Below are 144,179 nucleotides of genomic sequence, written 5' to 3'. Positions count from 1 at the left end.
GGTCTCTGACAATGGCCTTGCGATTTCATTATACACCCGTCCAGCCTGGTGTTTTAGTGCAAGTGTACTCTGCAACATGCTCCTGACACAAGAATAAGTGTTCCACTTTATTAATGGTTCTGTGATGCTTTTAGGGGACTGAGAACAATGTGCCCTCTGCCCAACGAATCCAATGCACGGGGCCCATTTTGCAGAGTTGTACAACTGATTTTCTGGATAAAATCCAGAAATAAACATACTTTCTGGGCTATTGCATGGACCCAGGGATGTGGGTCAGGTATGGAGGGTGGATCAGAAGTGTTATTCTTGCTCCTTTCCACATGTGTGGGCTAGATTGGGGGCAGATATTGTCTGATCCAGACCAATTGTCAGGCAGCAGAGGAACCAACCCTCATGGCAGGTTGCCAGGAATGGACAAGACAAGGGAAAAGTCCTTACCGTCGGCTATTATTCAATATTCACAGAGAGAGGCTTGGAAACATGGCCTCTCGGAATAATGACGTTGCTCCGAGTGAGTCTCCACCCCTGCTTCATGTATCATCACTACTGGTGCTGAGCAGTGCCCTCTGCCTCTGAGCTCTCTGCTCTGCTACTTTCAAGGCTCGCCGGGTTCTGGGAAAGGGGTGGGTGGGTCTGGAATGCTTTCTCTAAAGACACTGTGTCCATCTGCTGTCCCCCCTCTGGTGCTTCTTCTTCCTCCTCTCCCATTATTTCCCAGCTTTCACCCTCTGAAATATGAGCTCCCTCGAACCCCTGTTCTAATTCTGAGCTGTCTTCTTCTTCTCTGGAAGGGTCAGGCTGGGGGAGGCGGTCTCCACCATTCTTCCATTCAGTGCCTGACACCAATAATATTTAGCCCAGGGGTTGGCAAACTAAGGCCTGGGGGCTGGATGCAGCCCCCCAGGCTTCTAAATCCGGTCCGCATATCCTGCCACCTGCTCAATCAGTCCCTGCATGCTGCAGATGCCTCGCCGTGTGAGGACTGACTTCCGTGATGCTGGCACGGCTTCTGGTGCGGGTGGCAATGCTGGTGCGGCTTCGGATTGGCTGCAGGAAACTCTGGCAGCCAATCCAAAGCATGGATGGCTCTGGGCAGGCGGCAACACTGGTGCAGCTTCGGATTGGCTGCAGGAAGTTCCTGCAGCCAATCTGAAGCCGTGGACGGCTCTGGGCAGGTGGCGACGCAGGAGCTTCCTGCAGCCAATCCAAAGCCTCACTGCCCGTGCACTGAGGTAAATCTGGTGCGACCATGGACGGAGAGGGCGGCAGGTCTGAGCCGTGCCATGGGCATCGTGATGGGCATGTCGCGGGGCTTCAGCGCCTGCTGGCCCTGCGTCTGGCGCCCGGCTCATCGCTGCTGCTGGTGGCACGCTGGAACAGCTGGAGGGCGAGCTGCGTGTCACCTGCCCGGCGCTCTCCGCATGCGCGGCCTGCCCACCAACCTGGCCTTGGACGACGGGCCGCAGCGTGTGGTGCACGCTGCCCGGGAGCTCCACAGGGATGGGCCGATGGAGTGGCTGCTGCTCCTCAACAACGCCGGTGAGCATGCACTGCCAAGACGTCTTCCTGAGCGTGTGCAGAGTGCATCCCTCCTCCAGGTCTGGAGGTGGCTGCGGGACCGACTTGCAGTTTATTTATATTTTTCAAAATATAGTCCGCCCCCCACAAGGTCTGAGGGACAGTGGGCCGGTCCCCTGGTGAAAAAGTTTGCTGACCCCTGGCTTAGCCCCACATGTAAGAGGAGCCTGCTGGATGATGCCACTGGCCCGTCTAGTCCAGCAACCTGTTCTTACAGTGGCCAACCAGATGCTTGAGGGAAGTCTGCAAGCAGGATCTGACCACACAAGAGTCCTCTCCTGTCCTGTGGTTTCCAGCAACTTGTAATCGAACTGGTACACTGTTATAGGAACTCCCAAGCTTCAAAACCAGATTTAGCTTCTGTCTTGGCGTAGCAACGAGTCCCATCACACATATACTTACCATTTTAATTTCCAGCTACTTCCAAGTGACACTGAAAAGTGACAGGAGTATAATGAAATACTGGTCTCATACAGCTTATATGGCAGTGCATTCGGTCCCTAACTTATCACTGCTTAATTAAAATTTGTTACTGTGACACCAGCCTCATTGTGCATAGCAGTCCCCTGCATACATTATCAGCGATTTGCCACTTTGATAAATAAACATTACATTCACGTGGCAGCTTTTTGCCATCAAGCATGAAGTAAGCCCTGTGATTAAAATAAAAAAAAAGAAGGGGGGGGAGAGAACAAGGAAAGACGTGAAAATCTTTTAATTACAAAATTCATTAAAATCAATCTCAAATAATAAAAATAATAATAAAGCTTTGCATATCTAATGCTAAAGCGATAAAAGTGATCAATGAACCGCAGCCAAACAAACCCAAACAGATTCATTGGAATTGTCAAGACGGGGGGTTGGAGAGGGAGAGAGCAGTTTAATTGATCAGACTAATATTACACATACTAGAAGGAGAATAAAGGTGCAGAATTAAAAAAGGTCTAGATTAGAAAACTTCTGGGTTCAGAGAAGTTCATTGGAAATAGAAATGGGAGCATGAATTCCCACTGTTTGCATGTTTGTCTGAGGTCAGCAACAGAAAGCACACAAGTAAGAGCAGTATTTGCGACCTTATTTTTTGGTCTGCAAACATTATGTAAATAATTACAATATTTTCTGCATGTTTTCCTTCCATTTAAATTAATTATGCAATTTATTACATTCGTTTTGGCCATAGTAGATAGTGAAATCAGTGAGTGACATAGGTTTCAGTGGAAGCCGAACTGCAGCAGAATGGGCACAGCGCTGATGTTGGCGATCCCAGGATGGCACATGAATCTCTGCCTCCTTACATCCCTAGTTCAAAGAGATACTTGCATAGTGTAGGAATATATGTTTGGGGACAGTGCACTGATATATGTTTGGGTGGTGCACTGATAAGGCAGCCATGTCTCCTACTTTGCAGAGGACAATCCTCTGCATTTGAAAGTGTCCTCTCTTTGAAGTCCTCCTGCTCCAAATCTGATTCAAAGATAATGAACCCCAAGACGGGGAAGAAGAAAGGAACTGAAGTTGCCCATCAACAGTTGAAATGCATGTTCTTGCAATTATTTCTAAATGTGCATTTGTGCATATAAATTAGCCTGTGCACATTTTTGTCAAACTGGTGTCTTCTTTTGTCCTATTTTCTTGCAATGCCTGAGTGACCAGAGTGAGGCTGAGCATGCGCACTGCCATGATGGGACAGGGCAAGCTGGCACACAATATCCATAACCCTCTTGCATGTGCTTTCAGGAATAAGGCAAACAGCTTATACCACACCACCAGATTGGCTGAGTGAGTGGCAGAAAACCCTGGAGTTACCCACTGTTCATCTAAACAGCCTTGCAGACTGTCCTATTACCCACTTGCTTCCTTGCTTATGTGTGTAGATTCTGTTCTTTCATCACAGCTGCTTGCAGCTCGCCATCAGTTCGTTTTATGGCTCTCTGCAGCTCAGTTCTTTGTTGATTCCAACATGACAGCAGCTGAAAAGACGGCGTATTCTAAGTAGATAATTAATGTATCACCACAGCTTGTTGCTCTCACCCTCTCATCCTTTCCCCCCCTCCTTTTAGACAAACTGATGATTCATTTTAAATATTTCTGTCTTGCATGCAGGCAATCAGAAAATTAAAATGAAACACAACAGTACGTGTAGAATTCCATTTTGGAAGGTCCTTTGATTTAAATGGGATGGCCTTGGAAACTAAAAAACAGGGTGATGTAAATATGGATCAGAGTGTTGTGCCTCTCTGTATCCTGTGCTTTGTGGTATATACAAACTTAAAGGTCTCTTCCACCGAAGGAGGGTTTGGTCCAGGTGAACCTACCTAACTTACACTTTCCGGAACAAAATGAAAACTGAAACACAGCCATCTTTTTAAAAATTGCACTTCTCCAAATTTTGCAATGCAGTTCACCAGCCAGAAAATGCATACAAAAATACATGCACTCAGATAAAGCGTGAACAAAAATGCATACATAACATGCAAAAGAAGATTGTGTTAGTCTTTTCCTGCAACGTAAGAACGCGGGTGGCGCTGTGGGTTAAACCACAGAGCCTAGGACTTGCCGATCAGAAGGTCGGCGGTTTGAATCCCCGCGACGGGGTGAGCTCCCGTTGCTCGGTCTCTGCTCCTGCCAACCTAGCAGTTCAAAAGCACGTCAAAGTGCAAGTAGATAAATAGGTACCACTCCGGCGGGAAGGTAAACTGCGTTTCCGTGCGCTGCTCTGGTTCGCCAGAAGCGCCTTAGTCATGCTGGCCACATGACCCGGGAGCTGTACGCCGGCTTCCTCGGCCAATAAAGCAAGATGAGCCCCGCAACCCCAGGTCTCCACTAGGTCACGACTGGACCTAATGGTCAGGGGTCCCTTTACCTTTACCTTTAAGAACAGCACATGAGACAAGCCTGCTGGATCAAGCCAATGTCCCATCTAGTCCAGTTTTCTGTTCTCACAATGGCTGACCAAATGCCTGTGGGAAACCTGCAAACAAGACCTGAGCACAAAAGCACTCTGCCCCCTCTTGTCCCCCGGGATCCTGAAGCTGCTGCCTAAATCTGCCTAACTGCAGGGCTGAACCTCTTCTTTTAAATTCACCGTAGAAAGTTCCAGTCTCCCAGGTGGAAAGGACATTCTGTTCCACCAGTCACTGAGCATCAGGGAGCTGGTTTCCCCTGCCCTGTCAACAAATTCTGATTCTGCCTCTCCACCTTTCATCCCACTCCCTAGCGAAGGGATTATTTGCTGCGGCTGTTGACGAGTCACCTCGTTTCCACCTGTCTTTTCCTCTACCAGCTGAAAAGAAAACCCTCCTTACCTTGTCATCAGCTTGTGAGGAGAATGCCTACTGAGGGCTGTGAGTGTCTTAGAAACCAAGGTCTCATAAATGCAGTAAAAAGCAGGAACCATCAATACCTGTTGGAAACGAAGCCTGGGTCAGCTCAGCAGCCTGAACCAGAGAGACAGCTTTGCAAATATAGCCCATGTCAAATCACTCTACTTTTTTATTATTATTCCCACCCTGAATGTTTAAAGACAACTGAATCTGTGAGCAAGACAGCATTGTTGCTAGACTGCATCAAGAGATTTTGTATGTACCTGTGAGTGTATCCAGGTGTGTCAGGAACACAAGAACAGCCTGTAGGATCAGACCAATGGTCCATCTAGTCCAGCATCCTGTTCTTACAGAAGCCTACCTGTGGGAAACTGGAGAGTAGAGCATGGGCATGAGAATACCCTCCCCTCTCATGGTTTGTAGCAGCTGGTATTCAGAAGGACTGCTGCCTTGCACTGTGGAAGCAGAGCGTAGTCATCATGTCTAGTAGCCATGGACATCCCTCTCTGTGAATTTGTCCAATCCTCTTTTAAAGCCATCCAAGTTGGTGGCCATCACTGCCTCCTGAGTCAGGGAGTTCCCTAGTTGCCAGTCGGCAGAGGATCCAACCCCCACGGCAGGTTGCCAGTAACGGATAAGACAGGGAAAGTTCTTACCAACTGCGTTTTATTCAATATTGACACAGAGAGAGGCTTGGAAATGATGCCTCTTGGAATACAGAGGTACCTCGGGTTACAGACGCTTCAGGGTACAGACTCCGCTAACCCAGAAATAGTACCTCAGGTTAAGAAGAAGAAGAAGAAGAGTTTGGATTTGATATCCCGCCTTTCACTCCCTTTCAGGAGTCTCAAAGCGGCTAACATTCTCCTTTCCCTTCCTCCCCCACAACAAACACTCTGTGAGGTGAGTGGGGCTGAGAGACTTCAGAGAAGTGTGACTGGCCCAAGGTCACCCAGCAGCTGCATGTGGAGGAGCGGAGACGCGAACCCGGTTTCCCAGATTACAAGACTACCGCTCTTAACCACTACACCACGCTGGCTCTCTTTGCTTCAGGATAGAACAGAAATGTGGCGGCAGCGGCAGCGAGAGGCCCCATTAGCTAAAGTGGTACCTCAGGTTAAGAATGGTGTCAGGTTAAGAACGGATCTCCAGGACGAATTAAGTTCTTAACCTGAGGTACCACTGTAATGGCTGTGCTGGGCCTGGGGGTTAACCCAAGCAATGCGGTCCAGGTCCGGTCCCAAATCCAAGGATTCCGCGAGGAGTCAGTCCAACAGGTCCAAGGCAGGACACGAGGCAGGAAACCAGGCTAGGTAAGGCACAGGGTCTCAGGCAGGTTCTAGCAAACAGCAATGTTGCTCCCGCAATCTGGGGTGGGGGTCTGACAGCCTTTTATCTTTGTCGGGGTAACGGCCAGTCCTGATCCCCCGGTGACTCACCTCCCTGTCTCGCCCAAAGGCGAGCACTCCTCCTGCGAGTACTCAGGTCTCTCCTTCTGCCTGACCTTAGTCTCTGCAGCTCGGGAGATGTCGGTGGGTTACTAGACCCAGAGGCAGCCTCAGCCTCTCCTGACCCAACTGGTAGTGGAGCAGCTGTAAGTGATGGCCCAGCTGGAGGCAACAAGGTAATGCCCGCATCTGGAGCCAGGGCAGGCTCAGGCCCCTGACTCGGCCCAGCTGGTGCTTGATGCAGGGGAACCTGTGCAGACTGGGGCTCTTCAGAATCAGGCCCCAGACTAGGTTCAGATGCCGCCTGAGGCAAAGGATCCGGTGCAGACTGAGACTCCTCTGGCTCCAAGTCCGAGCCCGAGTCCCAGGCCATCACAATGGCATTGCCTGAGTGAGTCTCCACCCCCTCCCTCTCTCCCATTACACATCATCACTATGGGTGCTACTCAAAGTCTCTGCCTTTGAGCTCTTTTCTCTCCTACTTTAAATGCTTGTCAGGTTCAGGGTGGGGTTTGGAATGCTTTCTAAAGACGCTGTGTCTGTCAGCTATCCCCCCCTCTAGTGCTTCTTCTTCCTCCTCTCCCATTATTTCCTAGCTTTCCCCGCCCCCATCCACCTCTGAGCTGTGATCTCCCTCAAACCCCTGTTGCAATTCTGAACTGTCTCCTTTTTCTCTGGAAGGGTTAGGCTGGGGAGGCGGTCTCCACCATTCCTCCTCTGCCCAGTTCCTGATGCTAGTCTGACTACATGTTGTGTGACAAAGATCTTCCTTTTATCTGTCCTGAATCTTCCAAGTTCAGGTTCATTTGGATGCCCGTGAATTCTAGTGTTACGAGAGGAGAAAAACTTTTCTCTACTCTGAATTATAACCCTCTAGCCCATGAACAAGCAGTAATTCCAGAGTGTGAGAAGAGCCCTGCTGAATCAAACCCCCCAAATAGCTTTGCCTTCCTTCTCACATGTGAGAGAAGATGAAACAAATATTTTATGACGGTACCTAACACCTGGGACGCAGGTGGCGCTGTGGGTTAAACCACAGAGCCTAGGACTTGCTGATCAGAAGGTCGGTGGTTTGAATCCCTGTGACAGGGTGAGCTCCTGTTGCTCAGTCCCTGCTCCTGCCAACCTAGCAGTTTGAAAGCATGTCAAAGTACAAGTAGATAAATAGGTATTGCTCCGGCGGGAAGGTAAATGGCGTTTCCGTGAGCTGCTCTGGTTTGCCTGAATTAGTCATGCTGGCCACATGACCCGGAAGCTGTACACCGGCTCCCTGGGCCAGTAAAGCGAGATGAGCGCCGCAACCCCAGAGTCGGTCACGACTGGACCTAATGGTCAGGGGCCCCTTTACCTTTACTAACACCTGAAGATGATGCAACTCCCTGAATTAAAAATAATTTGCAGTTTTAAACAACCTGATGCCTGAGCACATTTTCAATCATCCCAAAATGTGGTGTGTTTTTCTTTTCTTTTTAGTCATTGGATCTAATCCATTAATTGACTAAGCACTGGGTCTCATCTAGCTGGGCAATGAAGACTCATCGCCAGTCTACAATTACCAACTCTTGCTCAAATGAAGTTGTCGTGGAGTTAAGTCCACTTCATGCCTGCTCTCTCCCATCCACTGCTACGTGGGCACGTGGCTCACTGAGACATAATAGGCCTAATTTATGGCTTATTTGTTATGCCAACTGCACACCTATAGAGCCCTTTTAAATGGATGAAAGAGAAATACAGGTTGAATGCATTACAGCAGCCTAATTGTGTTTTTACTGCTCATTAAATTTTCAGTTAATTGCATAGCAACCCGGTTTATGTTTTTTTACATTACATTTTACTCCTTGTGCTCTTAACTTGAAGGAGAAAAGCTATTTTTATTGCTTTATTTATTCTTTTCTCTTTTTTGAAAATGCACCTGCGATGAATAACTGCATACAAATGTGAAGAGAGCAGAAAGCGCCTTGGACGATTTGACCTCTTTGTCAACAGGGGTGGTGCTAGAAATTTTGCTTCCATAAGCTGTGGTGAGAGTTGCCACTGGGGATCCCTAGAAATCCATGCTCCATTCTCACCATACATTTAAAATACTGCTATGCCATTTTAAATGGTTGTGTCTTCCCCCAAAGAATTCTGGGAACTGTGGTCTGTTAAGGGTGATGAGAACGGTTTGGAGACCCCTGTTTCCACTCAGAGAGTTACAATTCTCATAGTGGTTTGACAATCAATCCATCTTTACAGGGAACTCTGGAAATTTTAGCTCTCTGAGGGAAATAGTAACTTCCAAACAACTTTCAGCACCCTTAACAAAGGGTGAACGCTGGTACAAACTGCCAGTACAGGTGAACGCTGGTACAAACTGCCAGTACAGGTGTTTGTATGACAGAGGGCTTATCCACACTTCCATTACTCATAGAAAGCATGGATCTGAGCGGTTTTCCACTTGTCAGCGTGGTGTAGTGGTTAAGAATCGTGAGACTTGTAATCTGGTGAACCGGGTTTGTGTCTCCGCTCCTCCACATGCAGCTACTAGGTGACCTTGGGCTAGTCACATGTCTCTGAAGTCTCTCAGCCTTACTCACCACACAGAGTGTTTGTTGTGGGGGAGGAAGGGAAAGGAGATTGTGAGCCGCTTTGAGGCTCCTTAAGGGGAGAGGAAGGCTGGATATCCAGTCCAAACTCCTCTTCTTCTTTTTCTTGTCATGTGCTTTCTAGGCATGCATCCTAGTGGTTTTGCCTTTGCCCCAGAAACCCATTCTTTAGTGATAAATTGGAACAAACAGCAATTCGTGGATAACCCAATTGCTATTTGTTACAATTCAGCGCTAAAGACTGGGTTTCCCCGGGGCAGATGTGGCAGGGCAAATGGAGGTGTGGCTCAACACCCTTGCTGTCAGTTCGGATGGGTGCAATGTACATTTAAATTGTTGGGTTTTCCTGCAAAAAAGTGTTTTGTGTGCTTTAATTAGGGCTGCCCTTTGTCCGAATTTTCCCAGACATTACCAGGAATTTTCGGAAGGTGGCAGTTTGTCCTGGTTTTTCGGCAAGTAAACCAAAAAATTGCGGGTTTTTGGCATTTTCGTAAAAAAAAAAAAAAATGGCTCAACAACTTTGAAGTTTGTCTAATTTTTTTTTTAACAATTTCAGTGGTTTCCTTAAAAAAAAAAGAAGCTCAACAATCTGGTCATTTCCATGTAAAGTGTACCATTTGCAGCTGATGAAACCATTCTTGTATTTTTCCATTAAAAAAACTCCATTGGTGTTTTTCTTTTTTCTGTACTCAAGTTCACAAAGTAAAGGATGAATCGTCCCTCGCTGGGACTCGCTTCCAAGTAAATTAATTTCAAGCCAGGGTGAAAACGATGCAAAACAAGGTTTAGGATTTGGATGTTTTTGTTGGATGAATCTCCAATATAGTAGAACTTTATCTGATTAGGTGAGAACAGAATTGTCAACGAAGCAGAAAACAGGACACAACTGATAAAACATTTGAGCGAGAGATAAAGCCAGCGCTGTAGAGCCTGCCAGATCATTCCATATAAATTCGTTTCAACCTGGTGTCAACCCAGCAGGCTTGTGAAGTCAGCCAGTAGGAATGTTCCTTCTCCTTCAAAAAGAGAGGCTGCATTTGTGTTCGGGAAGCCTGGTCGGGTTTTGTTATCCTTAGTGGAAATGAGCCTATCACACGTTTCCTATTATTTGTGAATTATTTGTGAATGGTTACTTATACGTGATAAAGTTCACAACACTGCGCTCGATAAGAAACGTAATCTAATAGGCCGTTTTATTAAATCCACAGGAATGGCAGTCTCTGGTGTGTGGATTCAATTGTTTGAAACCAGAGGATGGAAGGAGATGGGCTTTCAAAACCAGACTGCAACACCATGAGGTTGTGGGGAAGGGCTGTAGGTCAGCGATAGAGGCAGAAGGTCCCAGGTTTAGTCCTGAGCATCTCTTGAGTCTGAGAAAGACTCCCTGCCTGAAGCCCTAGAGAGCTGCTTCCGTGTTTCCATACTGAGGTCAATAGCCCAGTATTCTGATTCTGTATAAGGCTTCTTCTGCTCTTTTCAGCCCAACTGACCGAACCACAAAACGCTAAAGGATGATTCAGGGATTCCACGCACCTCAAAATGGCAAAGGCTGCCCTTAAGGGGAAATCATGGCAGGTATCCTTCTGAAATGTAGCAGGATCCATCACCTTGTCTGCAGATCTAGTTGGGCCTCTTGGGCCTGCCGATCAGAAGGTCGGTGGTTCGAATTCCCATGACAGAGTGAGCTCCCATTGCTCTGTCCCAGCTTCTGCCAACCTAGCAGTTGAAAAGCACACCAGTGCAAATGGATAAATAGGTACTGCTGTGGCAGGAAGGTAAACAGCATTTCCATGCGCTCTGGCTTCCATCACAGTGCCCCGTTGCGCCAGTAGCGGTTTAGTCATGCTGGCCATATGACCTGGAAAGCTGTCCATGAACAAACACTGGCTCCCTCAGCCTGAAAGCGAGATGAGTGCCACACCCCATAGTCGCCTTTGACTGGATTTAACCACCCAGAGGTCTTTTACCTTTTTACCTTTTCTGCCCCAAAATTGAAAGGTAACAGATGCTTCCTCTTTTTAAAGATACTGGACTGGCCATTGCTTTTGTTTTCAGAAAATGCTTTTCTGCAGCATTTTTGTTTCATGTCTGGGTCATCGAGGCACCATTTCAGAAATCCCCACTTTGACTTCTTGCTTCCAAATCCAGTGCATACTCCTAGTATACAGGAAAGCTGTGCCTGAGACAAAGGCAATTCCTCCCCCCCCCCACCCGTAAAAAACAAAAACAAACAAACCTTGAATGGAAAAATATGCTGCAGAAAAAAATATTTATGCTCTAATTTTAAGTGAAAGAGACTCTTCTGTCTGGCTGTTAATAGATCAAATGAATTATTTGCATTTGTTTAGTTGGCTGGTGCTCTTGGGCTCAGAAAGGATTGCACAGTAATTTCCAACTGATATAAATGCTTGGAATAAGAATTGAGAAATGTTTATGGTTACTGGCCAGCTGTGGAAGAAATAAGCTCAGGGCAGAATATCAAATACCTTGTAATTATTCTGAGGAGACGATGGAATCAGACCTTCACCTTATTGTCCCAGTTCTTTTCTCCACATAAACAAGAGAGTGGGCCACTGTTGAAAAGGAAAGCCATTTTCTCAGTCGAAAGGCATGGATTTGTTGTTATTTATTACTGGAATAATTAGTATTAAATGTAATTGATTGTTATTCCGTGGACCTTGTTAACCACGTGAGCCTCTTTTGAGAAAGATGTGAAAGAAACAAATACTGTTAATGCTTTAAGGCAAGTGTGCGGAAGCTTTCTCCCTCCAGATGTTGTTGAACTACAGCTCCCAGCACCCTAGGCCAGGCTTCCTCAACCTCGGCCCTCCAGATGTTTTGGCCTACAACTCCCATGATCCCTAGCTAGCAGGACCAGTGGTCAGGGATGATGGGAATTGTAGTTTCAAAACACCTGGCGGGCCAAGGCTGAGGAAGCCAGTCCTAGGCCATTGGCTGTGCTTGCTGGGGCTGATGGGAGCTGTAGTTCAGCAGCATTTGGGGAGCCAAATGTCCCCTCGCTCCTGCTCTAAAAGGTATATTGGCTGGATTTCTCTGCAGCTGAGGAAGGCTCACATTCTTAAGTGCTGAGGGAATGGAAAAGTCAATAACGGGATGTCTAGAAACTTCTCAGTTTCTGTGAGGTAAGAGAAGGTTATTTGTGGTACTCATTTGAACTGGAATAATCAACTAAATCGGGCATGGAGAGGAAAGCAGGGGGCGGGGCGGGAAATGTATTTGAAGAGACCAAACCTCGATAAAAACAAATAAACCAGAGTCACAAGCAAGTCAATATAGGCCAGTGTGCGTTTGTGTGTATCAAAAGTGTGTATCCATTAGCCATTCTCCAGTGTGCTGGTTGCCTTTTGCCACCAGCACTCTGGTTCATAGAATGATAGAAATGTAGAGTTGGAAGGGACTCCAAGGGTTAAGTAGTCCAACCCCCAGTTCCTCCCCCCCCCGTATTGTATTACTTTATTATTGAAATGTCTTACATAGAGTTGTGTTGCCCCTTCCCTTCTGTGCATAAGCGCCATCAGTTTTACTATTTTTTTTAAAAAAATATTTTATTAAGGATTTTCTTGTTTTACAGAAGTAAGTGTAGTGCCTCGTATTTTTTTTTTTCATGTAACATTTTTACAAATCCGTTTCATTTGTTGAGGCATTAGGGGGAGAAGAGAAAAAAGAAAGGGGGGGGTGGAGAGAGGGAAGATGGATGGGGGTGGGGTCGGGTGGCAGTGTTTCTATTATGTTTAATGTATGTAGAGTTTGGTGTCAGCGTTGCTTGTGTTGTTCACTTGTGTTCCTTTGGTGGTGAGAGAGGTTGGGGTTGGCCTAGGGTGTGATTGTTTGCTTGTGATTGGCTGTGGTGATCTTTGTTTTCGCGTGTGAGTGAGGTGGGTGGGTGTTTTGGATCAGGTTAGCCATACTGATTTGTATGCTGTTGGTGGATTATTGTCGTTGTCCTGTTGGGCTGTGTATGTGATAAAGGGGAGCCATACCGGGGTGAAGGCGTCTTCTTCTGTTTGTCCCCGTGTCAGTTTCAGTTTATTAGTCAATTTTTCTAGTAGGGCTGTTCCCCATACTATTTGGTACCATTGGGCCATGCTTACTCCTGACAGGTCTCTCCAGTGTCTGGTTATGGTGTTTCTGGCTGCTGAAAGCAGGTGGGCTATGAGTTCTTTGTGGTATAAATGGGCATTGTTGTCTTGGAGGATGTTTAGTAGGGCCAATTCTGGGGTGATGTCTATTACTTGCTTAGTTATTTTACATATTTCTTGTATGGCTGTTGTCCAGAATAGTTGGATTTTGGGACACTCCCACCACATGTGGAGGTATGTGCCCGTGGAGGTGCACCCTCTCCAGCATTTTGGTGAGGTTCCTGGGTGTATTAGCGCTAGTTTCCTTGGTGTTAGGTACCACCTGTAGGTGAGTTTCAGTGTGAGTTCTTTTCTTTTCGTTGATATGGATTTAAAGGGGGGTTTAGACCACATTCTGGTCCATTGAGTGGGGTTAATCTCATAGCCTATGTCATTCTCCCATTGTTTTTTGATTGCGTCTAGGGGATTTGCGGGATTTTGGAGTAGTATTTTGTATATTGCGGATACCGTCCCTTTACCGTTTCCCTTTGTTGTTAGGAGGAGGTTTTCGAAGGTTGTCAGGGGCCTAGTTGCTGCTGATTTTACTGTTGGGTTGTTTAAGAGGGCATGTAGTTGGTGTTGTGTTAACCAGGGCATTTGGGTGTCTTCTAGTTTGTCTTGTATTTCTTGTGTTGACAAGGGTTTGTTATTTTTATAAAAGTCTATTAGGCGATATAAGCCTTTGGTTCGCCAGGTTTTTATCTGGAGGTTTTGTGCTGCATGGTGGAATAATGGGTGGTACGCCAGGGGGATTAGTGGGGATGGGGTTGGAGATAGTTTGCCTATTTGTGTTTTCCATGCTTTGAGCATGGTCTGTGTGTACCTGTTAAGTGTTGTGGGAATTTTCTTTAGTTTGTTTGGGAGGAGTGGGTATGTTGTGGTGCAGGTATTTTCAATTGTGTCCCTCTCTAGGTGTACCCATTGTTTTGTCTCATCTTCTAGTATATATGGGATTATATGGTGTATTTGGTTGGCATTGTAATATGCTTCTATGTTGGGGATTCCCCATCCTCCTTCTGAGGTGGGGAGGTGCAGGTATTTGGGGCTTATTCTTTGTTTTTTTTTGTGAGAAGATGAAAGAGCAACCCCCAGTTCCTCAACACACTTAGCTCAGGGACCTAAAAGGTTGCCTTGAGGGAGACCGTCGGGAAGCTGTTGCTTAGCAGGAGGGGTGAGGTGTTGTGGAGGTTGGCATGGTGCGAATGCACTGGCAGGAGAGCTGTCCAGTGGTACCTTGGGTTACAGACGCTTCAGGTTACAGACTCCACTAACCCAGAAATAGTACCTCGGCTTAAGAACTTTGCTTCAGGGTGAGAACAGAAATTGTGCTCCAGCGGCACAGGAGGCCCCATTAGCTAAAGTGGTGCTTCAGGTTAAGAACAGTTTCAGGTTAAGAACGGACCTCCAGAACGAATTAAGTTCTTAACCCGAGGTACCACTATATTGACTCCACCAATGCACCAATACATGTTGACCTCTGCAGTGTCTCACTTCTCTGTGTCTCCCAGTAAGCAGCAGTGCCCAACCTTCAGGGAGGCAAGTGTGGTGGCTCCACTCCACCCAGTGAACCAGTTCTGATCATATCTCTGGAACCAGTGGTTTCTTAACATCCCCCAGGACAAAACACCCACCCCCAACCCACTTCAGCTGGTGGAAGAAAACTTAGAGAGAGCCTGGCCCTTTCAATTGGCCTGGCAAGAGACCTAGTATATTGTGTTGGCTACCTTGGTTTTCCGTCTTTCATGGAAGAAAGTTGCCATATAAATATGAAGAACTAAACATAAATGCCAGGGGTCAGAGAGTGCTTTGGCCGGCCATCATTTTGACTGCCAGCTGTTTTTCAGCTTGATGTTAGCCCTTTTTTGTCGGTTTGCTGCCCCCTTCTCATCCTTTGACCCCTCTGAAACAGTTGTGCCTCCCTTCAAAACAACTGGTGAAATAAACATCTCCTTTACTTTAAACGAAAAGGGGTGGTGCTTTGGCACTAGTCCACAGTACCACTCACTCAGGAGCGATCCAATTATGGTAATAGGACTCCTTTGGAAAGAACTGCCATAATGCGTGGGGAAACAATTGTTGCGATTATTATTCCTCCGAGTTGCATTTCTTATTACAATTGCTGCTGGTTTGATCAACGCGGGCTGATTTTGCAAGAGACACTAAACAGCTTTGTGCACAATGCCTTCACACCAACCCCTGACAGTTCATGCGTGCATGCTAATGTTTTTGTCGCCTTAGAAATAGCACCCTCTCCATCTTTTGGTGCAGGAGGGGTGAGACAACAGGAAGAGAGACAAGTAAGTTATAATCTAATAAAGGTAATAACTAAGGAACAGCAGCCAAGAATGTGGCAGTTTAGTTCAAATCAGCATGTGAAATTCACCCTGCCTTTCACACTTTGCCCCAGTTCTCATTGGCTATAGGGCTCCCTTTTCGTGAAATTCACAGTTTATATACATCAGTAAATGAATGGCCCTGTCAGGGTTTTTATTCAAATGCTTAAAGCTGTCTCCACCTCTGCCCTGGCCATAGGTCACAGGGGAATGAATTTGGTTCAGGGGTGGAGGACATTACTTTCGTGCAAAAGTTCCCAGGGTTGATCCAGGTATGGCTTGGAAATACTCCTTCCTGAAGCCTTGAGAGTTGATGTCAGTCACTGTTGGCAAGACTGAGCTTGATGGACTTGGCTGGAGCAGATGGGAGGTTTGGGGGAAGGGCCATAGCTCAGTGGTAGAACATCTGGCTTATATCTGGCTGCTCAATCCTCTGCGTCTACAGGTAAGGTTAGGAATGTCCCTTGTCTGAAACCTTGGAGAGTCACAGACAGTCAGTGTCAACAATTCTGAGCTAGATGGACCAATGGACTGCCTATGTTGACTGCAGCCCATTGTTGAAGAGCCAGAGCAGACTAGGCTGGTTTACCCTTTCCTTTAAAGCGGACAGTTTCTTAGATCTGGATTCTTCACAACAAATGAGCAGCATCTGGATTCCCCTGGCACAGCTGAGTGATGTCCGTCTGAGCCCATCTAGCACCGAAAATGATTGTGTGGGAGGCCCCTTGGCAGCCAAGCCCTAGGCCTTATCTGAGAGCCCTGGGATTGAGATATATGATATCTCAGCAGGCCAAAAAACAATCAATCCATCACTTGTTTTTGCTCAAGACGTCTAAACTATTGACACGAGTTCTAACCGAGAAGATTAAGAGCTGTCCCCCAAACAATTTAATATTGAGAGCTGGGCCTCGCGTGTGCCATAAGGGAATGAGATTGCCTGTCTGACTTTCAGAAACTCTGCTTAAATAATGGGACTCTAGTTGCTGGAGGAAGGAGTGATGTGTTGGCTTCCTTTCCTATGTGGCAACAGAAAAACGAAAGACTTCCCTGAAGTCATCACTTCTGAGATTCAGATGCTGCCATAAGTGAGGCAGGAACATGCTAAGGAACAGGGGTTCAATCCACCCTCAAATGATAACTTTTTTAGTCACTGGCAATGCTGAGGGAGGCGGATGGGAGTTATTATCACCAGGTTCCACTATTGCCACCATTTCACTAGAAGTTCATGACTCCATATCCATTAATACAGAAAGCCCGAACTAATCGTCAGACTGCAGACTGGCACAAACCTGTGGCCGTCCCAACATTTCTGAACTACAACTCCGGTAATTCCTGACCATTGGCCATGCTGGCTTAGGCTGGTGGCAATGGAGTCCAGCAACATTTAGGGTCATAGGTTCCCTGCCCCTGGGGTGAATGGACAACAATCTACCAAGATGATAAAGAATAATAATAATAATTTATTTATACCCTGCCCATCTGCCTGGGCCTCCCCAGCCACTCTGGGCGGCTTCCAAAAAAATATTAAAATACTATAATACATCAAACATTAAAAGCTTCCCTAAACAGGGCTGCCTTCAGATGTCTTCTAAAAGTCTGGTAGTTGTTGTTCTCTTTGACATCTGGTGGGAGGGTGTTCCACAGGGAGGGCGCCACTACCGAGATGGCCCTCTGCCTGGTTCCCTGTAACTTGGCTGTAAAAACCAAAGCTAATGAGGAACAGTTGAGGGAGCTGGGTATGTTTAGCCTGGAGAAGAATAATAGAATTGTAGAGTTGGAAGGGACCCCCAAGGGCCATCAAGCGCAACCCATCGCAATGCATACAACCCCCTGCCCCTGCCTCCAACCCATGACCCCCTTCCCAGCTTCAGACCCCTGAAGGTGGTGGATTCTCCTTTGTTGGCAGTTTTTAAACATAGGTTGGATAACTGACAGGAGCGAGCCAGCAGTAAATCACACCGAGCGAGTTGGTGTTAACTCTTCATGAGCAAAAACAGGATCTGCACAGGAGTATCAGGCCTAAAGGGCACAGCAACTCATCTCTGGCAGGTCCTGCCTCCATGAAGCAGGTGCTGAGACTGAAAGTCACCGCCTCCCCACAACAGTCTCCCTCCTCTCCAGGGTTTTTCCCAAGCAATCTGATACTGCGCCTGTGTGAAGCTAACTTCTCCTCTGCCCTCTTCATAACTCTCATGATTCTGTGAGACTGGGGAGGGAGGGGAGCTTATCGCAGCAGGAAGAGGGAACACCTGTGCCTCTTCTCTAGATTGACTCATCTCTGCTTCTTGGCCTCCCTCCTCTCCTGCTTCAGCTTCTGCCCCTGATTCTGGACTTCTCTCTGCCACAGACGCCCCCGCCCAATAAGCCCCCCTCAGTCTTCTCCCTCGTCTCCCTCTGACCACTCATTGTTGTCCCACCACCAATCTCCTGGCTCTGAGCCTTCTTCCCTTGGGGGTTTCCCAGCTGGTTCATCCCACCATTCCTGTGCATCCAACCAGTCTGTGACAGTGTCCATCTGTCAGGGATGCTTTAACTGTGATTCCTGGATTATAGCATGGGGCTGGACTAGATGAACCTGTGAGGTCCTTTCCCAACTCCACAGTTCCATGATTCTATGATTATAGCTGAAAACTTCTGATGCCGATACCCATGCAACGGCATCTATTACAGATGCAGTGGTGAACCCAACCTTTTTCCATTTCCTCAGGCTACCTGGATCAGAAAATGATTAGAATCATTATAATCAAGTTGGAAAAACTGTTCGCCAATAATTGCTCTATTATGATGTATCTGTAAGAGCAAGGTATTTTACTTCTAACCATAATTACTATGATTTTTTAAAAAGCAGTTATAGGGGATAAAAGGTAGACTGTACTGGGATCAAGGGAATCGTTATTAATAAATTCCTGCTGCTATACAGTGCTAATTAATAGGGAGCAGAACCATGAGTAGTTAATAGGTATTGCTGTCACAGATGACAGTAATATCAAAATTGCAAAGCAAAGGGCTTTAAAATATGTGCTATTGGCAAATGAATTGAGAACCATATACACTTAAAGTACAGCCAGCTTTGTCCCAGTAGTAAGAGCAGAATATGGATTGGTTTGGTATCCAAGGTTATTACATGATTTCTTGGGGGGGGGAGGGGGAAATGATGGCACACTAGAAATGTTTTGTGCCATGCAAAAGGGAAACAAGACCAAAGCAATCAGTACCATGACCCCTGCTCTCCCTGATTTCCTCACCTTTGGCATTATGTTGAAAGAGAGACTTTTCGCATGTACCATGGAAGGCAAGGCAACCAGTTGTGATGGCTGTATATTAAGGATATGCACCCGATTTGGCTGAAGCCCAAACTGAATCCATAGCTGTCAATGTTTCCCCTTTTTTAAGGGAAATTCCCTTATTCCGAACAGGATTCCTGGCAAGAAAAAGGAAAAGTTGACAGCTGTGACTGAATCAGGCCAATCAAAAGGGATCCAGGCTTTAGCTGAGTTGGTTCAAGACATCTTGGATCACTCCAGGTTGGCATCAGGCAATGAGCCTATTCAGAGGTTCATTCCCAGGATCGTTTCAGGGGGCTGGAGTAGATGACTCATGGGGTCCCTTCCGACTCACAATTCTATGATTCTTTGCTTCTATGATCATGAAGGTGGTTTGTATTGAAAACCCATTGAAAAGGGATCAGCTGCTGGGTGGTTGGAGACTGCCTTGCTGCAGCATCACAAAGGTGGTTTGCATTAAGATTCCTGCTAGAATGGATTCCTCCTCTCTTTTTTGCCTGGAACAGCCTGGTGGGCCAAATTCAGACCCCTGGTGAGCCAAAGTTGGCCTGTAGGCCGGAGGCTCCCCAACCCTGAGTCATATTCTCCTTGATAGCCTCAAGATGCTCTCGCCCAAGATTTGCAATACACACAGCCAAAAGGAGTCGTACTTATAATCGGAAATAGCATGGTGCCACAGGTTTATTCAGGCAGCATTTAACATTGTATATTTTTGTAGGAATTACATTCTGTTATGTCTTTTTCTATTTTATTTGATTGTTTTGTTAAAGCTGTTGGTTGGCTTACAATTCTTTCTATATGCTGTGTGGATTTGTGTTATTCACACCATTTGTACTTATTCACACATTGTCCTTTCAATGAAGGGTGGGTAAGAAATATTTGAAATAAAACAAAACTGAAAAGAAACAGCGCAGCTACTAAATCTATACCAGAAAATAAAGCGGCTAATTTGCAAATGCCAACTACGACTGCAGCATAGAAGCTTTATTGATTGCTGGAGGTTATCCTTCTCCAACCTTGTGCACTCCATATCACAGAATTGTAGAGTTGGAAGGTATTGCTAGGGGTCATCTAGTCCAACCCCCTGCAATACAGGAATCTCAGCTAAAGCATCCATGACAGATGGCCATCCAACCTCTGCTTGAAAACCTCCAATGAATGAGAGTCCACCACCTCCTGAGAGAGTCCCTTCCACTGTCGAACAGCTCTTACTGTCAAAAAGTTATTCCTGATGTTTCATCAGAATTTCCTTTCTTGTAGCTTCAATAATGCAGGACTCCAATTTCCCTCATCCCCAGACAGCCTAGCCAATGACCAGGAATGATGCAAGTTTGTAGTCCAAAATTGTTGGAGGGCCTCAAGTTGGGGGAACCTGCTCTGAGTGGAGAGGTTCATAACGGAGCCACCACAGAGAAGGCACTGCTCACTTCCCCACATTGAGAGATGGAATTCGAAACACAACCTCATTTGGAAGGACAGGTGGTATATAAATGTAACAAAACACAAGCTCTTATTTTTTTTGAGGGGTGGGCAAATCATTCTATTCCCACCCCCCAATAATTTTTTATTGTTTTTCCTTACACACTTTTTCAAACAACACATTGATCAACATATAAACCTTTTTTTTGCTCCGCCGAGCTTATGACTTCCCTCCTTCCCTTCAACTGGTATCCCATATCAAATCCACTTGTGCATTCTGACTCTTTACAATTTCTCTGCATTGTAGTATTTACTTCAATCCTGCTAGTGTCTTCAAATTTTTACAATTATTATTTAAATATACAATAAATTTACTCCAATTTTTCTGAAATTTCTGATCGTCCTGGTCTCGGATCCTGCAAGTCAGTCTGGCCAACTCAGCAAAGTCCATCATCTTCGTCTGCCATTCCGCAACAGTAGGAGTTTCTTGTAATTTCCATTTTTGGGCAAATCATTCTATTTCCAGCCTTTTGTATGCATTCACCCACTGGCCAATTCGATTTCGTTTTCTGGAAAGTTAACCGGCACACAATTTGCATTCAAATACGTGTGTGAAGACATATTTCTGAACATCGTTTCTCTCAAAATAGGCATTTCAAGACGTGCTGAAAATACTTTCTTTGAGCTAAGGCCTGCATTGTAACACACGGAGAACTACTAAACCCAGTGGACAGCTGTGTCCTCCTGATGTGCACATTAGCCTGAGAGGTGTGCATCAGGGCAGTTTGTAGCGGTATTTGGAAAGACCAAATTCCTTGAGCATCCCCTCTGCTTTTGTAAAAGCCTAGCTGCCCTCCTGAAAATGCAAACGCTGGAGTATTCCCAGTTATGTAAACAGGGTTGCTGCGGAGTAAGCATCCTTTCTTGCAGAATACATAGTGGCATGTTTATTCCATCAAACTGTTTTTTTTTATAATAGATTCCCCGCGGCCTGTTGTTTTCCGCCAAAGGGCACCTTGCTTGGGGACAGCCTCCGTGCGCTAAGCCAGAAAAGCAGAGTGCAAGCAAACAAACATTATGCCTAAATGGATCCCTCGGAAACCTCCAGCAACCTTGACTTTTAAATAAATGCTTAGTGCAAACGGCAAAGTATATCTGACTTGCCTGCGTCAGGTGGCAATTATACATTTCCATTATCCTTGGGTCTGCTGGGTGTTTGTCAGGGGGAGAGGGTCTCTTTCTTTATCCATTTTCTCCCATGGTATTTGGCGAGTCAATATTTATTCTGCTTTTATACAACAAAGGGCAATTGCTTATTTGGATGGAATGCAGAGGAAGCGCTTGTTAGACAGGGGAGCGTCGAAACCTTTCCCATGCTGGGAGTGTGTGTCGGAGCACAGAGATGCACACGCACTCTAGTTTGGGGGTTCTCCCCACCCCCACCTCATCCTCTTTGATCAGGTAAAGCAGCTATGGGTGGCTCCCTCAGCTGAGGAAGAGAGGAGAGGGCTGTTGACTCGTCTCGGCAGTTTTCTTGCTCAAACTCATTGCCTTGGCTCCTTTGTTTTCTAAGGAAGATACCCACACAGACGGCTGCACTTTGAACATCATAATACTGTCCCGCTTTATGAACCTGTTGTAAGAAAGGAGGAAGGGTGGCCCGGGGGCCTCTTATATAGTGTTGGTGCTGACCTTTAAAGCCCTAAATGGCCTCAGTTCTGTATACCTGAAGGAGCGTCTCCACCCCCATTGTTCAGGCTGGACACTGAGATCCAGCGCCAAGGGCCTTCTGGCGGTTCCCTCATTGCGAGAAGTGAGGTTACAGGGAACCGGACAGAGGGCCTTCTCGGTAGTGGTGCCTGCCCTGTGGAACGCCCTCCCATCAGATGTCAAAGGAAATAAGCAGCTATCTTATTTTTAAAAGACATCTGAAGGCAGCCCTGTTTAGGGAAGTTTTTAATATTTAATGCTGTATTGTTTTTAACACTCGATTGGGAGCCGCCCAGAGTGGCTGGGGAAACTCAGCCAGATGGGAGGGTATGTATGTATGTATGTATTAATAATAATAATAATAATAATAATAATAATAATAATAATATTCTGCATCATCCAGTAAGACAATGCATGGGAAAGAGCCATGCCAGTAGTATTACTAAATGGTCAGCAGTTGAAATTTTGGGGGCAAGTCCGACTTTCTGATGGTTTAATTATTCTGGATGGAATTCAACTAAATAATTTCACCACCAGAATGACTTCCACTTGATCAGAGAAACTTCCCTTCCTCTTCTCCCCCCCCAACCCCAAATCTGCTCCAGAGGGCTGGAAGAAACCCCAGAAAAGATTTAGGGCCATGCAAGGGAGGTAGAGATTTCCTTAAAGTTTTCCTACCAAACATTTGCTTCCAGGTTTCTTTTTCTACTAGTGCGTTTACTGTTCTGTTGGAAGGGGAAAGGCATATAAAGAATGGCTTCTGAAAAGCCTCTGTGCACTAAAACTCCTTTACATTACAATGAAATGCTGTCCTTACCAAGTATATGACACTCCATATCTAGCCAATTCATTGCTATTACCATATATTGAATGTCAAATGAAACCATAATGGTGGCAAATTGAAAGTATAATGTTAGGTGAGATTTAAACGACTGAGTAAGCGTTGGAAACTCAAACCATTTGTTTCACAAATGGGGAGTTCAAAAACAATGGAGGAGGAGGCAGGTGAATGGATCACCTACTCAGAGGCTGATCCCAGAAGAAGGTGAAATAGGGCGATTACACAAAGGTGTACATGCTCTGGTTATCTCCCGCTTGGACTACTGCAATGCGCTCTATGTGAGGCTACCTTTGAAGGTGACTCGGAAACTACAACTAATCCAAAATACGGCAGCTAGTCTGGTGCCCAGGAGCGTCCACCGGGACCATATAGCACCACTCCTAAAGGACCTACACTGGCTCCCAGTACGTTTCCGAGCACAATTCAAAGTGTTAGTGCTGACCTTTAAAGCCCTAAATTGTCATGGGCCAGGAGTCAGCTTCACCTGCTGAGCAGCAGCCTGAAGAAGCAGAAGGCAAAGTGACTCCACCTGCTGCTCATCAGCCTTCTTGCTCCTGATGTGAAGCAGCTGGCTCCAGCGTTCTTCAGCAGGGTTTCCCACCTCAGTCAGTTGCTGGAAACAACATTCATTGTTCCTGGGTAGACCTTGCTGCTTCTTGATTCTTGTGACCTTGGACCCTCAGCTTTCTCGACCCCCGGATCATCTGACTATGTGAACTGAGATACTCTTGACCTTAGAAAAAACAAAGTGCGAGACTGGCTTCATTATTATCAGATAATGGAGGTATTTAAATTGGACAGGAAAATTGGCTTCCAGGTGGAAAGATCCAAATTAGAAACAGAATTGTTAGAACCCAAGACTAAGAATTTGTCAAGAATGTATAACTTGCTGCTGAAATGGAATACTCAGGATGAAACGGTAAAATCGGCTATGATTAAATGGGCACAGGACGTTGGACATAACATTATGTTTGCTGACTGGGAACAGTTATGGACCACAGGTATGAAATTTACGGCATGTAATGCCTTAAGAGAGAATATTATGAAAATGATATACAGGTGGTACATAACCCCAGTCAAGCTTGCGAAAATCTATCACTTGCCCGATAACAAATGTTGGAAATGTAAAGAAACTGAAGGTACATTTTTTCACCTTTGGTGGACGTGCCCAAAGATTAAGGCTTTCTGGGAAATGATATATAATGAATTAAAAAAGGTATTTAAGTATACCTTCCCTAAGAAACCAGAGGCCTTTCTCCTGGGCATAGTCGGCCAAATGGTGTTAAAAAAGGATAGAACTTTCTTTATGTATGCAACAACAGCAGCAAGAATACTCATCGCAAAGTATTGGAAGACACAAGAACTTCCCACGCTGGAGGAATGGCAGATGAAATTTATGGACTATATGGAATTGGCGGAAATGACTGGTAGAATCCGTGACCAGGGAGAAGAGTTGATGGAGGAAGATTGGAAGAAATTCAAAGACTATCTTCAGAAACACTGCAAAATTAAGGAATGTTAGAGTGATGTTGGACTGAAAACAAGAGGTTTCCAGCTGTACAGGTTAAAGTTAATGATAGACTAAGATTAAAGATTAAGATTAAAGATGTTTAAAGAAATGGAAATTTGATATTAAGAGGGAAAATTTTAATGGTATATGATATGGTTATCTCCCGCTTGGACTACTGCAATGCGCTCTACGTGGGGCTACCTTTGAAGGTGACCCGGAAACTACAACTAATCCAGAATGCAGCAGCCAGACTGGTGACTGGGAACAGCCGCCGAGACCATATAACACCGGTCTTGAAAGACCTACATTGGCTCCCAGTACGTTTCCGAGCACAATTCAAAGTGTTGGTGCTGACCTTTAAAGCCCTAAACGGCCTCGGTCCAGTATACCTGAAGGAGCGTCTCCACCTCCATCGTTCTACCCGGACACTGAGGTCCAGCACCGAGGGCCTTCTGGTGGTTCCCTCACTGCGAGAAGCCAAGTTACAGGGAACCAGGCAGAGGGCCTTCTCGGTAGTGGCGCCCTCCCTGTGGAACGCCCTCCCACCAGATGTCAAAGAGAACAACAACTACCAGACTTTTAGAAGACATCTGAAGGCAGCCCTGTTTAGGGAAGCTTTTAATGTTTGATGTATCATAGTATTTTAATATTCTTTTGGAAGCCACCCAGAGTGGCTGGGGAAACCCAGCCAGATGGGCGGGGTATAAATAATAAATTATTATTATTATTATTATTATTATTATTATTATTATTATTATATTAAGACCAAGGATTAGGTTTAAAGAAGTTGAAGTTATATATTTTAATATCTTATTAAATTAAAGATTGGGATTAAAAAAGTGGAAAAGAAACTGCTGGACAAATAATTTGGATTGGAATACAAAAGAGGGAGGTATGAGGAAGTCCAGAAAATAAGCAACTAAAAAACGGAAATGAAACAGAGATATTGTTTTTAAATTGTTATGTTTTTTGTATTTTTATTGTTGAATTTTGCTTTTTTTTTGTTCTTTGTGTTTTTGTTATATGTATTGTGTATGTTTTTCTTTTATTTCTTTGTTGTTTAAAACTTTAATAAAAATTACTTTAAAAAAAAAAAAGAGATACTCTTGACCTTAGGACTGGACTAAACATTGTATACAGACTCTGCCTCCAGGCAGGTACCCCCCCCCCCCGAGACTCAGCTGGTGGTCTGGCTTCTTCCTCCACTTAATTCTGCTGTGGCTGGCAGTAGAGGACTATGACATAAATGGCCTCGGCCCAGGATACCTGAAGAAGCGTCTCCACTCCCCATCATTCAGCCTGGACACTGAGATCCAGCTCTGAGGGCCTTTTTGCAGTTCCCTCACTGTGAGAAGTGAAGTTACAAGGAACCAGGCAGAGGACATTCTCAGTAGTGACACTCACCCTGTGGAACACAAGGAAATAAGCAACTATCTGACTTTTAGAAGACTTCTGAGGGCATCCCTGTACAGTGGTACCTCGGGTTAAGAACTTAATTCGTTCCGGAGGTCTGTTCTTAACCTGAAACTGTTCTTAACCTGAGGTACCACTTTAGCTAATGGGGCCTCCCGCTGCTGCCGCGCTGCCACCACACAATTTCTGTTCTCATCCTGAAGCAAAATCCTTAGCCTGAGGTACTATTTCTGGGTTAGCGGAGTCTGTAACCTGAAGCGTCTGTAACCCGAGGTACCACTGTATTGTGAAGTTTTTAATGTCTGATGTCATAGTATGTTTTTATATGTCCGCCCACATGGGTGGGGTATAAATAATGAAATGATGGTGATGAGGATCTTACTTAAAGGAGAATGTGGGGTTTTTATTCACTTCTTTATCTCATGGGGTCACACCAAAAATGCTTGCTTGAGAACTTTCAGCTTCAGTGTGGGAGAGCTCTTAAAACTGTAGTCATTTCAATTCCCAGAGAACCTTCAGGGAACTCTGGGAATTGGAGCTCTGTAAGGGGCATAGGGATCCCCTAACAGCTCTAACACCCTTAGCAAACGCCCAAGGTTCAGGCACATGCTGTGATGTAAGAGTTCTGCTAATCCTTCAGACACTTGAATCAGCCTTAGGAAGTTTTCCAGTAGCCTCCTAAAGGAAGTGTACTTATTCCCAAAGAATGCAAGCAGAATTTACCAGCACGTATAGCAATTTCTTGCGGTCACTTTTTTTAAAGGGGGAAAGGTAAAAACATTCACAAATCTCCTCCCCTTTCCTGAAAATATTTGTGTCTGCTTAGATAGTTCTTAATTATAAGTATCATTCTGTTTCCTAAACCAGGCCCATTTTAATGGCACATGGAAGGAAACTAACATGACAGAGGTCAAACCAAGGCAGCCAAGCCCTCTGCCACATGTTTCCGCTGAATGAATATATATATATATTTCCATCACATTGCTTAGGCTGAATTTAGCAGTGCGCATAGCCCACAACCAAAACAAAAACAGAGCCATGGAGAAAAAGGTCAGCTGTCAAAAAATCCCTCCCCAAATGGGAGTTCATGCAGGACATTCCACCTACGTTTGCATCCATCCTCCTCTGGAGAACAATATTGTAGAAATGTTTAATTGTAATTTATCTTTAAGAATAGTTATTATACAACCTGTGGCACTTAATCTCAGGGTAGGGTATGTGGCCCATGTCAAACAACAGCATTTTTCCAAAAGCATATTGTGAGGAAGGGGTGGGGGGGCCTCTGGTCCTTCGAGATGTTGTTGTACTGCTGCTCCCATCAGCCCCAGCCAAGGATGGCAGGCATTGTAGTCCGTCAACATAGTGGCACAGAAACATATGAAGTTGCCTTATAACAGGTCAGTCCATTGGTCTATCTAGCTCAGTATTCTCTACACCAGAGTTTCCCAAGCTTGGGTCTCCAGCTGTTGTTGAACTACAACTCCCATCAACCCTAGCTAGCAGGACCAGTTATCTGGAATGATGGAAATTGTAGTCCAAAAACAGCAGGAGACCCATGTTTGGAAACCCTGGTTTACACGGACTAGCAGTGGCTCCATAGGGTTTTTGTTGTCGTTTAGTCGTTTAGTCATGTCCGACTCTTCGTGACCCCATGGACCAGAGCATTCCAGGCACTCCTGCCTTCCACTGCCTCCCGCAGTTTAGTCAAACTCATGCTGGTAGCTTCAAGAACACTGTCCAACCATCTCATCCTCTGTCGTCCCCTTCTCCTTGTGCCCTCCATCTTTCCCAACAACAGGGTCTTTTCCAGGGAGTCTTCTCTTCTCATGAGGTGGCCAAACTATTGGAGTCTCAGCTTCTGGATCTGTCCTTCCAGTGAGCACTCAGGGCTGATTTCCTTAAGAATGGATCGGTTTGATCTTCTTGCAGTCCATGGGACTCTCAAGAGTCTCCTCCAGCACCATAATTCAAAAGCATCCATTCTTCGGCGATTGGCCTTCTTTATGGTCCAGCTCTCACTTCTGTACATCACTACTGGGAAAACCATAGCTTTAACTATAGGTAGGGGATATTCCCAGACCTACATGAAGAGGCCAGTGATTGAACCTGGGGACTTCTGCGTACAGAGCAGATGTTCTACCACTGAGCTAGAGAACAGGTTCCCTCCACCTGTTATAAGAGGAAGCCCAGACACTTTAGGCATATAGCTGTCAACTCCAGTTTTTTTTTTTTGGGGGGGGGGAGGCGTTCCTCGGGTAAAATGCCCTCAGGAGGTCCCCCCTCCCAAGTGAATCTGCCTCTTTGTCAATGTCAAATCTCTCCATTCACTAGACCTCTCCCTTCAGGTCCAATATGCACTACCATCCAGAGGTACAGGGCAAGGTGGCAAGTAAAAGCTGCATCTTATTTACCATGTCCATAGGTAGATACTGTCAGTATCATCAGCCCACAGGCAGAGGTACCTGGCCTCCCCCGAGGCAATTGAGCGAGATACTGTTGTTTACCGTCCGTCTGCGACCTCCGGCAGGCTAGGTAAACAAACCGGCGATCCTCCTCAAACGTGAGCAGGACACACCCTCCTCCTTCTCTCTGCTTCTCTCCCTCCCTGCATTCTCCCCAGGGAGGGGAAATGAGACAGACAGGAGTCCTTTCTACATGTTTTATTCCTGTCACTCAACAGTACATAGAAATGTGACTGTTCCCTTCAGACTCCATCAGAAGAGTCACAACACTCCTCCCCTGTACTTCCAGTACAGATCATATGACACACTGAGCTAACATCCGGTGCTCAGTACAGAGAATAGGCTCCACCTTTTCTCCAACAGTACATCTGCAAAACACAATATGCTGTTTTGCATTCCAGCCATCTGGAGCTGGCTTTTGCCTTGGTGCTTTTTCCCAACAGATACATCAAGAAGGAAGGTCTGGAGGTCACCAGTGGTTTCTCCCACTGAAGTGTGGGCTTCAGCAGGTTTCCAGTGATGCTAACCACTGGTACCCATGCTGTGTAGGTGTCAGGGAACTGACATCGGAGCTAGAGGCGGAGGGGAGGCTCTCAGATGATGCTGGAGAAGGGCCCAGCAGGAAGAGAGGCAGCTCAGCAGATGGGGAAGCAAATCAGCGCAACACCAGAGATAAAGGGGGGCAGATGGGGGAATCGGCGAGAGGGCTCCAGGACTCTTCACCGGACACCAGCGGGGAGAGCACGGGTCCTCCGCTACCCACGCCCTCCCTGAGCAGAAGGCTTCCGCGCAGGGAGAGTAGGAGGAGACTTGGCGTCAAACAACTTTTATGTTGGAAAAGGTTTAAGAAACGCCCACTGACGGATTCTGCTAGCGACTGAGGCAGCCACGAAGTGAAGGGCTGTCCAGACAGAAAGGTTTAAACAAGGCAACATAGCCAGGAGAGGCGGCAACTTACGCACGAGCAACCCATACTCATTACAGTAGGACTCTGTTTCGACCAGCAGAAGTGCATCCTGTTATAGGAGGAATGCATTATTCACAACATACCTGGCACAGACTAGGAGACGGTGGAAGCCATTATCTCGGGGAGAGGCACAGCTTAGGAAAAAAAGCTTTTTCCTTGTTACTGCAAAGTGCTATCAGTAGGAGTTCCGTGTGATTTACAGCTATTCTGAGGAAAATGCATTTTGTCATCAAGCCGAGTGGGAAATTGCCCAGATTGCAAGACTCTTCCCCCCCCCTTTTTTTTAAGAAAAAAAGAGAGAGAGAGAGAGAGAGGAAAATAGATACATTCTATATTCTGTATCGGGCCTGGGGGGGGCAGAGGAAACAAAAATCTCAACTTGCCTCCTCCCACATCCTTTCTCCACTGTCTTTCTCAGTTTTGGTTCACAGTTTTGTGTGATTCCCTTTTTCGTGTGTTCTGCGTTTCTCCAGTGCTCCTTACTTTCCCGTCAGTAGCTGGAATATTGGAAATATACTCTCAGTGTGCTTATCTTCTGCATAAAAGCTGGCTTATGATTCTTTAGTGCCGTTGATAAATCTATCAATGACTACGACCCATGACAGCTATACAGAAGGGAGCCTGCATTGGGAGACTTGTTTGCGGTTTTCAGGGAAACATCTGATTGGCCCCTCTGGAACACAGGATGCTGGGATAGAGGGGACTTGACTAGATCAGTGATGGGGAACCTGTGGCTCTCCATAAGTTGCCGGACTAGTTGATGCTGTGGAAGATGAAGCAAAACAGAGGTTGGATGGCCATCTGTCATAGATGCTTTAGCTGGGATCCCTGCATTGCAGGGGGTTGGACTAGATGACTCTTGGGGTCCCTTCCAACTCTACAATTCTATGATTCTGAGATTCTTTAAGGTCTGTGTTTGGAGAATACATGGAAGATGCTTGTACTTAGCATAGGGTGGTTCCAAAATGAATGTTCCTGAAGAATGTACAACACTTAAGTGGTTGAGCAGCAGAGCCTGGTTTGCAGTTTGGCTTCAGGACATGGAACTGTTACATAATGTGCATCATGCGTTGTAATATCTATGCAATAGAAACTGAACTGTTCAACAGCTCTGTAAAAAAACCCCTCTGGGATCTTTTCTGCTGTATATAAATACTTGATACAAATAGACTGCCATTACCCCTGGCCATTGGTCATGATAGCTGAGGCTGATGGGAAGTGTAGTTCAAAACATCTAGAGAGGTCCAGGCTAGGGACAGCTGATCTGGACTAATCTCTTCACAAAAGTGAAGGATCTCTTATACCCAGCAAACACACAAATCCATATAAAGAATCCAGAAAACATTGAGAAATGTTCTTCAAATATACCTATAGAACATACACTCTTTCTAATCTTGACTATTTCCAAGAGAGAACCATTTCAAACTTTGCTACAAAACCTGTCCTACCCATTCTGAAATTCACACATAATACACCTCTAATCCATCACCTAAATCTGAAATAACACCTGCTGAGATAAAGGTTAGAGGAAGAAATTCAGTTTGCATTCCCAAAACAATATGCAAACTGAAACATAGTTATCCTTCAAAAACACACTTCTCTGAGTTTTGTGATGCAGTCTTTCAACTTAAAAAAAAAAAAAGGGCGCTCATAAACACAGGAGAAAAATTAAGAGAAAGTGTGCATAAAACATTCTTTTTTAGTGAAAATGACATATAAAAATTCATTAGATGAAGGGAAAATATATTGCAAAAATGAGTATTAGGCAAAGTTGTATACAGAAATGTGTAAATTAGGAGGAATGCACTCTAAAGTGCCGGCATTTGTGGAAACTGTTGCAGAAATGTGACAAACTGTACTTAAGATTGTAAAAATGAAAAACTGACAGAATCTAAAATTGACAGATTTGGCCATCCTTTCCCTGAGACTGCAAGGATCAGGAAGCTGTGGGCATCCAGATATTGCTGGACTACATCTCTGGTTATCCCTGGCTATCAGCCTTGATGGGGCTGGTGACAGCTGGACTCCAACACCTGGAGAGCCACAAGTTCCACACCCCTGGATAGATGTTCCACCTTGGAATTATGACACCTCCCATAATCACCCAATAACCCTTCAATTTCTCAATTTTTCAGGTGATGGGAGTACAAACAAAGTCATCTTTGCATCACAACGATGCTATTTATTGAAAACCATCCTAGTCAAAGGGCAAATCTGCAACCTGGAGTGGAGGCCAGCAGAAAGCGGGTGAAAGTATATTGCCCAAAAGCAGCTTTTGCTGTAAACATATAGAAGCAAGCTGCTAAATTCTGCCATGGCTCAAATCCTAGATGAGTGTAAGCAATTAAGCCCATAGCATGTACAATTGATGCTTTTGAATTAAGGTGCTGGAGGAGACTCTTGAGAGTCCCATGGACTGCAAGAAGATCAAACCGATCCATTCTTAAGGAAATCAGCCCTGAGTGCTCACTGGAAGGACAGATCCTGAAGCTGAGACTCCAATACTTTGGCTACCTCATGAGAAAAGAAGACACCCTGGAAAAGACCCTGATGTTGGGAAAGATTGAGGGCACAAGGAGAAGGGGACGACAGAGGACGAGATGGTTGGACAGTGTTCTTGAAGCTACCAGCATGAGTTTGACCAAACTGCGGGAGGCAATGGAAGACAGGAGTGCTTGGCGTGCTCTCGTCCATGGGGTCACAAAGAGTCAGACACGACTAAACAACTAAAAAACAACATCTATTCCTTCTGGAGCAGTATAGCTTCATTGAGTAAATGCAACAACCCATCATTAGTGTTCAGCGATTTTTTGAATCAGCTTGCAGCAGTCAGTCTGCTAGGGCAATAATGGGAAGAATATATACATTTATCTGTAACTGGCTATGATGTAACATGGTGGTTTTTCTGATTTAAAATCCCACCCAAACTAGGGGGGAGGGGGTTGTTTCGAGTGACCTGGTATCAAATGCAGCCTATGTGATTTAAAGGTATCATTGAAAACGCCAACACAGGCCGGCTCCTATTATTGCAAATAAAATAGGGCATGGGGCTATCGAATGCAGATCAATATACAGCGAAGCTTTCTGGTTATGAAGGTCTGTCCCTCTCTTGCTGTATACAAGCTAGCTTCATACCCCAGCTGAGATCAGCACAGATTAAAATGGCTGTCAGATACCAAATTGACCTGCAATTAAGTCTCCATGGATGCTGAAAAGGCTGATGTCCTCAGAGAGCCATCAGTGATGGATGGGGAAAGTGGTTGTCCCTGTACTAGGAGCCTAGCCAAATACAAATAGGAGGTGAGAGTTCAATGTGATACAAGGCACATGACCGCACAAATAAGAGTGGAAAGAATGGAAAGCTGTTACTACAGTGTTTAGATGGAGGTGCCCCAGGGAGCCATTGGACATTTGACTGGTTGCCAGTGAAAATTCTGGGCATGCCAAAAGCTTTCAACGTTTGCAAAAATCTGGCTCAAGCTACGTATCCCCTGTTGAGACTGTCTGTGGAAAACCAACTGAGGTAGGAAGAGTCAATAATGTCAAGGCTCTTTTCAGCTGGCAGTGGCAAAAGGATTCTGCATGGAATGCGTCATGAGATTCTTTGGCATATTCAATATTTCTTTATGAAATGCTTTAGTTGCTTTTCCAGTCTAGCATTGCCCAGCTCAAAGCACTTAATAATATTTAGTGTTGTTGTTGTTGTTGTTGTTGAATAGGTCGTCCCTATTTTCATCTGTTTATTTCCACCCCTCCCATCCATAGCTGTCAACTTTTCCCTTTTCTTGCGAGGAATCCTATTTGGAACGAGGGAATTTCCCTTAAAAAAGGGGAAAAGTTGACAGCTATGCTCCCCTCTGACTGGGTTGCCTCAGCCGTGTTGGGTGGCTTACAACATATATAAAAAAATAATTAAAAATTAAAACTTTAACACCCTCACCCTGAAAATGCTGTATTTATAACTGACAATGTATCTCCCTTTAAAGTGGTTGCCATCTAGTCTGGAAGGACCAGGCACAATGGTTGGACGCTATGCCTTTCGAGGGGGCATGGGGATTGCCATTGGGTGGGGTGGGAGCTGGCATAGTTGGATATGTTTTCTCTGCTCCCCCCTTTTCCCCTTGCCTCACTCCCCCTTGCCCCCCACCTCCATGGAATGCTCACACCTCTTTCCTCCTTGCCTGATCAGGTGGTTTTGGTCACATGCCCCCTGCCTGCCCCGACTCCTGAGCCCATCAATGGCGTCTCTTCACGGTGTTTTAATTGGCTGAGCGCAAAAAGACCAAAGTTGTCTGTAGAGAACCATTAACCTCTTTGTATAGTAAACCTTAAAAAACTTCCCTATACAGGGCTGCCTTTAGGCGTCTTCTAAAGGTTGTATAGTTACTTATCTCCTTGCCCAGGAGTCATGCAACTCAGTACCCTCCAACATTTCTGCAATGAGAATAGGGACATCCTAAGGAAAAGTAGGACATTCCAGGATCAATTCTGAAACAGGAATGCCTTCTGTAAATCTAGGACTGTCCCTGGAAAATAGGGACACTTGGAGGGTCTGGTGAGGTAGATTAGCTTAAGCAGCAATGACTGGCCCAAGGTCATCTAGTGAACTTCATAGCCAAGTGGGGATTTGGTCTCCCTGGTCATAGTCCGACACTCTAGCCACCACACAACACTGGCTCTATGGTCAATCATAATTGACCAAAGTCCTCATGGGAGGTGGAGTCCAACAGTATTGGCCAGGCAACAGATTCCTCATCCCCATGACATACAGTGCCTTGAATTCTGCACTAAGCTACAGTCTTTCCAGCAGACTATTTGCCCATCTAGTCCCGTATTGTCTCTTCTGTCTAGTAGCAGTGCTCAAGTGTCTCAGAACGAGGTCTTCTGCATCACCTGTGACCTATACCTGGGAGATGCCAGGGACATGCTTTGTTATCACTCAGTGACAGTCTCTCCTTGAATCTTGCACAAATGGGAAGGGGTTCCTCGGCAAAGCAATCATCGTGGAGAGGCTCCCTGAAGATTAAAAAGAAACAATTGCAAACCGCTGCTATGGCAAAGCCCACAAAGGCGACGCAAAAGGGAAATAGCAAACCAAGATCTCATTTCACACAAGCGCATTTACTTGAGTTCTCGACATGGCCTCCGATGATCAATTCTTTTCAAAACTTTCCTCTTCCCATCAGAGAAGGAAGCGAGAGCCATCACATTCATCACAAAGAAATGATCAGCTGCAATATCCTGCGTCTGAGCTGAAACGCGGCCTCCCAGCTCCTTACATTAATAAAACAACACCACGTTTTGGAAAAGGATTAGTTATTTGTTGAATGAAAGGATATTTCTGTCAATAAATCATTCTGGCTTCTGTGGGGGCATTTCAAAGGCCATTTTAAATTAAGGGAAGGGTGGCTGGCCTGCTCCGTCCACTGCTGAACAAACAAGGTTTTTGTCTGTAAACACGAACTCAGATTCTCCCCACAACCAGCACCACCCTGATCTTAACTAACACAACATGCCATAAATATTGCAGGTGGAATTTTCCATGTTCCATGAGCAGGACTTTGTCAATGTGATTTTCCACTCACAAATGGAAAACATAATAATAATAAAATGAACTTACTACACAAAGGAGGGTACTGAGTTTATGCCATGGGTAGGCAAACTAAGGCCCGGGGCCCGGATCTGGCCCAATTGCCTTCTAAATCCGGCCCACAGATGGTCCAGGAATCAGCGTGTTTTTACATGAGTAGAATGTGTGCTTTTATTTAAAAATGCATCTCTGGGTTAGTTGTGGGGCATAGGAATTCGTTCATTTTTTATTTTTTCCCAAAATATAGTCCGCCCCCCCACAAGGTCTAAGGGACGGTGGACCGGCCCCCTGCTGAAAATGTTTGCTGACCCCTAAATTAAGGAGTTACCAACTATGGCAACATCAGAGCCCATGGTAATTTTTTCTAGCCTTGTTCAGATTCTTTTATCTTTCTTCAACGTTCCTATAGGTTTCTTACCTTAGCAAGTCAGTATCTACGTTATAAACCCTAAATCTGCATCCAAAGATTATGCAACATGTGTACATCTCCCTCTGCACTGACTACTACACTGATCGACAGCAGGTCTCCAGGGTTTCAGGCACTGGTCTATCCCAGACCTACTTGGAAATGCCCAGGATTTAACGTGGAACCTTTTGCATGCAAAGTAGACACAGTACCACTGAACTATGACCCTTTACCAAACTACAGAAGGTAGCACACTTTTATATTTCCAGTATTTTCCTCTATCTTCCATAAAGCACATAAAGTAGCTTTGATTCTTGAAGGCGTCCGGGCAGGGGAATTAGAAAGATTGATTCTATTCTTGTCTCAGACATTTTCTTTGTGAACCTGTACATATTACTTAACCTCTTGATTTAACACTGCTGCATCAAGTCTCTCTCTCTCCCCCCCATTCTTCTTCTAGGATTGCTGTGAAATTCACAGTTCAAAAATGGCAACTGACTATTATTTGTAGTTTTTGTCCTGCTTTCAAATTATCCAAGAGGAAATGATAGTTACTTTCAGGAGGCTGGTTTTGAAAACATTGTTTGGGTAGCAGAATGTGTACACATCTGTCTTTGTTACACATTCAAATATTGATCTTTTGCAGCTCTTGTCAATCAGCCTGCTGTGTTGCTTTCTTATCCTGGAGTTAGAGGAACCGAGGGCTGTTCCCTTCCTCAGCACAATGGAGAACAAAAGGAGGCAAAGGATAAAGAAAAGGTGAATGATACTTAGTAAGACTGCAAGCAAATACAGATTCAAGCCCATTGTAGGAGCAGAACATACATCTTAGCAGAAGCAGTTTGCTCGGTGGGGTAAGAGCCACTAAACTAACTTCATGCCAGGTGAGTCACAGTTGCTTACTGGGAGGCCAAGCTGGAAGAGAGGTCAGCATGGTGCAAGCACACCAGCAGGAGCATCAGATTGGTTCTGCCAGGGTGTTTGCACCACGCACCACCTCACCTTGCTAACTTGTGGTGCTTCATGTATGCATTCTTGGGGAGAACCTTGAAAGGAGGACCCTGGAGATATGCTCTTTGAAAGGTAACTCTAAATAAATGATACTGGGAAAATACCAGCTATGGCAGTGGTGGCCAAACTTGGCCCTCCAGCTGGTTTTGGACTACAACTCCCATCATCCCTAGCTAACAGGACCAGTGGGCAGGGATGATGGGAATTGTAGTCCCAAAACAGCTGGAGGGCCAGGTTTGGCCACCACTAAGCTATGGGAAAGGCTTAATGAGAAGCCTTTAAGATAAGCTAATGTGGTAAACTGAGTATATGACTCCCCTGCTGAATGCCTAAGTGCCATGTTCCTGCCTCTCCCCACCTGACCTAGGGCGGGGCCTGACAGGCCTTATAAGGACTGTTGCTGTGGCTACTGCCCAGCAAGGACTGGGGTATTTGGGGGGAAGTTTTGTTGGGAGTTTTTGCTGTTGTTACTGATATTAACTAATACAGTGGTACCTCGGGTTAAGAACTTAATTCGATCTGGAAGTCCATTCTTAACCTGAAACTGTTCTTTACCTGAGGTACCACTTTAGCTAATGGGGCCTTCCACTGCCACCACGCTGCCGCTGCATGATTTCTGTTCTCACTCTGAAGCAAAGTTCTTAACCTGAGGTACTATTTCTGGGTTAGCGGAATCTGTAACCTGAAGCATCTGTACCACTGTATTACCTTTTTGTATCTTTCTTTTTATGTGGAAATTGTTCAGCTTGGTTATGTAGTTTTTAATGTGTTTTATTTATTTTTATGACTGCTTTGCTATGTTTGTAACTATGTAAATCTTTTCATATAGTAAGCCGCCTTGAGCATTGTTTTAACTGTGGAAAGGCTGCATACAAATAAGATGATGGTGATGTTGATCGTGATATGAGATAGATGTTGAAAGAGTGGGGATGGTTCAGCTAAAGTATAGTCATTTGTAAACAGCTGATAGCAAGAAATAGTAAATATGCTTAGGATGAAGGAGACTGTTTGCTGACTAACAACACGGCAAAAACAAATCAAAACCTTAGTCATACATTTGGTCCAATAAGATAGTATGAAGATGTGACATATTGGAAAAACCCAAGATGGGTGTAAGTTCCCAACAAGCCACATCATTGACTAACCAAGTGAGAATCGCCCAAGGTGAGGACAATGCTATAAACTGACCAGTGTTAGCCTTTAAGAATTAATTGTTTACAGTCAGCCACAACCAACCGCTTGAAAGTGAGTCACTCAAAAACCAGTGTGCTCCAACATCAAGAGAAGCTGATCCAATTAGTGACATCTCTCCTGGGGACAACCTTTCCCCCTCTAGGCCCTGTCCAACTGGTGAAGTCACCTTCAAGGACCCATCTCCAGTTTCTTTTTAAATAAATAAATAAATAAATAGGGAAATTAAAACATCTATCGCTGAGGTGGTAATACATTTTCAAACCAAGGGTCAGATTCCCTTGTGGGCAATTTTCCAGGGCAGTATGCCAGTGGTGGGCAAGGCCACAGACAGAAGCGGTTGGAGCAAAGGCTTGGACTGTAACCTCTCTGAAGTAGGATGTGTTTCTGCTGCAGAAAAATCAAAGGTCTACACACACACACACACACACACACACACACACCCCTACCTCTTCACCCTCAATCAAGAGTTCTCAACATAGGGAGGCAGTGGCAGCTGCTGCAAACTAGGATGAGTATGGCAGTAAGTGGAGCCAGCAGTAGGTGGAGTCAGAACCAATGAGAGCTGGAGCCAAATAATTCTTGTTCTGTCGCCATTCTCCTTCCTGCTCCGTTCTACAAAGGCAGGAGACTAAGGAGGAGGAAACTGACAGTCAGGGCCACCCCTTGGGCTGGCTGTAAGTAAGGCAAGCAGGCAGGTGGAGGCTGGCTGAGGGCTAAATGGAACAGTCTTCATGGGATTCCAGTCAGGCCATAGCACTCAAGAAGCAGGCAGAGCAGGACTGCTGATGGGTGTGGCCTTGAGAGAGAAGTTGTGGCCTCAGGAGAGTCTCAAGGCCCAAATACATGGGCTGATGGCCTGAGGTTCATGTCAAAAACATATCCTTCTCTGTGCTTGCCCCTGTAATATGGGACCCACCTTCTCAAGTTTAGATGCCTGTGTATAAAGTTTGTCAGTTCTTAAAAGCACTTGGAAGGGTGATTAATAGAGCTTCATTACCCGGTGGCTTTTTCTGGTGTGATTGCTGGTGCAATTTAAAGCTTGCACTTTAAAACAGACCTTTAATGTAAAGGATTGTTTTTTCAATAATGCAGTCAGCTGCCTTAAGCATGCAGGAACAGCAGGACAGAAGAGCTTTCCTTATGATCCTTAGATTTTCTACAGACTGCGCTGAACTCTTCCTATCAAATACCCAAAGCGTGAATTATTATTATTATTATTATTAGTTGCACAGCTGGTTGTAGCTGGTTGTAGCATTTGCTCACGGTAGCGAAAGGCACTGATGACTGACAAGAAGAATTCCTCTGTAAAGTCACTCACAGAAGGAGGCAGTAATGGGTATCTCTCCCTATTTGTTTACAGCAAGATAAGACAGTTCTTCGGCTACCAAATATACTCCATGACTGCCCACAATAATCTTCATGGTAAGTCCCAGAGAAACAATAAACAGCACCCAGTGCATTTTGTTGCTTCAGGCTTTTCTTTGTTGATTATAGTGAAATGCTGAAGGCTCAAACTATAGGAATTTTTTAAAATAAAAAAATCCATAACAACATTTGCATATATGACTCCCCCCCCCAAGCATTCATATTTTTGAAGAATTGTTTATCTATTTGTTTGTTCGCTATACTGCTGCGCTTCCTTTTTGCCAAAGCACACAAGATGGTTTGCAACTTAAAGTAATGGCTAATGGACATGATACAAAAGGGGAAAGGGGACAGAGAGATGAAAGGAAAGGAATCAAATTCACATTGCAGTCCTATACCTGTCTACATTGAAGGAAGTCCCATTGGGTGGCCAAATGTTGTTGGACTGCAACTCCCAAACTCCCATCATCCTTGATCACTGGCTATACTGGCAGAGGCTGATGGGAGTGTTTGAGCGATGGCTGTAACTCAGTGGCAGAGCAACTGCTTTGCATGCTGAAGACCCCTGGTTCAATTCCAGTAGTGGGGTAGGAGAGCTGGAAAAAAAAATCACAACTGGCAACCTATACACCCCTTTGGTTTCAGATAGTACATGGGTAAAGGTAAAGGTAAAGGGACCCCTGACCATTAGGTCCAGTCGCGGCCGACTCTGGGGTTGTGGTGCTCATCTCGCTTTATCAGCCGAGGGAGCCGGCGTACAGCTTCTGGGTCATGTGACCAGCATGACTAAGCCACTTCTGGCGAACCAGTGCAGCACACGGAAACGCCATTTACCTTCCTGCCGGAGCGGTACCTATTTATCTACTTGCACTTTGACGTGTTTTGGAACTGCTAGGTTGGCAGGAGCAGGGACCGAGCAACGGGAGCTCACCCCGTTGTGGGGATTCGAACCACCGACCTTCTGATCGGCAAGTCCTAGACTCTGTGGTTTAACCCACAGCGCCACCCGCGTCCCTTTAAGTACTTGGGTAGGCAAGTCTAATAAGCCTGGGAAACAAATTTTCACGGCCCTCTAGCGACTTTGCCAAAATTTATTTAGCGTTAACTCTGGAAGTGTATACAGCGGTACCTCTGGTTGCGAACAGGATCCTTTCCGGAGGTCCATTTGCAACATGAAAAGAGCGCAAGCCGCAGCAGCGCATCTGCGCATGCGCAGGTTGCAATTCGCTACTTCTGCGCATGCGCGTGATGTCATTTTGCGCTTCTGCACATGCACGAGTGGCAAAACCTGGAAGTAACCCTTTCCGGTACTTCCGGGTCGCCACAGAACGTAACCTGAAAGAACGTAACATGAAGCAAACGTAACATGAGGTATGACTGTACTTGATTCTGACCAAACTAAGCCTCCTAGAGCAAAATATCTGTGGAGGTTTAGTTTGGTCAGAATTGATGTCAGGATGTCCAGTCCCCAGCTTGATAACACAGTGAGCGTAGTTAATTAAAAAGGATGATTTCTTGTCAAAACAAACAGAAAACTCCAGACGGCTTTAACACAGCCTCTGCCATCATCAATCAAGATGACCCTTCTGAAGACTGCTTCCTGTGAGACCAGAAGCAACTGAACTTTCGCTTCATACGTCTTTTGCTTTGCTTCCTATCTTGCAGCCCTCCCATTCGTCAAGACCTTGGACTGAGTGGGTCAGCTCCCTCCTCTTCCCCATTCTCTGAGAGGCTGTCTCTTAACTCTTTCCCTCCTGTTTCTGCTTCTGGCAAGCTTTGACTGCATTCTAGCTTGCTCTCCACCATTCGCTTAGTCATGCTGGCCACATGACCCAGAAGCTGTACGCCGGCTCCCTTGGCCAGTAAAGCAAGATGAGCGCCGCAACCCCAGAGTTGCCCACGACTGGACCTAATGGTCAGGGGTCCCTTTACCTTTACTCATGTACTATCTGAAACCCAAGGGGTGCATTGATTGCCAGATGTGAAATATATTGGCATGATCTCCAGCTCTCCTGCTGCCACTACAGACATACCCCGGGTTGAGGGACAACCATGTCTAAAATCCTGGAGAGTCACTGCCAGTCCATGTAGACATTGTTGATGGGCCAGCTCAGTATAAGGCAGCTTCCAGCCTCAACACATGCACATAACAACATCAGAAGAGCCCTGCTGAATTGGACCAATGGCCTGTCTAGTCAGTCCAACCAGATGCCTATGGGAAACCTGAGTCCCACAGCCTTCTTCTCTCCTGCAGTGCCCAGCAACTGGTTTTCAGAGGTATGGCTATGGAGGCAGAGCCTAGCCATCATGTCTAGGAATCACCAATAGCTTTATCCTCCGTGAATTTGTCTAATCATCTCGTAAAGCAATCCAAGTTGGGGGATGCCTGGGAGAACCCTCAGGTTTACAGAAATACTATCCCTCCCCTTATTTTTGTAAACCTCTCTCTGATGAGGAGTAAACATGTTCAGTGATCTCACTGAGTGTTAGCTGAACAACTGAGAGTGAAATGGAATGGAGAATTGCCTGGCTGCCTGGCTGTTTAGAACTCTGAGCAGGAGCACTGCTATTAGAGGATATGCTGCAATTCTTTGTCGCAGTTCATAATCTTCACAAACCAGAAAATTCAGCCATATCTGCGAGCTTTTCTTTTCCTGGCTAGGGCTTTTAAAACTTAACAAACATCCAGGAGCTACTGCTTCACCGGTCGTGGAAATTCACTGGCAGCAAAAATTTGGCCTGCAGATTTAATTTTTTCATTTTGTAAATTCTGGCTTTTATCTGATCAGTTCCTCTATGCCACTAGGGCCCAGATACTGCAGTCCACATGCCAGACAGGTTTTGTGATTTGCCCTTGGCCTCAGAAAGAACAACATCCTTGCAAATGACTCTCCCCCCCATGAATGAAGCAGAAGATAAGATTTCTATGGATGGAAACTGAGCCACGCGCTCTGTACAAACCATTTGGCTTCTGAAAATAATGGAACTGGCCCAAATGGGCAGGCTTCCCTACTTTCAACCACTTCCAAGAGCAACACTTTCACCTCGCAAGTGGACTGAAGGATGCAGTTGCAGCAGCGATTTAATGTTAATTTAGGGCTGCCCCAGCTGCTAGGAAACCATCTGTTTATTTCTAACATCAGCATACCACTTTTCCATTAAAAAACATCCAAAGTGGCATGCACAAATGAAAATGGCAACAATAAAAGCTTCCGTCATAAGAGCATAAGAAGAGCCTCCTGGATCAGGCTGTCAACTTTCCCCTTTTCTTGCGAGGAATCCTATTCAGAATAAGGGAATTTCCCTTTTAAAAAAAGGGGAACGTTGACAGCTATGGGCCAAAGGCCTTTCCAGTCTAGTCAATTCCTCCATATAAATATGCATTTATGTATTGCCTTTTTATTAACAAACAACAACCCCAGAAGAACCAGCAACAAGATTACATTGAGAAATATGTGTATTGTGATGGAGAAATAAATGAATTTTCATGTTCATCTTTCCCTGCTCCTCATACTCATTCCTCTTCTCCTACAATTCTCTTTTGCCACTGACTTCCTCACTGTGGTGCATCTTCTGCTAAGGAGTAAATCCTATACAAATCTGGAGTGGGGGCCCTAAGACGGTTGGATGGTGCCTTATACGTCTCCTTCCAGAAACTCCTGCAGCCCAGCTGGTGCCAAATGTATTGCTCTGCTTTCCTTTGGTGCTTGCTAATGCAGCAGTTTCACTTCAACCCCAGAGGTGTAGTCCATTGTCTCTCCAGGCAGATGGGTGCCAACAACTACCTTTGACAGTAGGGGAAGAACTTAGCCATCATGACTAGTAGCTTTCTCATTAGTCACCCCGAGAACTATATGGAACAATCTCCCTCAAGATCTTTGGCTATGCTGCTAGCGAATGTGCAAAGCTCATTAGTTGAGAAAGGCCTTTGAAAAAGCCTGAAAGATATGGCTGGATTGGAAGTTCTGCTGGTGGTGGGTTGGCGCTCAATCACTTGTCATGGGTCATGTCACTCTTTGGGTGTTTATTTATTTACCAAGATTACATAAAACAATATAAAATATGCATTCCAAATAATCCAATAGAATCAGCCTTCAGAAGCAAGTAGATGTAGAAATGACCAAAATATAGATAAAATCAGCATAGATAAAATTACGTGTCTGTTTATCCTGACCTATACAATTTATTTATTAGGCACTGGAAATAATACAGTAAAAGCACCCGGCTAACATCAATAGACAGGGAGTTCCAGAGATTAGATGCTGCCTCTCTGAATGATTAATTCATTGCAAGCGGTACATAGATGGCTTTTATTTTTCTTTTGATTCCGTTATTTGAATGTGAACTCCTTTCAGCTCACTTGGGACATCAGCACTGGCCAATGTACAGAGAACCACAAGAAGTGCTCTTCTTGAACAACTGTGCTTTCTTATCTCCCCCCCCCACCCCCCCAGCTGTTCTTGTGGGTCAATGGACCTTCTAGAATGGAATAAGACGTAGGAATGGAGGGAGGAATCGCTGGCATTAATCAGCCAGCACAAATGGACTCTCTGGATCCCATCCCTTTTTAACAAATGCAATCACATCATTTGCAAAAATGCAGCACCACCTATAGGTTTGTTCATGCTCCTCTTCTGCCACGGTACTGAAATCCATTCTTAAGAAGGGACTGCGTGACACATCAATAGGAGCAATGTTTCTTGATCAATTGGTGCAAAAGAACTATGATGATTTGGAATGCATTTGCTGTGTATTGGGGTACTTCCCCTCCAGTATTTAAGTTCATGTATTAGCTTTCCAGTTTTGCGATGTATACCCTTATGTACTCATGTACAGTATGAAAATATCTGAACAAAAAATACGTATAAAAAAGAAAATCAAGGAATTTAGCATCTCACAAGCTCGGTCAGTTTGCATCCCTCATTATTGCAATATTTTGGTTCCAGCAAATGTCTTTGTTGACTATAGTAGCATTAGTATATGCAGAGGAGGCTTGTCTGGATGAATTCAGTAATTATGCTTTTAAAGACCTAACTAGTCAATTAGTAGCTGCCTTGGTGCATACACACATATGCTGACAATATTCATGCTCATCTGTTACTGTCGTTGCCTATTCTCTGTCCATTCGCTTTGCCTGTTTCCTTCACCTACCCGGAGAAGTCCTATTCCCTCGCAGGGAGTGTCTGGCAGCTGCACTACTCCAAAGCCAACGTCTGGAATTGGCCTGGGAGGACCTGCCTCTCGTCTGGCACTGCTCTCCTCCAGGTAGGAGACGTCCCTGCGCTGCCCATTTTGATGGGCCGATGCTGAACACCATCTTGGCAGCTGGGTGGCAGCTGGATTGTGAATCTGGCATGGGAGCAGTTTGCTGATGGATTACGTGGCCTTTCGCAGTGACATTTCTATTTGACCCACCCTGAATTTCTCAACCTTTACTAATAATTAGTATGTATACCTATGCGTGTGTGCGCACATGTGTGTGAAATAGTATCAGGAGACATGCACGGTGACTGCCAGATTTGTCTGCTTGACAAGAATGCTCTCCTACGATGCTAATGGGAAATAATTAGTCTGGAGGAGAAATGGTAACTTATGGGTCTCTGAAATGGTTGGATTTCCATGCTTTCTCTGTTTAAGCGCTAATTCAAACGTGGCAGCAGGACGCTGTTTATTATGCAACTGGAGATGCCAAAGTGGTGCCCACTAGGTGCACAAACGCCATCTCCAACTCCTCGAAAGATTCCATCAACGGTGTCTCCGAAAAATCTTACACATCATTTGGGAAGACAGGCAAACTAATATCAGTGTACTGGATGAAGCAAAGATCACCATTGTTGAAGCAATGATTCTTCAACATCAACTTTGTTGGACTGCTCATGTTGTGCGGATGCCTGATGATCATCTTCCAAAGCAACTACTCTATTCCGAACTTAAAAATGGAAAGCGTAATGCAGGTGGTCAACAAAAGAGGTTTAAAGACTGTCTCAAGGCAAATCTAAAAAAAAGTAGTATAAACACCGACAACTGGGAAACACTGGCCTGCAAGTGCTCCAGTTGGAGAACAGCCTTGACCAAAGGTGTCATGGACTTTGAAGACACTCGAACTCAGGATGTAAGGGAGAAACATGCTAAGAGGAAGGCATGCTTGGCAAATCCACACCGTGATCAACTCCCGCCGAGGAACCAATGTTCCCACTGCGAAAGGATTTGTGGGTCCAGAATTGGCCTCCACAGTCACTCATTGTTAAAACCATGTTTATGGAAGACAATCTTACTCGGCTACAAGGGATCACCAAAGAAAGAGACTAGGTGCTGCAGACTACAGCGGGCTTCAACCCTTGATCCTTGGTCATGCTGGTTGGGGCTGATGGGAGTTCTAGTTCACCTCTGGTGGGCACCCTATTGGCTATCCCTGATCTACAGGGACTGAAAAGCTTTGAACCTCGCCAACAAAGCTTTTGGCCAATTCTTAGAAGTGGGTCTGCCATGCCACAAACCAACAAATTGAGTCAATTTACTGAAAGCTTTCAACGGCTGGAAAAACAACTGTCTGCGTACTGCAGATCTTCTGGCTTGAGGAAGTACTGGATAAGAAGCTTCAGGACCAAATCGTTTGTATTCCCTGTTCTGCAATGTGTGTCCAGCCTCTAGGAAAGATTTTTTAGCAAACATGAGGATTGGTAGTGGGAGCATACACATGGCACTCTTCATGTGACGATTTAAGTTAGGGATTTGGAATCTTTTTCAGCCTAGGGGCCTCATTCCCTACTACGCAACTTTCCAAAGGCCACAGATCAGTGGTGGGTGGGGCCAGAGGGGTGCAGTGGTGAATCCAGATTTTAACTCTGTGCAATAGGCTCGTTTCTGCATGCAGTCACAGATCCCTCTGTATCCTCAATCCACACAAGTGAGAGGCATGGTCAGAGTTCAAGGACACATTCCAGCCAGCAACCCCCTTCCCCACCTCCCCAAAAAACACTGGGTGAGAAGGACCAGTGAGGGCTGTGACATGGAAAGATCAGGGCCATGTTCATAACATACATCTACAGCTGTACCTTGTTTTGCGGCCAGGATCCGTTCCGGAGCCCTGGCTCCTAGCCGAAAAAGACGCAGGGCAAACAAGCTGTGCTATCATAATGATTAAGGCCTTAAATGATAATTTTAGGTTATATGCTAGTGACTAAGTTTTAATTTATATATTTTTTAACTGTTGCTATATCTGTATTGTCCCTGTTATACCTAATTGCAAATTCAAATGTATCCCTATCATGTTTTATGACTTCCTTGATATTGTATGTGGGCTGGAACTGGTCTATGACTCAGGGCAAAGCGCAGCGTCTGTGCACACGTGGAGCGGTTTGCGCTTCTGAGCATGTGCAAAGTGCGATTTAGCGCTTCCGCGCATGTTCGAGTGGCAAACCCGGAAGTAACCCGTTCTGGTACTTCTGGGTTTGCCGCGGATGTTCACCAAAATGGATGCTAGACGAGGTGGACGTTCGTGAAGGTATTACTGTAAAGTGCTACAATGCCACTTTAAAAAGTTATGGCTTCCCCAAAAGAATTCTGGGAGCTGTAGTTCATTAATGGAGCTGAGAGTTGTTAGGAGCCCCCGCCCCTCATTTCCCTTACAACAAATTCCAGAGTTGCCCACAAAGAGGGAATGATTGCTAAACCGTTCTGGAAATTGTAGCTCTTTGAGAGGAACAGGGATCTTATAAGCACCTTTAACCAGAGCAGCCAACTTGGGCCCCAGATTATGGGCACCCAGTGTGCATGATGCCATGTCATAATGTGACATTATGACATCACGCATGCCGACCAGCCTCAGAACCTGACTTCCAAGATGCTGTCTGAGGCCTTGTGAGACCTTGAAAGTTGCATGGGGGCCCTGCGGTATTGGGTGCTGACCACCCACAACAATTTTTTGTGTGTGTGGCGGAAATGACTGGTAGAATCCGAGACCAGGGAGAAGAGTCGGTGGAAGAAGATTGGAAGAAATTTAAAGACTACTTACAGAAATATTGTAAAATTAATGAATGTTAGAATGACGACGGATTGAAGTTAAGCGGTTTCTAGCAGTAATGGTATAAAAGAATATGGAAAAATTGGTTTTTAATATGTAAAAATTTAATGTTATAATATATCAAGATTAAAGATCAGGATTAAAAAAGAGGGAAAGGAATCGCTGGACTAACAAATTGAATTGGAATACAAAAGAGGGAGGTATGAGGAGGTCCGGGAAACAAGTAAATGTAAAAGAAGTGATGAAAAGATGGAATTGTTTTTAACTGTTTTTTCTTTTTCTTTTTTGTATTTTGTATTTTGTATTTTTCCTTTTTATTGTTAATTTTCTTATTAATGCAATCTTTTTCTTTTGAAATTTTAATAAATATCATTTAAAAAAACAACAACAATTTTTTGTGTGTGCTCAGGCACTCAGAGCCACCTATACTTGGCGCCCCTGCCCTTAACAAACTGCAGTTCCCAGAATTTCTCTGGGGAGGTTATGAGCGTTTAAAATGGTATCACAAAGCTTTCACTGTACGGTGTCAATGTGCCCCAGGTCTGGCTTGGGGAGAGCTCCAGGTGACAGATAGAGTGTCCTGGGGCCCCACGTTTAAATTCTGACTAAAGAAGGTTTACCGTGAATGCTCCGTCTTTACGTTGAACAAATACCCTGACCACTGAATATAATCATGATGCTTTGCTCTCTTTGATATTTGATATTTAAGTTATTGTTGTATCATTCCATTTTATTTATACCTTGACAACCTTCATTTCTTTGCCTAGTTGTGAAGATCAAACCCCTTCATCCTGCAGCGAGGAGGCCGAAAGCCTCCCTTTTCAATTATCATTTTATTATATACCTTTAAATTTATAAGAAGTCCCTCTAAATTTTGAATTTAGGCCCTGTGGCCCGCAAAGCAGGGCATTTCTTCTCAATTAGCAGTGGAGGTGAAAGGGCCTTATCAAAGTTTATTTGTTCATATCAAAGCTCCTCTTTTTTTCATCTCCTGAAAGGGATTGGGGGATGCACCATTAAGAAATCCCTTCCTATGTTCTTCCCCCAAAGGACAGAAAGCAACCTGCTAAGGTCCATTAGCATTTCAATATATTTCTCACCTCAGGAAATGAATTGGCTTCCCAGGCTAATTTAGCAAAAGGAAAAAGGAAAAATCTAGCACATGAATATCTACATCATGTTTAAAGGCCCACCACATCAATGGGACTACTGTATTTCACTTAGTCTGCTGAGGATTGAGCAATCATAGCAGTGCATTAGAAAGGTCAAATATATAACCATTTCAGCACTTGACAAGGGGTTTGAGGTGTGCTTCATGGACCACTCTGACTCTTTATAGTGAGCTTAGGTTTGCAAACTATCAACCCAGAGGTCCTGTGTGTCCCTTTAAGCCATCACCACAACAGCTCTACCTCCACTGTCGGAGGCAGTAGGCCTTTGAATACCACTTGGAGGGAATCACAACAGGGGAGAACAGCGGGTGGTGCTGTGGTCTAAACCACTGAGCCTCTTGGGCTTGCCGATCAGAAGGTCGGCGGTTCAAATCCCGCAACGGGGTGAGCTCCCGTTGCTCTGCCCCAGCTTCTGCCAACCTAGCAGCTCAAAAGCACACCAGTGCAAGCAGATAAATAGGTACTGCTGTGATGGGAAGGTAAATGGCGTTTCCGTATGCTCTGGCACTCATCATGGTGTTCCGTTACACCAGAAGCGGTTTAGTCTTGCTGGCCTAATAATAATAAATCATCATCATCATTGTTATTATTATTCTTATTAATAATAATACTATTATTATTATTACTACTACAGTGGTACCTTGGATTACATATGCTTCAGGTTACATATGCTTCAGGTTACAGACTCCGCTAACCCAGAAATGGTACCTCGAGTTAAGAACTTTGCTTCAGGATGAGAACAGAAATCGTGCTCTGGCGGCACAGCAGCAGCAGGAGGCCCCATTAGCTGGTGGTGCTTCAGGTTAAGAATAGTTTCAGGTTAAGAATGGACCTCCAGAACGAATTAGGTTCTTAACCCAAGGTGCCACTGTATTATTTATTTATACTCCACCCATCTGGAAGATGGCGTCCCACACTTTGGCATCAAAGTGTTGGCGGGTATGTATGACTCAACAGGCAACATGGCCTACAACATCAGGGGCACTTCAGGAAGTAGTGTGTCATAGGGGCAGCATTTCTTTGTTGTGCACCTTTATTATTCCATGGGTTCACTCATAGGTAGCACAGTGGCCAAATATGCCTCACTTAAGAAAAGAAGAAATGCACCAGTCCAAAAGAGGACTTTTATAAATTTTGCATCTGCTAATATATATGTATAAGCATAATTTTAGAAATAATTATTGCAATTGGAATTGCAATGCAGCAATCTCACCGTAATGAGGGAGATGGCAACTGGGCCACTGGGTTGTCTGCTGAGTTTGTTGTCCTGTTGATCACTGTTGACATACGATTTCAGGGACCCAGGTTTACTTTATGGTTTTTTTTATCTCCAGGTAGAAAGCAGTTCCCTGACATACTTTCAAACTGATGGATGCCCTCTGCAAAGCAGGGCACCCAGCACCAGGAGTTTCTCTGCCCAGGAATAAGGGTGGGGAATTCCAGGTGCAAATGTTGATCCTTCAGCAAAGGTGATGAATGCATTGTCTGCATGACTGTTTAGAAAGAAACGTGCTTGTCGCCCAGCAATCGATAAGAATTCATTTGAATTTCAAAGCGGTGACGGCAATCAGAAAGGATTCATTAGGGAGTTTGTAGGCAATGTCATAAGCTCTTCCGCAGTCATTCCGCCATCATTCAGGATTCATTAAGTGCTATTTCATGTTGGAAATAATGAGCTGTGGAAGCACTGTTAACAGAGAATAATGGAAGGAAAGCAGGTTTACATATTGTAAATACTTTTCAGCTAGAGGTCTTGACTGCTTCACCGCAAGAGAAGATGCAAAAGGCTACCCTTCTCCTTCTCCCCCACCCATAACCCGATCTTTGCTAGTTGAGTACACCTCAATTAAGTAGTGCATTAGAGTCGTGCAAACTCAAAATTGGAATTTTTAAAGTTCTCTCTGACTTAGTGGCTTCAAAATGTCAATGGTTTAATTATCATATTGTTTCCAAGTGAGTACCGTTTGTTCAGGAATTCGGCTGCTTAATAAGAGTTTTACTGTAATTGGATCTGCGTAAAGCTCCTCCTCGTTTATAACAGTGGAAATTTTCCACTTCAGCAACAAAAACAACCTTTCTCTCTTTTTCGTCTTGCCTGCCACTGAGCTGCGGCTCTTCTGTTGACAAAGAGCCTGGCTGCTGAATCAGGCCAAGGACCCATCTAACCGAGCATCTTTGTCTCACAGTGGCCAACCAGAAGCCTATGGGATGCCGAGAAGTAGGACCTGAGCTCAACAGCACTCTACCCACGTGATTCTTAGCAGCTGGAATTCGGAAGTAACAGAACTCAGTCATTTTATAAAATATTAGCAGAAATAGAGAATCAATAAGATCAATTAAAAGAGGTGTGGGGAAAGGAGACAACAGGGCATATAGAGAGTCAAAGCTGGGGGGAAATATGGGAGAATCGTACATGGAAAATGTCTATAAGAATAAAAGAAAATTAGATATTTTTTAAAAAATATTTTTAAAATTTATTTAACATAATTGTTACAAAATATAAGCAAAATATTGCAAATACATACATATATATTTCAAATAAGCACACACACACACACACACACACATATATGAACAAAAGAGAAGAAAAGAAAAAAAGAAAAAAAGAAAAAATAAAGAGAAAAGAAGAAGAAAAGTGGGAAGAATTTCTTCCAAGTTTATTCTACAAATATCTCAATATGAAAATAATAATAAAATTTCATTGATTGACTTCCATCACTTACAGAAAATTATTATAAATTAGTTTGGAGATGGTATTTAACACTAGACAGATTAAATTAAATAAACAAGGAATATTTAGTGTTGGAGGGGGTGCCAGGAAACCCGGAATTATGTTCACATGTGGTGGAGGTGTAAATGTGTACAATTTTTTTTCTGGCAAAGCGTGTTTAAGGAGATCACACAAATCACTGGGTTAAAGCTGACCAAAAGTCCAGAGGTAGCATTATTATCAATTTGCAATGGGGTGGAAGGTTCGCAGGCTATGAAGCACTTGCTCACAAATTTATTGACAGCTGCACAAATTATGATAGCTAGGAAGTGGAAGGGGCAGGCAGAATGTAAAATGGAAGAATGGTATAAAGAGGTGTGGGATATAGCTATTAACGATAACCTAACATGTTCCGTTAAGGTAAGACAAGGAATATGCAGGAGAAATGATTTTGAGGGTGTTGGTAGAATTTGTACTGTTGAAAAGAAAAGGGGTCAAACCATTGCAAAAGGCGTTGAAATTTTGGAGGTGGGATAGTTACAATGGAATGGTCTCGGTGGTGGGCTGCACATTTTTATTCATTTTTATGTACGATTATTATTTTGTCAAAAAACTCAGTCATCATGGCTAGTAGTCATCCATACATTTGCTTACAGAACGTACCAGGTTTAACCTCTGGCATCTCTTGGTAGCTATGGGAATATATTTGAAGAATCACTGCTGAGCTACACTCACCAATGGTCCTATCTGCTCAAGTCATACGTACAAAATCCAGTGCAGAGATTTGCACAATTGCCAATTTGCTACCGGGCTAAGTTCAAGGTGTTACTATTAGTATATAAAGCCTTTAACAACTTGGGGCCAGTTTATCTACGAGATTGTCTTACCCCATATGTGCCCACCCAACCGCTTTCATCAGTAGAACTGGCACTATTACAGGTGCCCCATAGTACTTGTTCTGCTTTTGTAAGAACTCGTTTAGTGTGGCAGCACCTGCACTTCGAAACTCCCTGCCTATTGATATCAAACAAGTGCCTTCAATGCATTATTTTTAGCCCTGCTAATATCAAGTCTACACAGGTGTTTTAGAAAGCTAATGTGAGCTTTAATTTGTTCCAGTCTATTGTTGTTTTTAACTTTGTTTTAAATTACAGTGGTACCTCGGGTTACATATGCTTCAGATTAGACACTCCACTAACCCAGAAATAGTGCTTCAGGTTAAAAACTTTGCTTCAGGATAAAAACAGAAATTGGGCTCCGGCGGCGCAGCAGCAGGAAGAGGCCCCATTAGCTAAAGTGGTGCTTCAGGTTAAGAACAGTTTCAGGTTAAGAATGGACCTCCGGAACGAATTAAGTACTTAACCCGAGGTACCACTGTATTGCCATGTTTTTTTTAAAAAAGTGATAATTTTATTGGGTTTTCTTTTGGGGGTTTCAACTTTGAGGTCCCCCCTCCCTCCATAATCGAGCAGTGAATACATTTTATGAAATAAAATAAATAACTAAAACCTGAAGAACTGCAATATATTGTCACTTAGAGGAGGTAATGGAAACATCCTTTATCCGAAGCTCTGGAAGTTTTTGTTTAATTGGAGTTTGTTCAAGGTGCATTGTTTTCAGAATGACATTGGTTGGTGCTGTTTCAACCTCTCAATCAGCCTGGCATTTGCTCTAACCTTTATTGACTTACAACACCCGTCCATTTCCTCCTCTAGCTCTCCTCAGCTCTGAAATCCAATATACAGGAGACAGAGATGTAAGAAGGCTTTGAATCTTAAATGAATCAGCCTCTCTCAAATGAGAGGTTCAGTACACTACGTTAGCAAAGATCCCCTCTTCTCTTTCAGTCTTGATATATATGTATAGCTTTTCATTCAGCTATGACCTTCTGTTAAAAGGGAAGAGCCTTTTTGTGAAGGATCCAAGAGATGGAGACCATCTGAATTTAGAAAAACATGCTAGGGGCTGATGAGAACTTGAGTCCAACAACATCTGGAGAACCACAGGCTTCCCCACCCTTGATGCAAAGCATGTTCTCGATTACCGAACACTGGAAGCTGCCTTATATCAAGACTGATCACTGGTCCATCTAGTTCAGTATTGTCTACACCAGGAAAGTAGAATGTGGGTACAGTGGTACCTCGGGTTAAGAACTTAATTCATTCCGGAGGTCCGTTCTTATCCTGAAACTGTTCTTAACCTGAAGCACCACTTTAGCTAATGGGGCCTCCCACTGCCACCACGCGATTTCTGTTCTCATCCTGAAGCAAAGTTCTTAACCTGAGGTACTATTTCTGGGATAGCGGAGTCTGTAACCTGAAGCGTCTGTAACCCGAGGTTCCACTGTGCTTGTTTCTGAGTAGCTCTTTATAGACAGTTATTGGGCTGCTTTATCTGTTGGGGTAGAAGTTATGAGAGCAAGCTTGCCCAACCAGTCACTTTGTTTAGGCAATGTTTCTGACTGAATAGTTAAGTACCATGATCAGCATCACCAAAGAAGCTGCTCTGTGCCATAGAATGAATGAGTTAGCCTTCCCCACTCATCTGGCTGCTAGGTGGAAGAACAATTGTGAGAGAGGGTGTGGGTTCGTGTAAATCTGTGTTGAGATCTCAGCTGAATCCCTACATAATACCACTGGTACATGGGCTGAAGTCTTTTGTTTGGGCTTCGATTGCTGCGTAAAGTGTGTGCTTCCCCCTGTTGCTTCTTTCCATTTCTCCAAGCGGCAACTCCCCCCCCCCCCCCCGATACTTGGCTTCAGACAAAAGGAGATGCTGCAGCTTTAATGAAAATTTAAAAGTCAATGAGACACAGATGGGGGTTGGGGTGGTCGGGGAGAGAAAGGGAGAGATGGAGAGGGGGAGAAATGACCCGGGATGAGAGTAGTCCAATGAATAAATTCAAACCATTTAGAGAATGTTTGGAAAGATCAGAAGGGCACCTTTGCTCGCAGCATTTTAACGAGCCTTGGAGAATTAGTGAGAGGGCTGAAAAATGAGTGGCACTGGCAAAGAGTAATTTGGTTGCGATCACTTGAGGGTGATGAATGAGGATGTGGCATAGCCTCTGCAGAGAGGGATTGTCTCTTCTCAAACAATTGTGTTTCGCCGACATGGGAGGGAGACATATTGCAGCGGGGGCAATGGCTGGCGTTGGATGCAATGGTGATGTGGGACGCATCGGAATTGCCTTGCTGGAATGACACTGAGGATCCGATCTGCATTCTCTTGTTTACGGTGGCCAGGCAGAGGCTCCTGGAAGCTCAAGTTCAGGCTTGAAAGCAGGGGTGCACAAAATGGTCTATCTAGATTTTTCTCCATTTCGCTCTGATGCAAAACCCTTCCCCATATTTTTGCACACAATTTTTCTTAATGAACACATCTTTGCAAACAATTTCCCCCTCCTTAAAAAGTGTGTGGCTTTCATTACAGTGCACTTTTCAGCGTGTGCTTTCCCCAGATAGATGCATTTTTGCATTGGCTGGAGAATCCATTGGCAAGCTCAGGGATGTGCAAATTTTGAAGGCTTGTTGCACCTCAGTTTGAGTCCTGCTTCAGGAAGTACATGCTAGGTAAGTTAAAACTAAGGCCCGAGGGCCAGATCTGGCCCAATCGCTTTCTCAATCTGGCCCGCAGATGGTCTGGGAATCAGCGAATTTTTACATGAGTAGAATGCATCCTTTTATTTAAAATGCGTCTGGGTTATTTGTGGGGCATAGGAATTCGTTATTTTATTTATTTCCAAAATATAGTTGCCCCCCCACAAGTTCTGAGGGACAGTGGACCGGCCCCCTGCTGAAATGTTTGCTGACCTCTGAGTTGAAATGAAGGGGCTGGTTCACAGCCTGGGGTACTTCTGGATTCAGCCTTGTCCCTGGAAGCCCAGAAGGGTGAGACCTTGCCAACACAGAATCATAGAATTGTAGAGTTGGAAGGGACCATGAGGGTCATCTAGTTCAACCCCCATATAACAGCTCAGAGCTCTGAACAGGTTGCCAATCTGCTACAGGGCTGAGTTCAAGGTGTTACTATTAGTATATAAAGCCCTTGACTGCTTCAGTCTGTGGAATTGGCACTGTTACACGTGCAATAAATAAACTTCTTCTGCATTTGCATTTTCAATGGCATTTTCACTAACATTTGTGTGCACACATTACCCTAGTCCATGAATTTCTGAACACACCCATTGGCTGACAGACCGCACTGTGAAATCTGGGGAAATGCAGATTCTGGAGGATGCCTGTGTTTCGGTTCACAAACTGTTTCAGAATGCAAACCGGATTAGCTTGCCTTGAAATGTGAACCGAATTACCCCCCTTTGTCACCCATTGCTCTGTGGCAAGAGATCTAGATTCAATTCCCGGCAGCATCTTCAGTCAAAAACCTTGGAGACTTGCTGCCGTTCAGAGTAAACAGTGCTAGGCCAAGTGGACCAAAGGCAGTTCTGTGTGTTCAAAACCAAGAAGCCTGTGGAGGAGAAAAAATCCAAGTCAATTGATCTCCAAAGACTGAAATATTCCTTAATAGTCCCTGCTGCTGTAGGAGGCTGATGAATTCATCTTGAGCCAGGAAGATTGAACTCAGTTTAAGAGCAAGGGGGGAGGACATGAGATATGTATTAAAGTAGATGAAGGCTGAATTAAGATTAATGATAGCCTTTTGGAGTGGACTAGGATCTTCAGCCCTGATATGAAAGCAGGAAGTCCAGAGATGGAATACAAATTACTTGTATTACCTACTGGTAGCCTTCAGCTGTTATTAAGTCTCACCTAAAGCAGCCCATTCATATGCAGGCTGGAGAAGCATGAATGTCCCCATATTTCCTTCACACCTACAGTGGAAGCCATTAGACTGAGAGCACACAAGTGTTCACAACACCCCTTTCCAAAATACCACTTCAGGTGAAGGTATAAATGAGGTCTAAGCAATAACAACAATAATAATGCACATTTCTCTTCAGGCTTTCTTCCATCATGGTACTCAGAGCAGAACACTCACAATTCCCAGGTGATTTCCCATCCAGGCACTGATTAGCTCCAACCCTATTCATCTCATGAAACAAATATGGATTTTGGAATTTTGCTTGGCCTCATATGGATTATGGAGGGATGTTCCTCCACAAAAGGCCCTGTACCTGGTGCTCTGCTGTTTGGCAGGCTTAATCCAGAATGTTATCCACTTTGGCCAAAGGGAGGGGGGGGGAGTTATATCTGTTTTCAGGTCCTCCATGATAGTGAATGGGGAACATGGAACTTAATTTTGTACAGAGCAGCTTGGAACTTAAACACAGATCAAAGTGTAGAGAGAACACAGACTTAGAAACAGATTGGATTAAAAAATAAAATCATAAAGAGTATAAAATCATAGAATTTGTAGAGTCGGGAGGGTTATCTAGTCCAACCCCCCTGCAATGCAGGAATTTTTAGAGATAATAATAACAATAACAACAATAATAATAGTAATTTATTATTTATACCCTGCCCATCTGGATGGGTTTCCCCAGCCACTCTTGACGGCTTCCAACAAAATATTAAAATACATCCCCCCCCCCCACTTCTACTGCCGAGGCATTTGGAATCGGCAGCAGGGCAGGCCATGGACCTTCCTTAGGACTTGGGCCATTAAGAGCCACCCAGTCTTGTTGACCCTTGTGCTGAGCCTGAGATATGGCTTCCCCACTCACTGAAGTACCAAGATGGCAGCCGGGTACTCTTGGTAAAAGTCCCCCTCGTGTGCCAGAGCTCACCTCCTCACCATAATATTCCATTCCCCCATTACTTATACCTTTCTTTTGCCCTTCCCAGTAGACATTCTGCCTTAGTCCCACCACCGCAGCCTCTCCCTCCCAAACTCTGAACTTGGCCACATCCTGCTATTAGCTCAACGTACTGAAAGCTAACTAGACCTAACAAAGCGGCCTTCAAACAAGGCTGCAACGGTAAGGGTTTAACGACACCGTACAGACACCCATCCCAGCAATATAAGCATTAAAATTTGTCAAGCGTAGAAAGGAAATGGCAAAACATTGCCCTGGAGCAATTCGCTGTATCAATGCAACAAAGAAAACTGCTTAAAGTGGCTGCTTTGGATATTCGCTCCGCAATCTGAAGTTGCAGGACTCTGGTTCCATCTCCTCGAAGGGCAGGGGTTCACAGTTTTTCATGGGGAAGGAAGGATTAAAGGGATTCACCTTCCATGACGGGTTACTGTGGCTCAGCTGAAGATTAGTGCAGAATTTCTAATAAGAAAGCTGTGGGACAATAGCAGTACGTACGTCTGGAAAAATGTGAGAGATGCCGAGCGGGTGTCTTATGGAGGCCTTTGAGTTCCCAGAAGCGTGTGGGCCTGATTCCACATGAAATATCCTTTGCATCAAAACAGTTGGTGAGAAAATTGGTAGCCCAGAGGATCAGGTCTCTATCTTGCCAACACAGATAATCATTATTATGCAACCCGAGCTCCAGGTGTGCAGTCATGTACTGTGGAGTTTACAGGTGTCTCTGGAACACGCAGCACTACGGGCATTGTCCAATGGAGGCTGAAATTGAGAAAGGCCCCAGTGTCTTATGAAGCTCAACAAGGGAAGATTACCTCCGGCATTAGGAGAGACATGAACTACGGTTTGCCAAAATAACATCTGCCCTACGTGCTTGATAGTAGGCTCGTTCTCCAAGCGTGGATTCTTGTGCAGCTGAAACAGCACTAGCCCTTTGCAAAAGGGAGGTGTTAGGAGGCTCAGGGGAAGCCCAAGTATTAAAAAAACCCAAAGCAAAATAAAACACCTTTGCTGGAGCAGGGGATCAAAATGGGGGAAAGCTGCAAAAAGTGCCATGAGTTTTGAGCTCACTTGACAGACAGGGAATGCCAGCTGATTGTTGAGAAGAAAAATGGGGGAAAGGGAATAGTGTAGAGGAATAATGGGAGCAATATTGCCCCTCCATTATTAGAACTTCACTAAAACAAGCTAAGGGTATGGGTGGTGCTGTGGTGTAAACCACTGAGCATTGGGCTTGCAGTCACTGTAGGGCATTGGGCTTGCACTCACTGCAGGGTCTGCAGTGCACCTGAGCACACAGTGGCTTGGGCACGCACAGGCTCTACGCTGCCCAAACAGTCCGCCCGCTGCCTACCCCCCCCAGCTGTTGGGCGGCTGAGTGGAGGGAGGCAGGCAGACTCCAGAGGCCCTGCAGTGTGCCCCGCCCCTATGGGTGGCTCGCCCTGTCCTCGCCCCACCCCTATGGGTGGCTCGCCCCACCCGTGCCCCAGGCAACCAAGCGGCTTCCTCTGCCGCTGCACAGAATTGGAGAGACAGAGGGGTGGGACTCACTGGAAGCCACTATCTAAGAGAGACTGCATTCTTTTGTCTCTCTGTGTGACTATTGAATAAATACATGGTAAGAACTCTTCTTGTTTATGGATTGTGGTTATCATCAAAGAGACATTTTAGACTATCGAGCAGGAGAGGTCTAGAGTACAAAGTGATATCATGTTGGTTTCGTGGTTCACTTAACTTTCTGCTGAGTCAGTATACAAAGCTGCTGAGCACTGTCTGAGTATTGTCTGTACCAGGGTAGGGAACCTCATTACAGCTGAAATCCTACCGAAATGATCCGTGAGCTGAAATCCTACTAGAACGATCGGTGAGCTGATAGCCTATTGGAATGGCTATTCAATCATAGGTGCATCTAATGCCAGCCATACTCAGAGTAGACTCACTTAAATTAGGAGGCAAGACTAATTTAAGTCCAGTAATTTTAGCAGTTGCATGCAACCCATAGTCAGCTAGTGTTTTCCTAGGAGATTTACATTTCTTGAGTAAAACTGATTTGCAGATCCACCAGGTAAATAAAGACAACATTCTTAGCTGTGAAGGTACTTAAGAGCAGAGTAAAACATACCTTTTTTTTTTTCTTGTTGGAGCTCAGTTTTCAAAAATCAATGAGATGAGAAAGGTCTGCTGTCCAATTTGGTTCTCTTGGTACTCAAACATTGCAAAGATTAATGACAGACATAAGAACGGAAAGGTGTGCCCTCCTTTGATCTGGACTGGCTAATGCTGCTTAATGCCTCCATCCATGCTGTGAAGTCAGGCAAGAGGCCTCCTTGAGATCCTCCTAGGTTCAAGGGAAGTCCTGCTCAACCACAACTTCCTGGCTCATAATAAGGGGGTCCCCTATGCATCTTTGACAGAACATCAATGTTTGCACTGAGAAGCCTTTGATCTCCAGTAAGCATGCCCATGTTCGGAGTAGGCAGCAGCGAAGGGGTGGGGGTGGGGGGGAGGAAGCAAGCCCAACCTTATAATAGAGAAGAATCTATTCCAGTTGCAAGTCTCCTCTAAGAACTCAGAGACGGCCCAGGTGAATTGCATGCACTTATCATGTCAGAGACATGCAGGCCTCCTGCTGACTTACTAGAGGTTTGCAGATTTGCTCCCATTTACAGGATTTCTTCATTTCTGAATGAATTGTGCAATAGATTAGGGATGTTCAGTTCTGTTCAGGAGGAGGGGAGGCAGTGGAAGAGTGTGTGTGTGTGTGTGTGTGTGTGTGTGTGTGTGTTAAGATTTGGGCAAATAGCCTTTTATAGCATTTTGCTCCTGATTTTGGAAGAAACCTAAACAGATGATGCTGTAAAGAAGATGACGTGTGTGTGTGTGTGTGTGTGTGTGTGTGTAATAAAAGCAACAAAAGTCCATTTTTTCCTCCCCCACCCCAATCTGGAGTTGCGTAATGAAAGACTACCTCGGTGGATTGTACCTAATCACAACCTTTCAACACTATCAGGCATGGCCCATTAGAGGCACCAGTCTTCCAAAACAAATTACTTACTGTAATCCCTCTCCTGATGTATGCAGTAAAAGACAATAGCACAGCTCATCGGCCAGCACTGCTCTTTGAGATTTATAGTGTGCAGCTAAGCAAACTTCCATTTATAGTTATATCCCCAAACTGACCCACAAGCCACAAAGAGTATTAAAACAGTTGCACTCTAAATGGCAGAGGCCCTTTACTGCTACAAAACTAATGTCGGCTCATTGTGGATTCATGGAACAGCAGAGGTTTACAGCCGATAAGGATCTCAAACACCTTTTCCCTCTGCCTGATACTGTGCTGTCATTTCAGCAGTGCAAACAGAGGACTCTTGATGGTTGCAACAGGATCAGTACCCCCAAGTGATGCCTTGCTAAATTTATGGAAGCAGCGAACGCTTCCTTTCTCCCATTGCCACTGCTATATATTTCAAAGGGACAAGCATCAGATCATATAAATATGTCCTTCTCACAAGTGCTGCAGGACATATTAACTTGTAGACATGCCACTATCCTGCTGTCAAAAGGCTCTTGCTATCAGAAAGTTATTCCTGATGTTTAGTCAGGATCTCCTTTCTTGTAACTTGAAGGCATTGGTTCAGGTCCAACCCTCCAGAGCAGAAGAAAAACAAGCTTGCTCCATCTTCCATGTGACAGCCCTTGAGATATTTGAAGATAGCTATCATATCTCCTCCCAGTCTCCTATTTTCCAGGCCCAACTGCCTCAACTATTCCTTTAAATCTTTGGTTTCCAGATCCTTGATCATCTTGGTTGCCGTCCTCTGCACACAGTCCAGCTTGTTGTTATTTTTCTTAACTTGTGGGGCCCCAAACTGGACACATGACTCCAGGTGTGGTCTGACCAAAGCAGAATAAAGGTAAAGGGACCCCTGACCATTAGGTCCAGTTGTGACTGACTCTGGGGTTGCGGTGCTCATCTCGCTTTATCGGCGGAGGGAGCCGGCGTACAGCTTCTGGGTCATGTGGCCAGCATGACTAAGCAGCTTCTGGCGAACCAGAGCAGCACATGGAAACGCCGTTTACCTTCCCGCCGGAGTAGTACCTATTTATCTACTTGCACTTTGACGTGCTTTTGAACTGCTAGGTTGGCAGGAGCAGGGACCGAGCAACAGGAGCTCACCCTGTCGTGGGGATTCGAACCGCCGACCTTCTGATCGGTAAGTCCTAGACTCTGGTTTAACCCACAGAGTGGTACTATTATTTCCCTTGATGAGGACACTAAACATTTGTTGATGCAGCTTAGAATAGCATTAGCTTTCTGTTGTTGTTACTGTGGCTGCAGCACATTGTTGACTTGTGTTAAGCTTGTGGTCTACTAAGACTTCTAGATCCTTTTAACATGTACTACTTGGGAAGCCAGGTGTCCCCCATCTTATATTTGTGTAGCTGGTGTAGAACCTTACATTTGCCCGTATTGTAATTTACTTTATTAGTTTTGGCCCAGTTCGCCAATCTGTTAAGGTCATCTTAACATATGTGATATAACTTTATTTCACCTGGGAAAAGACACAGGAGAAGTATTAACACATTCTTCCAATGGTGTGTCAGGGGTGGTCTGCAAGCTCCAAACCAAAATTTCAAGGTATTTTGGTTGCAGCATGTTACACAGATCATTAGAGACACAAAACACATTCCTTGAGTTCAACTTAAATAAGCTTCATAACCCACAATCAAGGCACGGCCACTTCTGAACCCACCTTGGCCTTTGATTTGGAAAATTAGCCACCCTTTTCTCTTCATTAGTATAATGTTATGGGGAAAGTGCAGTTGTAGCCTTGCCTGCATCCCCAGTCCGTTCCTCCTTTGTGGGTATATGTTTCCCTTTCCAATTTTTCATGAGAAACAACCTTGCTGTAGCAGTTGCACATAAAAATAATGTTTTCCTGTCTTGTGGTATTTCTTTACCTATTATAAAAGGTAAAGGGACCCCTGACCATTAGGTTCAGTTGTGACCGACTCTGGGGTTGCGGCGCTCATCTCGCTTTGTTGGCCGAGGGAGCCGGCGTACAGCTTCCAGGTCATGTGGCCAGCATGACTAAGCAGCTTCTGGCGAACCAGAGCAGCGCACGGAAACGCCATTTACCTTCCCGCTGGAGCGGTACCTATTTATCTACTTGCACTTTGATGTGCTTTTGAACTGCTAGGTGGGCAGGAGCAGGGACCGAGCAACGGGAGCTCACCCTGTCACAGGGATTCGAACCGCCGACCTTCTGAATCGGCAAGTCCTAGGCTCTGTGGTTTAACCCACAGTGCCACCTGCGTCCCTTACCTATTATACTCAGTAGATATACCTCTGGTTTTCCCCTCTAAAATAAATCTGAGCATCCTATCTGACATTAGTTTATATTTGATGTGGGGCTTTTTTCCTTGCCAGATAAATTCTGTCAAAATTTTCCTCCATTCCTTGAAGCAATCATATTTTGTTATTATTGGAATAATTTGAAATAGGAAGAGAAACTTTGGAAGCATATTCATTTTTAACAGAGATTCTTCCCCATAGTGATAATTTCAATCTTGACCAGATTTCAAGGTTTTTTTAAATTTCCTCATTAATTATACCCCCCTTTTTCTCCTTGCATTTCCAGTATAAATTGGAGTTTGATTTGTATATTTTGGAAAGTTTTACTGGGGTCATATGCCATCTGTAAAACATTTTCATTATATTTTCTTCTATAGTATAGCATGCAGTAAATTTTATATAATTCCATTCTTTAACAGCCTTTCCCACTGCTCCAATTGTATGACATACCCAATGTCCTGTGCCCATTTAATCTGTACTTCTTTTACTTGTTCATCCTTTAAACTCCATTCCAATAATAAATCATACTCTTGATAATAATTTTTGATTACTTCCTAATAAAACTTTTTGTAATAACAAATCTTCTTTTCCAAATCCTCGTTTTTTATCAAAGTTAGACGTTGCTTAATTGGTGATATTGGAGCCAGTCTGTGATATAATGCCTTATTTCTACAAATGTTTTCAACTTTGGTTGTCCCCAGTCCTCCCTTAATAATTGACTGTATGTTCCCAAATTTCCAGTCATATTTAGTTTTTTAGCTGAAAAGGCCTCTAGTGGTGATAGCCATTTTGTGGTGTGTACAGTTGTAACAATGATTGATAAGCAGTCTAAACCTTATACAGCACACCTCTGATTACGGTGGTACCTCGGGTTACAAACACCTCGGGTTACAAACACCTCAGGTTACAGACTCCGTTAACCCGGAAGTAGTACCTCGGGTTAAGAACTTTACCTCAGGATGAGAACAGAAATTGTGTGGTGGCATCAGGAGGCCCCATTAGCCAACAGTGGTACCTCAGGTTAAGAACAGTTTCCGGTTAAGAATGGACCTAGGGAACAAATTCGTAACCAGAGGTACCACTGTATATGATTTGTAAAACCTTTATGGACTTTAACTTTATTGTTGGCCAGATAGGCGGGCCACCCATATCTATTGTCAAAACTTTCTATATCCAAAATATCTAATTTATCTTAACATAATCCTATCTTTAATCCAAATTATACACTCTGCTACATAATAAATTTTTAGATTTGGAAGGGCGAAACCTCCTCTCTTTGTCTCTCTTTCTTCCCCATAGTGATAATTTCAATCTTGACCAGATTTCAAGGTCTTTTTAAATTTCTTTCTAAATCTTTCTATAATTGTCTTCATATTAATTGACATTTTTCATCGTAATTTCAATGCCCATATATTTTGCTTTAACTATCTCTAAACCTGTTTCCCCCCCTCTAATTCTGTTTTCTCTTGGTTCTGCATATTCTTAACCATTAATTTTGTTTTTACTTTATTGAGTTTGAACTCTGAAACTTCACTAAATTCTGTTATTTTTTCTAAAGCTTTGGGAATGCTCTTTAATGGGTCTTCTAATGTTAGTATCAAATCATCAGCAAAAGCTTTTAGCTTAAAATACCGACTTCCTAGTGTTATTCCTTTGATTTCTTCCTCTTTCCTGATTCCCGAATTTAGTATTTCCAGTGTTAATATACATAATAAAGGGGATAAGGGGCAGCCCTCTCTTGTTCCTTTTTCAATCAAAACATGTTTTGTCTTTTCATTATTGATTATTAAATTTGCTTTTTGCTTCTCATAGATGGCTTTTATTCCATGGGTGAAGCATTCTCCCATTTCTGATAGGTCTATCACCTTTCTTAAGAATTTCCAAGGAAGATTATTGAAGGCCTTCTCAGCATCAACCAACATGAAGGCAGCTTTTTTATTAGGTCTCCAGTCTAGATATTCTACCAGGTCTATAGTAGTAGTAGTAGTAATAATAAAATTTATTTGTACCCCGGAGCCGGGCTCAGGGTGGCTAACATCATAAAACTAACACAGTATACAAAGAACATAAAAACAGGCAATCAATTAATTAAAATACATCTTAAAATTAGTTCAGAACAAATGAAAATCTGGACAGATGGCAGTCTACAGGTAAAATTGAAAGTGGTTAATTTTCTCCAGTGCCAACTGTTACCACTGGTCTTATTGCCCTCATATTGTTTTTCATATGGTGATCCAGGAGAAACCCCGCCTGGTCTTTGTTAATTATTACTTTTAAGACCAATTTTAATCTATTCATTAAATACCTGTATAAATCTTGTAATAGTTATTTAGAAGTGAAATTGGCCGGTAGTTGCTGACCATTTCTCTGGATGACCCCTGTTTGTGGATTAAAACAATGTTTGCTTCTTCCCATTTATGTGGAATTTTCCCTTTTTGTATTCTATCATTCATGAGTTTTTGGAGTGTTGGTGCTAAGACTTCTTCCAATTTCTTGTAATGTATTATGGGGAGCCCGTCAACATGCAAGTTCTTTTATTAATTTGGCTTCTATGTCTTCGTTTTGCTTTTCTGGTATGCCTCTGATGCGCAGAATAAGTTCTCTGTGGTACATCTCAAGTATAGCTATTTGATCTAATGTTTCTTCTTGCACTTTTTAAAACTCCATCATTTCATCTGTTAAATCGCCCATCAGAATCTTTTTCTGGTCTGCAAATTCCATTAAATCTGTTTCTTTTTTTCTTTTTTTAAAACATTGTCCCATATTAACTTGAAGGTTCTCTGAACTGTCTCTCAGTGGAGGTTTGATCTCTGCTGTAGCAGTCATCTCAACAAGTGCATCCTGAATTATTTTACACACATAGTGGTACTTTGATTTGCTGGTTCTTGTGTGGAACTTCTCACTCTGCAATAAGTTCAGGCAAATCTGTTTATTTTCCAGTAGGCCATTGGTTTTCAACCAGTATGCTGTGGCACCTTGGGCTGACTTGATGGATGTTCAGGGAAGCCCCAGTGACTGTCCTTTCATTAACTCACAGCCCATACCTTTCAGCATTCTCTCTCTCTCTCCGGGGAACATTTGGGGAGCAGGCAGCTTTAACTTGTAGCCCATTATCTTCCTGAAATAAAACAGGAGCAACAAAAAAGTGGGGAAACACTTTTGTATGAGTTTTTATCTACTTAAAATCCCCTCCCCTGAAAAAATCCTCCCCAGCTTCATTAACTTAACAGTTCCTTGGTTTTAAACAGAGGGCTTGAAAAATGCAAGAGAACAGTAAAGTAGCTTGATGATGTGCATGTCTGGATGTGTGTGTGCTCTATCAGGCAGAATTTAAAAAACAAAACCCAGAATGGGGAAATTTATTTATCTACACAAGTATTGCAGATTGAATGATATATGCTCAGAAATGGAAAGAGGGAACAATACCAACAAAGGAGGAATGGCAGATGAGATTGGTGGACTATATAGCACAGCTGTCAACTTCTCCCTTTTTTTGCTAGGAATCCTATTCAGAATAAGGGAATTTCCCTTTTAAAAAAGGAAACGTTGACAGCTATGATACATAGAATCATAGAGTTGGAAGAGACCACAAGGGCCATCGAGTCCAACCCCCTGCCAAGCAGGAAACACCATCAGAGCACTCCTGACATATGGTTGTCAAGCCTCTGCTTAAAGACCTCCAAAGAAGGAGACTCCCCCACACTCCTTTAGCTAACTCAACTTATAAAATAAGACATTGGTTTTCAACTAGTGTGCCGTGGCACCCTGGGGTGACTTGAGTGATGTTCAAGGGGAACCCCCTGTCCTTTCATTAACTCGCAGCCCATACCTTTCAGCATTCTCTCTCTCTCCCTCCCTCCAGGGAACATTTGGGGAGCAGGCAGCTTTAACTTGTAGCCCATTATCTTCCTGAAATAAAACAGGAGCAACAAAAAAGTGGGGAAACACTTTTGTATGACTGTTTATCTACTTAAAATCCCCCCCCCAAAAAATCCCCACAAAAAATCCTCCCCAGCTTCAGTAACTTAACTGTTCCTTGGTTTTAAATAGCAGGTTTCGATTAAACACTTACAATTAATAGAATAAATATAGCATAATTAAGGATGGTGTATAAAGCATGGAAAGTTTAACAACATTATAAATCTAATACACTAAAAATGTAAGGCATAGTAAAAAATGCAGAAGACAACATTATGTAAAAACAAACGAGAAAAGGAAGTTGAGGGAAGTCATAGAGGGGAGGGGTTTTTTTGGGAAATTGTATTTTTTTCTTCTTCTTTATATGATGTGATAAATTGGTGTATTAAAATATAAAACCTAATAAAAATGGATGAAAAATAAAAAATAATTTTTTTTAAATGAAATAAAAAAGGAATTTAAGAAACTTTCCCTTGTCTTTATACTTTCCTGGGCAACCAGCCAGGAGCCACTAATAGCATCCTGACAACACCTCAATCTCAGCTATATTGTCAGAATCTGTGGAAGATAAAACTACACAAGTTGCCGTACTTTTCTGTGTATAAGACGACCTTTTTTTACCCAAAATTTAATTATAAAATGGGGGGGGGGGGGTCGTCTTATACATGGGTAGTGCCTTTTTTTGGGATGTGCAATGGTTGTTGCAGCAAGCAGGAGAGCGTGAGTGGTGATTGAATGGGTGATTGGTGACTGCGGCAATGTCCGCTGTTTACTGGCTAGCGCTGCTGTCAATTGGGAGTGACTTGTGGCTGCTTTTGCTGATCAGGCAGGCGATAGGCTGCTTTAGCGACATGTGCGATTGAAAGTGGCGCTTCAGAGAGTGAGTGATTTTTGCTAACTGCCTCCCAAAGACAACTCTGGGCAATCTCCCCCCATTTTCTTAATTTTTAGTCCCCAAAAATAGGGGGCATCTTATACATGGGGGCGTCTTATAGACAGAAAAATACGGTAGTTTGCAGCTTCTCTGAAAAATGGGACTATTTACACACATAAAGACATACCTACCTGTTGATTTGTAGTCCTTAATGTACCCTTAATGTTGTGGAAGTGGAACACTTCTGTTGCGTCTTCATAAGCATCTGGAATCTGGTTCTGGAACTGCACCAGCTTTCTCATCACCCTCAAGTGGCAGCCTCTCATCATCATTCTCCATCCCATCTTGTCGGATGGCACTGCTACTTGGAGACTGGTTATCTCTTTCTTCTTGTTCATCATCTCTTGTAGGTGGCAGAACAGTAGAAGGCAGATCTGAACCGCTACGTATTACTTCAGGAAAGTACACGAAGTCTTATGTTTCTCCCTCTGACTGCTGAGAAGTTTCCTCTCTTGTCAGATTTACTGTGTTCATCAAACCTTGACTTTTCCTGTTTTCAAGTCCATAACTCTGCAACCCAGAAGAAAGTTCTACCATAATTTCTTTTTCTACTCTGGAGTCAAGCTTGGGCCTACTTGGGTACACAGACATAAGTGATGCTGTCTAATACAGGTATGTGTGACAAGTTATGTTCTCTTCTGTTCCAAAGTTCAATGTAGCTGGCTACTGCATCTTCCCACCTGTGCTTGGGAAAGCCTGTACGACTCAGCATGCACTGGGTCATCGTCATAAGAGACCTAAACTTTCTCTCTGCAACTGAGTTCTTCTTGTAGAGCGGGACAAACACTCCTCATGTGTGCAATTCCTCCCTCTTCCAAGAGGGTTCTCATATTTTATGAACAAAACTCATGACTGTTGTCATCCATAAGTGCTGTGGGTTTCCTGTGGAGCCATGGCAAGGTATTTTCTGAACATCTCAAAGGTTCAGTTTTTCTCCTTGAGAAAATGCACAATGCAGTATCTTGGAAAATCACCAAGGATATTAAAATGTACTTATTTTTCCTTAGTGAGGGAACATTAAGGGAACCACACACATCAGCATAGACTGTATCAAGCACTCAGGTGCTTCTCTTCTGAGTACACAGAGGAAAAAAAGGAGTTCAACACTTCTCAGCTTGATGCACCAAGGGTTACCTTCATCCCTCTTGCGAACTTCTTGCATTGCAACTCTTAAATGCCTTTAATGTCTCTGTGGTCAAACTTTCTGTGCCAAAGTTCTAAGTCTGCTTCATCATTCTGGCTGATAAAGCACTGCAGACTGGAGTTATGAAAGATTAGTCTCATATACACTATTAAGTAGACTTGCTTCTGTATACAGTTCCCCATCTCTGGTCACCTGGCACTTTCCGTTCTCAAACAATACATGGAAACCTTTTCTGTCCAAGGTTAGGAACATTGTCATCTGGCTGTTACAATCTTGGATTCAAGCCGCGAACTAAATAAATATTTCACAAACGTGGGATGAGATGCTTTCTTGCAAATCCAAATGCGCTTTCCAAATTTTGAAGCTTTGGAGTAGCTGGTCCACCTTGTTTGGTTTGAATCATCTGGGCACCTCTGATATTATCGACGATAACAGAGACTGCTGATTTATTTTGCTTTCCCCATATCTTTGAGGCATCATTATCACTGAGTTTTTCTTTCTTAACACATTCTAAAATGCCTAGTTTATCAAATCCAGCCTGTAGGCATCTCCTCCTATGCATAAAATTGTTCTGAGTTAGCTTAAGTGATTTGAAGCTTTCTTCCTCAGTTGGATTCTACACACACACACACACAGAGAGAGAGAGAGAGAGAAAGAGAGAGATTCTCCACACACACACACAGAGAGAGAGAGAGAGAGAGAGAGAGTGAGAGAGAGAGAGATTGGAAAATAAAAATCAGGAAAAGTGCCAAAAATCCAAAATTCACAAAAGCAAAAAATTAAAATGCCAAAATATAGCTTCTAAAAGAAAAAAAAGGGGGGGACTAAAAAAAACACTCTGTGCCAAATTACTATGTTGCAACAGAAAGGGAGGAGTTAATCCCTTTACAATTAAAATGGCATCACCACGTGGTTACCAAGAAATAATATTTATCTACGTTGGTTCGAGTCAAGTTACCAAAATCATTTTTTGATTTAGTGGACAATCTTGGATTAACTGATGTTTGGAGACTTAAAACCCCTACAACAAAACAGTTTACATTCTTTGCTGAACCAAATCAAAGTTTGGGAAGAACAGATTATATATGGCCCTCCAGGGAGTAAATTCCAAGAGTATCCAAAACTGAGATTCTCCCAAGGCCATTAGCAGATCATAATTTATTATATATGGAGTTAAAAGGAAAAGAACAATAATCCTTTAGATGGAGAATGAAAGTCTGTTTGATGATTAAAAAATAGTGGAAAAAGCAAAAGAGACAATAGAAGATTATTTCAAGTGGAACTGAAATAAACGAACTGGCATTGACATTGTATTGGATGCAAGTAAAGCAGTAATGAGAGGCTTTCTGATACAAAAGAATAGTTTTCAAAAAAGAGAAAGAGGAAAAAAGAAAGAGGAAATTCTGACCCACCTCATGGAGAATGAGAGATTGTTAACAATAAAGCCTAAAGATGAACCAATAAAGCAAAATATTAAGATGTTGGAAACTCAGTTTTCCATGATGGTGAACCAAGAAGTGGAGTGGAAGATAAAATTAATGAGACTAAAGAATTTTGAATCGGCAAATAAAACTGGCAAATTATTAGCATGGCAATTAAAGCCACATCAAAGTCAAAATACAATCAATAAAATAAGAGAAGCAGATATGGTAATTGAGGTTCCAAAAGAAATCAGAAAGATCTTTCAGAAATTTTAAAGACTTGTGTGGGGAAAAGGAGGATACAAAGAAAATAGAGAGATGTTTACAAAGATATAAATTATAGCAAATCCCACGAGAAAAAAGTGAACAGCTGAATCGAAAAATAACGGTGGAGGAAATATAAATGGCAATAAAATGTATGAAGTTGGGGAAAGCCCCAGGACCAGATGTTATTTCGGCAAAATATTGTAAGATTCTTAGTGGACAACTGACACTAGTATTGTGGGAAGTTATGAATAATATCCTGAATAAAGGAAAATTCCAAATACCTGGAAAGAAGCATATATTACTTTGATCCCCAAGAAGGATACTGATTCCTTGAATGTAAAGAATTATAGACCGATTTCATTACTGAAGAATAATTACAAGTTGTTTGCTGATATTTTGACCAATAGATTAAAAAGTATCTTAAATGAGCTAATCCATAAAGATCAAGCAGGTTTTATTCCTGGTTGACAATTGAAAGTATAGTGGACATAATTGAATATTTGGAGACCAGGAATGAGACCAGGAATTGACGCGGAAAAAGCTTTTGAAAGAAAATTTGAAAATGATGGGAGTAGGGGGGACTCTTTTGAGAGGAATAGGAGTTATATATTCAAAGCAAAAAGCGAAATAGATATCGAACAACACTTTGACTAAAAGCAGCCTTTTCTCCTCTCATGGAGGGAAGAGCCCCCTTCCTTAATAGGGGGAGCAACCTCCTCCTCTCATGGGAAGAGCTATTCCTTTTCTCCTGGTGCAAGCAACTCATGGGAATAACAGCCCACCCTTCTCTCATGGGGAGAGCTGCCTCCTTCTCTTCTGAGTTGAGCAGCCTCATCCTCTCATGGGAAGAGCAGCCTTTTCTCCTGAAATATACTCAGAGTCGAGTGTGGATTTCATGCTCTTTATTCAGCTCCTAGTAGCGAGAAAGTTTCCCCAAAACATTTGCTTTATATACATTATTTACACAATGGGCCCCATGTGACTGGCTAATTCTGGGATTCTCCTGTAGGCCAATCAGGTTGCAGATTCACTTCCACCTGAAGCTGGATTGGGTGGCTCCTGCAGACCAATCAGACTGCTGCATTCTGAATGCTATTGTTCTAGGACCAACCAGACTGCTGTATTTTGGATCCTATTCAACTCAGTACATAATTCAACTATTCAACATAATTCAATCCTATTCAACTCAGTACATAACACCTTTAAGTTCCAGTCCTGCCCGGGAGGTTGCATTCATAGTCCTCAAGGTACGCCGGCCGCCTACGTATGCGTTGAGGCCTGGGGTGTTCTCTGGTCAGGGGTTTGGGTTCTCGCTCGTTCTGAGGATGCTGGCTGTGATGGGGCCGTTGGGTCTGGCGCAACCAGCTCACTCAGTCGTCGCTCTGGTTTCGGCGTCATTTTGGCCTCACGGGTCGTCTCTGTATTTACTGATTCTGCCTCCCCTGCTGGCCCCTCCTGCTCTACGGGCCTCACTGCCCTACTGTTCCGTTGGGACTCCTCTGACCTGTCCTCCTCCTTGTTTTCCCCCGGGAATCATCGCCATAGCTGGTTGCAGTGGCAGCGCCAGCATTGCCCCCCATCCGTTAGCACCTTGTACGACACGGGGCCCGTGACCCTGGTGACTGTGGCGGGTACCCATGCAGGGCCTGCCCCAAAATTCTTTGCGTACACTGGGTGCTGGGCCATGAAGGTCCGGGGGTTCCTGCCTTCCCCCACCACTGCCTCATCCTGAGCTCTGTCGGGGTGAAGGTGGTCCAGTCTGATTGTGAGGTGCCGGCCCATTAGTAGTTCAGCGGGGTTCCGGCCAGTCGTTGAGCTGGGGGTGCTGTGCTGTGCTAGAAGGAATGTGGCAAGGCAGTACGCCCAATCCCCTTGCGTCATGTAGCGGAGGGTGTCCTTGGTGGTTCACACCATGCACTCTGCTTGGCCATTGGTGGCAGGGTAGAATGGTGCAGAGCAGACGTGGTGGATGGTGTTCTGCGCTGTGAAGGTCTGGAATTCTCCTGACATAAATGTGGTTCCGTTGTCTGAGATGAGTGTCACGGAGTCTGTGGGTTGCAAACAGCCTGCATAGTACCTGGATGGCTGCAGACGTAGAAGTGGACGGTACTAGTGTGACTTCCAGCAATTTGGTGTAGGAGTCCACCACTATGAAGAATGTTTTCCCCTGAAAGGGGCCAACAAAGTCCACGTGCAGGCATGACCATGGTGCTCGGGCGGGCTCCCAGGATTGGAATGGGGCCCTTGGGGGATCTGGGCGGGATTCTTGGCAGGCCTGGCAGTGTTTGACCCAGGCCTGTATCTCTCTGTCAATCCCCAGCCACCACACATAATGCCTGGCAAGGGCCTTCATTCTCACTACCCCGGATGTGTCTCATATAGGGCTGTGAGGACCCTTTTGCGGAGGGGCTGGGGAATGACTTCCCCATAACAGGTATCCTTTGTGGCCCGACAGTTCATGTTTACGGGTTGTGTAGCCTGCGAATTCTGGCCCAGGGCTGCTGTTGGGCCATCCTCACCACACCCAGTCCAGGACCAGAGAGATGACCCTATCTTTCTTGGAATGGTGTGCAACTTCTTGTGCCTGAATGGGGCGGTCGGGGAGCAGCTCCAGGATCATAACCTCTTGCGCGAGTGCAAGTAGTAACAGCCTGCTGAGGGTGTCCGCATGGCCCATCTCCTTCCCAGGGCAGTGAATCAGTGCATACTGGTAGCCGGCAAGGAAAATTGACCACCTGAGGATGCGAGGAGACAGCACTTGGGGGGGGTCTGCTTTTCAGCGGCAAACAAACCAAGCAACGGCTTGTGGTCAGTCATCACGGTAAAGGGCCACCCGTACAAGAAATCATGGAATTTTTTTACTCCCTTCACGATTGCCAGACCCTCCTTGTTGATTTGCGAGTAGTTCCGCTCGGCTGCGGCGAGTGTCTGGGAAAAGTATGCCACCGGCACCTCTCTTGCATCTGGGAGTTGGTGTCCCAGGACAGCGCCGATGCCGTAGGGCGAGGCGTCACATGCTAGCACCACCGGCAGCCTCTTGTCAAAGTGTGCCAAGACTGAGTTTGAGACGAGCAAGTCCTTGACTGCCTGGACTGCGGCCTCCTGGCAGTGCCCAAGGAGCCCACTTGTCCAGGAGTCTGTGTAGGGGCTCCGCTACCGCCGCCTTATGGGGAAGGAAGGCATGGTAAAAGTTCAATAGTCCCAAGAAGGCCTGAAGTTGAGTCTTGCCCTTGGGCTCTGGGGCATCACAAATGGCCCGTACCTTGACCCCAGTCATGTTGACCCCTTCTGCATCCACCATAAATCTCAGAAAGTCCACCTGAGGCACACCCAGTAGACACTTTTCCCGCTTCACCTTGAGACCCGCCATCTGGAAACGGTGCAGAACGGTGCAGAGGCAGTCCTCAAACTCCTCTGGCATAGGCCCGGCAATCAATACATCATGGAAGAAGGGGGTGCCAGGAGAGAGTCCATTAGACTCTGGAATATGCCTGGTGCCATGCTGACACCGAATTGCAGCCGCTTTACCTTGAACGCTCCTCTATGCATCACAATCGTCTGTACCTCTGCTGTGGCCTCATCCACTGGCAACTGTTGATAGGCTTGGGCAAAGTCCAGCTTGCCAAAAAAATTTGACCCAGCCAGGGTGGCAAGGACATGGCTGACCACAGGCACTGGGTATGTGTGGGCCGCGAGGGCCTTGTTTATGGTACATTTGTAGTCTGCGCAGATGCGGACCGAACCATTAGGCTTGACGGGTGTGACGATCGGGGTTTCCCAGGGGGCATTAGGCACAGGATCCAGCACTCCTTGCTCCACGAGCCGGTCCAATTCCTCATATATACGGGGTTTCAGGGCGAACAGGATCCGGCGGGCCTTGAGTCTGACAGGTCATCGAAAATCCCCAAAAATGCCTTGCATATGACATCCACATCCACTTGTAAGCTAGTGCGGTTCACCCCCGTGATGGCTAGCCCCAGTGGTCCAAACCATGCCAATCCCAGTAAGCTAACGTAGGGGCCCTTGATCACAAGCAAGTCCAGTTGCAGCGTCCACCCTTGATATTGCACCCTGAAGGTCCCCACCCCTATTGTGGGGACCTTACATTTCTGGAAGTCCCAGAGAGTGAATGGGGCCAGCCTGAGTTTGGGACCCCTACTAGGGCACAGTTTCCTTAAGGCCCTTGCCGAGATTATGGATAGAGTTGAACCCGTGCCAAGCTCCATGCGGCATGGGGCCCCCTCTATCTGTACCACTACATAATTTTTTTCTATGTTGGGGCGGGGCAACTGATATACCTGGCAGTCTGTGCTCTCCATCGAGTTGCCTTGGTGCGTTGAGCCCCAGGACCTGGGGCTCTTGGATCGGTCATCTGATGTCTGGCATCGGGTGGGCCAAGCCCGACACACCCGGGCAATGTATTCGGATTTTCCACACTGCCAACACTCTGCATTGCGGAAATGGCAGGTTCTCCTCTCGTGACTCTCCCCGCAGCTTGCGCACTTCCCTCCTTCTCATCGAGGCAGCTGTGGTCTGTGCGCTGCATGAGTGCACCTCCTTGTCGGATCCTGAGTTGTTGGTGAGGTCTTTGTGGTGGACCCTCAGTTGGGACGGCAGGTTCGCCCATGCCTCTTGTGTCAACCTCTTGGCAGCTTCAGTTGCCAAGTCCTTCTCCAGAGCGACCTGGAACGTTCGGTCCTTCTTGGTGTAGAGGCATCGTTGCAGCTTCTCATCTTTCAGACCAACAATGAGGCGGTCACGAAGCATGTTCTCCAATTCTGAGAAGTTGCAGAACCGGACGGCTTGGCGGAGGTAGGTCACATACCCAGTTATGGTTTCCCCAGGGGCATTTTGACAAGCCACCACTGAGGGCTGCAGCGAGAAGTGCCCCTTCAGCCGTTCCATTATTGTTTTGTAAGGAACAGTAGTGAAGTCTTCAAGTGCAAGGAGAGCCCGTGCGATTTCGAACGTCTCGTCTCCGCAGACGCTGAAGAATATCACCCTCTTCTTGGCGTCGTTGGTGACCCCTTTTGGCTTCTAGGAGGAAGGTGAAACTGGAGACGTACGTTTCCCAGTCTCGTGATGCTGGGTTGAATAGTGAAAAGCTGCTGATCATTGCCATTCTGGGTTCCTTGGGGCCCAGAGCTGAGGCCTAGATACACGGTGTGAGGCAGGGGTGCGGCAGGTGGCGGTGCTTTGTGTGGCGGTCAGCTTCCTCTCACAGGGAGAGCAGCCTTTTCTCCTCTTATGGACGGAAGAGCCCCATTCCTTAATAGGGGGAGCAACCTCCTCCTCTCATGGGAAGAGCTATTCCTTTTCTCCTGGTGCAAGCAACTCAGGGGAATAACAGCTCACCTTCACTCACGGGGAGAGCTGCCTCCTTCTCTTCCGAGACGAGCAGCCTCATCCTCTCATGGGAAGAGCAGCCTTTTCTCCTCTCATGGAGGGAAGAGCACCCTTCCTTAATAGGGGGAGCAACCTCCTCCTCTCATGGGAAGAGCTATTCCTTTTCTCCTGGTGCAAGCAACTCATGGGAATAACAGCCCACCTTCACTCACGGGGAGAGCTGCCTCCTTCTCAACCAAGTTGAGCAGCCTCATCCACTCACGGGAAGAGCAGCCTTTTCTCCTCTCATGGAGGGAAGAGCACCCTTCCTTAATAGGGGGAGCAACCTCCTCCTCTCATGGGAAGAGCTATTCCTTTTCTCCTGGTGCAAGCAACTCATGGGAATAACAGCCCATCTTCACTCATGGGGAGAGCTGCCTCCTTCTCTTCTGAGATGAGCATCCTCATCCACTCACGGGAAGAGCAGCCTTTACTCCTCCCATGAAGGGAAGAGCACCCTTCCTTAATAGGGGGAGCAACCTCCTCCTCTCATGGGAAGAGGCACCGTATTTTTCGCTCCATAAGAGGCACTTTTTTCCTCCTAAAAAATAAGGGGAAATGTAAGGGCATCTTATGGAGCAAATGGCGCTGCGCAGACAGGTAGAGCTGTGCAGCACTCTTAAGTGAAGTGGGAGGAGGAACGGAGCTCCTTTTGTTCCTCCTTCCGCTTCGCTGAAGGGGCGCTGCGCAGCTCTCCTTCTCTGCGCAGCGCCTGTCCTGCAAAGCTGGAGGAGGAACAGAAGGGACTCCTTCTGTTCCTCATCTGGCTTTGCGGCGACGCACCTGTACTGGAAGCCGGAGGAGAAACAGAAGGGTATCCTTCTGTTCCTTCTCCGGCTTCACTGACGGGGCACTGCGCAGTTCTCCCTCTCTGCGCAGCGCCTCCCCTATGAAGGAGAGCTGCTGTGCGGAGAGAGAGAACTGCACAGCATCCCTTCAGCGATGCACCTGTTATGCGAAGCTGGAGGAGGAACAGAAGGGACTCCTTCTGTTCCTTCTCCAGCTTCGCTGAAGGGGAGCTGCGCAGTTCTCCGTCTCTGCGCAGCGCCTCCCTTGTGAAGGAGAGGCGCTGCGCGGAGAGAGAGAAGTGCGCAGTGCCCCTTCAGCGAGGCGCCTGTACTGGGTTCTGCCTTAGCCATGCACAGCCTCTTCAGGCAGGGGGAGCCTTCATCTTGCTGCCCTGAAGGGGCTTGGCATGGTTATCCCAGAAGCCAGAACAGCCACACGGTATCCCAGAAGCCAGATCCCTCTTGCTCTTCTGGCTTCTGGGATTCAGATTTTTTCTTGTTTTCCTCCTCCCAAAACTAGGTGCGCCTTATGGTCTGGTGCTTCTTTTGGAGCGAAAAATACGGTATTGCTTTTCTCCTGTTGCAAGCAACTCATGGGAATAACAGCCCACCTTCTCTCATGGGGAGAGCTGCCTCCTTCTCAACCGAGTCGAGCAGCCTCATCCTCTCACGGGAAGAGCAGCCTTTACTCCTCTCATGGAGGGAAGAGCCCCCTTCCTTAATAGGGGGAGCAACCTCCTCCTCTCATGGGAAGAGCTATTCCTTATCTCCTGTTGCAAGCAACTCATGGGAATAACAGCCCACCTTCACTCACGGGGAGAGCTGCCTCCTTCTCTTCCGAGACGAGCAGCCTCATCCTCTCACGGGAAGGGCAGCCTTTTCTCCTCTCATGGAGGGAAGAGCCCCCTTAATAGGGGGAGCAACCTCCTCCTCTCATGGGAAGAGCTATTCCTTTTCTCCTGGTGCAAGCAACTCAAGGGAATAACATCCCACCTTCACTCACGGGGAGAGCTGCCGTATTTTTCGCTCCATAAGACACACTTTTTTCCTCCTTAAAAATAAGGGGAAATGTGAGTGCGTCTTATGGAACGAATGGCGCTGCGCAGAGAGGTAGAGCTGCGCAGTGCTCCTTCAGCAAAGCGGGAGGAGGAACGGAGCACCTTCTGTTCCCCCTCCCGCTTCACTGAAGGGGCGCTGTGCAGCTCTCCCTCTCTGTTCAGCACCTGTCCTGCGAAGCCGGAGGAGGAACAGAAGGGACTCCTTCTGTTCCTCATCTGGTTTCGCGGCGGCGCCCCTGTCCTGGAAGCCGGAGGTGGAAGAGAAGGCTTTCCTTCTGTTCCTTATCCAGCTTCGCTGAAGGATCGCTGCGCAGTACTCCCTCTCTGCGCAGCGCCTCTCCTGTGAAGGAGAGGCGCTGCCCAGAGAGAGAGAACTGCGCCGCACCCCTTCAGGGACGTGCCTGTCATGTGAAGCCGGAGGAGGAAGAGAAGGGACTACTTCTGTTCCTCCTCTGGCTTCGCGGCATCCTGGAAGCTGAAGGAGCAAAAGAAGGTTCTCCTTCTGTTCCTTTTCCAGCTTCGCTGAAGGGGCGCTGCGCAGCTCTCCCTCTCTGTTAAGCGCCTGTACTGCGAAGCCGGAGGAGGAACAGAAGGGACTCCTTCTGTTCCTCATCTGGTTTCGCGGCGGCGCCCCTGTCCTGGAAGCCGGAGGCGGAAGAGAAGGCTTTCCTTCTGTTCCTTATCCAGCTTCGCTGAAGGATCGCTGCGCAGTACTTCCTCTCTGCGCAGCACCTCTCCTGTGAAGGAGAGGCGCTGCCCAGAGAGAGAGAACTGCGCTGCACCCCTTCAGGGACGTGCCTGTCATGTGAAGCCGGAGGAGGAAGAGAAGGGACTACTTCTGTTCCTCCTCTGGCTTCGCGGCGTCCTGGAAGCTGAAGGAGCAAAAGAAGGTTCTCCTTCTGTTCCTTTTCCAGCTTCGCTGAAGGGGCGCTCCGCAGTTCTCCCTCTCTGCGCAGCACCTCTTCTGTGAAGGAGAGGCGTTGCACAGAGAGAAAACTGTGCATCGCCACTTCAGCGACACACCTGTCATGCAAAGCCGGAAAAGGAACAGCAGGGACTCCTTCTGTTCCTTCTCCAGCTTCGCTGAAGAGTAGCTGCACAGTTTTCCGAGGGAGAACTGCACAGTGCCCCTTCAGCAATGTGCCTGTCCTGGCTTCTGCCTTAACTGTGCGCAGCCTCTTCGGGCAGGGGGAACCTTCATCCCGCTGCCCTGAAGAGGCTTGGTGCGGTCATCCCAGAAGCCAGAACAGCCACACGGTATCCCTGAAGCCAGATCCCTCTTGCTCTTCTGGCTTCTGGGATTCAGAATAATTTTTTCTTGTTTTCCTCCTCCCAAAACTACGTGCGCCTTATGGTCTGGTGTGTCCTTTGAAGTGAAAAATACGGCATTCCTTTTCTCCTGGTACAAGCAACTCATGGGAATAACAGCCCACCTTCACTCACGGGGAGAGCTGCCTCCTTCTCTTCCGAGACGAGCAGCCTCATCCACTCACGGGAAGGGCAGCCTTTTCTCCTCTCATGGAGGGAGGAGCCCCCTTCCTTAATAGGGGGAGCAACCTCCTCCTCTCATGGGAAGAGCTATTCCTTTTCTCCTGGTGCAAGCAACTCAAGGGAATAACAGCCCACCTTCACTCACGGGGAGAGCTGTCTCTTTCTCTTCTGAGTTGAGCAGCCTCATCCTCTAACAGGAAGAGCAGCCTTTTCTCCTCTCATGGAGGCAAGAGCTCCCTTCCTTAATAGGGACAGCAACCTCCTCCTCTCATGGGAAGAGCTACCGTATTTTCCGCTCCATAAGAGGCACTTTTTTCCTCCTAAAAAATAAGGGGAAATGTGAGTGCGTCTTACGGAACGAATGGTGCTGAGCAGAGAGGTAGAGCTGCGCAGCGCCCCTTCAGCGAAGCAGGAGGAGGAACCCCTTCTGTCCCTCCTCCTGCTTCGCTGAAGGGGTGCTGCACAGCTCCCCCCTCTCTGTGCAGTGCCTGTCCTGCAAAGCCAGATTAGGAACAGAAGGGACTCCTTATGTTCCTCCTCCGGCTTAGCGGCGACGCACCTGTCCTGGAAGCCGGAGGAGGAACAGAAGGGTCTCCTTGTATTCCTTCTCCAGCTTCGCTGAAGGGGCGCTGCGTCGTTCTCCCTCTCTGCGCAGCGTCTCTCCTGTGAAGGAGAGGCCCTGCCCAGAGAGAAAGAACTGCGCGGTGCCCCTTCAGCGACGCACCTGTCATGCGATGCCGGAGGAGGAACAGAAGGGTCTCATTCTGTTCCTTCTCCAGCTTCGCTGTAGGGGCGCTGCGCAGAGAGAGAGAAATGCGCAGCACCCCTTCAGCGATGCGCCTATCATGCGAAGCCGGAGGAGGAACAGAAGAGACTCCTCCTGTTTCTCCTCTGGCTTCGCAGGTTCTGGAAGCTGGAGGAGGAACAGAAGGGTCTCCTTCTGTTCCTTCTCCAGCTTTACTAAAGGGGCACTGCACAGTTTTCCCTCTCTGCGCAGCGCCTCTCCTATGAAGGAGAGGCGCTGCACAAAAAGAGAACTGCGCAGCTCCCCTTCAATGATGCACCGGTCATGCGAAGCCGGAAGAGGAACAGAAGGGACTCCTGTTGCTTCTCCAGCTTTGCTGAAGAGGAGCTGCACAGTTTCCCAAGGGGGAAGTGCGCAGTGCCCCTTCAGCGACGTGCCTGTCCTGGCTTCTGCCTTAGCCGTGCGCAGCCTCTTCAGGCAGGGGGAGCCTTCATCTCGCTGCCCTGAAGGGGCTTGGTGCGGTTATCAGAGAAGCCAGAAAAGCCACACGGTATCCCAGAAGCCAGATCCCTCTTGCAGTTCTGGCTTTTGGGATTCAGAATAATTTTTTCTTGTTTTCCTCCTCCCCAAACTAGGTGCGCCTTATGGTCTGCTGCGTCTTATGGAGCGAAAAATACGGTATTCCTTTTCTTCTGGTGCAATCAACTCATGGGAATGAGAGCAGCCTCATCCTCTCACGGGAAGAGCAGCCTTTTCTCCTCTCATGGAGGGAAGAGCACCCTTCCTTCATAGGGGGAGCAACCTCCTCCTCTCATGGGAAGAGCTATTCCTTTTCTCCTGGTGCAAGCAACTCATGGGAATAACAGCCCACCTTCACTCACGGGGAGAGCTGCCTCCTTCTCAACCGAGTCGAGCAGCCTCATCCTCTCACGGGAAGAGCAGCCTTTTCTCCTCTCATGGAGGGAAGAGCCCCCTTCCTTAATAGGGGGAGCAACCTCCTCCTCTCATGGGAAGAGCTATTCCTTTTCTCCTGGTGCAAGCAACTCAGGGGAATAACAGCCCACCTTCACTCACGGGGAGAGCTGCCTCCTTCTCAACCGAGTCGAGCAGCCTCATCCTCTCATGGGAAGAGCAGCCTTTTCTCCTCTCATGGAGGGAAGAGCCCCCTTCCTTAATAGGGGGAGCAACCTCCTCCTCTCATGGGAAGAGCTATTCCTTTTCTCCTGGTGCTGGCAACTCATGGGAATAACAGCCCACCTTCACTCACGGGGAGAGCTGCCTCCTTCTCAACCGAGTCGAGCAGCCTCATCCTCTCATGGGAAGAGCAGCCTTTTCTCCTCTCATGGAGGGAAGAGCACCCTTCCTTAATAGGGGGAGCAACCTCCTCCTCTCATGGGAAGAGCTATTCCTTTTCTCCTGGTGCAAGCAACTCATGGGAATAACAGCCCACCTTCACTCACGGGGAGAGCTGCCTCCTTCTCTTCCGAGACGAGCAGCCTCATCCTCTCATGGGAAGAGCAGCCTTTTCTCCTCTCATGGAGGGAAGAGCACCCTTCCTTAATAGGGGGAGCAACCTCCTCCTCTCATGGGAAGAGCTATTCCTTTTCTCCTGGTGCTAGCAACTCAGGGGAATAACAGCCCACCTTCACTCACGGGGAGAGCTGCCTCCTTCTCAACCGGGTCGAGCAGCCTCATCCTCTCACGGGAAGAGCAGCCTTTTCTCCTCTCATGGAGGGAAGAGCCCCCTTCCTTAATAGGGGGAGCAACCTCCTCCTCTCATGGGAAGAGCTATTCCTTTTCTCCTGGTGCAAGCAACTCATGGGAATAACAGCCCACCTTCACTCACGGGGAGAGCTGCCTCTTTCTCTTCTGAGTTGAGCAGCCTTATTCTCTAACAGGAAGAGCAGCCTTTTCTCCTCTCATGGAGGCAAGAGCTCCCTTCCTTAATAGGGACAGCAACCTCCTCCTCTCATGGGAAGAGCTACCGTATTTTCCGCTCCATAAGAGGCACTTTTTTCCTCCTAAAAAATAAGGGGAAATGTGAGTGCGTCTTACGGAACAAATGGTGCTGAGCAGAGAGGTAGAGCTGCGCAGCGCCCCTTCAGCGAAGCAGGAGGAGGAACCCCTTCTGTCTCTCCTCCTGCTTCGCTGAAGGGGTGCTGCACAGCTCCCACCTCTCTGTGCAGCGCCTGTTCTGCAAAGCCAGATTAGGAACAGAATGGACTCCTTATGTTCCTCCTCCGGCTTAGCGGCGACGCACCTGTCCTGGAAGCCGGAGGAGGAACAGAAGGGTCTCCTTGTATTCCTTCTCCAGCTTCGCTGAAGGGGCGCTGCGTCGTTCTCCCTCTCTGCGCAGCGTCTCTCCTGTGAAGGAGAGGCCCTGCCCAGAGAGAAAGAACTGCGCGGTGCCCCTTCAGCGACGCACCTGTCATGCGATGCCGGAGGAGGAACAGAAGGGTCTCATTCTGTTCCTTCTCCAGCTTCGCTGTAGGGGCGCTGCGCAGAGAGAGAGAAATGCGCAGCACCCCTTCAGCGATGCACCTATCATGCGAAGCCGGAGGAGGAACAGAAGAGACTCCTCCTGTTTCTCCTCCGGCTTCGCAGGTTCTGGAAGCTGGGGGAGGAACAGAAGGGTCTCCTTCTGTTCCTTCTCCAGCTTTACTAAAGGGGCACTGCACAGTTTTCCCTCTCTGCGCAGCGCCTCTCCTATGAAGGAGAGGCGCTGCACAAAAAGAGAACTGCGCAGCTCCCCTTCAATGACGCACCGGTCATGCGAAGCCGGAAGAGGAACAGAAGGGACTCCTGTTACTTCTCCAGCTTTGCTGAAGAGGAGCTGCACAATTCCCAAGGGGGAAGTGCGCAGTGCCCCTTCAGCGATGTGCCTGTCCTGGCTTCTGCCTTAGCCGTGCGCAGCCTCTTCAGGCAGGGGGAGCCTTCATCTCGCTGCCCTGAAGGGGCTTGGTGCGGTTATCAGAGAAGCCAGAAAAGCCACACGGTATCCCAGAAGCCAGATCCCTCTTGCAGTTCTGGCTTCTGGGATTCAGAATAATTTTTTCTTGTTTTCCTCCTCCCCAAACTAGGTGCGCCTTATGGTCTGCTGCGTCTTATGGAGCGAAAAATACGGTATTCCATTTCTTCTGGTGCAATCAACTCATGGGAAGGAGAGCAGCCTCATCCACTCACGGGAAGGGCAGCCTTTTCTCCTCTCATGGAGGGAAGAGCCCCCTTCCTTAATAGGGGGAGCAACCTCCTCCTCTCATGGGAAGAGCTATTCCTTTTCTCCTGGTGCAAGCAACTCAGGGGAATAACAGCCCACCTTCACTCACGGGGAGAGCTGCCTCCTTCTCTTCCGAGACGAGCAGCCTCATCCACTCACAGGAAGAGCAGCCTTTACTCCTCCCATGGAGGGAAGAGCACCCTTCCTTAATAGGGGGAGCAACTTCCTCCTCTCATGGGAAGAGCTATTCCTTTTCTCCTGGTGCTGGCAACTCATGGGAATAACAGCCCACCTTCACTCACGGGGAGAGCTGCCTCCTTCTCAACTGAGACGAGCAGCCTCATCCTCTCATGGGAAGAGCAGCCTTTTCTCCTCTCATGGAGGGAAGAGCACCCTTCCTTAATAGGGGGAGCAACCTCCTCCTCTCATGGGAAGTGCTATTCCTTTTCTCCTGGTGCAAGCAACTCAGGGGAATAACAGCCCACCTTCACTCACGGGGAGAGCTGCCTCCTTCTCAACCGAGTCGAGCAGCCTCATCCTCTCACGGGAAGAGCAGCCTTTTCTCCTCTCATGGAGGGAAGAGCACCCTTCCTTAATAGGGGGAGCAACCTCCTCCTCTCATGGGAAGAGCTATTCCTTTTCTCCTGGTGCAAGCAACTCATGGGAATAACAGCCCACCTTCACTCACGGGGAGAGCTGCCTCCTTCTCTTCCGAGACGAGCAGCCTCATCCTCTCATGGGAAGAGCAGCCTTTTCTCCTCTCATGGAGGGAAGAGCACCCTTCCTTAATAGGGGGAGCAACCTCCTCCTCTCATGGGAAGAGCTATTCCTTTTCTCCTGGTGCTAGCAACTCAGGGGAATAACAGCCCACCTTCACTCACGGGGAGAGCTGCCTCCTTCTCAACCGAGTCGAGCAGCCTCATCCTCTCACGGGAAGAGCAGCCTTTTCTCCTCTCATGGAGGGAAGAGCACCCTTCCTTAATAGGGGGAGCAACCTCCTCCTCTCATGGGAAGAGCTATTCCTTTTCTCCTGGTGCAAGCAACTCAGGGGAATAACAGCCCACCTTCACTCACGGGGAGAGCTGCCTCCTTCTCTTCCGAGACGAGCAGCCTCATCCTCTCATGGGAAGAGCAGCCTTTTCTCCTCTCATGGAGGGAAGAGCCCCCTTCCTTAATAGGGGGAGCAACCTCCTCCTCTCATGGGAAGAGCTATTCCTTTTCTCCTGGTGCAAGCAACTCAGGGGAATAACAGCCCACCTTCACTCACGGGGAGAGCTGCCTCCTTCTCTTCCGAGACGAGCAGCCTCATCCTCTCATGGGAAGAGCAGCCTTTTCTCCTCTCATGGAGGGAAGAGCACCCTTCCTTAATAGGGGGAGCAACCTCCTCCTCTCATGGGAAGAGCTATTCCTTTTCTCCTGGTGCAAGCAACTCAGGGGAATAACAGCCCACCTTCACTCACGGGGAGAGCTGCCTCCTTCTCAACCGAGTCGAGCAGCCTCATCCTCTCACGGGAAGAGCAGCCTTTTCTCCTCTCATGGAGGGAAGAGCACCCTTCCTTAATAGGGGGAGCAACCTCCTCCTCTCATGGGAAGAGCTATTCCTTTTCTCCTGGTGCAAGCAACTCAGGGGAATAACAGCCCACCTTCACTCACGGGGAGAGCTGCCTCCTTCTCTTCCGAGACGAGCAGCCTCATCCTCTCATGGGAAGAGCAGCCTTTTCTCCTCTCATGGAGGGAAGAGCACCCTTCCTTAATAGGGGGAGCAACCTCCTCCTCTCATGGGAAGAGCTATTCCTTTTCTCCTGGTGCAAGCAACTCATGGGAATAACAGCCCACCTTCACTCACGGGGAGAGCTGCCTCCTTCTCAACCGAGTCGAGCAGCCTCATCCTCTCATGGGAAGAGCAGCCTTTTCTCCTCTCATGGAGGGAAGAGCCCCCTTCCTTAATAGGGGGAGCAACCTCCTCCTCTCATGGGAAGAGCTATTCCTTTTCTCCTGGTGCTAGCAACTCATGGGAATAACAGCCCACCTTCACTCACGGGGAGAGCTGCCTCCTTCTCTTCCGAGACGAGCAGCCTCATCCACTCACGGGAAGAGCAGCCTTTACTCCTCCCATGGAGGGAAGAGCACCCTTCCTTAATAGGGGGAGCAACTTCCTCCTCTCATGGGAAGAGCTATTCCTTTTCTCCTGGTGCTGGCAACTCATGGGAATAACAGCCCACCTTCACTCACGGGGAGAGCTGCCTCCTTCTCAACCGAGTCGAGCAGCCTCATCCACTCACGGGAAGAGCAGCCTTTTCTCCTCTCATGGAGGGAAGAGCCCCCTTCCTTTATAGGGGGAGCAACCTCCTCCTCTCATGGGAAGAGCTATTCCTTTTCTCCTGGTGCTAGCAACTCAGGGGAATAACAGCCCACCTTCACTCACGGGGAGAGCTGCCTCCTTCTCTTCCGAGACGAGCAGCCTCATCCTCTCATGGGAAGAGCAGCCTTTTCTCCTCTCATGGAGGGAAGAGCACCCTTCCTTAATAGGGGGAGCAACCTCCTCCTCTCATGGGAAGAGCTATTCCTTTTCTCCTGGTGCAAGCAACTCAGGGGAATAACAGCCCACCTTCACTCACGGGGAGAGCTGCCTCCTTCTCTTCCGAGACGAGCAGCCTCATCCTCTCATGGGAAGAGCAGCCTTTTCTCCTCTCATGGAGGGAAGAGCACCCTTCCTTAATAGGGGGAGCAACCTCCTCCTCTCATGGGAAGAGCTATTCCTTTTCTCCTGGTGCAAGCAACTCATGGGAATAATAGCCCACCATCACTCACTGTTGGACTTTACATTCTTGGAAGAGTTTGAATTCCAACAGATATAGGGGTAGTTGAAGTCACCCATGGCTACTCTATATCTCCTTTTATAATCTTTGGTAATCTGCTGTAGGAAGGCATCACCCAGGTGTTAAGTTTGGCTTGGTGGTCCTTAGCAGACACCCACAGGAAAGTCAGTTTTTCCCCTCTCTCCTCCAGTTTTCATCCAAATACTCTCAATACGCCTTCCAGGCTTCAGGTCATGGATTTCTTCACACATAGTGCTACTCCTCCTCTCTTCCTGCTTGGTCTATTGCTTCTGTACAGGTTTTACCCCTCCATTTCTACATTCCAGTCATGAGTCTCATTCCACCAGGTTTCAGTAATGTCTGTTAGATCATATTTGCTATCCTCTATTTAGAGTAGTATTTGCTTCACTTGTTTCCTTTTCTCTGCACATTAGTAGAGAGACAACTGAAACCACATGTCATTCTCTCCAGGTGTTTGCTTCTTGAAATTTCTTGTCCTTTTAACAGGTTTCTGTAGTACCACATCTGATTCCTGTGCATGAGTGAAGCTCTTATCCCCAGTACCAGGTGCCCCCCTCTTGTCTGTAGTGTTGTATCCCTCATCCTCAGGATTTAGTTTAAAGCTCTGCTGATCAGGTTACTGAGCCTCTTTGCTAAGACCTTTTTGTCAATGGCTGTGAGGTGCAATCCATCTCTTCCTCAAGGAAGCAGAGACTATGGTCCAGGAAGCAAAACCTCTTCAGACATCTCCACCTGTGCATCCAGTGCTTTATTTCCAGTATTTCCCACTCTCTTCCTGGGCCACAACCCTTCAACAGGAAAGTGATGAAACAAATTCTCTGTTCTCCAAGACCCTTCAGCTTCCTGTGCAGTGTCTGATAGTCCCTTGCTGTATGTTGGAAGCCATGCCTGGCAGTATTGTTTGTGCCCTGATGATTCAGATAGAAGGGATTGTGGTCAGTGGTCTCTATAATACTTGGCCACTTCTCTGTCACATTGTGAATCCTTGCAGCTGGAAGACAGCATACCCCCTGGGACACCCTGTTACCTTCACCAACTGCTGCCTCTGTCCCTCTCAGTAGGGAGTCACCTATTACCACCAAACGCCTCCTCCTCTTCTGGCCAGTGCCAGCAATTCTTCTGCAAACTCTGCCAGCTCAGTGACACACCACAGCTCCAAACTGTCCTTTTGTGCGTCTCCTCCTTCCAGCGGTTCGTTTCCTGCAATGGGTAATCTTCTTTCTCCCTTGGGGCACTCCACTTCAGTTGCTGTTGCAGGAGGCTTCACTCTTTTCTAACGAGATATTCCTCGTCTTGTTCAGTAGTCGGGCTTCAACTTGCTGGACCTTCTCTTCCAGCAAGGCAACCAGCTTGCACTTACTGCAGTGTAGTGTGACACATTCTCAGGAAAGAAGACCATTATGGCACAGGCATTGCAGGGCATTGCAGGAGCTGCCTTGCTGTTCATATGTCCTGGTCTCCTCAAAATGCCCTCGCAAATGGCATTTACATAGTTAATCTGTTATTCCTGGGTTGGGCACTGCTTCCCTTTTGGGTGAAGACAGAGGCAAAGTAGGTGTTGAATAGTTCTGTCTTCTTTCTGTCACCCAACAGCTTTTTCCATCTTCTCCATGCAGATGAGCTTCTACTTGTTTGTTCTTCCTCTTACTTTGAACATAGGCAAAGAAAGCTTTATTTTTTTCATTTCTTGCAAGTATGAACTCTCTCTGAGCTTTGGAACGCCTGACCTTCTCCCTGCAACTGTTGCTACTCGTGTATCCTCTTCCTTCACGATTTCCCCTTTCTTCCATTTCTCATTTATGCCCTTCTTACATCTCAGCTCATCTGTAACCTTCTTACAGTATGGTTTAGTGGTGTAGTGGTTAAGAGCAGTGGACTCGTAATCTGGTGAACCGGGTTCGCGTCTCCGCTCCTCCACATGCAGCTGCTGGGTGACCTTGGGCTAGTCACACTTCTCTGAAGTCTCTCAGCCTCACTCACCTCACAGAGTGTTTGTTGTGGGGAAGGGAAAGGAGAATGTTAGCCACTTTGAGACTCCTTAAGGCAGTGATAAAGTGGGATATCAAATCCAAACTTCTTCTTCTCCTTCCCTATGCAGCCACATGGGTTTCTCTGGAGGCCTGCCACTTTTCATTCTGCCTGCAATTGCCTGCATTTGTGCCTTCAACATTTTACCTTTAAGAGACTTCCATCCACCTTGGACACCCTTCTCTTCGAGTATTTCTGACCATTAAATCTCATCCAATAGTTCCTTCAGCTTTTTGAAATCAGCCTTCTTAAAGTCCAGTGTATATCTGATGACACTCTGCTTTCTGCTTTCTGCTTTCTTTTTGGTTGAAGTCAAAGTAGGTGTTGAGCAGTTCTGCCTTTTCTCTGTCCCCCAATAGCATTTCTCCATCTTCTCCAGATGGGAGACCTACTGCTTGCTTGTTCTTCCTCTTGCTTCAAATATGGAACAATAAACCCACTCTTTTTTTTTTTTAGCCTGTCTTGCTTGCCAGACCTCATTCAGAGCTTTGGCCCGTCTGCAAATCTCCCTGAAACTGATGGCTTTCCTCTTTTTTCCATTTCTCAGACGTGCCCTTCTAACATCTCAGTTCTTCTGTTAGTTCCTTATGCAGTCACACCTGAGTTATTGTTGATTTTTTTTTATAGCCTCCCACCTTTCTTTCCTGTTGGAAAAGTCTGCCTTTGTGCCAGCAAAATTTGTGCCATTAAAGAATGCCCATCCATTTTAAACTCCCCTTTTTTGAATATTTCTGACTGCGTAATCTCACCCTGTAGTTCCTTAAACTTTTTGAAATCAGCCTTCTTGAAGTCTAGAGGGCATGCCCAACTACACTCTGCTTTCCCTTGAAACCCAGGAGCACACAATCGCTTCCTCCCAGGTCTCTTGGTGCTTCCAACTCATCAATCAGTTCCTCTGTGTTGGTGAGGACCAGGTCCAAGAGAGACGATTCCCTTGCTGCTGCTGCTTTCAGCTTCTGGGAAATGAAATTGTCAGTGAGGCTCTAGTTGAAGTCTCCCATGGCTACTATACTGTATACAGTGGTACCTTGGGGTAAGAACTTAATTCGTTCCAGAGGTTCATTCTTAACCTGAAACCATTCTTCAGCTAATGGGGCCTCCCGCTGCCGCCGCACCACCGCCGCACGATTTCTGTTCTCATCCTGAAGTAAAGTTCTAAACCCGAGGTACTATTTCTGGGTTAGTGGAGTCTGTAACCTGAAGTGTCTGTAGCCTGAAGCATCTGTAACCCAAGGTACCACTGTATCTCCTTTTAGAATCTTTGGTGATCTGCTGTAGGAAGGCATCACCCACGCCTCCAGTTTGGCTTGGTGGTCTCTTGCAGACATCCACAGGAAAGTCACTGTTTTCTCTCCTCCAGTTTTCATCCATATACTCTCAATACACCTTCCAGGCTTCAGGTCATGGATTTCTTCACAAGTATACACATCCTTTACATATAGTGCAACTCCTCCTCTCTTCCTGCTTGGTCTATTGCTTCTGTACAGGTCTTACCCCTCAATTTCTACATTCCAGTCATGAGTCTCATTCCACCAGGTTTCAGTAATGTCTGTTAGATCATATTTGCCATCCTGTATTTAGAGTAGGATTTGCTTCACTTGTTTCCTGTTCTCTGTACATTAGTAGAGAGACAACTGAAACCACAAGTCTTTCTCGGCAGGTGTTTCCTTCTTGTAGTTTCTTGTCCTTTTAACAGGTTTCTGTAGTACCACATCTGATTCCTGTGGATTTATAAATTTTGTATTCAACATAAATCATACACAAACAAATTCTGAGATCCCCATTCCCCCATCCACCCCCACCCCGACTTCCCTCAACATCCCCTTTCTGTTTTTGATAAATACAATACTGCTGCTTACAATCTTTATCCTAACTCTATAGTCTTTAATCTAATCACCTTCTTTTTAACATTTTATGTCATTGCATTAAAAGTCCTTGTCCTTATTAAATATTTTAAAACCTTATTCTTTATCTTCTTTTTTTTTTTTTAGTTGTGATTGCTCAAATCCTGCTAGTGAGTCTGTTTCTTTACAATATTTCTTCACATATAAAGGTAAGGGGACCCCTGACCATTAGGTCCAGTCATGGCCAACTCTGGGGTTGCGGCACTCATCTCACTTTATTGGCCGAGGGAGCTGGCATACAGCTTCTGGGTCATGGGGCCAGCATGACTAAGCCGCTTCTGGCAAACCAGAGCAGCACACAGAAATGCCATTTACCTTCCCGCCGGAGCGGTACCTATTTATCTACTTGCACTTTGACGTGCTTTTGAACTGCTAGGTTGGCAGGAGCAGGGACCAAGCAACGGGAGCTCACCCCGTCGCGGGGATTCGAACCGCCGACCTTCTGATCGGCAAGTCCTAGGCTCTGTGGTTTAACCCACAGTGCCACCCGCGTCCTTCCTTCACATATAGTATAGCATAAAAGATTCCCAGTCTTTTTTGAAGTCGTCATTGTCTCTGTCTCTTCTGTAAGCTCCCATTGGAGCCATGGGGAGAGCACCCACAATTGTGCAGCTACCATAAAAAAGGCCCACGGACATGTTGCTACCCTCCAGTCCTTTTGTGGAAGAGGCTCATGCCTCAGTTGATGATTGCTGGGTCCAGGTCTGTTCATATGGGGAGCAGGGCAGTAGCTAGGGGGTGGTGAGGTGGTGCGCACAGGGGCACAGGTGTGTGTGGGGGGGTGCAAAATCAGCTGCCGATACCCTCCGACGGGTGCCCTGTCCAGCCAGCGCTCCCTGACTGTAGCCCAGGCAGGGCAGGAAAGAGGGTGCACTGGGTGGCAGCTGCTCCCAGCTGTACTCCCGCCCCTTGGCCCTCCTGGCAGCCAGGCAGCGCCGCTGGGCTGGCAGTGGGCAGCCTAGCAGGGGAGTCTGGGTGTGTCCCAGGCCCCATCCCATTTTGCCATGAGGCAGTGGCTCTGCCTCACCCAAACCTTGCTTGGGGGAGGGACCAGGAAATTCCACCAGCCTTGGCCCCTGACGCTGCCCAGCCCACCTGACTGCCCACGCCACTTCCTCTCCGTAATACTAATCTCTCAGATGGCGGAAATTCTTCCTCAGGGCAGAAGCGTCTCCTTAGACAGCAGAGGAAACTCCTCACAGGCTTTCCCACATTGGGAAATGGGCATCTGAATGCGTTAGGTCAGCTACCCTGGCTACACACCACAGAGAGGCAGTGGTATTCCCTCGCTTTGAGAACAGCCAGAACACGCTCACTCCCCTTTCTGTTCCTTGCCCTGAAAAACTGTGATGGCCTGGGATTCAGACTCGGATGCTGAACCTGTGGGATCCCAGCCTGCACAGGATTCCCTGCCTCCAGAAGCATGAGGCTGGGGCATGAGCCTGAAGGGTCCTCACCTGTGCTGGATCCTCAGGTGCAGGCACCAGCTGAGTCTGCTCTGGCTCCTGAGGTGATGGAGGACCCATGGCCTGCAGGTGCTCCTCTCCCAGCCCCGTCAGGGGAAGAGGAGGTTGCCTCTGGGTCCAGTAACCCTCCAGCCTCTCATGAGCTGCAGAGGCTCAGGGCAGAGAGGCAGAGGGAACTAAGTTCCCGCAGGAGGAGTGCTCGCCTCCAGGCCAGGAGAGGCGAGTCACCAGAGGATCGGGGCCACCCTATGGCTCGGGGCAGATAAAAGCTGGCCAGCCCCAGTCCTAAGTTGCATAAGCAACATTGTTGGTTGCTAGTTCCTGCCTGAACCCTGTCCTGCTTTCCTGCCTGAGCTCCTGACCCGCCCTGGCTCCCTGCTTGCATGCCTGTCCCTGACTTCACCTGACTCCCTGCCCTGCACCCAGCTTCACCTTCTACGGACTGCCTCCTTGTTGCACCTTTGACCATGGACCGGACTTGGACCTTGCCTCTCGGGTAACCCACGGGACCAGCACAAAACCAATGAAAGGAGTTGGCGTACTAAACACTTTGACCTAAGATGTTTGGCTTACTGGTGGGGGGACAGCAAAGTGCACCCCTTCTCAGCACCAGATTTAGGGTGGTGTTGGGCAGATCCCCTGCACAGGGTGCCAAGTTGAGGGGGCGCAAAATTGAGAAGGTGCGTAACTGAGAAGATCCATTTGGGGACGCCAAAGTTTGGCCTCCCACAGTGTGGGGAAATAGATCTTTTGGGCCTGATTTGTTAAGTCTGTATAAGAAACTGCTGGGATTCTTGAATACTGAAGCTGAGCAAAGGTCTTAGGGCTTCAAGGTTAAGACTAATGAAAGTCGGGTGATGGGAGAGGCAAGTGCTCATTATCTGGAAAGTTCTACCAATTAAGCCCTATGATGGGTCATACCAGGTCTTATGATTCCGGTCAATTTTGCTTAAACTCGGGGTTTGGGCTATTGTAAGACAGCTGTGGGGACTCAATGGAGGCAGCAAAGCATGCCTTCAATGCAGCCTTCACTACCACCAGGTCAGCTCAATGATGAGCCCTCACCAGTGTTTGGTTGCATTCACTTACCTTCCACTTACCTTCTCTGATGAAAAAAGAGACACCCAGTGGTATTCTTCTAGAAAAAAGAGGTGCTGGGACGCAGCATGAAACCTCCCTCGTTCTCTGAAAGGGTCCGGAAATGAGTTCCGGTGGGTTCCGGCCAGAAAAAAGGCCCAGGGGAAGCCTCCCTCCATTCCCTCCAACATCTCTCCAATGATAATAGGGACCTATCAACATTCCCTCCAGAATTTCTCTGAAGAAGCAGGATATTCCAGTATCAAATGAGAAACCGGAACGGCTTTTGTAAATCTGGAACCATCCCAGGAAAATAGTGTATGCATTTAAGTCACCTCCCAATTGGTTTCTGCACCCTAGACTCTGAAGTATGTAAAGGTGGCATATTTGTGTGAGATGCCTGAGCATGGGAGGCAGTTATTGCTGGCAGGAGCCAAAGGATGTTTCTGCTGCAGCTGATGACCTTAGGAGCAAGCAGGCTATCCACAGAGGAGGGAATCCCTTTCTGTGGGCTGTCCTTTAAGAACCCTCCTTGTGCTTCAGTCCAAGTCCCTTCATCCTCCCCCCACCCACACAAACCAAAGGCAGCAAATGCCTTTGAAAAAGACCTCTTCCTGGGGGGCGCTGTACTGGGACTTCTGTCATGCTGCTTGTGAGCTCCTGGGAGAACAGACCACAGGTCTAACTGAGCCACCTTGGGCTTGACCCAACTGCCAGGGGCTCTTGTGGTGTTCTGCTCCAATTGTCCCTCTGGGGGGCTTGGGAGGGAATCTCGCCTCCTGCTTCCAACCCACCCATGTGGAAGCAGCAGCCTGTTCCAGCTACAAAACAGGGACCTGGTCTGTGTGGACTCTGGTTGAGCAAAGGAAGTGGACTTACTGTGATTCTTCATGAAAATGCACTGATAGAAGAGAACAGTCAGGACGCCCAGGAACGGCAGGTGAGAGGCAGTTCTGCACAAAGAGGGGAGAAAGGAGGGGAATGTCAGGAAAAGGGCAAAAGTGCCAATCTCAGCAGGGTCTGGAAAATGAGCTAACGCGCGTGTGTGTTTTAAGTATTGGGTTCTGCCTTCTCAGGTCTACCTGGGAGGGCAGTTCAATTCTTGGTACAACTATTTAAGGATACTGATAAACTGAATTTACCTGGTTTTACCATCTGTAGAACCCACCAAAACAGCCCCACATTGTACAACCGGGTAGCCGAGGTGGATTTTGGGCAGTGTGCCCAGTTCCTCCACACCGAGCGCTGAGCCTAGGGGATGCTGCAGGGCGTCGTAGTGAATTGAGCACAATGGAGGGCGAGAGATGGGGGGACACTATTGAATGTTGGCCTTGCACAGGGTGCCACTGAAATGGGAAAGACCAAGGTCTGCCTGTGAGGCAAGGCAGAAGTCCTCCCTGCTGGCTTTCAGGTGAACCAAAGACAGTTAACTGAAGGAGCCAACTGATCTCAGAATCAGTTCAAAGCAGGCATCTGGTTGCCAGGGAAACAGAATTCCACAGGATTCCACATCCCGCTGTGGAGCTAAGAGCCTGGCCAAGGACTGGCCAATGGACTCTGGGCTCCAGGACTGCTCTGTCTCCCAGGCCCTTGTCACCCCTTGAAGGGAGACTGAGCCACAGGCTCGGAAACCAACAATTGGGGCAGGGGAGTATGAAAGGGAGGGACATGGGAACAAGCAGCAAGGAGATTGTGGTTTAAATGCCCTTTTACAATAAATAAAACCTCCTGCCCGTCCACTACAAGGATGCTCAGTAATGGTGAGGAATGAGGAACTGAGCTTTTTAGGGGAGTGGGGGACAAGCCCTTGTCTTAACAGATCCCTGCTGTCAACTTCTTCATCCTGCTGCTCTCCAGATGTTAAGCCAAGCAGAATGAACAAAGGGATGGGAAGGTTGCAGCGTTTTAGTTGCAAGAAAAAGCGAGGAAGAGGCAACATGACAGACCTTTGCAAAATGATGCACAGCATGGAGAAAGTGCACAGAGAAAAGTCTTTCTCCCATTTTTGTGACACCAAAACTGAATTTTGGAAGATACACGAGAGAGAAAAGAACGTTCTTCTTTGGGCAGTGCAATGGTAAACAGTGAAACTCTCTCCCTCAGGAGGCAGTGATGGCCAACAACTCGGATGGCTTTGAAAAGGGATCAGAAAAGTTCATGGAGGAGGAGGCTATGGAGGGCTACTACCCACAATGACTATGTTGTTCCTCCATAGTTGGTGGCCACAATGCTTTTGAAGACCATAGGAGGGGGGAGAGCTATTGTGCTGGGATCCTGCTTGTGGGCTTCCCATTAGGGCATGTGCTTGGCCACTGTAAAAACTGGAAGTTGGATTAGATGGGCCACTGGCCTGATTCAGTGGGCTGCCATTATTACCCCAGAGCTTTGGGCATACTGGCTGCTGGGATTTGTTGTCTGACAACATCTGGAGTGCACCAGGTTGAAGAAGACCGGATTACTTTAATCCCAGCTACCTGGATCCAAACACACACAAACACAAAATGAAAATGGCCTGTATCAAGGATCGAGGTCATTGCTCAGACTGCTTTCAACTGTCATGGCTTCCCCCAAAGAATACTGGGAATGGTGGTTTGTTTAGAATGCAGGGAGTTGTTAAACCCTGTTGTTAAACAGAGACATCCAGTGCTATTCTTCTAGGAAAAAAGATGCCGGAACTCACCATGAACACCTCCCCCGTCCTCTGAGAGGGCCTGGAACTGAGTTCCGGTGAGGTCCGGCCAGATAAAAGTCCCAGGAGATCCTCCCTCCCCTCCCTCCATCATTTCTCCGATGATAATAGGGCCCTATCAACATTCCCTCCCAAATTACTCTGAATAAGCAGGACATTCTGGTATCAAATGAGAAACCGATACAGCTTCTGTAAATCCGTAACCATCCCAGGAAAATAGCGTATGCCTTGAGGTGGATATTTCTCCCAGATGCATTCAAGTCATTTCTCAATTGGTTTCCGCACCCTATCCTCTGAAGTATGTAAATGTGGCATGGGAGGCAGTTAGTGCTGGCAGGAGCCAAAGGATGTTTCTGCTGCAGCTGATGACCTTAGGAGCAAGCAGGCTATCCACAGAGGAGGGAATCCCTTTCTGTGGGTTGTCCTTTAAGAACCCTCCTTGTGCTTCAGTCCAAGCTCCTCCATTCTCCCTCACACAAACACACCAAAGGCAGCAGATGTCTCTGGACCAGACCTGTACCTGGGAAGAGCTGTACTGAGACTCCTGTCATGCTGCTTGTGAGCTCCTGGGACAACAGGCCACAGGTCTAGCTGAGCCACCTATGGCTTGACCCAACTGCCAAGGGTTATTGTGGTGCTCTGCTCCAATTGTCCCTCTGGGGGGTTTGGGAGGGAATCCCGCCTCCTGCTCCCAACCCACCCATGTGGAAGCAGCAGCCTGTTCCGGCTACAGAACAGGGATCTGGTCTGGGTGGTCTCTGGTTGAGCAAAGGAAGTGGAAGTGCTCAACCGAAACAGTCCTACATTGTGCAACTGGGGAGCTGAGGCAGATTTTGGGCAGTGTGCCCAGTTCCTCCACACTGGGTGCTGAGCCTAGGGGATGCCACAGGGCATCAAAGTCAATGGGTGGACTCTAGTCTGGGTGGACTCTGGTTGAGCAAAGGAAGTGGACTTGTTGTTCCTCCATAGTTGGTGGCCACAATGCTTTTGAAGACCATAGGAGGGGGGAGAGCTATTGTGCTGGGATCCTGCTTGTGGCCTTCCCATTAGGGCATGTGCTTGGCTACTGTAAAAACTGGAAGTTGGATTAGATGGGCCACTGGCCTGATTCAGTGGGCTGCCATTATTACCCCAGAGCTTTGGGCATACTGGCTGCTGGGATTTGTTGTCTGACAACATCTGGAGGGCACCAGGTTGAAGAAGACCAGATTACTTTAATCCCAGCTACCTGGATCCAAACACACACAAACACAAAATGAAAATGGCCAGTATCAAGGATCAAGGTCATTGCTCAGACTGCTTTCAACTGTCATGGCTTCCCCCAAAGAATACTGGGAATGGTGGTTTGTTTAGAATGCAGGGAGTTGTTAAACCCTGTTGTTGTTTTCACCCAAAACTTGCTTGGGGGAGGGACCAGGAAATTCCACCAGCCTTGGCCCCTGACGCTGCCCAGCCCACCTGACTGCCCACGCCACTTCCTCTCCATAATACTAATCTCTCAGATGGCGGAAATTCTTCCTCAGGGCAGAAGCGTCTCCTTAGACAGCAGAGGAAACTCCTCACAGGCTTTCCCATATTGGGAAATGGGCATCTGAATGCGTTAGGTCAGCTACCCTGGCTACACACCACAGAGAGGCAGTGGTATTCCCTCGCTTTGAGAACAGCCAGAACACGCTCACTCCCCTTTCTGTTCCTTGCCCTGAAAAACTGTGATGGCCTGGGATTCAGACTTGGATGCTGAACCTGTGGGATCCCAGCCTGCACAGGATTCCCTGCCTCCAGAACCATGAGGCTGGGGCATGAGCCTGAAGGGTCCTCACCTGTGCTGGATCCTCAGGTGCAGGCACCAGCTGAGTCTGCTCTGGCTCCTGAGGTGATGGAGGACCCATTGCCTGCAGGTGCTCCTCTCCCAGCCCCGTCAGGGGAAGAGGAGGTTGCCTCTGGGTCCAGTAACCCTCCAGCCTCTCATGAGCTGCAGAGGCTCAGGGCAGAGAGGCAGAGGGAACTAAGTTCCCGCAGGAGGAGTGCTCGCCTCCAGGCCAGGAGAGGCGAGTCACCAGAGGATCGGGGCCACCCTATGGCTCGGGGCAGATAAAAGCTGGCCAGCCCCAGTCCTAAGTTGCATAAGCAACATTGTTGGTTGCTAGTTCCTGCCTGAACCCTGTCCTGCTTTCCTGCCTGAGCTCCTGACCCGCCCTGGCTCCCTGCTTGCATGCCTGTCCCTGACTTCACCTGACTCCCTGCCCTGCACCCAGCTTCACCTTCTACGGACTGCCTCCTTGTTGCACCTTTGACCATGGACCGGACTTGGACCTTGCCTCTCGGGTAACCCACGGGACCAGCACAAAACCAATGAAAGGAGTTGGCGTACTAAACACTTTGACCTAAGATGTTTGGCTTACTGGTGGGGGGACAGCAAAGTGACCCCTTCTCAGCACCAGATTTAGGGTGGTGTTGGGCAGATCCCCTGCACAGAGTGCCAAGTTGAGGGGGCACAAAATTGAGAAGGTGCGTAACTGAGAAGATCCATTTGGGGACGCCAAAGTTTGGCCTCCCACAGTGTGGGGAAATAGATCTTTTGGGCCTGATTTGTTAAGTCTGTATAAGAAACTGCTGGGATTCTTGAATACTGAAGCTGAGCAAAGGTCTTAGGGCTTCAAGGTTAAGACTAATGAAAGTCGGGTGATGGGAGAGGCAAGTGCTCATTATCTGGAAAGTTCTACCAATTAAGCCCTATGATGGGTCATACCAGGTCTTATGATTCCGGTCAATTTTGCTTAAACTCGGGGTTTGGGCTATTGTAAGACAGCTGTGGGGACTCAATGGAGGCAGCAAAGCATGCCTTCAATGCAGCCTTCACTACCACCAGGTCAGCTCAATGATGAGCCCTCACCAGTGTTTGGTTGCATTCACTTACCTTCCACTTACCTTCTCTGATGAAAAAAAAGACACCCAGTGGTATTCTTCTAGAAAAAAGAGGTGCTGGGATGCAGCATGAAACCTCCCTCGTTCTTGGAAAGGGTCCGGAAATGAGTTCCGGTGGGTTCCGGCCAGAAAAAAGGCCCAGGGGAAGCCTCCCTCCATTCCCTCCAACATCTCTCCAATGATAATAGGGACCTATCAACATTCCCTCCAGAATTTCTCTGAAGAAGCAGGATATTCCAGTATCAAATGAGAAACCGGAACGGCTTTTGTAAATCTGGAACCATCCCAGGAAAATAGTGTATGCATTTAAGTCACCTCCCAATTGGTTTCTGCACCCTAGACTCTGAAGTATGTAAAGGTGGCATATTTGTGTGAGATGCCTGAGCATGGGAGGCAGTTATTGCTGGCAGGAGCCAAAGGATGTTTCTGCTGCAGCTGATGACCTTAGGAGCAAGCAGGCTATCCACAGAGGAGGGAATCCCTTTCTGTGGGCTGTCCTTTAAGAACCCTCCTTGTGCTTCAGTCCAAGTCCCTTCATCCTCCCCCCACCCACACAAACCAAAGGCAGCAAATGCCTTTGAAAAAGACCTCTTCCTGGGGGGCGCTGTACTGGGACTTCTGTCATGCTGCTTGTGAGCTCCTGGGAGAACAGACCACAGGTCTAACTGAGCCACCTTGGGCTTGACCCAACTGCCAAGGGCTCTTGTGGTGTTCTGCTCCAATTGTCCCTCTGGGGGGCTTGGGAGGGAATCTCGCCTCCTGCTTCCAACCCACCCATGTGGAAGCAGCAGCCTGTTCCAGCTACAAAACAGGGACCTGGTCTGTGTGGACTCTGGTTGAGCAAAGGAAGTGGACTTACTGTGATTCTTCATGAAAATACACTGATAGAAGAGAACAGTCAGGACGCCCAGGAACGGCAGGTGAGAGGCAGTTCTGCACAAAGAGGGGAGAAAGGAAGGGAATGTCAGGAAAAGGGCAAAAGTGCCAATCCCAGCAGAGTCTGGAAAATGAGCTAACGCGCGTGTGTGTTTTAAGTATTGGGTTCTGCCTTCTCAGGTCTACCTGGGAGGGCAGTTCAATTCTTGGTACCACAATTTAAGGATACTGATGAACTGAATTTACCTGGTTTTACCATCTGTAGAACCCACCAAAACAGCCCCACATTGTACAACTGGGTAGCCGAGGTGGATTTTGGGCAGTGTGCCCAGTTCCTCCACACCGAGCGCTGAGCCTAGGGGATGCTGCAGGGCGTCGTAGTGAATTGAGCATAATGGAGGGCGAGACATGGGGGACGCTATTGCATGTTGGCCTTGCACAGGGTGCCGCTGAAATGGGAAAGACCAAGGTCTGCCTGTGAGGCGAGGCAGAAGTCCTCCCTGCTGGCTTTCAGGTGAACCAAAGACAGTTAACTGAAGGAGCCAACTGATCTCAGAATCAGTTCAAAGCAGGCATCTGGTTGCCAGGGAAACAGAATTCCACAGGATTCCACATCCCTCTGTGAAGCCAGAGCCTGGCCAAGGACTGGCCTATGGACTCTGGGCTCCGGGACTGCTCTGTCTCCCAGGCCCTTGTCACCCCTTGAAGGGAGACTGAACCACAGGCTCGGAAACCTACAATTGGGGCAGGGGAGTATGAAAGGGAGGGACATGGGAACAAGCAGCAAGGAGATTGTGGTTTAAATGCCCTTTTACAATAAATAAAACCTCCTGCCCGTCCACTACAAGGATGCTCAGTAATGGTGAGGAATGAGGAACTGAGCTTTTTAGGGGAGTGGGGGACAAGCCCTTGTCTTAACAGATCCCTGCTGTAAACTTCTTCATCCTGCTGCTCTCCAGATGTTAAGCCAAGCAGGATGAACAAAGGGATGGGAAGGTTGCAGCGTTTTAGTTGCAAGAAAAAGCGAGGAAGAGGCAACATGACAGACCTTTGCAAAATGATGCACAGCATGGAGAAAGTGCACAGAGAAAAGTCTTTCTCCCGTTTTCGTGACACCAAAACTGAATTTTGGAAGATACACGAGAGAGAAAAGAACGTTCTTCTTTGGGCAATGCAATGGTAAACAGTGAAACTCTCTCCCTCAGGAGGCAGTGATGGCCAGCGACTTGGATAGCTTTGAAAAGGGATCAGAAAAGTTCATGGAGGAGGAGGCTATGGAGGGCTACTACCCACAATGACTATGTTGTTCCTCCATAGTTGGAGGCCACAATGCTTCTGAAGACCATAGGAGGGGGGAGAGCGATTGTGCTGGGATCCTGCTTGTGGCCTTCCCATTAGGGCATGTGCTTGGCCACTGTAAAAACTGGAAGTTGGATTAGATGGGCCACTGGCCTGATTCAGTGGGCTGCCATTATTACCCCAGAACTTTGGGCATGCTGGCTGCTGGGATTTGTTGTCTGACAACATCTGGAGGGCACCAGGTTGAAGAAGACCAGTTTACTTTAATCCCAGCTACCTGGATCCAAACACACACAAACACAAAATGAAAATGGCCTGTATCAAGTATCAATGTCATTGCTCAGACTGCTTTCAACTGTCAAGGCTTCCCCCAAAGAATACTGGGAATGGTGGTTTGTTAAGAATGCAGGGAGTTGTTAAACCCTGTTGTTAAACAGAGACATCCAGTGCTATTCTTCTAGGAAAAAAGATGCCGGAACTCACCATGAACACCTCCCCCGTTCTCTGAGAGGGTCTGGAACTGAGTTCCGGTGATGTCCGGCCAGATAAAAGTCCCAGGAGAAGCCTCCCTCCATCATTTCTCCAATGATGATAGGGCCCTATCAACATTCCCTCCTAAATTTCTCTGAATAAGCAGGACATTCTGGTATCAAATGAGAAACCGATACAGCTTCTGTAAATCCAGAACCATCCCAGGAAAATAGCGTATGCCTTGAGGTGGATATTTCTCCCAGATGCATTCAAGTCATTTCTCAATTGGTTTCCGCACCCTATACTCTGAAGTATGTAAATGTGGCATGGGAGGCAGTTAGTGCTGGCAGGAGCCAAAGGATGTTTCTGCTGCAGCTGATGACCTTAGGAGCAAGCAGGCTATCCACAGAGGAGGGAATCCCTTTCTGTGGGTTTTCCTTTAAGAACCCTCCTTGTGCCTCAGTCCAAGCTCCTCCATTCTCCCTCACACAAACACACCAAAGGCAGCAGATGTCTCTGGACCAGACCTGTACCTGGGAAGAGCTGTACTGAGGCTCCTGTCATGCTGCTTGTGCGCTCTTGCGACAGCAGGCCACAGGTCTAGCTGAGCCACCTATGGCTTGACCCAACTGCCAAGGGTTATTGTGGTGCTCTGCTCCAATTGTCCCTCTGGGGGGGTTGGGAGGGAATCCCGCCTCCTGCTCCCAACCCACCCATGTGGAAGCAGCAGCCTGTTCCGGCTACAGAATAGGGATCTGGTCTGGGTGGACTCTGGTTGAGCAAAGGAAGTGGAAGTGCTCAACCGAAACAGCCCTACATTGTGCAACTGGGGAGCTGAGGCAGATTTTGGGCAGTGTGCCCAGTTCCTCCACACTGGGTGCTGAGCCTAGGGGATGCCACAGGGCATCAAAGTCAATGGGTGGACTCTAGTCTGGGTGGACTCTGGTTGAGCAAAGGAAGTGGACCTGTTGTTCCTCCATAGTTGGAGGCCACAATGCTTTTGAAGACCATAGGAGGGGGGAGAGCTATTGTGCTGGGATCCTTTGTGGCCTTCCCATTAGGGCATGTGCTTGGCCACTGTAAAAACTGGAAGTTGGATTAGATGGGCCACTGGCCTGATTCAGTGGGCTGCCATTATTGCCCCAGAGCTTTGGGCATACTGGCTGCTGGGATTTGTTGTCTGACAACATCTGGAGGGCACCAGGTTGAAGAAGACCAGATTACTTTAATCCCAGCTACCTGGATCCAAACAAACACAAACACAAAATGAAAATGGCCAGTATCAAGGATCAAGGTCATTGCTCAGACTGCTTTCAACTGTCATGGCTTCCCCCAAAGAATACTGGGAATGGTGGTTTGTTAAGAATGCAGGGAGTTGTTAGGAAAGGTGATGAAAGCAGTTTCTTTGCCAACAATGGGCCTAAACGCTGATTGAAATGGAACTAGAAAATCAATGGGGATGCAATGGAGGCAGCAAAGCATGCCTTCAATGCAGCTTTCACTACCACCAGGTAAGCTCAATGATGAGCCCTCACCAGTGTTTGGTTGCATTCACTTACCCTCCAACTTTTCTCTGATGAACACAGAGACATCCAGTGCTATTCTTCTAGGACAAAAGATGCCGGAACTCACCATGAACACCTCCCTCGTTCTCTGAGAGGGTCCCGAACTGAGTTCCGGTGAGGTCCGGCCAGAAGAAAATCCCAGGAGAAGCCTCCCTCCACTCCCTCCAACATTTCTCCAATAATAATAGGGACGTATCAACATTCCCTCCCAAATTTCTCTGAAGAAGCAGGATATTCTGGTATCAAATGAGAAACTGGGATGGCTTCTGTAAATCCGGAACGATCCCAGGAAAATAATACATTGAGCTGGATATTTCTCCCAGATGAATTCGAGTCATTTCCCAATTGGTTTCCACACCCTAGACTCTGAAGTACCGTATTTTTCGCACCATAGGGCGCACTGGACCATAGGGCGCACCCAGTTTTTAGGGGGGAAAATAAGGAAAAAAATTCTTTCCCCCCCCCAGCCCCAAAGAGCAGCATACAGGCTGCGCACAACCTCTCCCTGCTGGAGGGGTTGCACGCAGCTATGGAGCAAGCCAAGGCATGGGCGGGATGGATCCCGCTCGCTGTTTTGGCTTCCCTTTTAGCCCCGTGCAGCCTCTCCTTGCCAGGAGACACTGCGCAGGGCTAAAGAATCCATAGCCCCGTGCAGCCTCTCCTTGCCGGAGGGGTTGCGTGCAGGTATGGAAGAAGCCAAGGCAGGGGGCGGGATGGATCCCGCTCGCTGTTTTGGCTTCCCCTTTAGCCCCGTGCAGCCTCCCGCTTCCGGGAGACGCTGCGCAGGGCTTTCCTGGCTTTACTGGGAGGTGGGGGGATTCCCTCACCTCTCCCAAAAGCCCGCAGAAGCCGCGCAACCCTTTAAAGAGATCGCGGCTTCTCCTGGCTTTTCTGGGAAGTGGGGGAATTCCCCCACCTCCCGCAAAACCGGCAGAAGCCGCGCGCACTTTAAAAGGGCTGCACGGCTTCTTCTGGCTTTCCTTGGGGGTGGGGGGATTCCCTCACCTCTCGCAAAAGCTCGCAGATGCCGCGCAACCCCTTTAAAGAGATCGCGGCTTCTCCTGGCTTTTCTGGTAGGTGGGAGAAGGGACTGATGCGGCCAGTCAGTCCCTTCTCCCTCCTGTGGAAAAGCCCGCAAGAGCGCACGGAGCTTGTGTGCGGCTCTTGGGGGCTTTTCCCGCCTGCCTCCCCCCTGCATTCGCTCCATAGGACGCACACACCTTTTCCCTTCCTTTTTAGGAGGGAAAAAGTGTGTCCTATGGTGCGAAAAATACGGTATGTAAAAGTGGCATGGGAGGCAGTTAGTGCTGGCAGGAGCCAAAGGATGTTTCTGCTGCAGCTGATGACCTTAGGAGCAAGCAGGCTATCCACAAAGGAGGGAATCCCTTTCTGTGGGTTGTCCTTTAAGAACCCTCCTTGTGCTTCAGTCCAAGCTCCTCCATTCTCCCTCACACAAACACACCAAAGGCAGCAGATGTCTCTGGACCAGACCTGTACCTGGGAAGAGCTGTACTGAGACTCCTGTCATGCTGCTTGTGCGCTCCTTGGACAACAGGCCACAGGTCTAGCTGAGCCACCTATGGCTTGACTCAACTGCCAAGGGTTATTGTGGTGCTCTGCTCCAATTGTCCCTCTGGGCGGTTTGGGAGGGAATTCCGCCTCCTGCTCCCAACCCACCCATGTGGAAGCAGCAGCCTGTTCCGGCTACAGAACAGGGATCAAGTCTGGGTGGTCTCTGGTTGAGCAAAGGAAGTGGAAGTGCTCAACTGAAACAGCCCCACATTGTGCAACTGGGGAGCTGAGGCAGATTTTGGGCAGTGTGCCCAGTTCCTCCACACTGGGTGCTGAGCCTAGGGGATGCCACAGGGCATCATAGTCAATGGGTGGACTCTAGTCTGGGTCTGGTTGAGCAAAGGAAGTGGACTTACTGTGTTTCTTCTTGAACATGCACTGGTGGAAGAGAACAGTCAGGATGCCCAGGAAACGCAGGTGAGAGGCAGTTCTGCACAAAGAGGGTACAAAGGAGGGGAATGTCAGGAAAAGGGCAAAAGTGCCAATCTCAGCAGGGTCTGGAAAATGAGCTAACGTGTGTGTGTGTGTGTGTGTGTGTGTGTTGTTTTTGTTTTTGTTGTGCATGTTTGTGTGTTTTAAGTATTCGGTTCTACCTTCCCAGGTCTACCTGGGAGGGCAGTTCAATTCTTGGTACCACAATTTAAGAAGGATACTGATAAACTGACTTTACCTGACTTTACCTTCTGTGGAATCCGCTGAAACAGCCCCACATTGTGCAACTGGGGAGCTGAGGCAGATTTTGGCCAGTGTGCCCAGTTCCTCCACACCGGGTGCTGAGCCTAGGGGATGCCACAGGGCACCGTAGTCAATTGAGCACAATGGAGGGTGAGAGATGTGGGGACACTGTTGAATGTTGGCCTTGCACAGGGTGCCGCTGAAACAGGAAAGACCAAGGTCCGCCTCTGAGGGGAGGCAGAAGTCAGCCCTGCTGGCTTTCAGGTGAACCAAAGACAGTTCCCTGAAGGAGTCTGTGCTGCCAAGTGATCTCAGAATCAGTTCAAAGCAGGCATCTGGTTGCCAGGGAAACAAGAGAATTCCACAGGATTCCACATCCCTCTGTGAAGCCAGAGTCTGGCCAAGGACTGGCCTATGGACTCTGGGCTCCAGGACTGCTCTGTCTCCCAGGCCCTTGTCACCCCTTGAAGGGAGACTGAGCCACAGGCTCAGAAACCAACAATTGGGGCAGGGGAGTATGAAAGGGAGGGACATGGGAACAAGCAGCAAGGAGATTGTGGTTTAAATGCCCTTTTACAATAAATAAAACCTCCTGCCCGTCCACTACAAGGATGCTCAGTAATGGTGAGGAATGAGGAACTGAGCTTTTTAGGGGAGTGGGGGACAAGCCCTTGTCTTAACAGATCCCTGTTGTCAACTTCTTCATCCTGCTGCTCTCCAAATGTTACGCCAAGCAGAATGAACAAAGGGATGGGAAGGTTGCAGCGTTTTAGTTGCAAGAAAAAGCGAGGAAGAGGCAACATGACAGACCTTTGCAAAATGATGCACAGCATGGAGACAGTGCACAGAGAAAAGTCTTTCTCCCATTTTCATGACACCTAAAGCTGAATTTTGGAAGATACACGAGAGAGAAAATAACGTTCTTCTTTGGGCAGTGCAATGGTAAACAGTGAAACTCTCTCCCTCAGGAGGCAGTGATGGCCAACAACTTGGATGGCTTTGAAAAGGGATCAGAAAAGTTCATGGAGGAGGAGGCTATGGAGGGCTACTACCCACAATGACTATGTTGTTCCTCCATAGTTGGAGGCCACAATGCTTCTGAATACCATAGGAGGGGGGAGAACTATTGTGCTGGGATCCTGTTTGTGGCCTTCCCATTAGGGCATGTGCTTGGCCACTGTAAAAACTGGAAGTTGGATTAGATGGGCCACTGGCCTGATTCAGTGGGCTGCCATTATTACCCCAGAGCTTTGGGCATTCTGGATGCTGGGATTTGTTGTCTGACAACATCTGGAGGGCACCAGGTTGAAGAAGACCGGATTACTTTAATCCCAGCTACCTGGATCCAAACACACACAAACACAAAATGAAAATGGCCTGTATCAAGGATCAATGTCATTGCTCAGACTGCTTTCAACTGTCATGGCTTCCCCCAAAGAATACTGGGAATGGTGGTTTGTTAAGAATGCAGGGAGTTGTTAAACCCTGTTGTTAAACAGAGACATCCAGTGCTATTCTTCTAGGAAAAAAGATGCCGGAACTCACCATGAACACCTCCCCCGTTCTCTGAGAGGGTCTGGAACTGAGTTCCGGTGATGTCCGGCCAGATAAAAGTCCCAGGAGAAGCCTCCCTCCATCATTTCTCCAATGATGATAGGGCCCTATCAACATTCCCTCCTAAATTTCTCTGAATAAGCAGGACATTCTGGTATCAAATGAGAAACCGATACAGCTTCTGTAAATCCAGAACCATCCCAGGAAAATAGCGTATGCCTTGAGGTGGATATTTCTCCCAGATGCATTCAAGTCATTTCTCAATTGGTTTCCGCACCCTATACTCTGAAGTATGTAAATGTGGCATGGGAGGCAGTTAGTGCTGGCAGGAGCCAAAGGATGTTTCTGCTGCAGCTGATGACCTTAGGAGCAAGCAGGCTATCCACAGAGGAGGGAATCCCTTTCTGTGGGTTGTCCTTTAAGAACCCTCCTTGTGCTTCAGTCCAAGCTCCTCCATTCTCCCTCACACAAACACACCAAAGGCAGCAGATGTCTCTGGACCAGACCTGTACCTGGGAAGAGCTGTACTGAGACTCCTGTCATGCTGCTTGTGAGCTCCTGGGACAACAGGCCACAGGTCTAGCTGAGCCACCTATGGCTTGACCCAACTGCCAAGGGTTATTGTGGTGCTCTGCTCCAATTGTCCCTCTGGGGGGTTTGGGAGGGAATCCCGCCTCCTGCTCCCAACCCACCCATGTGGAAGCAGCAGCCTGTTCCGGCTACAGAACAGGGATCTGGTCTGGGTGGACTCTGGTTGAGCAAAGGAAGTGGAAGTGCTCAACCGAAACAGCCCTACATTGTGCAACTGGGGAGCTGAGGCAGATTTTGGGCAGTGTGCCCAGTTCCTCCACACTGGGTGCTGAGCCTAGGGGATGCCACAGGGCATCAAAGTCAATGGGTGGACTCTAGTCTGGGTGGACTCTGGTTGAGCAAAGGAAGTGGACTTGTTGTTCCTCCATAGTTGGTGGCCACAATGCTTTTGAAGACCATAGGAGGGGGGAGAGCTATTGTGCTGGGATCCTGCTTTTGTGGGCTTCCCATTAGGGCATGTGCTTGGCCACTGTAAAAACTGGAAGTTGGATTAGATGGGCCACTGGCCTGATTCAGTGGGCTGCCATTATTACCCTAGAACTTTGGGCATACTGGCTGCTGGGATTTGTTGTCTGACAACATCTGGAAGGCACTAGGTTGAAGAAGACCAGATTACTTTAAATCCCAGCTACCTGGATCCAAACAAACACAAACACAAAATGAAAATGGCCAGTATCAAGGATCAAGGTCATTGCTCAGACTGCTTTCAACTGCCATGGCTTCCCCCAAAGAATACTGGGAATGGTGGTTTGTTAAGAATGCAGGGAGTTGTTAGGAAAGGTGATGAAAGCACTTTCTTTGCCAACAATGGGCCTAAACGCTGATTGAAATGGAACTAGAAAATCAATGGGGATGCAATGGAGGCAGCAAAGCATGCCTTCAATGTAGCTTTCACTACCACCAGGTAAGCTCAATGATGAGCCCTCACCAGTGTTTGGTTGCATTCACTTACCCTCCAACTTTTCTCTGATGAAAACAGAGACATCCAGTGCTATTCTTCTAGGAAAAAGATTCCGGAACTCACCATGAACACCTCCCTCGTTCTCTGAGAGGGTCCCGAACTGAGTTCCGGTGAGGTCTGGCCAGAAGAAAATCCCAGGAGAAGCCTCCCTCCACTGCCTCCAACATTTCTCCGATAATAATAGGGATGTATCAACATTCCCTCCCAAATTTCTCTGAAGAAGTAGGACATTCTGGTATCAAATGAGAAACTGGGATGGCTTCTGTAAATCCGGAAGCATCCCAGGAAAATATTACATTGAGCTGGATATTTCTCCCAGATGAATTCGAGTCATTTCCCAATTGGTTTCCACACCCTAGACTCTGAAGTACCGTATTTTTTGCACCATAGGGCGCACTGGACCATAGGGCACACCCAGTTTTTAGGGGGGGAAATCAGGAAAAAGAATCTCCCCCCCAGCCCCAAAGAGCAGGGTACAGGCTGCGCACAACCTCTCCCTGCTGGAGGGGTTGCACGCAGCTATGGAGCAAGCCACGGCAGGGGGCGGGATGGATCCCGCTCGCTGTTTTGGCTTCCCTTTTAGCCCCGTGCAGCCTCTCCTTGCCAGGAGACACTGCGCAGGGCTAAAGAATCCATAGCCCCGTGAAGCCTCTCCTTGCCGGAGGGGTTGCGCGCAGCTATGGAAGAAGCCAAGGCAGGGGGCGGGATGGATCCCGCTCGCTGTTTTGGCTTCCCCTTTAGCCCCGTGCAGCCTCCCGCTTCCGGGAGACGCTGCGCAGGGCTTTCCTGGCTTTACTGGGAGGTGGGGGGATTCCCTCACCTCTCCCAAAAGCCCGCAGAAGCCGCGCAACCCTTTAAAGAGATTGCGGCTTCTCCTGGCTTTCCTGGGAAGTGGGGGAATTCCCCCACCTCCCGCAAAACCGGCAGAAGCCGCGCGCACTTTAAAAGGGCTGCACGGCTTCTTCTGGCTTTCCTGGGGGGTGGGGGGATTCCCTCACCTCTCGCAAAAGCTTGCAGATGCCGCGCAACCCCTTTAAAGAGATCGCGGCTTCTCCTGGCTTTTCTGGTAGGTGGGAGAAGGGACTGATGCGGCCAGTCAGTCCCTTCTCCCTCCTGTGGAAAAGCCCGCAAGAGCGCACGGAGCTTGTGTGCGGCTCTTGGGGGCTTTTCCCGCCTGCCTCCCCCCTGCATTTGCTCCATAGGATGCACACATCTTTTCCCTTGCTTTTTAGGAGGGAAAAAGTGCGTCCTATGGTGCAAAAAAATACGGTATGTAAAAGTGGCATGGGAGGCAGTTAGTGCTGGCAGGAGCCAAAGGATGTTTCTGCTGCAGCTGATGACCTTAGGAGCAAGCAGGCTATCCACAGAGGAGGGAATCCCTTTCTGTGGGTTGTCCTTTAAGAACCCTCCTTGTGCTTCAGTCCAAGCTCCTCCATTCTCCCTCACATAAACACACCAAAGGCAGCAGATGTCTCTGGACCAGACCTGTACCTGGGAAGAGCTGTACTGAGACTCCTGTCATGCTGCTTGTGCGCTCTTGCGACAGCAGGCCACAGGTCTAGCTGAGCCACCTATGGCTTGACCCAACTGCCAAGGGTTATTGTGGTTCTCGGCTCCAATTGTCCCTCTGGGGGGTTTCGGAGGGAATTCCGCCTCCTGCTCCCAACCCACCCATGTGGAAGCAGCAGCCTCTTCCAGCTACAGAACAGGGATCTAGTCTGGGTGGTCTCTGGTTGAGCAAAGGAAGTTTAAGTGCTCAACCGAAACAGCCCCACATTGTGCAACTGGGGAGCTGAGGCAGATTTTGGGCAGTGTGCCCAGTTCCTCCACACTGGGTGCTGAGCCTAGGGGATGCCGCAGGGCATCAAAGTCAATTGGTGGACTCTAGTCTGGGTCTGGTTGAGCAAAGGAAGTGGACTTACTGTGGTTCTTCTTGAACATGCACTGGTGGAAGAGAACAGTCAGGATGCCCAGGAACCGCAGGTGAGAGGCAGTTCTGCACAAAGAGGGCAGAAAGGAGGGGAATGTCAGGAAAAGGGCAAAAGTGCCAATCTCAGCAGGGTCTGGGAAATGAGCTAACGTGTGTGTGTGTGTGTGTGTGTTGTTTTTGTTTTTGTTTTTGTTTGTGCATGTTTGTGTGTTTTAAGTATTCGGTTCTACCTTCCCAGGTCTACCTGGGAGGGCAGTTCAATTCTTGGAACCACAATTTAAGAAGGATACTGATAAACTGACTTTACCTGACTTTACCTTCTGTGGAATCCACTGAAACAGCCCCACATTGTTCAACTGGGGAGCTGAGGCAGATTTTGGGCAGTGTGCCCAGTTCCTCCACACCGAATGCTGAGCCTAGGGGATGCCACAGGGCATTGTAGTCAATTGAGCACAATGGAGGGTGAGAGATGGGGGGACCCTGTTGAATGTTGCCTTGCACAGGGTGCCACTGAAACAGGAAAGACCAAGGTCCGCCTCTGAGGGGAGGCAGAAATCCTCCCTGCTGGCTTTCAGGTGAACCAAAGACAGTTCCCTAAAGGAGTCTGTGCTGCCAACTGATCTCAGAATCAGTTCAAAGCAGGCATCTGGTTGCCAGGGAAACAAGAGAATTCCACAGGATTCCACATCCCTCTGTGAAGCCAGAGCCTGGCCAAGGACTGGCCTATGGACTCTGGGCTCCAGGACTGCTCTGTCTCCCAGGCCCTTGTCACCCCTTGAAGGGAGACTGAGCCACAGGCTCGGAAACCTACAATTGGGGCAGGGGAGTATGAAAGGGAGGGACATGGGAACAAGCAGCAAGGAGATTGTGGTTTAAATGCCCTTTTACAATAAATAAAACCTCCTGCCCGTCCACTACAAGGATGCTCAGTAATGGTGAGGAATGAGGAACTGAGCTTTTTAGGGGAGTGGGGGACAAGCCCTTGTCTTAACAGATCCCTGCTGTAAACTTCTTCATCCTGCTGCTCTCCAGATGTTAAGCCAAGCAGGATGAACAAAGGGATGGGAAGCTTGCAGCGTTTTAAGTTGCAAGAAAAAGCGAGGAAGAGGCAACATGACAGACCTTTGCAAAATGATGCACAGCATGGAGAAAGTGCACAGAGAAAAGTCTTTCTCCCATTTTTGTGACACCAAAACTGAATTTTGGAAGATACACGAGAGAGAAAAGAACGTTCTTCTTTGGGCAGTGCAATGGTAAACAGTGAAACTCTCTCCCTCAGGAGGCAGTGATGGCCAACAACTCGGATGGATGGCTTTGAAAAGGGATCAGAAAAGTTCATGGAGGAGGAGGCTATGGAGGGCTACTACCCACAATGACTATGTTGTTCCTCCATAGTTGGAGGCCACAATGCTTCTGAATACCATAGGAGGGGGGAGAGCTATTGTGCTGGGATCCTGCTTGTGGCCTTCCCATTAGGGCATGTGCTTGGCCACTGTAAAAACTGGAAGTTGGATTAGATGGGCCACTGGCCTGATTCAGTGGGCTGCCATTATTACCCCAGAGCTTTGGGCATTCTGGCTGCTGGGGTTTGTTGTCTGACAACATCTGGAGGGCACCAGGTTGAAGAAGACCGGATTACTTTAATCCCAGCTACCTGGATCCAAACACACACAAACACAAAATGAAAATGGCCAGTATCAAGGATCAAGGTCATTGCTCAGACTGCTTTCAACTGTCATGGCTTCCCCCAAAGAATACTGGGAATGGTGGTTTGTTAAGAATGCAGGGAGTTGTTAAACCCTGTTGTTAAACAGAGACATCCAGTGCTATTCTTCTAGGAAAAAAGATGCCGGAACACACCATGAACACCTCCCCCGTTCTCTGAGAGGGTCTGGAACTGAGTTCCGGTGAGGTCCGGCCAGATAAAAGTCCCAGGAGAAGCCTCCCTCCCTTCCCTCCATCATTTCTCCAATGATAATAGGGCCCTATCAACATTCCCTCCAAAATTTCTCTGAATAAGCAGAACATTCTGGTATAAAATGAGAAACCGATACAGCTTCTGTAAATCCGTAACCATCCCAGGAAAATAGCGTATGCCTTGAGGTGGATATTTCTCCCAGAGGCATTCAAGTCATTTCTCAATTGGTTTCCGCACCCTATACTCTGAAGTATGTAAATGTGGCATGGGAGGCAGTTAGTGCTGGCAGGAGCCAAAGGATGTTTCTGCTGCAGCTGATGACCTTAGGAGCAAGCAGGCTATCCACAGAGGAGGGAATCCCTTTCTGTGGGTTGTCCTTTAAGAACCCTCCTTGTGCTTCAGTCCAAGCTCCTCCATTCTCCCTCACACAAACACACCAAAGGCAGCAGATGTCTCTGGACCAGACCTGTACCTGGGAAGAGCTGTACTGAGACTCCTGTCATGCTGCTTGTGCGCTCTTGCGACAGCAGGCCACAGGTCTAGCTGAGCCACCTATGGCTTAACCCAACTGCCAAGGGTTATTGTGGTGCTCTGCTCCAATTGTCCCTCTGGGGGGTTTGGGAGGGAATCCCGCCTCCTGCACCCAACCCACCCATGTGGAAGCAGCAGCCTGTTCCGGCTACAGAACAGGGATCTGGTCTGGGTGGACTCTGGTTGAGCAAAGGAAGTGGAAGTGCTCAACCGAAACAGCCCTACATTGTGCAACTGGGGAGCTGAGGCAGATTTTGGGCAGTGTGCCCAGTTCCTCCACACTGGGTGCTGAGCCTAGGGGATGCCACAGGGCATCAAAGTCAATGGGTGGACTCTAGTCTGGGTGGACTCTGGTTGAGCAAAGGAAGTGGACTTGTTGTTCCTCCATAGTTGGTGGCCACAATGCTTTTGAAGACCATAGATGGGGGGAGAGCTATTGTGCTGGGATCCTGCTTGTGGCCTTCCCATTAGGGCATGTGCTTGGCCACTGTAAAAACAGGAAATTGGATTAGATGGGCCACTGGCCTGATTCAGTGGGCTGCCATTATTACCCCAGAACTTTGGGCATTCTGGCTGCTGGGATTTGTTGTCTGACAACATCTGGAGGGCACCAGGTTGAAGAAGACCAGATTACTTTAATCCCAGCTACCTGGATCCAAACACACACAAACACAAAATGAAAATGGCCAGTATCAAGGATCAAGGTCATTGCTCAGACTGCTTTCAACTGTCATGGCTTCCCCCAAAGAATACTGGGAATGGTGGTTTGTTTAGAATGCAGGGAGTTGTTAGGAAAGGTGATGAAAGCAATTTCTTTGCCAACACTGGGCCTAAACGCTGATTGAAATGGAACTAGAAAATCAATGGGGATGCAATGGAGGCAGCAAAGCATGCCTTCAATGCAGCTTTCACTACCACCAGGTAAGCTCAATGATGAGCCCTCACCAGTGTTTGGTTGCATTCACTTACCCCCCAACTTTTCTCTGATGAAAACAGAGACATCCACTGCTATTCTTCTAGGACAAAAGATGCCGGAACTCACCATGAACACCTCCCTCGTTCTCTGAGAGGGTCCCGAACTGAGTTCCGGTGAGGTCTGGCCAGAAGAAAATCCCAGGAGAAGCCTCCCTCCACTCCCTCCAACATTTCTCCGATAATAATAGGGACGTATCAACATTCCCTCCCAAATTTCTCTGAAGAAGCAGGATATTCTGGTATCAAATTAGAAACTGGGATGGCTTCTGTAAATCCGGAACGATCCCAGGAAAATAATACATTGAGCTGGATATTTCTCCCAGATGAATTAGAGTCATTTCCCAATTGGTTTCCACACCCTAGACTCTGAAGTACCGTATTTTTCGCACCATAGGGAACACTGGACCATAGGGCACACCCAGTTTTTAGGGGGGGAAATCAGGAAAAAAATTCTTTTCCCCCCCCCAGCCCCAAAGAGCAGCGTACAGGCTGCGCACAACCTCTCCCTGCTGGAGGGGTTGCACGCAGCTATGGAGCAAGCCAAGGCAGGGGGCGGGATGGATCCCGCTCGCTGTTTTGGCTTCCCTTTTAGCCCCGTGCAGCCTCCCGCTTCCGGGAGACGCTGCGCAGGGCTTTCCTGGCTTTACTGGGAGGTGGGGGAATTCCCCACCTCCCACAAAACCGGCAGAAGCCGCGCGCACTTTAAAAGGGCTGCACGGCTTCTTCTGGCTTTCCTGGGGGTGGGGGAATTCCCTCACCTCTCGGAAAAGCTCGCAGATGCCGCACAACCCCTTTAAAGAGATCACGGCTTCTCCTGGCTTTTCTGGTAGGTGGGAGAAGGGACTGATGCGGCCAGTCAGTCCCTTCTCCCTCCTGTGGAAAAGCCCGCAAGAGCACACGGAGCTTGTGTGCGGCTCTTGGGGGCTTTTCCCGCCTGCCTCCCCCCTGCATTTGCTCCATAGGATGCACACACCTTTTCCCTTGCTTTTTAGGAGGGAAAAAGTGTGTCCTATGGTGCGAAAAATACGGTATGTAAAAGTGGCATGGGAGGCAGTTAGTGCTGGCAGGAGCCAAAGGATGTTTCTGCTGCAGCTGATGACCTTAGGAACAAGCAGGCTATCCACAGAGGAGGGAATCCCTTTCTGTGGGTTGTCCTTTAAGAACCCTCCTTGTGCTTCAGTCCAAGCTCCTCCATTCTCCCTCACACAAACACACCAAAGGCAGCAGATGTCTCTGGACCAGACCTGTACCTGGGAAGAGCTGTACTGAGACTCCTGTCATGCTGCTTGTGAGCTCCTGGGACAACAGGCCACAGGTCTAGCTGAGCCACCTATGGCTTGACCCAACTGCCAAGGGTTATTGTGGTACTCTACTCCAATTGTCCCTCTGGGGGGTTTCGGAGGGAATTCCGCCTCCTGCTCCCAACCCACCCATGTGGAAGCAGCAGCCTGTTCCAGCTACAGAACAGGGATCTAGTCTGGGTGGACTCTGGTTGAGCAAAGGAAGTGGAAGTGCTCAACCGAAACAGCCCCACATTGTGCAACTGGGGAGCTGAGGCAGATTTTGGGCAGTGTGCCCAGTTCCTCCACACTGGGTGCTGAGCCTAGGGGATGCCACAGGGCATCATAGTCAATGGGTGGACTCTAGTCTGGGTGGACTCTGGTTGAGCAAAGGAAGTGGACTTACTGTGGATCTTCTTGAACATGCACTGATAGAAGAGAACAGTCAGGATGCCCAGGAATCGTAGGAGAGAGGCAGTTCTGCACAAAGAGGGTACAAAGGAGGGGAATGTCAGGAAAAGCGCAAAAGTGCCAATCTCAGCAGGGTCTGGAAAATGAGCTAACGTGTGTGTGTGTGTGTGTGTGTGTGTTGTTTTTGTTTTTGTTTGTGCATGTTTGTGTGTTTTAAGTATTTGGTTCTACCTTCCCAGGTCTACCTGGGAGGGCAGTTCAATTCTTGGTACCACAATTTAAGAAGGATACTGATAAACTGACTTTACCTGACTTTACCTACTGTGGAATCCACTGAAACAGCCCCACATTGTGCAACTGGGGAGCTGAGGCAGATTTTGGGCAGTGTGCCCAGTTCCTCCACACCGAATGCTGAGCCTAGGGGATGCCACAGGTAGTCAATTGAGCACAATGGAGGGTGAGAGATGGGGGGACACTGTTGAATGTTGGCCTTGCACAGGGTGCCGCTGAAACAGGAAAGACCAAGGTCCGCCTCTGAGGGGAGGCAGAAATCCTCCCTGCTGGCTTTCAGGTGAACCAAAGACAGTTCCCTGAAGGAGTCTGTGCTGCCAACTGATCTCAGAATCAGTTCAAAACAGGCATCTGGTTGCCAGGGAAACAAGAGAATTGCACATTATTCCGCATCGCTTTGTGAAGCCAGAGCCTGGGCAAGGACTGGCCTATGGACTCTGGACTCCAGGTCTGCTCTGTCTCACCCCATCGCATCTTCAGGCCGCTGCTAAGCCCATCTTTGTAACCTCACAGTAGCCACCCAGATACCTCTTCTGGGAAGCTCAGAGAACAATAGCCGCAGCAGTGTTTCACCTGTTTGTGATTCCCAGTAGCAACTGGTGTTCAGGAGAGTGCATGAAAGTTGGGGCAGGGGAACATGCAGCCAGGAGAGCATGGTTTAAATGGAGGGAGGCAGAGGCAGAGGGAGTTCCCCAGGCTCCAAAACCAACAGTGGGAGGAGCAGGCTAACAGTGGAAGGCTGCAGAGACAGCAGCAAGGAGAGCAACGTTTAAATGCCCCTTTACAATAAATAAAATCAAATCAAATCTGCTCGTCCTCCTTAGGGGATGCTCAGTAAGGGTGTGGAATGAGTAGCTGAGCTTTTTAGGGGAGTGGGAGGCAAGCCCTGGTTTGAACTGGTCACTGCTGTAGCATTTATCAGCCGGCTGCTCTCCAGACGTTACATCAAGCAGAATGAACAAAAGGATGGGAAGTTTGCAGTGTTTGGGACTTTCTTATTTGAGAGAAACAGCAAGGAGGTGGCAACACGACAGATCTTTGTAGAATCACGCAAAACATGGAGAAAGTGAATAGAGAAAAGTCTTTCTCCCCATTTAGCGACACTAGAACACATGGACATCGAATGAAGCTGAATGTTAAACGAGACGGGACGGAGAAAATTCTTCTGTGGGCAGTGCATCGTTAACCTGTGGAACTCTCTGCCTCAGGAAGCTGTGATGGCCAACAACCAGGATGGCTTTAAAGGGGGATCAGAAAAGTTCATGGAGGAGGCTATGGGGGGCTATTAGTCATGATGGCAGACCCTCCAAGTTGTCAGCAGTTTCATTGTCTCCCGTTGCTGGATGTGTGTGTGACTACTAGATCACATGCTCTGTGTTTTGCATTCCATTCTTTGTTAGCATGAGAACAGAAAAAACCGTGTGCCACTTCCACTCTTTGTTCTTTGTACTTTTTGTTTTTGTTGTTCTCTCGGGAGGAGAAGAGACACGCCATGATTGCTCTGTTTTTTTTATTTTATTCCTGTAAATAAATCACTAAACTCAGGTGCCATGTGTCCTCAGTCATAGCTTCTGCTAAACTCTGCTGTTTACTATGTGCATGCATTTTCGGATGCGTGTTGTGCTTAGACATCCAGAGGAGTGAATGCATTTTGTACGTTATTTTCACTAATACATGTGCCTTTTTATGCTTTACACACTTTACCCTAATATATGCATTTTGTACCCATTGCTTGACTCGAGAACTGCACTGCAAAATTCAGAGGAGGATAAATTTTGAAGGATGGCTGTGTTTGGATTCGTATATTATTTCAGAAACTGTGAATTAGGTAGGTTCACTTCTAAATGCGAACTGAAGTGAATTTCTCCCCTAGTTCTATTTGGCCTTGAGACAGCTAACTGCAAGGAGCTTTGCCATGTGCAGTCATCAAGCAGGAGAAATTAAGTGTTCCAAGGTTGTCTGAAGAATGGATTCTCTACTATTTCTCCTGGGATATACTATATTGTTTTTGCAACATATTGCACCTGATAACCTAAAATAGCTGAGTAGGCATTTTCTCTCAGAACTTTGGAAAAATGGAGGTGGAGAGTTTTTTCATGGTCGTTTAACTTTTTTTAAAAAATAGACACCCAAACCTTCAACAGCCAACAGATTACCTACACTGAGCATTGCTCAACTTCCCCAAATGATGCTGGTAATATTTTTTCAATTTCTTTGACCACCTCTCCCCACCCCCCAAGATACTACAGATATTTTCTCTAAGCAATGCCTTGCATATTAAGCCCTGGACTTCAGGCTGAATTTTGCTAGCAACCTAAACATGTTCAAAGAATCCTTGCATCTTTCCTTGCAATTCCTACAGGTATTTCAACTGAGCAGAACACTTTAAATTAGTCTTCACCAACCCAGTGCCCTCCAGATGTTTTGGACTGCCACTCGCATCAGTCCCAAACAGTACAGCCATGCTGATTGCCCCAGACCCACCACAAAAAAACCCCTGTAGACATGCCTCCTATGTGTGCTGGCTGGAGTTATGACCCCAAACATCTGTTTTTAGAAGAAATGGAAAGCCTCTTAAAAGCTGCAGTAGGTAGGTTGATCATTGTAAGGGACAAGCTGATGCTGTCATGGCAGGAGGAACAAAGCGTTTCACGAGTGGGTCTATGGAGGAAAGGAGTTCACGGGAACACCATCTAGTAGTGGGGGGGGCTGAAAAAAATCACATCTGGAAATCAATGCACCCTTTTGGTTTCAGAGAGAACATGGGTAGATGAGTCTAAAAAATAACAACTGGACACAAATTTTCATGGCCTTCAAAATAGTGGCTCGTTTGATGTATTTAGCGTTAAATCTGGAAATGTATACTCAATTCTGACCAAACTAAGCCTCCTGAAGTACTGTATATTTTGCTCTAGGAGGCTTAGTTTGGTCAGAGTCCAGTACAGTGGTACCTCAGTTTTTGAACATCTCGGAAGCTGAACGTTTCGGTTTTGGAACGCCGAAAACCCAGAAGTAAATTCTTCTGGTTTTTTTTAAAAGATATTTATTAAGGTTTTTTTGAAATATTACAATAAAAATGAAAAAGAAAAGAGAAAAAAACAAAATAAAAACAGTTCTTTTCTTCTGTGCGCCTCAGAAGTTGAATGGCTTCCACTGCATGTACATGTTATTTTTTTTCCAGTTTTCTGCAGACCGCCCTTTGTGCCTCGGTTTTCAAACGTTTCAGAAGTCGAACGGTCTTCCGGAGGGATTTGTTCGAAAACCGAGGCACCACGCTTACTTCCAGAGTTAACACTACATACATTACTTCTGGTGAATGAGCCACCATAGAGGGCCATGAAAATTTGTGTCCTGGGCTTTTTAGACTTGTCTACCCATGTACTGTCTGAAACTAAAGGGGCACATTGGTTGCCAGATGTGAAGTATATTGGCATTGCTTTCAGCTCTCATACCCAACTAATCAGAGAACTTAAGCCTAGAACAGCAGCCATTGTGAGACCAGGTATAGTAGGTTATCTATTGCAGCATTTTTGTAGTTAGGTTTGCTCCTCCTCCTGTTGCATCTCCTCACAAAGTGTGAACAGCAACGAGGGCAGGCCTCCTAAGTACCAATCAGCCTCCTCTTCATACTTTGATTGATACGGTTTGCCGTGAGATGTTGGCACTGATATGTCAGACAGCATAAATTAGCCAAGATGTGCTGAATCACATCAACACAGCATCTGCGTCATTACGTTTGTAAGAGAGACCTTCAAATTTTTCTTTTCTTTTCTTTTTTATAATCTCGAAAATAGTCCTACTTATCCCTTTCTGAGCCTGGCCACTTGGATTATCACAAAGCCTTCATAATATCATTAAAACATTCAATTGCATCATAAAATAATTCTGAAGCAAATGAAGCAAGAGTGGCTTAAATTATTCATTAATGCAACTGTGGGAATGGAGTGATAGGCTTGCATAGTTGGCGGTAATTGGAATATTGTAAGCAATCATCTAAGTAAAAGCAAAAGATACAGCCCGGATAATCACACTTTACATAATGGAAGAGTGTTGACAAGCTCATGCATCTTCAGGGAGAATTAACACAGATCCTAGTGCTTGATATGACTCCCAGCCTGATCCTAACCCTGTTTCTTTAGATTCCAGTGGTATTAATGTCCAACAAATGGTGTGTCCAGGACTTCAGACATGGGCTGGAATTCGATGGCATTGGGAGGTGAATGCTTGCTACTGAAAACAGCAACGCTGCATCTCATCTTCTGTTACTCTCACAGTATCAAATCACTTGCTTAATAATAATAATAATAATAATAATAATAATTTATTATTTATACCCCGCCCATCTGGCTGGGCCTCCCCAGCCACTCTGGACGGCTTCCATAAAAACCAAAAATACAGTAAAATATCACACGTTAAAAACTTTCCTGAACAGGGCTGCCTTAAGATGTCTTCTGAATGTCAGGTAGTTGTTTATCGCTTTGACATCTGCTGGAAGGGCGTTCCACAGGGCGGGCGCCACTACCGAGAAGGCCCTCTGCTATGCACCTAAGAAGAGCCTGGCAGGATCAGGCCATAGGTCTGTCTAGTCCAGCATCCTGTGCTCACAGAGGCCAGCCAGATGCCCACGGGAAGCCCACAAGCAGGATCCAAGTGCAACCACATCTCCCCACTTCTGATTCCCAGGAACTGCCTACTGCCGTCAGCAGTGGAGGGAGAACATAGCAATTGTGGCATGGAATGGAAGCAGTTCTGGGGTGGGCCTGGGACATGGAATTTAGGCTGTGCCTACTCCCAGCATACCTCTTTTCCTGCTCTCCACCAATGATGTGCCACCAGCCACAAGTTGGCCTCCTTCCATGTTCCTCTATCCTGCACCTGCACAGTATCACATATTCTGCCAAATAATCTACCTGAAAAAGCCGAATAATATCCGGTACTGGTGTTTACTTGATTCATTGTGCTTTGATTAGGGCTGAACTGAGTCTACTTACCCTGTTTCATTATTGTTTGTTTTCATGAGCATCAAGTAGCGCCAACCCCAAGCCCTTTAGTCCCTATCAAGGTGGCATTAGAGACTTACAGGATTCAGGGCAGATCATCCAGTCTACTTCTTTACATAGAACATAGTTTAACTGTAGAATTAATGCAAAGTAGTGGAGGCCACAAACCTGGGCCTCATCCACACTTGTCCCATGCCTAGAAAGCACGACTCCAAGTGATTATCTGCTGAGTGGTTTTCCCCTTGTCCTGCTCCATTCCCAGGGAAAACCTGCTCTTTAGTGCTAAATCAGAACAAATGTCAATCCGGAGAAAACCCTAATTGCCATTGACAAGATGAAGTGTGGATCAGCCCTTGGATGGCTTTAAAAGAGGATTAGGGAAATTCATACAAGACAAGGCTATGATGGCTACGTTCGCTGTCCACTATTGGAACTGGAATGCTTCTTGATAGCAGATGCTAAAGGAAAGAGAAGCAGGAAGAGCACTATTGCACCTGGTTGTAGGCATCTGACTGGCCATAGTGAGAACAGATTGCTGGACTAAATGGGTCTTTGGTTTTACCCAGCAGGTCTCCTCTTATGTTCTCACAACCTTGAGATAAGTCAACTCTCCCTTTTTGGAGGGCTGCTTTGCGGGAGGGAATCTGGGGCCCCACAGCGACCTGGCTGTGGGCAGAGGAAAGCCACCCATGTCAGAGGCATCCCTTGCCATGTCATGCCCATGGCCAGCCAATTGGGCTGTCTGGAGCCATGGCTACCCATGGTTTAAATTGTGGCATGGCCAGGGAGGCAGCCTCCTTTTCTTCCAGTTCGGGATCACCCAATTGCCTAAGCCAAACTGCTCACATCTGTAACCTATAAAGTTGTGACTTTATTCATCCCATTAACCTAATATTCTTGTGTTTGTGTATTTATTTTGGGGAGCTGGGGAGTCCGGGGCCTCCCCAGGCAACAGAGTGCTAGAAGAATGAATACAGGTCTATTAGAGACCACCTCCACTTGATATTGGAGCAGACACTAGCAGGAGAATCCTCCCTGCACAAACAAATAGCAGCGATAGAGCTGATGCCCTAGTCAGATAAATGAATGTGACAAAGTGCATTACTTCCTTGCATGCAAACGCTAATAAATCTGAATGACAAAAGGCTCTCTTGGAACAAAAAAACAAATAAACAAAACCAAGGGCCTGTTACTGTTCTCCCCTGCCAAATGCAACAGAGAAAACATTTGCGTATGGGGAGAGCCGCCCCCCCACCCCACAAGAGAACCCAAATGGATGGGCTATTCAGCAGATCTCATTTACTAGAGTAGATGTTACCCAGACAAAATCAAAGAATGACCAAGCGAGTCGGAGAAAGAATAGAAGGATAATGAGGTCAGATAAACTGTGAGCCCCATTAATTCCAAAGGGCTCAGCCCACCAAGAGCCCAGGAAGGAAGGAGAAAAATAGTGGGGATTCTTGATTCATTTATTCATGGGTGGTATTTATAAGCTGCCTTTCAAACAGAAATCGCTCAAGGTGGCACACGAGAGAAATGTGACTTTCCTGTGTCCTTTTCCTCCCAGTGTCATCATATCATCATAATCTATCCCCCCCACACCAAAAAAAACAACAACCCACTTTCAGATCAAAGCTGTGTAATCAAAAGCATTCAGGACAAGGGTTTTCAATCTACCTGAGTTTTTATTTGGGTATTGGGAGACATCCAGACGTTGTTAATCAAGGCACAGATACCTCCCAGCAACCAGTGCTCCACCTGCAATACTTTTTCATTGGAGGGGGAAATGTGGTTTCAGATTTCAGCCAGGGCTTCATTGCAATGAAAACGTGCAGAATGTGGCTGTATGAAGTTGACACCCCAGGCATTTATGGGGTCTGTGACATTAGTAGCATGAGCAGAAGGTTGGATGAAGTGACCTCCAACTCCCTGATCTTATGATGCTCAGACTTTGCCTCTGCATGCGCAACGTTTGGTGAGCTTTCAAAGCACTGGTGGAGCGTGATCACTCCCTGCCTGCTTTGGATCTGAATGGTTCTCTGTGTTCCGAAGCGAAGCTCAAACTGAGATCCCTCTGGCGCGCAGCGTAAATTAATAATGCAGAGTTTTAAAGAATAAAAGCTTTACCGAGTTAAAATAAACTTCTTCATAAACAACATGGTTCCAAACAGTTTGACTGAGATTACATACTGACTCTGTTCATAGCTGAAACAGACAGACTCTGCTGAAATCTTACAGAGAGCACAAAAGAGAAACTGGCTACTACGTCACATGTCAGAATGACTCAACAGTTAGCAGTTAGGCCTGAATAACTTTAGGTAGGCCCAAATGATTGTGCAGTCCCAGCACTTCTCAGCCTGCTTTGCTGCTTCTGCTCTCATGTGTCTTTGTCACATGACACCCTCCCCCCCTTATTTCTTGACCTCAGCAAGATGTAATGTGCCCAGCCATGCCCATTTTTGTTTGTTTGTTTAACGGTAGGCTAGTTTTTACCATATGATTAAAGCTATGGTTTTCCCAGTAGTGATGTATGGAAGTGAGACCTGGACCATAAAGAAGGCTGATTGCCAAAGAATTGATGCTTTTGAATTATGGTGCTGGAGGAGACTCTTGAGAGTCCCATGGACTGCAAGAAGATCAAACCTATCCATTCTTAAGGAAATCAGCCCTGAGTGCTCACTGGAAGGACAGATCGTGAAGCTGAGGCTCCAATACTTTGGCCACCTCATGAGAAGAGAAGACTCCCTGGAAAAGACCCTGATGTTGGGAAAGATGGAGGGCACAAGGGGAAGGGGATGACAGAGGACAAGATGGTTGGACAGTGTTCTTGAAGCTACCAGCATGAGTTTGACCAAACTGTGGGAGGCAGTGGAAGACAGGAGTGCCTGGCGTGCTCTTGTCCATGGGGTCACGAAGAGTTGGACACAACTAAACGACTAAACATCAAAAAGTTTTTACCTGTGCTCACCGCACCCCCTCTCTTCGGGAAAGCAAAATGCACTATCAGAGTTCAAGGGCATCTTCCAGCCAGGTAAAAACAACTGCCTCTTAACAGAGCCAGTGGTGGTGTAATGGTTAAGATTGTTAGGCTAGGACCTGGGAGGCCAGGGTTCTAATCCACATTCTGCCATGGGTGACTTTGTGCCAGCCACTATCTCTCAGCCTGACCTACCTTACAGGGTTGTTGTTGAAGATAAAATGAAGAAGGGGAGAACCACGTATCCCACTGTGAACTCCTTGGAGTAAAGGTGAGTTGTATAGGTGGTGGTGATGATGATGATGATGAAAATAATAAGGTAAGCACAGATGTCCTATCCCAAAATTTTCAACAAAATTCTCCTGCCTCACCATGTTTTGCAGGCAGGCGAAAAAAGGGAAATGAAATTATCAAAACAGCTTTAAACTTAATTGGTTGAGTAGTTAACAGTTCTGTGGTTGACAAAGAACCGAAGAAGCCAACGCCTTGATGTCCTCGATTACAGGGGTCAAGGGTGTGTAGAAAGAGATCAGAGGGCAACATCCACGGGTGCCTGCATGGATTCCGGCCACAATTCTCATTCCAGTCAGAGGCCTTGGCATCTCATAGTTTGGGACCACGATGTGACAAGTTTCAAACTAGTTCCCTAGCACACATGCATTTCCCAAAACACAAGAAATTTTTGAAACAGAAGCAAATGGAGGATGTGGACTTGTGTATATGTTGGCATGCGCTTTTGGAGGTGGGGATGCTAATTGGTTCTCATCTGAATCAGTTTCCTGGTTGAAGGCACATTTATAAAGGGGATTTCAAGCGTGGAGCCGGTGCCAAAGGTAGCAGATGGTGACTGGCTAGCAAATTACATGAAGGAATACTCGTTCTGTTTCTTTTCCACTTTTGTGTTGGAAAAGAGAGGGGGGAAGAAAAAAGCCAATAATTCCAGCTACTCAGGGTAAGAGCAGATGTGATCTCTTGTACGCCTCTGTTCCTAATAGTTTCATGGAGTAATCTCGGAGAATAAGAAACAAGTTTTAATAACCCGCCCCAAACAATCTGACTAATCCCCAAGCAATCATTGCTTGTTGTTTGGAAGCTCAATTTTGGGTTTCCCAAGATTCATTAATGGGATTGTCACTTCTGAGTGTTCTGAAAGGTTTCTACCTTTGCAATTTGGAGCAGTTAAGCTTTTACCATTGTGAAGTACAGTCGTACCTTGGTTTTCAAACAGCTTAGTTCTCGAACGTTTTGGCTCCCGAATGCTGCAAACCCGGAAGTGACTGTTCTGGTTTGTGAACTATTTTTGGAAGCCGAACATCCGACGGGGCTTCCAATTGGCTGCAGGAGCTTCCTGCAGCCAATCAGAAGTCACACTTTGGTTTCCAAACATTTGGGAAGTCAAATGGACTTCCGGAATGGATTTTGTTCGACTTCCAAGGTATGAGTGTATCACCAAGTCTATACTAGGGCTGGGTGATATCAGCTTTTCAACATCGTGGTGTATCACCAGCCAAACATTGCGGTTTGGTGATATACTGTGATGTTGAAAAAACAAGATGCATTGGCCTCTGTCTGCGAGACACCGGGTGAAACTGCCCTAGCTTGGGAGCTTGATATATCACCCAGACCTAGTCTACACAGCACCCATGACTACCATACAAATAAGTAGCACTCCTGGCTATTGTTGGTCTGTGGTCCCTAGATGGGTGGATGCTGACTGCAAAAGCTACAAAACAAAACAAAACACCTTGTCCAATAATTTGACTGCTCCATGTGTAGTACTTTGTAAGCCGGTCTTGGAGATTTAGATTCAGGACCTTCATGGCAAAATTGGAGTGACACCTGAAATGCAGTATAGCCATGCCATTCCATGACGCACACACAGCCTAAGATTTAAGCTCCAGAAGGAGCAGGGAGAGGAGAGGGGAATCAAAGAGCATAAGAAGTGCCTCCTGGAGCAGCCCATCTAGTTTTGCACCCTGTTCTCGCAGTGGCCAATCAGATGTCTGTGCAAGCAAAACCTGAGCACAAGAAGACTCCCCACTCCCATGATTTCCAGGTTCAATCATCAAGATCTCCAGAAAGGGCTGAGAATGTCTTCTGCCGGAAACCCTGGAGAGTCACTGCCAGTCAGAATAGACCAGTGTTTCCCAAACATGGGTCTCCAAACGTTTTTTTGGACTACAGTTCCCATCATCCCTGACCACTGGTCCTGCTAGCTAGGGATGATGGGAGTTGTAGTCCAAAAACAGCTATAGCCCCAAGTTTGGGAAACTATGGTGTAGACCAGCGGTTCTCAACCTGTGCATCTCCAGATGTTATTGGACTACAACTCCCATCATCCCTGAGCTCTGGCCTTCCTAGCTAGGGGTGATGGGAGTTGTAGTTCAACAACATCTGGAGACCCACAGGTTGAGAAAGGCTGGTGTAGACAATAGCAAGCTAGAGGGACAATGGTCTGGCTTTTTATGAGGCAACTTCCTATGTTCCTACGACCCGTGGGGGGCTGTGTTTCAAGTGATGTTTGCTACCAGCCCAGAGAGGAGTTCTGAAAAACAAAGTTGTTCTTTTATTAACCAACGAGGGGGAGAAGAAAACGTGAGGATATATGTTCCTTCATGCCCCTCCCTTCACCAGCTGTTGAGGCCAGCAGGCTTTCTGGCTGCAACGGCTCACTGGGGGACAATACAAAGGAGACCACAAGGTGTGTGGCTCTTTCCACATACGTTCCTCCACTATTAGGGCTCATAAATCCCTTCTTTAAAAAAATAAGAAGCATCCTTTGGCCGATGTGCTTGGAATGTTTAATGACCTTCGTTCCGAAACTGGACAAGTCTTCCCAATAAAGAGAAGGCAATCTGATGCCCAACCTGGAGCCTGCGCATACAAATACTCATTAAAAAACTTGAAAGTCCTTTGAATAAATTACTGCTACTGAAGAGCAGATGCATTAATATCAAGGACACCCGCGGTGTACTCTCCGATTATAGTTCCGTTGGCTGGTGATTTATAGGCACGTAAGGGGACACTGGTGCAACCAAGTAATATATTCACAGGTCAGAAGACTGATAATCTAACATTTGCTCTCGCAGATCCTAACACGCTCGAAGGGAAAGAACCATCTCTTTTCATTAACTAAACGGCTGGTACATGAAACAACCCCAAAAAGAAGTACCCTCCGCGTTGAGAGAATTATAGTCATTATTAACAAAAGATGGCTGGCTCTAGACAACAGTACCACTGAAGAAACACAAACAGTCCAGCCAAATAGTCAGGGGCACTGAAAGACTTCCAGATTCTACAGATTCTTGTCAGATTCTACAGACTTTTTGGGTGATCAAGAGAGGCAACACAGTGGTACCTCGGGTTACATACGCTTCAGGTTACAGACTCCGCTAACCCAGAAATAGTACCTCGAATAGAACTTTGCTTCAGGGTGAGAACAGAAATCGTGCGGCAGCAGCAGGGAAGCCCCATTAGCTAAAGTTTTACCTCAGGTTAAGAACAGTTTCAGCTTAAGAACAGCCCTCTGGAACGAATTAAGTACTTAACCTGAGGTACCACTGTATTGGGAAGATATTGCCACAGCTTGAAACCCCAGGGCCTAGAAAAAAGCCAATGTTGGGATGTCTAGTCAATATATGTCTAGCAGTCAGGAGCGAGCCAGCAGTCCAGGGGTCCTTTACCTTCTTCTTCTTTTTTACCTTCAAGATCAGAGGCAATTTTGATGGAATTTTGACAAAAACAGGAAGATGAGAGTTGGCATGACTTAGTACTAAAATTATTTCTTAAAAAAACACTTTTTCTGAAAAAGGAATTTCTAAAGTGGGTCTCATTAAGACCCCTGGAACCAGTGCCAGATTTACGTATAAGCTAAACAAGCTATAGTTGAGGGCCCCACTCTCTTAGAGCCCCCCAAAAAATTTAAAGGTGAAAAAAACTGAATGTACATTTCCAAAATATAAGATAAGTTCAACGATTACTTTGATAAAATACATATTTTGTTATGTGCAAAAGGCTCTAGATACCTATTAGGTCCATAAATTACCATATAGCATATATTCAACACAAAAAACTGCGGCAATTTGTTGTTGACAAAGGACAGCTGGACATATAAAGGGCCCCATTACCTTCAGTAGCTTAGGGCCTCATCAAACCTAAATCTGGTCCTGCCTGGAACTACCGACCTGAAATACAGCAGAGTTCATCTCCTCTGCAGAGCTATCACGCCCCTGTAAAGTGGTACCTCGGGTTAAGTACTTAATTAGTTCCAGAGGTCCGTTCTTAACCTGAAGCACCACTTTAGCTAATGGGGCCTCCTGCTGCTGGAGCACGATTTCTGTTCTCATCCTGAAGCAAAGTTCTTAACCCGAGGTACTATTTCTGGGTTAGCGGAGTCTGTAACCTGAAGCATCTGTAACCTGAAGCGTATGTAACCCGAGGTACCACTGTATTAAAAAAAAACCAAGAAAGTTATGGCCGTTTTGGCTTTGCAATGTAAGTCAATGAGATTTCTAGAGATCTGCCATTTCTAGATTGTGATCTGGGGCAGGGCAGAACAGGTCCAGATCAGATCAGGTCTGATTTGCAAACTGGGGCCACAGATTGGATTGCAAAGCCTATGCATGGTCCTAGTAACAACAACCGGTGGCCCCAAACGCAGATAGGCCACTTCATTTGCATGAAAAGTCATATCCAGCTAGTGGGGGGGGGGCGCTAGTTGAGCATCATGATTCAGGTGGGTCTCTGCACCCATAGAGGAAACTGCATCAGCAGCCCCCATGGAAGGTGTTCTGATATCCCTTCCTACTTCTTTTAATGTTTTGAACTACTATTTGGATGCAGCCAACTTTTTGCATGGAAAAATGCTGGCGCCCAGCTTTGAAAATAACAGTGCCAGATTCCTAAATGTCAACCTTTAATAATAATAATATAATTTTGATATATATCAAAATGTCACCTTTTGGTTCAAAATTTCCTCTGATTGGGAAAAGAAATACCACAGCAATTAATCTAATTATCTGATTAATTAATGGTGCACTGGAGCTGGCTACACAGCTAGGGGAACAGATGAGTGAAAATCTATTTGGAAGATAATATTTTAAATTGTTGGAGCAGAATTATCTTTAGGACAAAAAGTAGCCTCACAGACACCTTGAGCTTTACTCATTGTTTGTACTCAGCATCACCATTTTACCCCATTCTCCTGGGCGGTTGGTATCTTTCAGGAAGCACAGGAACATAGGAAGCTGCATTGATCAATCTAGCTCCAATATTGCCCGCACTGACTGGCAGCGGCTCTCCAAGCTTCCAGGCAGGACTACCAGCCCTAACTGGAGACACCAGCATCCTGTTCTCATAGTGGCCCATCAGATGCCTCTGGTAAAACTGCAAGCAGAGTCGGCTGCCAGTGAAGTTACCTCTTTATTTAATGAAATGGCATACAACTCAGCAACACTTCCCAGCATGTCTTGCCCCTATGGTGCAGTTGCCAGGGCTAAAGTTCCCTGCCTTCCTTCCTTTCTAAGGCTTTTCATATTTATACATTTCACTGATTTTAGGATCATTTTGACAATTCAAAACTTGACCTCCTTCCCCCACTTTCCTTGAATATATTTTTTAATATCTTCTGCATATCCAAATTAACTTAATTTGTTCATTTATTCATCTTCTTTAAATATATACTCTTATGGAACTGCAGGTTATTACAATAAATCTGCCAGTGTTTTTATCTGTTTGCAATTTATCTGTAAATATTCAATAAACCATTTCCATTCTTTTATTAAAAAAAGTTTGCTATCTCGATTTCTTATTCTTCTGGTAAGTTTTGCCATTTCTGTATGTTCCATAAGTTTTTGTATCCATTCTTCCTTTGCTGGGACTTCTTCTTCTTTGCATTTTTGGGCAAGTCATCATCAACATCATCAACATCAAACCTTTTATTGGCATCACATACAAGCATCCATAGTAAATCAATACAGAATTACCACCTTCCCAATGTCACAGAACATTTGTCAAATGAAGAGAGGCAAAAAAGTCTAACATTACATCTCTAGGTCTCCAGGGAGATCAGACGTCTGCAATGTGTTTCTGTGACAAAAAACCAAATAAAGATATTTAGCCACTAACTTGGTGAGCTCCTGATCATTCCCCAGTAAAAGAAAATGTATGACCTCCAAGTCTGGTTCCATTTGGGGATGCAGAGTTGATCTAGAAACTGCTAGTGGAGATCAGCATATAGTTAACATTTAAGGACCATATGAGTAAGAGTTTCCAGCAGGTGGTCTTCACATGGGCAAATTCTTTCTCCTTCCACCATTCCCGAGAACCTACCCCAAAGGAGGTTTGATGGGTTTGAATTAAACCTGGCCAACGAAAATGCCCTTCTTTCTTGGGGGATAAGCAGAAATTCAAGATAATTATAATTAGTTTCATGTGCCCAAGAAAGTTGAAAGTAAAGAGGGGAACATGTTTTCTCTGCTGCTGCTGTTAGTTCCTGGCGTTCAATGTCCCACAACCTAGTTTTTATTATAGCCTTGACAGATGGTGGGGGCATCGATCACAAAAGTTCCATTGACATCCAAGTTGCTGAATCTTTATGTTAAACTGTTGTAGCCCTGGGGAAAGAAAGGGATCTGCCAAGACTTCTCTAAGGAGAGGATCTTTCTCTAATGTGAGGTAGATGTTTAACCAACATAGAAGAAATCTTGCCCAGGCAACGGTCTCTACCTTGTTTTGACCTCCCTCTAGACACAAGGCTGCATGGGGTACACAACATGGGACAGCAAAAATCTTAAAAAGGGAAGCTGCCTGCACTTGTTCTATCAGCTGGGTAAACCCTGGCAGTCAACTGGAATTCTACAGAGCAATTGAGCTGTTATTTTGGCATTGAAGACCTTGAGGGCAGAGGGGATATGCAAATTACCTCTTGTTATGAAAAATCACATTATGGCCTGCATAGACATCTTACTGGCATTCACCGCCGTTGCACGGTGTGAGGACCATAGAAGCCTATGATGGAATGTAATTCCCAGATAGTTAAATTCAAATACCTGCTGGATGGGTTTTCCACCAAATACCCAGCTATAGCTCTTGCGTGAATTCCCAAAAACCATTATTTTGCTTTTATCAAAGTTCATGCACAATTTCATTCTGGACAGATCAATACAGGAATTTAACAGTCGTTTTAGGCCAATTCTTGTCCATGAAAGCAAAATTATGTCATCTGCATATAGGAGGATGGGAATGCTTGATGTGTTGAGTTTTGGGCTATGGGCATCCACCTGTTTTAGTGAAGAAGCAAGGTCATTAAGAAAAAGATTAAAAAGAGAGGGAGCGAGTACCCAGCCCTGCTTTACTCCTTGGTTTATAATGACGGGATCTGTCATTACATTCCCTGGTGTTGTTCTTATATGACAGGTGTTCTTTGTATAAAGCTTTTTGATCAAGTATAGTAATCTAGGTTCTAGGCCCATTGTCTCCAATTTGGTCCATAACAGCCCCCTGTCAACAGTGTCAAAAGCAGCCTTGATATCTAGGAAGGCCACATAAAGACAAATAACATTCTTGCCGCACTTTCTCTATGCTGTGCTTAACTATGGAACATAAAATTGGGATACACATTTTAATAATAATAATCTATCAGAAAAGACATGTGCCACATTCAGTGTGTTGGTGATGGTAAAATTTGCCTTCCATCTTTGACTCTGACTAGCTCAGTCCTCACGGACAGGAAAACGGCAGCTCGGTTTATGGAAAGGACAGAACACATGTTTTTAATGCAGAAGGCCTTGCATACAATGATCAGGCAGTAGATTCTGTGTGGGGAAAATCTGCCCAAGATTCACCATTCAAGACTAGCCAATGCTGTCTAAAGTGACCAGTGGTGTGATAAGGCAGTGTCATTTGTTAGCAAGGTTCAATGTGATTCTCTATATGCAGAGGTGTACTTTATCTTGAGGGACGCGGGTGGCGCTGTGGGTTAAACCACAGAGCCTAGGACTTGCCGATCAGAAGGTCGGTGGTTCGAATCCCCGCGACGGGGTAAGCTCCCGTTGCTCAGTCCCAGCTCCTGCCAACCTAGCAGTTCGAAAGCACGTCAAAGTGCAAGTACCGGTAGATAAATAGGTACCGCTCCGGCGGGAAGGTAAACGGCGTTTCTGTGTGCTGCTCTGGTTCGCCAGAAGTGGCTTAGTCATGCTGGCCACATGACCTGGAAGCTGTATGCCGGCTCCCTCGGCCAATAAAGCGAGATGAGCGCCGCAACCCCCGAGTCGGTCACGACTGGACCTAATGCTCAGGGGTCCCCTTGATCTTTTTACTTTATCTTGAGGTTTTTGCAAGATGCAAGCCCTCTCTCCACACACAAGCACAGCCTGCCCATCATAATGACAGGCATTTTGTTAGCATGATCAGAAGATGCATGAACCCGAGTACAAAACAAGTCTGATTGTTTCATTAGCATCAGAATCCAAGAGGCTTCTTCTCTGCCCCCACCTTTCGGAATTCCTCAGTAGTTACTTATCACACAGACAAGATTGAGTGATTGGCCCCATGCTGTCATTTCAGAGGCAATTCATCACAAAAAAACTCCCCCGCCGCCAAACTCATTGAAATAGACTCAAGCTGGTGGACAGAGACCAGTAAAATGGGACTTTGATTGCACAGACCGAGCTGCTTGGAGGAGGGGGAAAACCAACGCAATCGTTACAGAGATGCTCGTTTTCAAAGCAGCCTCATTGTTTGTGGAACTCCATATTCTTCCCCTTGAATCTAACTCTGCTGATTCAGGGCAAAACAGCTGCGAGTTCTGAGGTCCAAAGGAGAAAATTCTAGTTATTCACCAAATGCATATGTCTACTTGGGACCTGTGAGTTGGGGGCATCAGTGCAGTTATTGATTATGTTGTGGTGTGGGTATCTTCTTCCAAAATTCCTGAAAATATTTCCCTCCTATGAAAATAGGACACAATTTTCTTCTGGTTTCTTAGTGGGAAGGGGAAAGGGGTAGAAATTCTGCTGATTCGGAGGAATGAGTTACAGTGGTACCTCACGTTAAGTACTTAATTCGTTCCGGAGGTCCGTACTTAACCTGAAACTGTTCTTAACCTGAAGCAGCACTTTAGCTAATGGGGCCTCCTGCTGCCACCACGCCTCCGCCGCACGATTTCTGTTCTCATCCTGAAGCAACATTCTTAACCTGAAGCACTATTTCTGGGTTAGCGGAGTCTGTAACCTGAAGCATATGTAACCTGAAGCGTATGTAACCCGAGGTACCACTGTACTGCATTCTGGGAAGTGGCTGATGGGGAGCTGTGGAGAGGGCCTTGGGTCACTTTGAGTGTAGTGCTTTTTTGTTTGTTTTAAAAGCAAGGAAAGAACCTCCCAAAAATACTTGACCGCCTTGTATGGTTAAGTAAGGTTTGTTGAGAATGGATTGGGGAAGTATATTTAATCCTGAAGTCCCATGTGTGTGGGAAACTACAAAAGAAATGACTGTCTGCTGGAAGCGCAGAGCTTGACTCAATCTCTAAGAAAAAGAGACCCCAGTAGAGTTTAAAAATACAAATCTATGCAGCATTTGTGAAGCACAGGAAATACAGGCTATTAGACCTTTAAATATCCTGTTTTAGTTGCTTTACCTACATAAACAGTGGTCTTATTCATGCATTATTCAACATTGCAGCAAAAACAACACAGGTAGATTATTCTTGAGTACAGAATACAAAGAAGTATCCTGAAATATGAAATCTGGGCTCGGAGCCCAGTCTCACATGGGCTGGATCTGGCCCAATCACCTTCTAAATCCGGCCCATGAAGGGTCCGGGAATCAGCATGTTTTTACATGAGTAGAATGTGTCCTTTTATTTAAAATGTGTCTCTGGGTTATTTGTGGGGCATAGGAATTCATTCATTTTTTCCCCTTTTCAAAATATAGTCCTGCGCCCCACAAGGTCTGAGGGACAGTGGACCGGCCCCCTGCTGAAAAAGTTTGCTGACCCCTGAAAGAGAGGGTAGAGAGGAAGGAGATAAACTCTTACATAACATATGACATAACTGAATCTACTCTACCAATTACATTTCTGTGGTCTGAGCCTTTCAGCAAATACAGCTTTGTCAGGTCTTGAGTCATTTCATATATTAACTAATATTGTGTTTGCTAGTTATGCTTTAATTGAAAATCTCCCACAAGGATAGGGGTGGTGACACCTTCCCCCAAAATCTCTCTCTCTCCTCCCCACCTGCATAGGGTAGAGCAACAGCCTGTCTTAATAGAAGGCCCTTTCCCATGTTCCTAAGTGGTTGCATTGTTTGTTTGTGTTAAGCTTGCATGTTTAGTTCAAAGGCTTATTTATTTATTGTGAGCATTTGAAGGGTCCATTTTATGCCAAAGTGGCACTCAAAGTGATGGACAACTAGTAATTTCCATTGCTCATAAGCAAGACAGTGACTCCCCCCCCCCCCTTGCATAAATCTACTTAATAAAACACTGGATGCTAAATCCTTTGTGTTGAGATTCTCACTCTGAAATATTAGCCTATCTCCCTGGGATGGTCTTACTGGGCCATATTCCAAGCACACTGATCACCCTAGTAGTTTGGGGGACCATGTAACTCCACAAAAATGGGCAATGTTGCTCTCAAAGACCTACCTTTAAACATTGTGCTACCATTTTCAAACCAAAGTTGATACTGTTACATTATATATTTATGAATTCTGGATCTGCAGTTGATTCATGTGGAGTAACTTAATAACCAAGTCCTGTATGTGGTCATTTTCCCTGCCTCCAGCTTAAAGTTGGACGGCAGGGGCACCAACTCCCAGGGGCTGAACCCCCTTGAGCCCCTGCCCAATACAGTCATACCTTGGTTTTCGAACGCCTTGCGACTCAAATATTTTGGCTCCCGAATGCCGCAAATTTGGAAGTGAGTGTTCTGGTTTGCGAATGTTCTTTGGAACCAAACGTCCAACACAGCTTCCGATTGAGTGCAGGAAACTCCTGCAGCCGATCGGAAGCTGTGCCTTGGTTTTCGAATGTTTTCGGAAGTCAAACAGACTTCCGGAACAGATTCCGTTCAAGAACCAAGGTATGACTGTATTTGTTAACAGGGTGCAGAGCCTCCACAATGTTCGTCTGGGTGTCACAAGTGATGTCATGATGTCGTACATGATGCCCAGATGCCAGACGTGATGCTAGGAACATGGTACCTTCTATTCCTCCTGCCATGGAGGGGAGGCAACCCCTGGCGCCGTGGCAGGAGGAGAAGGCAGAGGAGCCACCGGCCATGGGGGCTGAGTTGCCACGCAATGCAACGTGTGACATTGCAACACACCCATCTTCCTCCCAAGTCGGTGTTAGGTTTCTATTATGCCACTGTGCAGTGTGGAGTCACAAGACTCTGTTTACATTCCAGACTGTTGGAAGTTTCACGGGAGATGGGAGATGGATGTTGATGTTCCTGGTTTCCTGTTTCTTTGTTCTAGTTGGTTCTCTGTCTTTCACAGAGAGCAGATGCATATTCTTTTCTGTCCTGCATAGTTAGAAATAAAACATAGCGATGCAGCACATATTTCGGCTTCTTCTGCTGCTGTCCGGATACTCTGTGTAATGTGAACGTGCCTGAAGCCTCATTAAAGGTTTAGGTTGTTAATCACCGTCAAAGGAGATTCCGAAGACGCGACTGGAGGAGTAGGTCAGTCGAACGGAGTTCCGACAATCGGCACACCTCTTGGAAGGAGATGATGGTATTAGCAAGTTCTCTATTTTTAAAAAAGTTAAATGCAAGAGGTTTTATTTAGGAGCCAAAACCTCACCTTGGAAAGTAGGATTACGCTTTAGCTGCAGGGCTGGGTGCCATTGGTGCAAATGATGTAAAATAATGGGGAAATACTGTACTTGATTTGTTCTATTACAGGAAAAGCTTAATCGTTTTGAGGATTTTGTAATGGGCTATACCACAATCTACATAAAAACTCTTTGTTGTATATTAAGAGGGTAGGTGAACTTGTGGGGGTGGCTTTGGGTTCTGTCCCAATCTATCGAACGATGGCGAAGTTCTACTTAGCAAATATCAGTTGTTGAGAATCACAACTGGGGAGAGCACTATTGAACTTGGGCTCTCCAGAGGCATCTGTGTGGCCACTGGAAAAACAAGATGCCGGACTCAGTGGGCTCTAGGTGGTCTTCTTTCAAATCAACTGATGGTGATGAAGGAACAGTTCTTATCAGGAACAGTTGAGGGAGTCGGGTATGTTTAGCCTGGTAAAGAGGAGACTGAGAAGAGATATGATAGCCATCTTCAAATATCTGAAGGGCTGTCACATGGAAGGGGGAGCAAGCTGGTTTTCTCCTGCTCCAGAGGGTAGGCCCAAACAAATTCCTTCAAGTTACAATAAAGGAGATTCCAGCTAAACATCAGGAAGAACTTTCTGACAGTAAGAGCGGTGGAACGGACTCCCATGAAAAGTGGTGGACTCTCCTTCCATGGAGGCTTTTAAGCAGAGGTTAGATGGCCATCTGTCGTGGATGCTTTAGTTGAGATTCCTTCATTGCAGGGGGTTGGACTAGATGACCCTACGTGTCCCTTCCAATTCTACGGTTCTAAGGAGCGTCTCTACAAAACAACCCACTTTCCTCTTTTCTTCAGGGGACTGCAAGCCCTGCACCGGTGCCTAAATGTTGTGTCAGACTTGATGAGGGCCAGTTAACCGAGTTTGAAACCTGGAAAAATGAAGATTCTGTACATAGGCAGTTCCTACGTCTGGAAGATAGGACAAATGTTTGTCCTGGGTGGGGTTGCCCTTCCTCTGAAGGAGTAGCTTAGGGAAACTCCTGGATTCATCTGCCAGGTGACCTTTTCGACTGGGAGTACCTTTCATTGGCCATAAGCTACCTTGCATGCCTCCGGTCAGCAGAGGGCAGTTTTTGGCCTTGGCAGTCATAGCTATGTTCTTTTTTAATGTTATTATTTGCGTATATTGCCATTCCTCCTGAAGATGCTGAAGGTGATGTGCAGCAGCATTCAATCAAACAAACAATTCAAATCAACAATTGCATCACATACAAGTGTGTGCATTGTCAGCTAATTTCCATAATATAATATCATGGCCACAGGAACTAAATCCCCTTCACCACCCCCTTCCCCAAGGTTGGATGAACAAATTGCATTAAAAATAGAGGACATTTCTTAACAAACGGACTTCAGCATGACTTTTTGTGCTACATATATGCCCTTGGTGCAGCATTTCAAAAACCTACGCATGTCCTCTTTTTCCATGCTGCTTTTATTTGGCAAGCCAGCAAGTTTCCCAGGGGAACTTTTTTTTCCTTTTTGTACATTAGTGACATAATTGCCTACACTGCTAACTACACCAAAAGCAATATTGCAAGAGGTAATTTATTAAATTTTTATGCACATTAACTGGATAAATAATGATTTGTAAAATTGTGCAGAAGTTATATTAAATTGCTCAGTGGTTAAATCTGACACTGTTTATATTTCTCTTCTCAAATTATTAAGCCACCCTTTTCATTTCGGAGTTCATGTCTTGTAAAATCGTTAAGATGCGCAATATCTTTATGGCACGTCGTTTTGACTTGGAATTCTAAACTAAATCAAGTGTCGGGTGTAAACTTTATTTAAGGTCCTCTGGCTAAGCATACTGTTTCGGAGGTAAGGAAATAACAAGAGCTGGATACCGCAAAGGGCATTTAATTGCAATTGCCTTTCTGCCCTTCCCGATATTCAACAGTGAATTGCTGCAGAAATGTTCAGGCACTGCCCAGCTCATTGCTATGCAAGCGAGAAGTAGAAAGATTGTGGATCTTTCTAATGTCAAATGGTTTATGATGGATCACTGCCTTTAGTTTTCATAGGCAGAGAGACAAGGGGGTAGGGAAAGGGAATGGAAGGGAAGGGAAGGACAAAGGCACTTGAAAGAGATAAGGAAGCCATAACTGAGTGGCAAGAAGATTTCAGAACTGCATAAACTAAATCCAGATTAGCATTAGTGCTATAAAAAGAAACTCTATAATTCTTCACATTTATGTAACAATTTTCAAGCGCTCAAATACAAACTCCAAATACAAATCGCGGAACAAAGGGGTGTTTGGATGAGCCCAAACTTCTCACTGTGGCTTTTGAACTACTTGCCTTTCAGTCTCTCTATCCATCCCTGCAGAGGGTAACCTGGTCTGGGGAACACCAGACCCAGCCTGGATCTGGGAGAGATGCTTTCAAAGAAGCACTCTACAGTCCATAGGGCTGAATCCTTTGCTCAGCAGCTTGGGAGTGGAGGATTGAATCCTGTGAGGTCTGCTTCTCCAGACTCCTGCAGCCTTCCATCTCAATGCCCTGCCCCCTGGCAGCCCCGGATCACTCAGCCAGGCAGCCTGATCCAACCCAGGCAGTCTTGACCCAATTTGGACCATGCCCAGATCTGCCCCACCTCCCAAATTGGCCTGATTTGGCTATGAACCTGGCCAAATCTGGTGCACAGCCCCTATCCAGCAGTAATCAGCTGGTGAACACATGTAAACAGATGGTGAACAACACGAGGGTTTATGTTATCTACAATGGTGGGGAATACTTGGCTTCTGTCTCTAAAGGTAAGTTTGTAAGCGATGGCACCTTAACTCCTCACCAGATGCACTTGGACTCCTGCGTGGACTCCTCACCCTGCTTCAGTCTGACCATTGGCCTTGCTGGTTGGAGCTGATGGGACTTGGAGTCCAAGAAAAACCGGAGGGCCACAGGTTCCTCATCCCCAATGTTGCTGAGTTGCAACCCTCATCTCTCACCATTGGCCATGCTGGCTGAGGCTGATGAGAGTTGGGATCCAGCAACATCTGGAGGGCCACAGGATCCCCACCCCTGCACTAACTTATTTGAAACTGGCATGTCATTGTATTTCTTCACGGGCATCAAATTCAAAAAAGACAGCTTCTGGGTAGGAAGTGGCACAGAAATTATTGCTGAGCTGGAGTGGAAGGAAATGGTCGCTGGGGAGGGTAGCATAAGTAATTCTCCTTGGGACAATATTTTTGATTGATAACTAATGGGGATGGTACTCCAACAGCTTCTGGAGGGTGTTGCATTGGCTACTGGGGGGGGGGGAGTCAAAGGCAGCAGCTTAGCAAAATCTCTCTTGCCTTACCTGCTCCAGACAATCCCCTCCATTTAATGCAAAGTTGAGCTCTCCAATGGTTGGCATTGTCGGAGGCTAACATGGACGCTATTTATATACCTGGATATTTGCGAACATCTGCTTTATCGAGATACATCGTCAGAAAGACTTAATTAAAATAATTCCAAGTTGGAGACTCAGCATGTATTTACCAAAGCATAGATTTGTTTTGCTACAAACAATTAAGAATGTATTCATGAAAACAACTCCTGCATGGAAATCTGTATTATTTTTTAATCCCTTATGCTAAGCTCTTTGGAATTTGCATTAGCATGTTAGTTCCGCTGAACTGAAGACTGCCAACCTGATCCGCAGAAGCTGATTTAACCAAGCTGGTGAAAAGAGGGGCAGCAGAATTAGCATCTTCTTCTTTGCCAGGAGGGCACAGCCAGTCGGCTTTGCCCATGCCAACCCCTCCTTGCCATGCAAAGTCCCTTCTATACGAAAACACAGGCTTTGTATTGACGTGATCAGTGCTTGAGGGCAGGATGATCTAATGGGCTTAAGCTGCAGGAAGGGTAGATTTGGTTGAACGTTAGGAGGAAGCTAATGGTGAAGGGCCATAGCTCAGCGGGAGAGCATCTTCTGTGCATGCAGAAAGTCTCAGCTCTTCTGCATGCAGAATGTCCCCTGCCTAACCTCCTGGAGAGCTGCCTCCAGTTGGTGTAGACAATATTGATCTAGAAGGACCAAATATCTGACTCAGCATAGAAGAAGAAGAAGAAGAGTTTGGATTTGATATCCCACCTTTCACTCCCCTTCAGGAGTCTCAAAGCGGCTAACATTCTCCTTTCCCTTCCTCCCCCACAACAAACACTCTGTGGGGTGAGTGGGGCTGAGAGACTTCAGAGAAGTGTGACTAGCCCAAGGTCACCCAGCAGCTGCATGTGGAGGAGCGGAGACGCGAACCCGGTTCCCCAGATTACAATACTACCGTTCTTAACCACTACACCACATGAGGAATTTCTTTAGGGGGCAAGGGCCCTACATTGTTCAGAGGGCAGGCGAGGGCAGCACAGAGCTAGGAGTGACATAGCTTCAGTAGCTGTTGAGTCCTCCTGGTGCTGCTGCTGCCCTGGCCATGGGTGGCTTCCCCCATCTTTCCCTTGCATGACAGGGGGAGGGGGAGGACAGGGGCTGCTGGCCACTGTGGCTGTGCTGCCACTGTGTTCGGCTCCTCCTCTGGGTCCTTGCAATGCCACATGATGTCACGCGCATGATGTCAGGATTTCACGGCAGCCCCCACAATCCTTTTGAGAAGTTGGAGCCTCTGCGATTCAGCATAGGTTCCTATGGGTGAGGACCTTTTCCAGCTTGTGAGCTGCATTTTCCTCTGGGTAACCTCCCAGGAACCACATGCCAGAGGAAAATGTGGACAGAGAATGTGATTTTTTACCTTTGTAGAGTAGGCTTGTTTCTGTCTACACACACTCACATGCCACTTTCTGTCCTCCATCCAGGGAATCAGAGTTCGAGGACAAATTCTAGCCAGTCAAGAATACTCAAGGAAGGTATAGAGTAGGGCTGATGAGAGTTCCAATGGAAAGTTGGTTCCCAAGCCCTGAGGTTCCCCAGTCCTGCCCTAGGAACCTATGAAGCCGCCTTATACTGAGTTAGACAATTGGTCTGTCAAGTTCACCATTGTCTACATAGTAAGAGCTATTCAACAGTGGAACAGACAACCTCAGAAGGTGATGGAGTCACCTTCATTGGAGGTTTTTCAGCAGAGGTTGGATGGCCATCTGTTATGGAAGCTTTAGTTGAGACTCCTGCATTGCAGGGGGGTTGAACTATGCGCCCAGATCAAGGGAAGTAATAGTACTGTTCTATTCTGCCTTGGTTAGGCCACACCTGGAGTACTGTGTCCAGTTCTGAGTGTCACAATTTAAGGATCTTGACAAGCTGGAAGGTGTACAGAGGATGGAGACCAAGATAATTAAGGGTCTGGAAATCAAGCTTTTTGAGAAACAGTTGACGGAGTTGGTATGTTCAGCCTGAAGAAGAGGAGATTGAGAGGAAGTATGATGATGGAAAGAAGACAAGGTCCCGACCAGAGACGAATGGTAGATGAAAATGATGGACTATGCTGAAGTGGTGAAAATGACCGGGAAAATCAGAAACCAGAAAGATAGAAACTTAATAAGGAATGGGGGTGGGGGTGGGAATTATAAGTTACCTAAGGGAACACTGTAAACAACTAAAAACTTTGGCAGGATTTGAGTAACACTTGTAATGTATTAAAAACTAAGGTAAATAAGGACTATTTTAAGAAAAATGGAGAAATTATATGATGCAGTAGAAAAAATTTGATAATGGAAACCATGGAGGGGTAGAGGGAAGTCTAAGGATTCAGGGAATCTTAAATGCTGATGATTATTTTTAATGTTTGAATTCAAATGTATAGTGTAAAATTGATTTATTTTTTTTTAAGAGAAAGAGAGAGGAAGTATGATTACCATCTTCAAATATCTCAAGGGCAATCACATGGAAGATGGAGCAAGCTTGTTTTGTCCTGCTCTGGAAGATAAGACTCAAACCAATCACTTCAAGTTGCAGGAAAGGGGATTCCGACTAGACATACGGAAAAACTTTCTGACAGTAAGAGCTATTCATCAGTGGAATGGTCTCCCTTGGGAAGTTGTGGACTCCTTCCATGGAGGTTTTTATGCAGGGGTTGGATGGCGATCTGTCATGGATGCTGAGATTCCTGCATTGTGGAGAGTTGGGCTAGATGACCCTTGGGTCCCTTCCAATTCTACAATTCTATGATTCTACACACTGACTGACAGTGGTTCCGCAGGGCACTGTTCAACAATATTGTTGACTTCTACATATGACGATCGTGGAGTATCAGGACGTGTGCCAGTAGAGGCCTGAGGATCCCGGACATTATGTTGCTGTTGAATCATTTAAATGACCTGGATCTGTGAGCCTCCAGGGACCCAGAGGTTTAGTGCCTAGTTTGTTTAAGGCCAGCCCTGCATGGATTAATTGCTTGGCTGGAGACTTGCTGGCAAAATTTTGCCCTTGGCCAAAACAAATTTCATTTGTATTTACGAGCATCCAAAATTTGGACCCAAACGGTTGCAAAGCTTAGCCCTCCGCCTGCTGTGACCATTCCAGCTACAAAATGAGTTGGAGGCCCAAATTAAAGGATTTACAGATAGAGGAAAGGGGTGGTGTTAGTCTCCCCCTCTTCTTGCAAGTGAAATGCCCGTCACGCCAACCTCCCACCAAGCCTCAGAGAAAAGAGTCTGAGAGAGCTAGACCAAGGAAAATGGGATCACGGAATGAATACATGCCTCAGCTGATAAACATTGCCCACCTATTCTTCCCTTTAAAAACCAGGAATAGGCGAGACACTATTTTTGTCTCTCCTCCCAAGCTTGGGGTTCTAGGCACTATGAGATCAACTACTTTAAAGCATTTTATAGTATTTTACTGAATATTTACTAGGCTGTTCCGTTGAATTAATAACATCAGCACCTACAGCTATTTTAGAGGTGTTTCTCTCTCCAGAAAATGGTTTCACAGGAGGCCTACACTATGATGAAGCAAGCCTATTTTAAAGTGTCTATTTATTTAGAGGACTTCTATACCATAACCTCCAACATTTCTCCGATGAAAATAGGGACGTCCCATTCCATAATGATAATTTTGCTATTTTTACCCCACACATCTTACTGGGTTGCCCCAGCCATCCTGAGCGGCTTCCAACATATATAAAAATATAATAAAACATTCCATTCCCTTCCCTATACAGGAAACCCTTCAGACGGCTTGGGGGTCGGATAACTCCATACCATCCAACATTTCTCCGATGAAAATACAGTGGTACCTCGGGTTACAGACGCTTCAGGTTACAGACGCTTCAGGTTACAGACTCTGCTAACCCAGAAATAGTACCTCTGGTTAAGAACTTTGCTTCAGGATGAGAACATAAATTGCGCGGCGGCGGCGGGGGGGGGGGCGGCAGTGGGAGGCAGGAGGCCCCATTAGCTAAAGTGGTAACTCAGGTTAAGAACAGTTTGAGGTTAAGAACGGACCTCCAGAATGAATTAAGTTCTTAACCCGAGGTACCACTATAGAGACTTCCTAATGAAAAATGGCACATTCTAGGATCAAATCGGAAACCAGGCGGCTTTTCTAAATCAGGGACGTCCCTGGAAAATAGGGACACTTGGAGGGTCTGTTATACTGCACTTTGTGCAACCCCTAGGGTTATTTACAAGAAAGTGGAAGAAGGTAAAAAGAATACATAAAACTGGCACAATGACATCAAACTTAAAATGGCAAAACAACATGTTCTATCATGAAGTATAGGTGGGTTCAGTCATGACTCGGGGTCCAGATTCAGCTCAAAGAGTTTTATTGCAGCAACAGGAGCAAGATTGACTAACAGGGGCACTCCATGGTACACCTTAAGCGGGTCCAGGCAAAACACACACCCCACCTATGATAGGTCGCCTTTCTGCTGTAATTAGCGAATCACAACACTGGCCCAATCTCAGCAGGGATTGGCTAACTGCCAGGCACCACAATTGCCACTGGAGCGTTTTAGAATCATTCCAGTGTTTTGTTAGGTAGCTGAAGCTCCTGAGCTCCAGGAGGCATTAAGACACAGGCCTCCGCACATAGGGCTGCAATATTTCAAAAACTGAAAATCCGGCCAGAAAAGTTTTTTGCCCAAAGTTGTTGAGCCTTTTTGAGCTATTTCTGGCAGTATTCTGGATATGTCCAGCAAATTCCAGACATATGGCAACCCTATCACTAGATGGCAATTAGTGCATGGGGATCTATAATAAGTAGTGCACGGGGGTTTATAATAAATAATTTTCATAGCTTTCCTGTTTCTCCAGTTCACTTAATGTTGCACATTCTTCCTTTGTATTACTATTGTTGTTATTATTTGTAAAACTCCCATCTGGGAATCCTCAGTTCCCCTTAGCGCTGAACTTAAATCGTCCTTCCATGAGTGAGAAGCCTCGCAACAGGTATCTGTCCCTGAAGCTAGCGGGATGATCTAAGCAAACCTCTTCCAGCTGATCCCAACCCCCAAAGTCCTATCAAACAACAGAAGACCCTGTGGGAAAGGCACAGAGCCAAAGCAAACCGAAGGGGGTTGACAAAGAGGCCATCTATCTCCACCTGGGATATTTGCCAAGGTAGGAGGATTTATAGCCGCGAGACACTATTAAAGTCCAATGGAACTAATTGCACACCAAAGGAATGCTTACGCTTGTGTAGCACTGGGTGCCTGGGACTTTGGGGTTCTGGAATGGCCTGGGTATCATTACTGATAACTGCATTGTTTGTGTGCAAATTAGCCAATGTCGTAAAGCCAGTCTAAATAAGAATTTTGCCCCTCTAATCCACGAGAACGTGGTTTCCATGTAATTCAGAGTCTCACCATGTGTGCAAATGTGGCTTGCGGCATTTACTTTGCCTCTCTACACAACCGTATTGGCAGCAGACTCCAGGCAGTTGCTTTAGTCATTTCCATATGGTTCCCTCTCCGATAGTGTCATAATGCAGAGAGTTGATAAAGTGATGCTCATAGCCACAATCTTTCCTTCCCTCTTGTGTGGCTCTGTACATCACAGGAGCCAGGTGCACAGACCACAGGTGCACAGCCAGGGTGGCGGAGAGGTTAAGAGTATCGGACTAGGACCCAGGAGACCAGGGTTGCTCACTTTGGGTGACCTTGGGCCAGTCACTGCCTCTCAGCCTAAACTACCTTACAGGACAGTTGTGGGGATGAATTGAACAGCGGCAGAGCCATATACTGCACACCACTATGATCTTCTTGGAGATAAAGGTGGGGAGTACATTCAATACATAAACAAAAATAAAAAGGGTTGGGGACCAGGGAATAAATTTGAAACATTGTCCAACTCCCTGAGCAACAGGCTTCACTATTTGTGTCAGGGATGGGAATTTATTTATTTTGAAATTATTTGTATTTATTTTTTACAATGCAATTTTTTTAAAGAAATAAATTCATATCCATATAAAGAGATTTCTCCAAATCTCAGGACTTCCCCCACTTCATGGGAGTCCCATTTTAATCATTTAAAACTGCCCCTTCTCCAAACTCTATTGTATCAATCCATATTTTCCATGATAATTTTTACATTACAAGTGAAATCAAAATCTTGCCAATGTTTCTATCTGCTTACAGTGGTCTCTTAGATAACTTACGAATGTTTCCCATTCTTTTATAAAGTTTTTCTCGTCTTGGTTCCTGAGTTTTCTAGTCGGCTTTGTCATTTCAGCGTAGTCCATCAGTTTGGTTTGCCATTCTTTTCTGATAGGGACTTTGTCATCTTTCCAACTCTGGGCTAGTAGCATCCGGACAGCTGTTGTTCCATACATAAAAAGTCTTTTCTGGACATTTGGAATATCTGTACTTGTAATTCAGGGATGGTAATATTTTTTAGCCTGTGGCTGTGGGTCATATTCCCAGTGAGCAGCAATGACATGACTGACCAGAGGTCAAGTGACTGCCTTGTCCCAACACTTTGTCCACTACAGGCCGGAGTTACATAAAAATATTAAGTTCTTGCAATCAAACCAAGTACATCTTGGTGTTTTATTGTTTCTCCTATCCATAGCTTATCCGAATTTCTGCTAATGAAAAGCACCTCTTCCTTGACTGTTTTGGAAGGGCAAACCAGTGTCAAGAGGCTTCCCAGAACCCCAAACACCCAAACCCGGAAAACGGACTCTTCTCACTTCAAATGCTGATAGGATTTGCCATAACAGATCAGACGAGCTATCCATCAAGTCTGACATTGTCTAGCTTGACCAAAGCCACAGAGGAAGGCAAGACTCCCTAAAGGCAAGTAGTTAAATGACATATTAAGGGTATGAAGATGAATTATTTCCTTTACCTGTCTAGCAAATACTGCTAGCCTTTTGATGCATGAGATTTGTTCACCTTTATCTTATCGCTTATGTCCACATAAATATTAATGGCTAAAAAGTTATCCTGCTTCTTCGTGCACTCTAGCAAAGACAAAGAGTGAGTTCAGCCTCAGGTAGCTATGGCACAATGTCTCATCATTTATGTCCCTAATTGTGCCCAGGAGCATGGCAGTCCATAGGGAAACAGGGAGTGTCTTGGTTGACCGGTCAGTATGGATTGGCTTGTTTGGAAATAAGCTATGATTTTTAGGATCAGTGTTGGGCTACTTCGTGATGACATC

General features: G+C 46.5%; 1 protein-coding gene and 1 long non-coding RNA gene across 18 annotated transcripts; both read right to left on the bottom strand.

Annotated features, from left to right (window-relative positions):
* Positions 1–34,114: 34,114 nt before the first annotated feature.
* On the bottom strand, positions 34,115–114,163 carry LOC308469303 (uncharacterized protein). Of its 17 annotated transcripts, XM_080991524.1 has the most exons (8): positions 110,267–110,440; positions 108,399–108,472; positions 103,052–103,125; positions 97,501–97,845; positions 92,178–92,251; positions 48,987–49,460; positions 35,564–35,719; positions 34,115–34,286 (listed from the first exon to the last, which is right to left on the bottom strand). In XM_080991524.1, exons 1-4 carry the CDS (start codon positions 110,432–110,434, stop codon positions 97,811–97,813), a joined length of 351 nt encoding a protein of 116 aa, XP_080847650.1. In that variant the 5' UTR covers positions 110,435–110,440; the 3' UTR covers positions 34,115–34,286; positions 35,564–35,719; positions 48,987–49,460; positions 92,178–92,251; positions 97,501–97,810. The 17 variants fall into 17 exon arrangements, 2 of the variants coding, with proteins under 2 accessions (XP_080847650.1, XP_080847649.1); XR_013982082.1 differs by lacking the exons at positions 103,052–103,125; positions 108,399–108,472; positions 110,267–110,440 and adding an exon at positions 101,118–101,334; XR_013982084.1 differs by lacking the exons at positions 103,052–103,125; positions 108,399–108,472; positions 110,267–110,440 and adding an exon at positions 101,191–101,330.
* Positions 63,597–70,445, bottom strand: LOC308470345. Its single transcript, XR_013982379.1, has 4 exons — positions 69,652–70,445; positions 66,599–69,600; positions 65,445–65,524; positions 63,597–64,729 (listed from the first exon to the last, which is right to left on the bottom strand). It is a non-coding gene; the product is annotated as an uncharacterized lncRNA (long non-coding RNA).
* Positions 114,164–144,179: the final 30,016 nt, after the last annotated feature.

This window comes from Podarcis pityusensis, assembly GCF_964106645.2.
Source record: "Podarcis pityusensis genome assembly, chromosome: 1".
Classification (NCBI taxonomy): Eukaryota; Metazoa; Chordata; class Lepidosauria; order Squamata; family Lacertidae; genus Podarcis; species Podarcis pityusensis.
Note: the sequence above shows the minus strand (reverse complement) of the source record. Positions and strands in the feature narration are given on the sequence as shown.

Bases quoted from the DNA above. Each gene is read 5' to 3' on its own strand.
- LOC308469303 (XM_080991523.1), bottom strand. From the start codon at position 98,198: ATGTCTCGCCCTCCATTATGCTCAATTCACTACGACGCCCTGCAGCAT. The intron at 97,846-98,034 runs GTAAATTCAGTT...CTCTTTGTGCAG, and splicing joins TCTACAGATGGTAAAACCAG to AACTGCCTCTCACCTGCCGT. The intron at 92,252-97,500 runs GTCTTTTTCAAA...CTCTTTGTGCAG, and splicing joins ACAGCGCCCCCCAGGAAGAG to AACTGCCTCTCACCTGCCGT.